The sequence below is a fragment of the Vidua macroura genome, chromosome 7, assembly GCF_024509145.1.
Source record: "Vidua macroura isolate BioBank_ID:100142 chromosome 7, ASM2450914v1, whole genome shotgun sequence".
NCBI classification, from domain to species: Eukaryota; Metazoa; Chordata; class Aves; order Passeriformes; family Viduidae; genus Vidua; species Vidua macroura.
Genome location: NC_071577.1, coordinates 26,123,948 through 26,262,529, shown reverse-complemented (window position 1 = coordinate 26,262,529; position 138,582 = coordinate 26,123,948). Strand labels below are relative to the sequence as shown.

Sequence of the window (138,582 nt, the reverse complement as noted above, 5' to 3'; positions counted from 1 at the left end):
CTGCAGAGGTGCCTAAATCAGGCATAGGTGTGGGCAAACTTACTGTCTCCTCTGCAAAGTGATGGATACCTGTGTGGGGGAGGGAATTCCGTACCCACCACTCACTCTTTAGATGCTGTTGGAAGTGGGTCTGGATTGGCAAGCTGGGCTTGCCCAGGGAGTCCTAGGAACAGTGGAGTTACGTGAGCACCAAACCAGGTGAGAATATCAGTTGTTATAACCAAGGTAGCTCCTTACTATTTTTCTCCTTCAAAATAAGCTGAAGTTTTGATGATGCCTTCAGAAATGACCCAGTTCATATCTGAATGGAAAAGTGTTTTCAGAAGTGTCTGCAGAATTTGAGTAAAAGGATTTTCTGTTCCTTTCTTATCTAAACTTGGCTTATAGGAGTGCTGTGAAGGCCTTGCTTGAAGTTTCTTGTTTGGCTTTTTCAGCTGATGGAGAATGACTTTTATTTTTCCCTTTTTTCTTCTGTTCCAGACCAAAATGAAGAGGAAGGCTGTGGGTATCTGGCACTGTGGATCCTGCATGAAGACAGTTGCTGGTGGTGCTTGGACTTACAAGTAAGGAAATAAAAAAGCTCCAGTCAGCATTTATTCTTACATAGCTGTGTTATTATACAGCTTTTGACTTTTTATCTTCTTTTTCTTTTTTTAAATTTTGATCTACTAATCATTAAGTAGATCTGTCTTGAGATAGTAATGGGGGAAGTTGCCTGTTCTGTTAAAATTTGATTGCTGTGGATCAAAGTCAATTTGACTGCTATTCTTTGCAATAGGCAAAGCCAGATTTATTCCAAGAAAAGTTATTTTCATGTTTTACTTTCGTTGTGAAAGCAAAGAATTGAATTATTATAACCTTTATTGTGAGGGTGCTGTTGCTTACTCCCCTTCTTTGCTCCTTCCCCCACAATTCTGTAGAAGAGACTCCTGCCCCACGCGTAGCAGTCGTGAGGGATCTGAGCCCACACGCTGGTGCACGTGGTCAGTGCATGACTGGGAGATTTGGGTTGGGTTGTAGCCTGTGAAGTTCCATGTGCTTTGTGGACTCAGGCCTACGCTTTGTTGTCAGAAAAATAAAAGTGGAGTTAGACCCTGTTTGACAGCGCAGTCAGATTAAATGATAAGTGGTTTCTCAAAAATAAAAAACACCAGCACAGTTGTTCTGCCACATGCAAATGACTCTGCTTCTTCCTCCAGTACCACCTCTGCAGTGACAGTCAAATCTGCCATCAGAAGACTGAAGGAACTGAAAGACCAGTAGAAGCGACTTCCTGTTCTCCTTGTGAAACATCCTTTTTTCTCCACTGTCAAGATCTGTCCTTTTATCAATAAAAGGGTGATGATGGAGTGGAATAATTTTTGTCTTTTCTGCAGAAAGTCCTGTCTGTTATGTATGGTGGGTGCCAGGTGCCCCCCAAAACTGCCCCATCACTGCCTTCCTCTACTGGACAAGGGAGAGAAAATAGAATAAAAGGTCTGTGGGTTGAGATAAGGGCAGCTACTGTCATGGTCAAAACAGATCTGACTTGGCGAAACCAATGTAATTTATGACCAGTTGTATCAGAGTAGGATAATGAGAAATAAAACCAAATATTAATTCCAATCACCCCTCCCTTCTTCCCAAGCTCAGCTTTACTCTTGATTTTGTTGCCCTCCCCAGCAGCTGCACAGGGGCATGAGGGATGGGGACTGAGTCCATCATATGCTGACTCTGCTGCTTCATCTTCCTCAAGGGGAGGGCTCCTCTCAGTTCCTCTGCTCCAGCGTGGGTCCCTCATGGTGTCACAAGTCCTGCTAGCAAACCTGCTCCAGCATGGGCTCCTGGGCTCCTCTGAGGGCACAGGTCCTGCCACGGGCCTGCTCCACTGTAGGCTTCCTACAGTGTCACAGCCTCCTTTGGATGTAGCCCTACTTCAGCATGGAGTCATCCATGGGCTGTAGGACTGGGATGGTAAATATGTTTTAGAATAATTTGGTTGCAGTGGCATGGAGGTGTGTAGCTGTTTTGGTTAGCTATAGAAAAAGCAAAAGTATAAAAAATACATACATAAGCAAATAGTGATAAAAAAGTATAGGAAAGGGAAAAAATAGGAAAAGATGAAAACACGGATCCAGTGACAAGACTTGATTGTGGGTGACTTCAGTGTCCCTTAGTCGAGGTGATGGTCACAGTCTTGATCTGTGGGAGGTGGGGGAGCCCCTGAAACAAAAGTTCACTGGGTTAGCATTTTCAGGTGTGGTGGGAATACCCAGGTTCCTCCCCTGAAGGGGGTGGGGTTTCCACTGTTTGATGTAACATTGTGGATCATGTGCAGTCCAGGTCCAAACTGGGTATGGGGGTGTTTCAGGGGTCTTTGATGTTTTATGACCAAGCCATGACAGCTGTCTCACATAATCTTAACTGAGCCTGGGATGAATGCTGTCATGCCTACAAAAGTCCCAATACCTTCCAGGGGAGGTGGAAAAGGGAGAAGGAGTTTTATGTCTCAGCCAGTTGTGTAAGGGAGGACATTTGCATGATAAACATTGTCCCACCTCACAGGATCTGCTTCTTAATGCACTTCTCCCTCATCTGGCTCAAGAACAGTTTGTTGCTAAACAAAAGTTCTGTATTTATAGGTGTAACTATGGAGACACTAGTAGTGCTATCCAGTAGTTTGAGTGGCCCTGGTTACTGGTGAAGCCATTAAAAACCACTTTCCTTTCTAGTTAATTGCACATTTTGTTGCTTGAATGTGCTGAGGTGAATCTGAGGAAAGCTTAAATAACTTGAAGAAGCTTGGCTCATATTGGTATGTCCTTATCTGTGCCTGAGGAATAGCGTAGAGCTCCACGAGTGGAGGAATGGGCAGATGTAAGGGGGAAGAGAGAACACATCTCTCTGCCTTTTCCAATTTCCTCAAGGGACTCGGCCATGTGCTGCAAGATGGAGAGAAAAAGAGCATCTTGGCTGGAATGGTAAAAGCAACTCGTGCTCTTCTGCTGGCTGGTTCTGCTAATTCTTCATCACCACCCACAGATAACTGCACTACAGCCTGTGGTGTGTTCTGTTGTGTACAGATCTCGGAGTTGGTCCACCTGAATGCTTTGCTCCCCGTGGCTCACTCCCTCTTGGTCTGGTAGCAGGCTCTCGTGTCCGGATGTTTGAGTCACCTAATCCACACTGAGTTACAATAATAAATTTTCATGTTGAGCCAATCCTTTGGACATTCAATCTTGGTGAAAAAGCTGCTTTTTGAGTTAATTATTGCCTCCAAATAATCCATTTAAACTGTCAAGATGCTGGAACATCTTTTATGGTCTGACTTGTGAGTTTCAGTTTGGTTTTATCTGGGGGTTTTTTGAAGACTGCCTCTCCCATCCCTAAACAATACAGGTCAGAAAACAAAAGTATTGTTAATAACTTTGGTTATTAACAAAATTTATAAACAAATTTTTCTGCTGGAGAAAAAATAGCAAGGAAGTAGCAGAGGGGTTGCTTATTTTTATTCCAAATTAAGCTTTACATGATTACATGTAAATGATAAGTGATAAGTAGTGATAAGCCACAGCAATAATAATTCATTAATGAACCTGACATCTTCAAAAGATTAATTCAAAGCTGGACCTAAGTAGGAACTTTTTCCCAAGTTGCAAAAAGTCTGTGGCTCACGAGTTTGACTTCAGTAACCCTGAACTTGTTTTCCATACTCTTAGTTTTTCTTTTTAATTTGGTGCTTCAAATTTCCCTTACCGAAGTCAATTAATGTATTGAGGTATCTGGTGTTATTCATATCAACCTGCATATCCTCATATCCCAACTGGCTTAGTGGTGTAACCACTTCCCTGGGAAGCCAGTTGCAGTGCCCAACCACTCTCTGGGTGAAGACCCCTTTCCTAATATCCAGCTTAAACCTCCCCTGACAGAACTTAATTGCTTTGCTTAATTGCTTAATTCCTTTGAGTCCTATTTACTGTTCACCAGAGAGATCAGCCCCTGCCCTGTAGGAATGTTGCTTCCTCTCACAGGCAGGACAGTGTGGTTCTGCATATTGCTTTTTATTCTTGATTCAGTGTGCTTTGGTCACATTTCCATGTGGTGAGGCATGACTCTGCACACGTCTGTGCTTTCTTCATTAATGCAGAGGTCGTAATTGAAGTACAGGTTTCTGATGAAGCTTTCTCAACTGCTCTGAAGTATGAATGGCTATTCATTAACAGGTGCAGAAGATATGTTTCACTGTGTTCATATCCCAGGATGGCTCAGGTATCTTATCTGAGATGACTTCTATTCCTGCTGAGGAGGTTATTAATTACCTTTTGGATTTATATTTGCAGTGGGTTGCACCTGGGCAGGGTAGAAATACAAAGAGAAGATAAGGATGTGAGATGATCTTTTTGACCTGGGTTGTGTGGTCCTACCTGCAGCCCTGTGGGATGGGCTGTGCCCGCAGATCCCCTGGGCTTCTTGTGCCGTGGTACCCCGGCGTGCTCCTCGGCAGAGGCATTTTGTGTGGGTGAATCTTCGAGGCTGCCAGTCCCTCGGAGGACTCTGGGCGGGCAGGAGGAAGGATGCGCCGGCAATGCTGCGAGCGGCCAGCGGGCGCCACTGCCGCTCTGCTGCGCGGCGCTGCGGGGCCGCTGCATCCCCTCGGCTTCCCTCCCAGCCGGCAGCGCCTCTGCGCACCTGGGCTCCTGCTACAGCTGCTCAGCTCCGCGGTTCATGCTTCCCCCCCTAAAACAGACCATGGCAGTCTTTTCGATTGTCTGTGACAAAAGACATCAGGAGGTTAAAACAGGAATGGGCAGGTTGGACATGAGGATTTTGCAGTCATTTGTCACCTCTAGCAAAGCTGAATTTGTGTCAGTGCTCAGTCCAAATGCCATGCATATACTAGGAGAAATTTGTATTGACAACTATGTTATTCAGCCAGGTGATCCTCCAAATTTGCTGTTTCCTCTGGGAATCTAGGGCGAAAACAGGAATTCTAAACAATATTGCTTACTGCTTTCAGTATATTTGCTGTTAAGCCTTGGTCTGGAACTTGGATAGAGTTGTCTTAGACACTGTAGAAGCAGAGAGCAGATACCTGTCCTGGAGGGTGTGAGCTTATGGCAATGCCAGACCCATCTGGATTACAATGGCTCTGGGAATTGGAGAAGGGTTTGATAGAAACTGAGACTTTAAATCTGATTGAATGTTCTGTAGATGTGGCTGTGCAGATTAGTTTATCTTGCTTGCTTTTGAAGAGCGGGTGAGAAGGGGTCCTCTTTCTCAGAGCAATCTGTCAGTCACATGGGATTTTTCTTTAAGGATCAAGGATATAACCTAAGGGGTAGCTGTAATCAGCACAGCATTTCAAGTACCAAAAGGTGTTCCAAGAGCCCAGAGGAACTTGAAAATAAAAAACTGAACAAGCTCAGGGCAGCTTTCCTCATTCTGATTTCTGTTAAGTATTTCTTTGTTTCCAAAACAAAATAATTGCTTTGGCTTTACCCTCTTTGTGCTTCCTGCCCCCTCCTGGTCACCAACACCCTGTTTGGTCTGTAGGGCATCATGATGGCCTTGGGGGCACCCTGGTGTTGTGCCACATATTAAAGACTGGAGGTTTAGGGCTTATAGAAATAAGAAACCTCAGCCACAAATGTTGGTTGCCCTTTCTGCATGTCCTGACTTAAAGGTAGTGTGAACTCAGCCTGTGTGCAGGTGCTCCCTTTTGGCTTGGTGTCTTAGGAATTTGACTGTAACACAGCCTGGCAGTTATAAGCAATGGGCACCATGTTTTAAGGAGCATATTCCAGTGTGATTTCTAACTTTCATAACCATCAAATGTTTTGCTCTTGTACGGTCAACTGCTTTCCTTCTTGAGAACAACCAAGAGTTGCTCATGGCCTTCCTAAGCTCCTTCCTCCATGCTGCATCCCAAGGAGATGGCACTTCAGAAGCAAGAGTGACTGATGCAGGTGAGTGACCTTCCTCGTGCAGACTAACCCTGTCTTGGGACTATCTTCTAGGTCTCTTCCTATAAAGAAAGGAGATTTAGTGATGAAGTTTATTGCTGGCTTTGCATGCAGCTCCAAACACTGGATAACAAGAGAAGCAGCCAGATTTAGAGAATGATGTGAGCACCACTTTAACCAGCTGCAAGTCACCATCTGATTTTATGTATTATCCTAGCTTCCACCTGCTGCTCATCCTACCTGGATTTTCAGCAGCTCCACTTGGGGAAAAATTGCATCACAGAGCTGGCCCAGCTCCTGTGAATGAAGTGGGCGGGTAACATCTCTCTGCTACCCAGCTATGCAGAGGGGCTCCCAGCTTTCCTTGGAGAAATGGCTCCTTAAAGGATGCTACAAAATGATTTGCAGTGGCATGAGGTTGTGTATTTCCAACGGCTTGAGATGCCTGCTTGAAACTGGCCCCAGTGCTGTGGAAGTGGGCAGTTGCCATCGGTAACACATCCTTCCTCCGAGTATTTGATCTCAGCGGATGTCTTTTGAGCCATGGAGTGTGGCAGAGTTGTGGATATGCCTCAGGTGCCCTTATTAGATGCCTGGATGCATTTTGAAAATGGCTGCTTAGAAAATGTCTAATTGCTATTCCACATATTCAAAAACGTTTTTTTTTTTCTCTTGTCAAGGCTTTGGCATGCCTTGGATTGCTAAATATACTTTCCTCTTGCAAATTCTTGGCAGGAATCTGTGTAAGGAATTATGCCAAGCAGTCTCTTCAAATGTTAACAAGCTCATCGGTGTGGCTTTCCCAGTGCAGGGTTTGTGCTCTTTTTTTTTCCACCTTCCTTCCCAAAAAACCCCAACCCTTCTTTTTGTACACTGTTGCTCTAAGCACATGAACTATGGCAGCTCTGCAAGAAAGGATTTTTCTAACCAGAGCCAAAAAGAAGTGCTTGTTTCGTGTTCAACAGTTTGGTGTCACAGCCCTGCTCAACCTCCCGGGGCTCCAGTTGAGTAGGAAGCGTGGATTTTGGGGTGCTTGTGGAAAACCTAATCCATTTCCTCTCCTTCGCCATTCTTGCTTTTCCTCTGTTCTTAGCAAGCTGGACTGTGTCCTTGCATGGTAATTGTAGATTTGATGTCTTTCTTCCAGTAGCCTATTAGCAAGTGAATGAGGCTGTCATGCTCCCCTTTTGTTTCCTCCCCAGTGCTTACCCGGGTGCAGAAGCAGCCCTGGAGATGGTGCCTGCAGCCGGGCAGGACCCATAGATTAGAGCTTCAGACTGGGCTGTTCCTCTCCCTCTGCCCCAGGCAAAGAGCAGCGCTGCTCTGGCATCTGGAATTTACAAAGCAAAGAAAGCAGTGAGAAGCCAGTGCAGCACCCCTGAAAACCTCAATGTCTCCCTAAAGGAAACCTTATCCCAGGACGTCGGCATTCATCAGTATGAGGTTACACACCTCCCTTTGGCTTCACTGCAGACAATCTTGCATAAGAATTTGGAGAGCTTTGCCCCTGACTCGCTCTCCTGGCCTTCAATCATCTGATGGACACATCTTGGGAGCAAGCCTTTGTGTTCAGGTTGGGATGTTGGATTTCCCTCCCTGTGCTCAGTCCTACCTCCTCTTCATGGAAGGAGCTCAGTGTGGGATGCAGGGAAGGTGCTGCAGAAGAATTGAGTTGTGGGGCCAGAGAGCCTGAGTGCATCACACTGCAGCCTGGAATGAGCAGTGGGTGTTATTGAAGGGACCTCTGTTCACACTGAGGAATATTTATTTATAACTCATGAGTCTAGTTTCAGGAATTTGCTCTGTGACCCTTCTCCATTTCTTTGATTAAACCTCCCATTGCAAGGAGAACATTTTATTTTGCAGTCCTTCCCCACCCTGAGACAAATGTCCTGCAAGTCACAGATTTGCTCTGTCCTTCAGGCAATTCTGGAACAGCTTCAGCTCTCTGCAAGTGTGGAGAGAGACCTGATTCCTTCAAGTAAATATACTTGATGCTAAGTGATGGACTAAGAGGGCACTTGCCTTTTTCACTGAATATACTTCTTCCAAGTTGCCACTCACTACTGGGCTTCACCTTTGAAGGAAGAAGTTCTGCTGCAACAAAGGATTGTCTCTAATATCCCAGCTGTGAGGGCAAGTTGATTGCTTGAAGATAGGATTTTGGGTTCTATCAGTCATGTCTGTTTCCATTCAAGCAGTTGCATTTGAAACTGTCCCCACTATTACTATGATGGATTAGATTTGAGATTAAAAGACAAATCTGTAAAGGGAACATTAAAAAAATCCTTAAATGAAAACTAGACCCAAGTCATGCAAGGAAAGAAGAAGAACAAATAAATAATCTAGGCATTAAACAATTAATTTTTAACCTTAGCTGAAGATGTATTTTTCTTTTTGCATGAGGAATATGAAACAAAGAAATGCCAGTTCCTGTAGCAAGCAAGAGATGCTTGTTCCAAAGTAGATCCACCTCTGACAGAAATGCTGTGTATGCTGTGGTGCTCCTTGGAGACCTCAGGTGAAGACTCTGCTGGTACCTGTCAAAACAAAGAACAAAACAGTCCAAGGAAAAGACAGAAGATCGTAAACAATTAAACAGATATGAAAGATTCACAGCCCTAAAACCAGGCTTGTTATCTGAGCCCATCAGCAGCCTGGCCATTACTTTGATTTGGACTATTACTACTGCACCAGTGCATAGCAGGTGAAGATGGCGATGGTTTTACAATATATACCTTAATCACTGATAAGTCATTTCACATTGCTCACTTGGAGAATCCGAGGCATAAGAAATGGTGGCAGAGCTGCTGGTTGTGTTACTTCTTTGCTCTCAAAGGGTAGAGAGTGATTGTAATGGTAATCAGGCTACTTCGTTTGGTCAATGTACTGTCCTGCCCTTTCCCACTGCTTCCCTTCCTTCTTTGGTGTGCTCTCACCTTACATGGACCCTTCTCCGTGTTGTGGGGCCCTTAAGGCATGGAATATCTTCTTGTTTTGCCCACTGGGGCAAGCTGAGCACAGAGGAACCTGCACACTGCCTGTTACCTCTGTTCACCTGGAGCATGGAGATCACCCAAGCCTTTGAGAATACATTTCAGGAGTATTCCCTGCCGTCACAGCAGGAAGGTGGTACCTTTGTCAAAGGGAAAACTTGCCATCACTTGCAGAAAAAGGGGTTGCATAGAAATGAGACAGACTCTGACTTGTGGTTTTGCTTTAAATCAGCTGCATTTTTAACATTCAGAAGCCAACAAAGATGAAAGAGTCCTGGTCAACCTCTCTACTCCCTTGGGGAAAAAAAGTAAAAAGACTTGATAAATATTTTGCATTAATAAATTCCATTTGTCTTATAAAATAAAGTTTGCCAGCTACCAAAGCAGGAAAAATATTTTACATAACTCTGAGTGTGACGTCTAAAAGGTTCCTATGAGCCTGGTTTGAACAACTCTTTCCATATCCCAGAATGTGAAGGAATGCTAATCTTCACCCAAGCTAGGACCAAGCTTGCTGCATGTGTCTGTGTGGTGGTGCAATTCTGGCTGTCTGCCAGGTGCCCACCAAAGCTGCTTGACTCAACTTGGGGAAATTAATTTAATTTATTGCCAGTCAAATCAATATGGGGTAATGAGAAAATGAAAACCAAACTCTTAAAACACCTTCCTCCCACTCCTCACTTCTTTCCCAGGCACAACTTTACTCCTGATTTTCTCTCCCTCCTCCATGGCCTCAGGGGCACCACTGCCTCACCATGGTCTTCCCCATGGGCTGCAGGGGAATCTCAGCTCCATCACCTGGAGCACCTCCTGCCCCTCCTTCTTCACTGACCTGGGTGTCTGTTCCTCTCACATGTTCTCATTCCTCTCTCTGGCAGCAACTGCTGTTGTGCAGTAACTTCTTTTCTTTCCCTTCTTAAATCTGTTATCCCAGAGGTGCTGCCACCACTGTGGATGGGCTCAGCCTTGGCCAGCCCTGGGTCCATCTCGGAACCAACTGACATTGGCTCTGTTGGACACAGGGGAAGCTTCTGGCAGCTTATCACAGAAGCCACCCCTGCCAGCAAAACCTTGCCAGGCAAACCCGTGTACTTTTCTACCAGTACACGGTAGAATACTGGTACTTTCTACCAGTAGATTTATTGCAGGCTGGTCCAGCAGGTGAGAGGTAAGCCATGGAAAAAGAGATAAAGATGTGTAAATGTCCCAAAAGCTGTTTGTGAACCCAAAACAATGTCCTTCATTGTGCTGTGGGAAAGTTACTATAAAAGGCAGGAAAAGCACAGATGCCTACTATTATTATTTTGTTATTAATTTTTAAGTGTGATGTTGATTAATCAGTGGAGCAGATTCCCCAGGGATGTTTCTTGGTCTGGACTACCAAGTTTCTGATGCTCAGGGCAGGAATTGAGCACTGGCTGTTCCTCCTGATCCTGACAGGGTCTATGATGGTTTACATCATCCTGCTGTGTTTTAGTGTCAGACATCAGCCACAGCATCTCAGGGAGCTGCAGGAGGCTTTGCTTGCCTTTTGCAAGCCTGCACACTCAGTCTTGGTTAGCACTTCCTGGCATACAGAAGTACATATTGTTATGAGTGGTAGAAGAAAGAGACACCCAAGCCTGAGACAGGCAGGGTGCAGCTGAAGTCTGCCTTCAAATAACAGTCTCAAGACCACTTCAGGTTTGGCACTCGGAGCATTCCAAGCCAAGGATGCCTTTTTGGCTTTGTAGGATGCAGATCATCACAGCTGATCAATCTCCTTCCACCCTTCCCATCGCTCTTCTCCTAGGTATCAGCCTGGCATGCAGGAGCTGGGGTTGTTGCTCTACTCAGTTTAAGTCCATCTCCTGGTCACCCCTGCCCACCTCCTTGAAGATGAACTGGCTGCAGCTTTTTGTATGCTTACACTTCCCCTTGAACCTCCCTTTGCCTTGGGCCATCTGCCACCAGATGATCTTTTGGAAGGAAGGGGTGACAAAAGGCTCACAAGTCTCTGTCAATGTCAAGACCAGGAAATGCTGTGAGTTAAAACACAAAGAAAATGAGGGATGCAGCAACTCCGGGGGTACAAGACTTGTCTGGAGATTGGCTCCTACAAGCATTGAAGCCCCCCAGCCCTGCTTCCAGAGATGTGCATGTCAGGAAGATATGCCATGGTGAGCCACATGGGAAATGACCATTCCCTCTTGGGAAGGTATTTGAAACAGTCAACTAAAGATTTATCCTGATTTGGGGTGAAAATTTATTTGTGAATCCCAAACAATGTCTCTTGTGGAGCTGTGGGAATGTTGCTATAAAAGTCATGAAAGGCCCAGCTGTCTACGATTATTGTTTTGTTGTTAATTTTTAACAATAAGGGCAATTACCCATTGGAACAGATCCCCCTGGGATGTTTGTTGGTATTCAGTATTTAAACTATGAGGTTCTGTGAGCAGAGACATGTCTAGGGCAAAGTGTACATACAGCACTGAAAAGCTCAGTGCCTTCAGCCACAGCTTGTGCAAACCTACTCTCAGTTGTGTTGCAGCAGTTCAGGAGGGCACATGTGGCCAGACATGCTGTCTCAGCAGAGAGGTGTCTGCTCCTATTGGGGTGGCAATAAGTCTTAGGAAAACTTAGAGACCTGAGTAGCCCTGAGCACCTGAAGTCGTTCCCAGTTTTATCAGATTGATATTTCACAGCAGAATGGCCTGTTCAGGCTATATATAGCCAGCCCCTAGCTGAGAACAATTAGTATTTGTTCTAACAGCAACCGAGGCTCTTCAGAAAGAGTTTCAACAGCTAAAGGATCAGTTCTTGGTCACCAAGGGCGGGGTGTTGTTTTGGTTTTATTCTCCCCCTCTCCCTCTCAGCAGACCGTGCAAGTGCCTTCTCTTTTAGGAATCAGCTCTGGAACAAATGGAGACTCACCACTAAATTATATCTCTGAGCAGAAAAGCAGTGCCAAGCCAGTCCGTTGATTTTGTAATGTAGGACAGAGCCCCCCTTGCCCTGCGTGCAGTCATGCACAGACTCCTTGGCAGCTAATTAATAATTTGCAGTTAAGCAGCGGTTGCTCCCTTGCATCATTTCAATGTGGTTGCCAAGTGGAAAATTGAAAAGCAAGAGAGAGCCAAAGAGAGGACGACAATGACACAACAACAACAAAGGTTTAAAGTTCTAGGAAATTTCACTATGTGAGGTCAAAATTCCTTGTGTGTTCAGGGGCTGGGCTGTTGGCTGGCAGGCACCTCTAGTTAACATGGCAAGGCCCTTTCTTTTCAAAGTCCTCTTGTCCTCAAGCACCTCCTGTTTGAGAGGAATTTCTTGGTTCTAAAATGCACGTGTTTGGGGAGTGGGAGGATGTGGGGAGTACACAGGACTAGGGCAGGTTGAAGAGAAGTCGAGTGAAGGTTTTTCTCATGGTCAGGAAGGTAACAAGTGCTCTTGTTTGGGATAGGAACATGCAAGGAAGGATGGTGAAGCACACCTCCCAGGACAGGACTGGGAAGAGCATGGGGGTGATGCTACAAAGGAATTTGCAGAGTAGGGGATACCCAAGAGTGGGCTTACAGCCAAGGGAAACCTGGTCCTAGTTTTTCTGGATCCTGAGGAACACATCTTGCCAGGAGTGTCTCTCCTCCCAGTTTGCTGGTCAGCAGTTGGTCTGTGTTCAGCCTGCTCATGACACAAGAGGGCTTTCCTCTGGGTGTGGGGGAGGGGTTTAGGATGGTACAGTTAGGTAACAGTATGGTTTCATGAGTAAGGTTTTCCACTCTTTTATGATGTTAGCCCGGGGAAAGAGCTGGAGCATGGAACGTTGGCACAGCAAGAAGTACAACAGCTGAACTGAGCACGTGGAATTTTCATACATCTTCTTGCTTGAGGTTGTCAGAGATGTGAGAAGAAGGGAGCCAAGGGACGAGCCAAGGGTGTTCAGAGCATCTGATGAGCTGTTTCTGCTTTGCCAGCCTTCTGTTTTCTCCTCTCCATGGAGGAAGCCATGGAGGCATCTGACTCTTCCCATCTACAGTCACAGTAGTCTTCATGAGGTTGGCAGCTCCAGGATCTGTGTGGCTGGAGACTGGCAATTGTCTGTGAGAAGCAGGCATAAAATATCATCAGTCTCAAAAATATGACCTATGAGGAAAGGCTAAAGGATCTGAAGAAGGAAAGCCTTTTTGAAAACATTTGTTTTTAAATACACAAAATATTTTGCTGTTAGGTGAAATGGCCTCATCAGTTCTCTGCATTCATTGCAGACCTGACAAGAAGTGATGACTGAAACTCCAGCAACAGGTTAAGTGTTGGTTGGACATCTTCTGGCCAAGTAGATCTGGTTGGCCTTGCTTTGAGTTGGGGTTGGAGCAGAGACTTCCAGAGGTCCTTTCCAGCAATAAAATTCTAAAATTCTGTGATAGGAACAGTTTCCCTGCAATAAGGATGGCCACACAGTGATGAAGTGAGATGATAGTAATGTTACATCTGGAAGTTCCAAGTTGGAGATTAGTAAGCATTTGTCATAAGTGGCTTGGGGAGAGCTGTCAGTGTTTGAAGGAAGGAAAACAGAATGTCCTTATGATGTCTCTTTTTGACTTTAAAAACCATCAGCTCTTAACTCTCAAGCACTGACATCTGAGGACATCAGGCTACACATCCTCCACTTCTGCTTGGAGGATATTGAGGCTTACAGATAATCAGCATGAGAAAAGATGGGGGAATCTGGGAGGCCAACTGGTCCCATTCAGAAAACTGTTGTTCTCCCATGTTCACTCTCTTGGTTTAGGGGTTTTCTGGAGAGGGAAGGAACCAATGGTGTGGATGACTCATGGCCCTTTTCTGAGAAGCCCAGTAATACTGTGTTGAATCACTGAGCAAACAGGCAGAGCTGCAAACACCCAGAAGTCTTGGGCTCCTTCTGCTGCTCACATTTTATGATTTCATTACTAAATCTAAACCTGGGGCTCACAGTCCCTTCCAGGGAGGTGTGTTTAACAGCACACACATATCGTCAGTCACATCTCTTCCTCTTTGCCCTGAGCCTTTGTACACAAAGCAGTGATGGGGGGCTTGTAGCTTCTTGCAGTTTCTTGCTTCTGTGGGATTCCTGTGGGCTGAGCATGACTGAATGGCTGTGGTCCTGTGGATGAGAAATGCCTCACACCCTGCTGGCACTGAGGAAGGATTACTGTTCCCCTGCTTAATGCATTTGTTTAATGCCCATTCCGTGAGGCTGTTTCTCAGGCTGTTTTCCTTGCAGGATATGTCTCTGTGTGTGCAATTAGCTAAGAGACATTAGCTTAATGACTTGTGCGTGTCTGAGTTAGGCCTGGCCCAGTCTCGGATGGCTGCCTTTCTCCTGTCTGGAGACTTAATTCTCGGCAGCACAAACTGCTCTGTCATGCTCATCCCAGGGGCTGGATGCAGACAGTGTCTCTTGCTGGTCCCCAGCCAAAGGAACCCTGCTATCACACATAATTACCTCTTTGACTCATCGTGACTTTTATTGCTCCCACCCCCCCCCCCCCTTTTTTTTTTGTTTTGTTTTATAAGTTTGATTTGTTCTTTCAAAGCTATTGTTCCCATCCCTGTATTCCCAGTGGCTCCAGAGAACTGCTGTGTATTCATGCAGGAATTACTGGGTCGGGCTCTGTGGTCTGTTTTGTGTAAGAGTTCAGACTGAGTGATTGTTCTAGTCTCTTCTGGCTGGTTTCTGAGCTTATGGTTTAGACAGAGGGAGAGAAATACCTGGACAGCAAGCTGCATTGTTCAGGAGCCTGGTGCTGAATCAGAGTCCCTCACCAAAATGTAGATGACCATTTCTTTTTAATGGACTGATTCTCTTGGTTATCTGAAGTGGTCCACTGCAGCTGGCTGAGCAGTGGCTCAGGTAAGATGAAGGGGACACTGGCCAGCCAGTCTTTTGAACAGTTCCAGAGCTAGAATTTTTCAGGACTGTAAGAGTAGATCTCATAAGGAATCTCTCCTCCCCCTCCATCTTTTGTCCTCAGCCATTTTCTTTCCCATATACTTCAGCCTCAGCTTCAAAACTCAGCCCAACAAATGCATCTGCAGAGGGCACTGGTAAAAGACAGGTTCCTCTTTCTCTATTCCTGGCTGCACTGAAACTTCTGTTGGCTCAACTGGATGGCTTCTCCTCTAGGCAAAAATGAATTAAGTTTCCAGAGCCATCATTATGAAACTATTTGCTTGGACCTGCCCAACAACATTTATGGGAAGAAAGGCAAGCAGATAGGGGTATCTTGTGAGCTTGCTGATAGGTAAAAGCATGGTCAGATAGTTCTTTTGAACCAGACATTGTCTGCCTAGTGCTACCTCTGGTCCTTTCCTGAAAAGTGAGGGCAGGAGCGCTGTACATTTTGGATAGCAGTAAGTCAGTTTGTCTGCCCCTCTGGCCTTGTGAGAGGTTTCACTGGGCCTCCAGTCACCTCCATATCCTTTCCAGTTCCTCCCTCCTTCTGCTACTACTCATAGGTAAGGTCCTTGAAGTCATCACCTGCAGCTCACTCTCAGGAGAGACCTGTATTTGTTCCCTTGGTGGAAGCTGAGGAAAAAAGGAGTGCTTGGGTGGACCATGCTGGAAGACTTCCTTCAAGGATTTCCCTGTGGGTAGGATGTGTGTGCCACAGAGGCAGCTGTTTTGGAGTAGGTGGTTTGAAATACTGTCTGGAGCAACAGGAAAACAAGTTACAAGTTCATATCTTTCATTGCTTTTCCTCACCAATTTGCACTTCTATAGTAGATTTGGCAAGGCATCAGCTTCAGGCTTGGCACTGGAAGGAACAATCTGAATTAATTTACCTTATCTCTGCTTTAAAAACTCCAAGATCTATCAGTTTATTGTCATCCTGGAAAGGACTGTGACATTTCTCTTATTGCTGAATACATTGTTCATGTTAGAAAGTGTCACTCATGTTGTTTTTTGGCATAGATGGATATAATCTACATCAAATCAAATACATTCCTTTCATTGATGTAATTAATGAGCAGAAGGCATGGGGCAATTATTAAATACTGCAAATGAAGGGCTTCAAGAACAACAATGCATCCATGCCTATAATGGAAAGAGCAAAGACGTCAATCTTGTTTAGTTACCTGGTTATAGGATTCAAGATCCTTTACTGACAGTTTCAGAAAGAGTGTGACAGGGTAAGAATATAAGAGTACCAGATCCAGTAGCTCCTATTAAGCCAAACCCATATGAACTCTCTCATCAGACATGTTTCTTATTTTCTTACATAAATTGTTTTCCTATTATGAAAACCAGTCCTTTTTGTGAAACTAAGCATTTCAACAGGGTACTTCTCTCTCTGAGGATTTTTCTCATAGATTTTTCATGGGAAAATGACCAAATAACCCAACTCTGAGGTTATTTTCTTTTAAATCAAATTTATGGGCCTTTGCTGTAAACCTTGTAGCTTTTATTTCTTCATCTTAAACCTAAGAAACATGTTAAAAAGAGGTCAAGGATAATGACAATTTTTAGCAGCAAAAAGCAACATTTTAACAACCTTTCTTCCTGAACAGCTTTGCTAATTGTTCATTAAAGCACTGTTAAAAGCCTTGAAGAGGAACAAACCCTCCACGCATCATCTCCATCTGTCCTCAAAGATGGGCAGGGAAACCACCAGGAGCTCATGGAGCAGGGACTGTACTGGACAAGGAGCAGGTTCTTTGCTGCTCTGTGCACCTTCCTCCCACAGAAGGCACTGAAGGTCATCATCATGCCCCCTCCTCAAGGCTTGGTTTTCATTAAGTGCATGGGTTTGGGTTTGCTATCTCTGGCTCTACACAGAGGCGTTTCCTGACCCCTGGACCAAGATATTTCTGCAAAGAAAAGTCCAGAAAAATACTGTGAAAAGGACTTTCCCTTTTAGACGTTGAAGACAAAGCTCCATTTGGCCATCTTTGGTCTTTGTGGCCATCTTTAAATAGAGTTGTATCAAAAGATGAGTCTGTCCTTTCATTTATCAAACAAAACAGCCTGATCTCTCTTTCATTCAGGTCTTGCACTAAAACTCTACAAGTATTGGATGTGGCTGGCTGAGCCAGCATTCTGCCTGGTCTCGCTGCTACCATGATGTTTTGGGGTTATCCGTGAAGAAGTGAGAACATTGGATGCAGATGGATGTGCTCACAGGTAATTCCCACTCCTGCTTCCACCACAATTCCTCCACTGGGCTCAGAGGGATGGAAAGGGTAAAAGGCTGCAGCAAGCCAGGCATGGAAGCCAGCTGTCCCATACACAAGTCTCCAGGGCCTTAACCTCCAGACCACAGCGCTCAGCTTCTTCTGAAAAAGGGCAAGGCTGTACAGCAGAACTGTGGAACTGGAAGGCTTGTGGGCTGAAATGAGTCCAAAAGACATATTAACAGGCATGAGAGGCCTGTGATGAAATAGCTAAGGTATTAATGCAGCCAGAGGCTGGTAATGAATACAAAAAATGCCCACATTTACCCAAGAGGTCCCAAAGGTCTTTTGTCCAGAACATTGTGATCCTTAGAGAAATCTCTTAAGAAAGTTAAACCACAGGGTTAGGGCTCCAGGACAAAATCTGGGCGAGTGTGGTCTCTCAGCTGTTCCGAGAGACCTGTGACCTGATGAGACCTTATTTGCAGTTTTGTTAAAGAGCATGGATATCATCCTCTGGGACTTGTGCCCTGTCAGGTGAGGGTGCCCTCCTGCCTCTATGGGTGGTGTGAGTCTCCCACTGTGCCCTGTGGCTGTGCTGCAGATAGCAAAGCTTATTTTGCATGTTTTCAGATGAGATTCTGTCCCCTGGTGACAGGGGAAATCCTGAATGCTCAGGTACTACCCATGATATACAAAATGCTCTTCTGATACTTAGCTCTCATCTCTCAGCAGCTGAAGAAAACCTCAGAGGTGCAGAGCACAGGCCAGTGCAGGATAAAGTGCCACCATCACAATCTGACCTTTACCACTTCTTGTTTTCTCGGCCCATTCCTTTTTTAATGCATGGAGAATCTTGGTCCTTGGTGCTTGAACCATGGTCTCTTGGTGCTGAGTAGAGCCGGGCTGCAAGGAGAAAATGGGACCTGGAGACTGATGAAAGCAGGGAGCTGGATGACTGAACATCCCTGGTGCTGGATACAGTGCAAATATCAAGAAATGAGGAAACAAATGCAGGTTTGATGGATCTTCCTCTAAAGTCAATTAACAAACAAATGCCTATCCCACCTGCTTTTTGGAGTGGCTGAACCCACTTTTTAGGACTCATGCACTGCAGTCAGGCACCTTTTTGATGCTTCCAAAGGTGTGGCAGGCCCTGACTGTCCCCCAAGGCTGTATCCACACTGCTCACCCTATTTCTATGTGTCATTTAGCCTCTCCATCCTTCAGATTTTTTTCTTTTGTATGTATGTTTCCCATCCAGAGCGCCCCAATGAGGAAGGGCTGCTGAGTGGAGGTGTTACTGTATGGCACTGGCATGTCCCTTGGCATATCCCTTGGCATGAAAATACCACCAAGGCTGTGATTATTTTGTGCACCTGATGTGAGAGTCCGTACAGCCATTCTTTGCTTTGACCATTAACAAGGCCTGATTTTAGTCCAAAACAAGCTTTCTTGAAACAAAATAGTAATTTTCCAGTCTTCCTGTGGAAGCCAAAAGTATTTTAAGTTGGACTGGGCTGGCCTAAACACAGGGTGGGGAAGGAGTCAGTAGGTTTGGGACATTTTAATAATGAAGAGAAGAATGTGAAAGGAAGGATTAAACATGATGTTTTATGTGTATTTATTGAGTCAATTTATAAGGTGCCTTTTGCAAAATATCTTGAGCACTGCATGGAAAACCACAATGCAAAATATTTGAAAAATCTGAACACGAAGCCAGCGTGTCCCAGCATACAGCCAGGAAACAAAGGAGTTGGCACTGGGAGCAGTTCTCTAATCACCAGGCCCCAGCAAAAGGAGATCTATGTCTGCAGGACAAGGTGAGCCATCACGGGAAGGATCTGTTCCCTGTGCTCCACACAGCCCCAGGTGGGTCTCTGTGGGCAGCCTGGAGGACAAATGGCTCAGCCCATCATATCTCCTCCAAAGAGAGACCTGGGCTGACAGACCTCAGTGGAGATAGGGTGACCCTGGCTGATCAGGAGGCCTGAAGGTGGCCCATTGCAAGCCCAACTGATGAACACATAGGAGCAGGACTGCCTGGATGGAGGAGCACTTTGAGGAATGCAACCACTGCTCCATCTATACTGCACAATCCTCAGGACTGCTGTCCCTGGATTGTTTTCAGGGAGAGGCCAATTAGAAGCCCATTTCACCTGGCCAAGGCAAGAGCACAGATGTTTGTGGCACAGTTTCTGTTACGGGATTTTCTCACTTGGAACTGAAGCATGAGTTTTTGGCATGCTGCTGTGCTGATGGCTTTTTCCTGTGAGATGGCCAGAGCTGCCCCTCCAGCTGTGTGGCTCTGCGAAACCCTGCAGAGGGGCTGCCAAGTGCTCCCCAAAATCTTTGTGAAGTCCATGGGACACCTATGTGGTGAGGAACACTATAAAGGATGCATTGAACAAGAGCGCTTTGAAGTCATGGGTACTGGAAAAATATTCTGTGGAGGATTTAACTGAATTAAAGAACAGGTAAAGACCTCATGGCCTAAATGGTTGCACCTCTATTATACAATTTCTTCAATCATTTTTAAGTGTGGCAAGGAATTGAATATGGGTAGAGTAGAAAAATGACCATGCTGATTGCTTTGAGCCATACAAGATGCATTTTTTAACATCTGTAGCACAGTTAATTTCCTTATACAGTATTTTTCCTAGAAATAATTTGCTATAATAAAAATGAAGGAATACCATGTCCAAGGGACAGAGATTAATCTGCAGTACACGAGGACATATCTTCAGGGGAGGAAGCATACCTACAAGAAGAGGCTTCATTGCAGGAAATACTTCTCACCAAATGGCTGAGTTGTCATCATATTTGAAGAGATAACTTTGTTTTGCAAATCTAACCTGTGCAGTTTCTGCTGTGGCAGAGGCTGGGAGAGATGAGTGAGAATCAACAAATGTTGTGAGTGGGGTGGCCTTCATCACTTCCTTCCTTACAGTCAACCACTTGCCTCTTCCAATGAGAAGAATGAAATGCTTAAAAAAACCCAAAACAAAACAAGAAAATCAGCTCATAAAACTTCACCTGTTGGCACTGAGGCCCAAGACAGGACTTCAGTCTGGTTTTAGCTCATCTGACTGAAGGTCAACCTACAAAGCAACCCTTTGGTTGGCAGGGACATTTACTACATATAGGAAGGCTTTGGGTAATCTTTGTTGGGAAAGGGGTTTTGGACAGGTGTCCCTTGAGAGTGGTCCAGGGTCTTTCAGCTATGAACTGCTTGTCCACCTGTCTGTCCCAGTTTTGGAAGAGAGGTGAGAACAAGAACTAGGAGGGCAAAACCTTCCATTTGAGTCTTGAATGAGAAGCATGGACTGATGCACCTGCATCACCTGGCTTTCTGTCACATGGTTTTCAGGTATTATCTGGACATTGCCCTTACCTGGAGGACTTTGCCAGCTAGGAGCAGAACTGATTTACAGCCTGACGTTTTTCAAAAGTAAGAGTGTGCCTAAAGCAGAGAGATGGTTGTATGGATGATGTGAGAATAGGGGTTGATACTTGGAAGTGCTGCAAAGCATTGCTGGAGGAGCTGGTTTGCATGCAGGAGGATTTAACCTTGAACTTTCTTTTGCAGTTCAGGCCAACACCCTCTACCCCTAGGCCTGAAAAAATGTTCCTCCCCCTTTCTTTAAAAATATATTTGTTATGTCTAATTTTTCTGGCCAGAGCACTGGTACAGACTCATACCCACAGAACTATGTGGGTCAGGGGTGGGATGTGATGTGACATGTGAGTGACTTTAGCTGAGCTTACTGGAGTGCCCAGTGCAGTTACACCAGCACAACTGTTCTCTTCTGGGGACAGTTCACTGTCATTCCAGGGGACGGTGGCTTTATTATCCCAGTGTGAAGTACAGCTCTGTGAGTCTCCCTGGGCTCACACTTGGCTGTGGCAGCCACAAGCTTGCTTTGACATCCATGCTGCCAGTTCCAGAGTGGGTTTGAAAGCAGACACCCAAAGCTCTGACCTGCTCATGTTCAAGGGACCTGCCAAAGGATTCTGGGTGTCTTGAAGCAGTGTCTCTGATGATCCAGAGCATGTGAACATGGATCTTGGCTGCCGAGCTCCAGACCTTATGTGGGACATGTGTGGGTGTGTGAGTAATGTGGCTAGCAGAAGAGTCCCATTCTGGGGACAAGCTCAGAGAGAAGAGTCATGTCCCCTGTGATCCCATGAGTTAGGCTCAGAACAGGACATGGACTGAAGCAGTGATGGAACAGGTTTGTGTGCTCCAGCCATGGAGCTGCAGCCAGACTGCCTGCTCCCCAGCCAGAGCACCGCAGCACACAGGCCCAGCTCCAGAGTGGTTCTCCTTGGGATCACACACACAACTTCCTCCAGCCCAGCTGCTGGGCAGAGTGGAGGCCACTGCCATGCTGCCAGGTGCATGGGTGAGTCACGGAGCACATCCCTCCCCTGCCCCCAAGTCAGTCTAGACACAGGGAAGTCCTGCTGCCTCCAAACACCCCATCCCATCAGCTTCTCAGCCAGTGCTCTCCTGGCTGGCTCGGGTAATTTGGAAGGGACTTCAGCAGAGGATTTGGCAGGCTGATCTCTCACAGTTCTTCCCAGTTCAGACCAATGTGGTGAACTGGTTTACCAAACACTTCATATTGTTCACTGTGCTTTTGCCCTTCTTTGAGTAATGACTGTGTTTATTGGCACGATGTCAACATTCATGAAGTGACACCCCTTGTCTTCATGTGAGAGGTTACTGTCATGCTGGAGTGGAAGCACCTACTTGCTTTTGTGGGAGAAAAGTGGGTATAGAGGGCAATGTGGTAATTTTACAAGTGGCAGTGTTGAGTATAGGAAGCCACATGGTTGAATCCCATCTCTGCCACACCAGAGTGGGTTTTCCAGTGAATTCTCAGCAGTGGAGGATCTTCAAGTTGTCCTAAGACTCTACCTGCCTGGGAGGATGGAGGCAATATCTCAGTGGCATGTGGATCATGATGAGCTTGCTATCAAACCTCAGCAGGTGATTTTTTGATGTAAATAGTTTGTGTGGAGAGGCTGATGTTTTCCCACAGACCGTGACTTAAACCTTGTGGTAGCTCATGTGCAGGCTGCTGGTGGTGTGGATATACAGGAATCCTGGCTGGCTTCCATGCAGCTACCTGCCCTGACCTGTCCCATGAAATTAAGAGATGCAAAAGCTATTTCCTAGGAGATCTTTTGTGGTTTTGCTCTGCTAGGTCAGGCTGGCCCACAAAAGCCATTGGGCTGGGGTTGTTTCTGTATTGGCTTCGTGGCTGGAGGAATTTGAAAGCTGGACATCTTTTTATAACACCAGCTGTGCCCTATCTCCTCTCCATGGGGCAGGGTAGTCCTGCTTGGACAGGAGCATGGCAGTATCCTCCTGACGACCTCTTCTAGGCTTATTGATGCAACACTAGAAAGCAGTGGTCATGTCCTTCAGGGAGACAGATGCACAAATCTTGAGAACCCGAGCTAGAAAAATCTTGTTTCATTGAGACATTGGGCAATTCAAAGAAACACAAGTGACAAGAGTTATCCTTCTGTGATATTTCATTTTAAAATATTTTTTAATTTTTTAGCCTGCCCTCTATAATTTTCTGTATCCATTGCAGTTTCTAGCTCTCTCTTCAGCCTTTTCCTGCCCAGTCCCCTTGCATTCCCAGTGCATGCAGCCCTGCGGAAAGGCAGCACTGGACTGTAAAAAGCTGACTCTTTGGTCAGACTCTGTGGTTGTGCTGCTTCACCCAGGAGCTCCTGGTATCCGGCAGAGGGCAAGCGAGCTAAGACAGCAATCCTGTCCCTGCAATACCCCCCGCAATGCTCACTGCTCAGGAAAGACCTTTTGGGATTGTTCTGGGCTCTCAGCAGACAAGATTACATTATCCAACCCCTTTTTTCTCCTCTTCACCTACCTGCATCTTTCCATTTCTCCTGGCCAGTAACACCATATTTTAATTTTTTCTACATTGGTGTCCTGATTGGTACTGGCATGATCTTCTATTCACAACTTTTAGCTATTTTTCAGTCTGACTAGATACAGGAAGTATTTTTTAATGTTTTTTGTTTCCTGTGTTTATTTCCTGCAGTTTCAGAAGACATCTTCCTCTTTTTTGGGTCTGTTTTGGATCACAGGCTCTGGGGTCTTGAAAGCTGATTCCCCAGAGAAGCTGTTGTTTCCCCAGCCTGCTAAAAGCAAGGAGCAGTTCTGTCCAACGTGTGCACAAACATTACTCACATGGCTCCTGCTGCTCCTTTGCAGCTATAGTACATCCAGACATTCACGTTGTTACCTGTTACTGTTCCAGCTGGCAGCTTCACAGTCCCATGTTCTGCAGGACAGAATCTTTCTAATCAAGTCCTTGCCTTTCTGGGAATATGCACTGTTCACCCTTACACCTGGCTGAGGATAAGGTTTAAGATTTAATCAGCAAATTAAAAAATAAACAAAGCAAGTTTGAAGAGAAGCAGATATTCCTGTCCTTTCTTTTGGGATGCTCTCTCTTTGTTCTCAGCACAAGTTGGTGTGTGTGCATCATCAAAGGGAATTAAAATGTGGTTCAACTCTCAAAAGACACTGCGGGAAACCAACACCAGTTGCTGTGCATTTGCTTCCTGTAAAAGGTCAGCACTGGGCTGTACTTGCTGGTAGAGTTAAAAATGCTGAAGGAAATCATATACTCATTTCTCATTGAATGCTTGTAGCACACAGGCTTGTTCTCTTAGGTTCTTCTGGAAAATCCCAGTAACAAAGGTAAGTAGGCTTTACTCCAGCTCACAGCTGTTCTGGTAGTAAAAGAGTGAGTAACTGGTTTATTGCCTTAGACAAGGGTGTGTCTGCTCCTGACTGCTCCCTGTTCCTCTGTGCAACCACACCAGCAGTGCCCACTGGGACAGAGTGACAGGAGGGAGAGCTGGATGCTGTAAAGGATGGATCCAGCATGGATGCAGAAAATGGATCAGGTTCTGGTTGGGCGGATATCCCAAAAGCCAGGGTATTGCATAGGGTTTGGGGGGAGGTAGATTTGGACCCTGGGGTTTAGAGCTTGTGGGTGAGGGTGGAGAACCTGTGCTTGCAGAAAGCTCATTAGAAAACAGCTCTCTCTGGTGGAGTGGGTTTCATCTGGGATCAGAGAGACAATAAACAGGATGTCCCACAATGACATTTTTATAGAGCTGCTTTGCAGAGTGGGGCTGTTTTTAAAATCCAAATTTAGTTTATTTGAGTGGGAGCGTCCTCAGCTTTAATGTCTGCTTGCTTTCAAAGCAACCTGATAGAGCTTGGCTCATGCAGCTCTGATGGCCAGGCAAACCTGGATCTGGATCCCTCCTGCTATCTTCCTAAAAGCCCCTGCCCTTCCATTGAGCTACGCTGGTGCTCATGCGTTGAGATTTTAGCTGTAGTGATTTTATGTGAAGGGTTAATTAGCAAGCTTTGCTCTGTGGCAGGGATTACTTCATTTTAAGGTTTAAGCATCTTTGTACATCAGGCCAGTAAAATATTCTTGGAAACAGACACAGAGCTATAAACTTAAAATCATGCTCTACTGCTGAATGAGATACAAGAATCTTTAATAAAAGGTCTGGTTAATTACTAGCATGTGATGGCAAGTGATGAAGAGAGGCTGTGGGCTGTGTTTGTTCAATGTGGAGAAGAGAGGGCAAGAACCAATTGCTGTATTTGACTCTCCAAAGGGAGGGTTCAGAGAGGATGGAGCAGGTCTCTTCCTTAGAAAGGCGCCACAAATGGACAAGCAACAACAGGGGCAGGCTGCTGTGAGGGAAGTTCTGTCTCAATAAAAAGAAAATAATTTCAGAGAGAGAGTGGTTTAGCCCAAAGTGGCTGGAGATACTCAAAACTGGATCCAAACAGATGCTAAGCAACCTTTTCCAGCTCTTAAGGGGAACTCTGATAGTCTCTAGCTGAATAGTCTGCTCTGCACAGCATCTGTTTGCTTTAGGTGGGGGATTCCTGGAGGTATTGGTTTGTGGGGTTACTAGGGAACTTTTTCTTGGGATGGAAGGAATATACAGCCTTGGGCAGTGGTGGCCCAACCTTCTTTAGTCATGCCTTTTCTTTGGCAGGGTGTCCACATCAGCAAGAAAGTGAAGAGTTTGTTAGTGCAGCTCCTCCTCTGTCACAGCGAGGGTCCAGAGAAGCAAGCCAGAAACCAGCAGTGATGCTTGGAGAGAATGTTGCAGAAGGGGTCTTGCTTGTGGGCTGCATGTCAGTGCTTGTGTTCACAGGCTGGTACATATAAACATACTGAAGAAATGGAAAGATTCACTGCTGTAGGAGTGTCTCAGGCTGCCTGGTTGTCTCAGCAGGGCTGCACCAGTGCAGGAGGGCTCATTGTGCTACCCTGGGATGAGATCATCCAGATCATCCCCTCCCACACCTGTCTTGACAGGTAGTGTGCTTTAAAGCACAGGATTAAGTACTGTGAGTTGAGGCCTCGTGTTTTTCTGCTGGCCCCTGGACACTTTTCTACAGGGCTGGTTCCTCGTCTTTCTCCTATGTATTGCTGAAGAGGGCAAGGGGTTCTGTCTGGAGGCAGAAGGGCAGAGCTGGTTGCCCCAAGGTCCTCTACAAGTGGTCTCTGCTACTGAGCAGGGTCAAAGGTGGGATAGAGTTTATCTAGGTCCTGGAGAGCTGTAGGATGAGGATGCAAGATGCTCTGTCCCCTCAGCTCTTGGCTCCATCTTTCTCTGCCTTGGCCACATATCCAGAAATGAGTCAGGAGAGGTGTAGGGCCAGGGAAATGGGACTGGAGAAATTCTTGTTTAAGAAGTTGGTAGGGGGTTAAAGGCACTGCAGTCCTGTGTGCTCCCTAGTCCTGGAGTAGCTCCTGTTCTTCAACAGCCAGGGGACTTCTAGTGCTGGGGTTTCCTTTGTGCTAGACATAAATGTCAGTGTACCTTCAAACACTTCTCTTGCCCTAGGAGAGCTCTGTGCTCTGAGTCAAGATCTGAATGGCCTGTCTTGCCCCAGCCAAAACACGACTGTTCCCTGTGTTTCTTCCAGTACTTGTTTTATTTGTCCCATGAGACGCATAAAGTTACTTCCCCGAGGAGGCTTTGACATGGGCAGCTAGAGACCAGCAGCTGGAGTCCTTTCTTAATATGTAGTCACACTACACTTTCCTTTCCTTCATCCTGTTCCATCCAAGCACTTTCTGTGGACTCATGTAAGCAATCCCTGCTCTCCCTGGGGCTGCAGCCCCTTTCCACTCCATTCCTGCATGCAATGTTGTTACTCAAAGCAGCATCCCAGCATGGTGCCTAGAAAAGAGCTGTTTTCTCTCCTGAGTAGGTTCTCCAAAGCTGTTATTACTTTTCCAACAGCAAATACAAAGCAAGTAGAAATGTTGGCTGATGCTGCTAACAAAATTCTTAAGCATCTATGTGTGCTTTGAAATGCTTTCATCCCGCTGCCCTGTTCAAGGGGTACCAGGCACCGACGGGAAGCCTGTCAATGCAAAAAGGATCTTTGGGTTCTCATATCTGTCAGGGGGATACTGTCTATTTCCTATTCCAGGGGCTGGGAGGCTGTCCCAGCCCTCTCCAAGAAGCTGGACCCTTTAGCATCTGGACTCACTGAAGCAAAGGGATTTTTAATCTAGCTTTTATCTTGGGATCTAAATCCCCACGGAAACCATGGATCATTGGAAGACTCGGTAGGTGTATGGATTGTGGTGGCTCTTACACCCAGGCACGTGAGTTTTCAGGAGCATTCAGACTACTGAAGGGAAATCATGGTGGAGTGGTCTGGAGAGTGAAGGTCTCTTAAGGCCAGAAAAGCAGGTCCTGAGGTAAGAAGCAAGGGCTGTTAGTCACCAAATATGAACAGTACTATTGCCCATTCCCTCCAAGTTACAGCTGGAATTTGTGATGTCTGTAAAGCCACTGAAAATTTAGATCTTTGTAAACAAGTCAACTTCTACTGATATCCTGAGAACTGCCACTGGGAAACTGTAATAAAAAAGTTGTGTCCAGTATTAGGTCCTTTAGCCACCCAAGGCCCACTTCAAACAGAGATTTGTTTAAAGTAGGAATATCTCTGCAAAGATGCACTGCTGCCTTGGCTCTTCCTTCCTCTCCCTCAGCTACATCTCATTGCCACGTCCTCTTCCAAGAGCAATTAGCTTTGGTACCTGCAGAAATCAAGGACAGTCTCCACATAAATCCTCTCTACTTTTGTTTGATCATCCCTAGTAGCCAAGTCACAGTGCCTGATCTGCCTAGGTCAATATTGAACCTTTTTTCCTTACCTCCTCCTGTTCAGCTGCTGGGTTTCAAAGTGTTTTAAACACCTGCAACTATTGAAGGCATCTTTGAGGGAAGCTTAGGGATGTGTGAGGAGTAACTTTTGGGGTGTCCAAGTGCAGAAGCCTCTGCTCTGTATGGCAACTGCAGACCAGACAAACTTGTGACACCCTGCCTCTCTCCCCTACACCCCTGCAGGAGAGCAGTGGTGCCTGGGAGATGGGTAAGTACCGAGCACCTGGCCCCTTAGCATGAGAATCCCCATTGCTTTATGCCTTCCAGCTAATGGGTGGTTTCAGCTCTGCTAATCTCTAATCAGTGCTGGAGAAATCTAAACAAACTAGCCTGGACCATTCCTAAGCATTCATAATTACTGGATCAGACTCAAAGATAATGCATTTAGGGCTGCTCTAAAAACATTTCAGATAGGGTGAATGTAAATAAAGTGGCCTATAATTGACCCTTCTGCTGACATTTGAACCCTGGCTGTGCTGATGCACCTGGGGAAAACAATATGAGGATGGAGAGGGGTGCCTGGGGCATCAGGCAGGTCCAGACCTACCTCTGAGTGTGACCTGTGGAGCAGCAGAGCTATGGGCGTGGATCAGAGCAGCAGGAACTTGTGGGGTACCTGAAACCCTTGCACAGGAGCCAACCAGGCTCCAGAGAACAAGTGCTGATGGAAGTGTGAAACATGCTGATGAGTTTTGGGGGGGTGGAAGTACAAGAGACTGATGTGCAACCACAGGTGTAGCTCTGGCAGTGCAAGTAAGATATGCAGGGAACCTTTGGGCACCTAACCCTGACAAGGAAGAAGACACAATGCTGGGAACTCATTTCTGGGCCATTTGTTTATTTCCTTGAAAGCTTGCTGTTTACTGTGTGATTGCTTTGGGGAGCAGCTGCGGGCAAGATGGAACAAGAGGGTCTTGCCAGTGCCTCCCTCCTCCCTGCAGGGCTCTGCTGAGCTCACTCCCACCACCCCAATTCAATGAGCAAAGCTACTTCAGCAAAGTGGCTGAAGGCAGGTTAAGTTTCATGCACCAATTCAGCATGGGGCTGGGGCATTGGGACTTACAGTCCTGGGGAGTGTGGAGGGAGGGACAGAGAGCCAATTCCATGGCTGGATCCAACAGCCTGGATTTTAAGGCTTAGTGTTCCTTTTGAGGGGGAGTAAAGGTCCCCCCTGCAGGGGCAGAGGGCAGGGCAGAGCTACTTCTGCCCCTGCTACTGCATCTGGCCTTGGCCTGACACCCCCTGGGAAGGAATGGGGATGAAGGAGGGAAGACACCCTGTCATCCCACTCTGATGTGCTTCTCTGTGTGCCAGAGGCAATGCCTACCTCCCAGTACCTTTTACTCATGGCTGAGCTTCACTGAATCTCCAGGGAGAAAGCAACATTCTCTTATGGCTCTGTCCTTTGTCAAGGATGAACTAGGAAAAATAAACTCACAAACAGAAAGTGGAGGCATAAATATATCAATCCCAACCTTCCTCCTCACAGCCTCCCCTTCATCATCGCCTGCCCCTCACCATGCCCGCTCTGGGACTCGGGAGACTTTCTCCAGCACCCACTATAAAACACTTTGTGTCAGTCTACTGAAAAGGAGGACTTTAAAAATAATTAAAACATTGTTTTAATATTCTTGATTTTTTTTTCTTCTCCCCCTCCCCCGTGCCCCATTACCCATGAAGAAAAAATGAGGGAAAGAAAAAGGCAGAAGGGCACTTTGTTTTCTCCCCCCACACACTCGGAGCTGTAAAATACTTCTTAATCATTGGTAGCAAGAGGATCTCTGTGCTGGGCCTCCACTTTTTGTTTGTGAGTTTATTTTTCCTAATTCATCCTTGACAAAGGACAGAGCCATAAAAGAATCAACCAGCACGTCTGTGGGAAAAAACTGCCCTGAAAAGGGTCGGAGGAATACTGTAGCATTTCCAAACAATTCCAAGGGCTAAAGCCTGTGTGAGATGCAGCTTCAGCTATAACTTGCCTTTCTAGGAACAAGCCTACATCTGTTTGGCAATGCCATATTTTGTAGGGTAAAATAAACCCTTGAGAACAAACAGGCCAGCTTATCCAGAGGGGTAAATGCTTGGGAACAGAGCTCACTTGTTAATCCTAAAACTGTCAGCAAAGACCCACTGGAGAAATTATAGCTGGCCACGGGCACTCAAGCTGTTTCCCTCTGCCTCCCCGCCTCCCCCATCCCCGTAACAGCTGTAAAATCTTCTTTATTGTTCTGCTGGAGTTGGAGAGCAGCACAGAGAGGTCTCCCAGCCCAGGGCTTCAGCAGCAGGGGCAGGGGGAACATCTGATCCATTGTATCTGCACCCGGCGTTATTGCTTTAGTGGCAGACAAAGAAAATGACGGTGATAAAAGGAGAACAGCCCGAGCACCTACTAAAGAGGCATATGAACAGGAAATCCTGGCTCGTTCCCACATCTGAGCTAACTACGGTTTCTTTCCCTACAGGATCATTATGTTTAATGTCCTTCTGCAATTCAGGCAGCTGAGCCAGCGGAGCCCCTTCCTTCCCCCTCCTCTCTACCTTCTCTTCTCTCATCAGATTTCGAGCCCTCCTCCCTGTGGAAAAATGATTTGTGCACAAGCAGCCTACACAACGGCGCTTAGAAGGAATTTGCCCCTGCCAGGAGTTATTAATGGCACCCCAGTAAATGCCCCCAGCAAAATGGGCCGCTGCAAGCATCAAGTGTGTGTTGAAAAATAGGGTTTAAATCGTCCCTTGGGCAATGACCTATTGGCCACCTAAAAACCACAGGATTGGTTTGCTGTATAATTAAGTTCAGGCCATCTCTTGTGCTTACACATGCAGAAACCCAGATGTCAGCTTGGTGCGAGTCAAAGTTCTGGGCTCTTTTAAAGCACCAGAAGACAGACTGTGAGAGCATAACATTTACCACTGGAAGAAAACCTACTTTGAATACTTGGAATATTTAACTGACTGCAACAGATAATTAGCCAAACTCTCTTACACCTCCAAATATAGATTCATTAGTCATATGAAAATATCTCATTGGAACCAAATGTGAGTCATTAGTGAAGTCAACAGCAGATCATAAAAAAGGTACTGAGAGCCTCCTTCCCGCTATCCCCGAGAAGTTGTAAGTGTGCAGTGAAAATTATTTGCTCCATTTTCTATTGAACATCTGCTGGGAAATCTGTTTAAAAGGGAGGCTTTTGAAGGGCTGCTGGTATGCACGGCTGTGCATCCCATTTTCCCACTTCGAGATTTGTGGGAATAACAATTGCAAATCCTATGCTGGGCTTTTTTACTGCATTTATTTTTCTTTTTGTCTTCTGGAAGGGACTTTCTCAAGTCACCCAGGCTAAAATCTAGGTTCTGTAATATAAAAAGACATTTTGTAACATGAAGCAGAATAAAAATCTCTCCATTATTTGCTTGTAATTTCAGGGGAACATGTTGGTTGGCTTGGAATTTCAGAGTCCCCTGTACTCAGAGCAACGAGTGCTGCTGCCACAGGGACCCCAAAACCAACTGGATACTTTCCAAAGTGAAATGGGGCTGTTTAACATCAGTGTCGAGCTTAAGCAATGTGCAAACAAGCAATGGTGTGTTTTAAAAACTAAAGCAAGTGGGTAGCTCCTCTGTGGCAAGGTATCTGCAGCATGATGGGCAGACAGAGAAAGGGACCATGCTTGATTAAACTCTTGTAAAACCTGAGTTATTGTTTGGGAAGACCCAGAGACTGGGATGGGACTGCATACTCAGTCCCAGGACGTATCACAGATTTCACAGAGCACGCTGAATGCTGCAGTCCATCAACCAACCCTGCAGTCATCAATCTCACAAACAAACATGTTGTTGTATAACTCCAGAGCTGTGAGTAATCCTATGCCAAAAGTTGTGTTGTGCGAGTTGTCAACAGCAGCATTCTGCATTTTTCTTAATTTGAAAAAAAATAAAACCAGAACAACAAAAAATTACACCAGCAAATGTTAAATGCTCCAAAGCCGTCATTTTATCCATGGCTGAGGGAACTCGGGCTGCCTCAGTGCTTGACTTTAACCATACACCCCACAAAGATATTAACTGAGTTTTCCAGCTTCATTAGCTCAGTTGCACTCCCTTGACTTTGCTGTTACTATTTTTTATTACAGAAAAAGAAGTCACCTCTATGTAATAGCCCTTGTAGTTAAAACTCTCTGTGTAGCCTGTGGCAGTTGGGCAGCAGGAAAAGGAGTGTGACAGGATTTGAAATGGGTATTTCATACCAAAACCCCAAAGCTCAGAGATCTCTGTCTCTTTGCCTCTGGTTGTACCCCACTTTTGGTCAGCCTCGTGAGGCAGTGGCACACGAGAGGTGCTGAGTCAGCTGCAGACAGCTTTGATCAGGGGTAAAATACCCTGTGGGCAGCCAGGCTGAAGACATGGGGCATCCCTATGGGCACGGAGCCCTGGGTCTCCAAGAGGTCTCTCCCAACTGCAGGGTCCTGTTCCCACAGAGGCATGGTGGCTCCCAGGACCAACTTTGGTGAGCAACTGGGTGTTGGGAGTACAGGTGTTGGCCCCCATGCCCATGGTGGCACCTGGACTGAAATGAGTCTGCTTGTACCAGGCCTGGAACTTTTGTGGCAGCAGGGTAAGAGTTGGCCCTTGCTGAACCCCCCAGCTCCTCTCATTTTTGGGGATGTAGATATCATCCAGTTCTCCCTCTCCCAGCACTGGGTGTTGCTGTGAGGCACGACCCCAGCCCTCTGATGGAGCGGGATCTCCATCCGTCCCTGTTCAAGGTGTCTCCGGGAGGCCGGTCTTGCCTCCGTATTTAGCCCCACCGTATTCAGCGGGGCAGACCCCCATCCCCAGAGGGAGACCTTGTCTCCCATTACAGTAGGCCCTAGCCCCGTGTCGCTCAGACTCCCCAGTTCCTCTTTGGGTCATCCCCAGCCCTGTGTGCGGCTGGCCCCAGCCCACTCTGGGTCGGATCGCCGCTCCCCACCGGGAAGGACAGCCCCGACCCCCGTAGGGGAACGGGGGCGGGCGTGGGGGCGGCTCTAGGACCCAGCGGCGGCGCGGCGAGCCCGGCCCCGCTCAGCTCCGCTTAGCCCGACACCGCACCGAGCGGAGCCGAGCCGTGCCTCGCCGGGCCGTGCTGTACCTCGCCGTGCCGTGCCGTGCCACGCCGCCTGGTTCCGCTCCTCTCCTCTCCGCCCCGCGCCGCCCCGCCGGGGGGCCGAGCGGCGCGTCCACCTGCCGGCCCCGCCGCCCGTCACTCCCGCCATGGCGCTCGGCGGGGTCGGGCGCGGCGCGGCGCGGGCCGCCTGGCCGCGGCTGCTGCTGGCGGCGGCGGCGGCGGCGCTGGCGCTGGCGGGGCCGGCGCTGCCCGAGGTGCTGTTCCGCTGCCCGCCCTGCACGGCGGAGCGCCTGGCCGCCTGCCCCCCGGCTGCCCGCCCGCCCTGCCCCGAGCTGGTGCGGGAGCCGGGCTGCGGCTGCTGCCCGGTGTGCGCCCGCCTGGAGGCCGAGGCGTGCGGTGTCTACACGCCGCGCTGCGCCGCCGGCTTGCGCTGCTACCCCGACCCCGGCGCCGAGCTGCCCCTGCAAGCCCTGGTGCAGGGACAGGGCACCTGCGCCCGCCGCCGCGACACGGCCGAGTACGGCGCCAGCGCCGAGCGCCCCGCAGGTGAGCAGCGCCCGGCCCCGGCCTCCGCGGGTCCGGCACGGCGCGCCGAGAGCCGCGCACCGGGGACGGGGCACCGAGCGCTCTGCGCGGCGCGCCGGGGACCGGGCACTGCGCGCCGGGGACCTGGGACCGGGGACCGCCGTCCGGGCTTCGGGCACCGGGGACTGCAGCGTGCATCGGTCACCGGGTACCGGGCACGGGGGGACAGGTGGGCGCTGGACACCGCGCACTCGAGAACGTGTGCCGGGGCAGCGCCAGGGCAGCGCCGAGGTGCCGGAACGTCCAGGGGACAAAGGAATCGTAAAGGGTGACCTCGAGGGGGTCCTCCCGGGGCAGAGCGACCCCGCAGAGGGCAGACATGAGGATCCCTGCGGGAGAGGAGCGAGAGTAAGTCCAGGGAAGCACAAAGAGGGAGGAAATGAAAGGGGCGCTGGAGGGGGGACAAAGCATGAGCGCATCCCTGAGGCGGGCAAAATAGGGTATTTGGGGGTGCAATTACTTCGGGGGTTAGAGAGGTTTCCTTGGTATGGCGCAAGAAACCCAGGGGTGGAATGTAACGAGGTGGGGGGCGGGGGGGGAATGCAGGGACTGCTCCAGGGGGCAGGCTGGAGGTTGGGAGTCTTTTAGGGGAAAAAACCCACTATGAGAACAGATAAGGGTGAACTTTGGGGAGATGCAGCTGAGGTATGGGGAGGGTCCTTTGGGGAGCAGAGAGAAGTGAACGTTCAGATTTGTATTTGGTGGAGGTGTAAAACCACCCTGAAAGGTGATGGATGCCCCAAAGACAAGAAGAGAGGTGGTGTGGGAGGACCATGTGCTGCCTGGTGGGAAGGGGGAAGCTGAGGGACTGCGGGGGCCGTGCTATGTGAGGAACCTGTTCCCTATGGCCACCCTTCCAGCACAGTCTACCTTGGAGATGAGGTGACCTCTGCCAGCTCCCGTGGGGGTCCTGGCCCCCTCAGGCTCCCCTGCTCCGGGAACTGGGTGCAAGGACAAGAGGAGTGCCTCCCGGGGGCACAGCCCCGGGGACAGGGACACCAACAGGCTCCTGACCTGTTGCTGCGATCGCCGTGGGAGGGAGCGCTCTTCGGGTTGCCGGTTCAGCTGTGCTGGGTTTTATTAATGGCTTCTCTCCCGTGCGATCAGCTGCAAGCTCTTTCCTTTTCCGTGGGATGTTGAGAATTGACAAATCAGCTCTGAAAATAGACACCATCACTTTCTCCTTTGTAATCACCCCTCCTTGATTTCTGCCGCCTTGCTGGTTTTGCTCCCCTGGCTGTGACTTGGGCTCTTGACCCTGTTTGCATAACTAGTTCAGCAGCACGATTTGAATTCCCTCCCTCCCCTCCTGAGGCTTGATTTAAAAGCGCTCTGAACTGGGCTGTACCTCTTGGCTTCCCTCTCTGTGAGGATGGGAATGCAGCCAGGTACCTGTGCATGCTCCTCAGGGTACCTGTGTATGCTGCTCTGCTTGAGGAGGAGAGATGGAGAGAGTGGAGCAAATAAAAAAGAGCAGCATGGAGAACTTCGCACGTTTCAAGCTGCTGCTTTGCACAGGCAGGCTGCCACTGCTGTTGTCTCCACTCCTGTTGTCCCTTCTCCTGTCCTTGCTCCCTTGCCCAGCTGTGAAGGGCTGTGGAGAGCCAGGACTCTGGAGAACAATGTTGATGCAAAATCTTCCTTGACCACAGAATACGCGTGTCAAGGGAATGAATTTTAGACTCTCCAGAAGAAGCCAAGGGCATTTAGATTTAAGGAATTTGGCACTGACTTCCAGGCTTATGCTTTTACAAAAAACTGGGGTAGGTGGAGGGCATTGCAGTGATGGGCTGAGAGGTGATATTCTGAGTTAGTGCTTCTTTTTTTTTTCTTTTTCAGACTTTAACTCAGAATTATGTTCACTTAGCATTTTGCTTGACTGGATTATCTTTATTCTTTTACAATGGGTGTGATTTATTTGATTGTATCTCTGTGGATAATACACACACACATAAATAACACACTTTAAGAACCCTATAATGTATGTGGTGCTCTGTAGTATCCATAGGGCATGAATAATAAAAATACTGGCACATGCTTAACCAGCGTGATGTGAAACATGCAGCTGGAATATTCACAGTTGAGCATGTCTTGGCAGAGGAGCTTGGACATCCAGAAAAGGGTTTGCGCTCTTCAGATTACAAAACTTTTAACAGGTTATTGTAGCCATTAGGAAAAAAATCCCAACCAAACCCAAAACAAAAACAGAATCTGAATCTGCCAGCTTCACTTGATACTCTTCTCTTTAGACTGTCATCTTTGATCCCATCTGCACTTGCTTGCTAAATGTATATGAGGGAGCTGAGTTTGCTTTTCGTTTTAAGCAGTGACAGGGAAAGAACTCTGGCATCCAAAAGAGCAAGGACTGGAATTTGCTTTCAAATGCTGATGTTAAGCCAGTTTCAAGAGTGCCCCAAGCGCAAGTTTTTGCCTGCAAAAAGCAGGTGTTGAGGGTTTTTTGGTGTGGTTGGTTTTGTGGTGCCTTTTTTTTTTTCCTTTTTAAATGTGCTTAAAAGTATTTACCCTTTTTCCCCTTTCCAGCTTGAAAAGGCTCCTTTGGCTGATTCAGGACTGGAATGCAGAGCTCGTGCTATTCCTAAATTAAGAGGTTGGCAAGTTTTTTTGTCCCTGATGAGAGGCAGAAGGATTGCTGAAATAAAACAAGGAATAAAACTCTGCAAATTCTCCTGCTATGGCTCCAGCATTGTTTAGTCTTCCACTAAGGTCTGTAAAGCCAATCCTGAAATGGTTGTAGGCGGAAAGTAACATAAACCACCATGTAGCTAAGAAGCAAGGGATGTTGCTCGTTGCACAAGAGGCTTTGGGTATTTTGGAGATCTTGGGAATGTTGGAACAAAATAGCGGCAGTCTGTGGAAATCAGTCTGAGAACTTCTACCCTCCCTGGGGAGGCGAGTGCATCATTCACCATCAGTGTGGGAGTGAGGTGGAGACTCAGCATCTACAGGGATCAGGGCCTTTTAGGTAGTTTTGGTGCCTCTGGACCATGTTCCATTGCAGTTTGTTTCAGGTCATGGTGTAACAAACTCCTGTACTTCTGACTGGAACCACGTGACCTGGGGACAGGGCTGTTACTGTGTGCACAGAGCTCACGGAACTCCTGCTGGTCTTGTGTGTGTTTATTCTCTCAGCACCTCAGCAAGATTATCACGGTGTTTTGCAGATGGAGTAAATGATGTGCACAAGGTCCTCCAGGACACAGGGAGCAGGGAGGACTGTCTTTTCATTGTGTTAGTCTGTGTCCTGGCAGAAAATGTCTCAGTCCCTGCAGCCACCTTTTATTCAAAACAGGCCTAAGCTGGCCATATGGGTCTTGTAGACACAGTGTGATTTGAGAGGCATTTAGGTAGCGCTGGGGTCTTTCAACCCCTCCAATCTCAGCCAGAGGGTGGGGATCCAGCCTTCTGTTTTAGCCATGATGAACTGGAATCAGGGGCTCATGTGGTGTTGTTGTGTGGCTCTCAGCTCCCACGCACGTCCTTTGCCCTTCCTTCTTCTGGTTCAGCTCTCACCTTATGTTAGAACAGGCTGGTTCAGGAGATAGTCCTGCTGCAAGCTAGTCCTAGAAAACAAGTGATCTGAACTGGCTCAAGGTGCAGCAGGGTGCCCAGCAGGATGCCAAGTGCTGCTTCCAGGTGGGAGCTTATGCTAAGAGGTGCAGCAGGGCAGATCTCAATGATGTCAGCAAATGCCCTAGATTGTCTTGTCCAAGTTATGAGAACAACTGAAGAACATATTTTCTCTTAATGGAGACAAGATCCTAGGAATAAAACTTGTTCCACTCTGAAAAAATGGTTCTTGAGCTGCTGTTCAAAGCTGATCAGTTAAGAGAATTTTTTTTTTTTTCTCTTTCCCAATTCAGATCAGTTGTGTTTGTAGTATTACTTTTTTGTTGGTGTACTTGTACTAATTTAGTGGGATATGTCTCAGAACCCACTGCTAGCTAATGAGTCCTGCTTTGGAATCTCACTTATTAAAACGAATGTGTTTTTTCAGTCCATGCCAGTGCAAAGTAACCTTTCCAAAGGGCAAGAGAGCTGTGCAAAGAATGTGGCTCCATGCAAACTTGAACTTGAAGGGTTGGAGTTACGTTCCTCAACTGACCAGAGTCTACACTTTGAACTCCCATGACACGAAAACAGCGTCAAAATGGTTAACTGTTAAAAACACAGCTTGTTTTAGCATCCAGCTAAAATCCTTATTTGGGTAGCTCCAAATGCCACACATCCTTCCTTACAGGTCAGATGTCAAAACCTTCATTTCCCCTTGGCAGGCGCTGCTAAAAGACAGTTTAATGTATTGCTTGAAAACACAGAAGACTCTGAGGTTGGAGGTAGCATAATGTAACTGGAATTTTAACAGCAACTTGAAAACCACGCCAGTAATGCTATGAATGCATTTTTCATTTCTACTGAATTGCCAGGAAGACTTCTGCTTTTCTCCTGCTTTTGTAGGGAAATGAAGCATCCGTCATGATCTGCATGTGCATGTGTGTATCTGTCCTCCCACCCCCACAACTTCTGACCCTGTCAGTCAAGTTGGTGGGTCCAATGCAGCAGTGGATGTCCTGAAAGTACTTCATTGCTAAAACATGGGTGAGGAGCAGAGGAGAGCCAGGCTGTGAGTGCCCCCCTCATCCTGTGCTGGAAGCACATGAGCAAGAGGGAGGTTGGTTACGAGTGCAGCAGTCAGGCTTTCAGCCTGGTTTATGCAGGCTTGGGAATTACTACACGCCAGGGAAGCTGACTACCAGAACCAAATCCACAGGAGTGTATTAATATGTCCATAGCCACTACAGCAGCTCTGCCCAGGATAAGCCAAATGTCTGCACAGCTCCTTGCCTTGGAAGAAATTATTAAAAGTCAAATGCAATTAGTAGCAGCTGTAGGGATGATAGGTGAATGAGAAAACTACACAGTTCATCTGTCCTCTTTGCCTCTGGGGCTTTGCCAGTAGGTGGACCAGGTCTTCATGCTTGTCTGTGGCAGCTGTGTCTGGTCAAGAGCTAACCTGGACATCTTTTAAGTATTAAGACAATAAATAACACCTTTGTGAAGCAGCTTCTTGGAAATAATGCTACCCCCTGCCACAGTCCCACTGGAGTTTGCCATGGTGAGAGTGCTGCTGGTGTGAAAATGGTGGTTTGGAGGGAGAGGGAAGCCTGGGAAGATTTCAAGGCTCTGACCCAAAGCAGAAATGTGTTTTCATGCTGTCCCTTGGCAAATGATCTGTTTCCTTCTTGCCCTTTGCAGTTGTTTCCTTTCCTCTGGATTTCAGGCTTATACTCACTGAGCATGGTATTTGTCAAGGGAACAGCAAGAAGCCCTGTCTGTGAGAAAGTCCATGTCGTTTGTTTTATCCACATCCAGGAATTGAGCTGAGATAAACAATTCAGGAGGCAAAACAGTGAAAACTGGAATGTGAGAGGTGTCTTTGTGTATGGCTCTACTAGACCTGGCTGCACTATCATCTGGGTCTCATTTATCTGCCCGATGGGCAGCTGTCGCTGTTATCCACAAACACAGCTGGATCTGTGAAGGCAGGGTTTCATCCCAGCAGCCAGCAGCATTCCTGTACCTGCTTTTCCTGGTCATGTGTTCTGAGCTATGAGCTAGGAGAAACAACGGTTTCCTTGGTGGATTTTTTGCAGTTCTATTTGGATTGGACAATTCTAAGCTTTCTGAACATGGTGACATCTGCCTTTCCTGCTGGGACTCCTTCAGGGAGGATCTTTTGCTCTAAGCAGACAGAGTAAGAGGAAGGCCAAGGCAGAATGTAAAGATGCTGTATAAAGCATTTCTGTTACAGAAGGAAGGCTGAGCTTGGTGGTGTAGTTAGTTTTCAGGCATAAGAATTCCTGTTTTCTTTCCTTGAATTGGGGTGAGATATGTAACTGTGATCAAGTGTCTGCTTAGCAGACCCTTTCTGTATTGGAGAGATGCAAATCCATTGCAACTGCTTGCATTTCCACTATCACTTCCACCCATCTTCATCCCAGCTCTCCCTTGGGGAGGTGCTGCTGGAATCAGTGCCCCTATGGCGGTGTCCTTTAGCAGCACATACTGAACACATTGTGCTTGGCTTTCCAGCTTGTCCTCTCCGACTGTTTGCGTCTGCCAGAAGGGGCAGGTTTGTCCTGAGGCTTGCATTAGTGTCTTCCCGGGGGAGGGAGCTGTAGAACATGTGTGCAACAGTGTGGTGCCTCATGGGTGCTGAGTGTGCTGTGGGACTGGGAGGCTGCCCATGCTGCAATGGTCCTGCTGTGGACTTCAGAGAGAAGGAAAAATTCTTGCAAGGGGTTCTAACATATTGTGCAGATTATTCCGCTGAGCTGATGTCGTGGCAGCCGTGTGCCACTTTCCTCCCCATGCACATTCTCATGCTCTGTCATACAGGTCTTGGTCTTTGTTTGGACCCACAGAGCCGTGATAAGAAATTTACCCAACTGAATCTTCACTTTTCTGGAAGGGTGTGTTTTCTGCCAATTTATCACATATCAAATCTAGTCTTATTATTCTTTCTACAAAGACAAATTACATTCAGTAGACCAAGTCTGACCGAAACATCTGTGCCTACTTTCAGCAGTCACTGCCAGCAAACTGGAAGGTGTTTCTCACTCACAAACTGGCCAAGCGTGTCCTCATTGCACGTTGACTTGACACCTAATTACAAGAACATGTGATGTGATGGCTATTCTAGACAAAGGCTGAAGAGAAAAGGGTTAGTGCACAGTTATCAGAGCTTTGCTGCAGCCCAGAATTTGACTGCTCTTTGTAATTGCATTATTGATTGATTTCTGCTCAGTGTTTTGCCAGACATGTAATTTAGTGAGATACCAGTGGGAAGATTAAGTCTCTTGTTGCATCAGCTTATGGTAGAAATAAATTGTTTAAGAAAGGAAAGGATTAGGAATTAGGTGCCTTTGTTATGGACTGAAATACTGGGAGACATCAGGTCACTTTTATAAGCCTTGAACTGTCCTCTGACATTGCAGCTTTTATTCTGAAGAAAGCTGCACTGTGCCTCTTGGCTGGTGAGGGAACAAGTTCACTGCCTGGTGCTTTCTGTAGTCAAAGATCCCATTAATTCTGCCGCCTGCAAGGAATGATTTCTTGGTATTTCATTCTGGACTGTAATTGAGAGTGACACAAAGCACTGATGGGAATTGGACTGTGTTGAAATCCCTGCTTTTTCTTACTGTTTTCTGCAGATAAACCAGCTCAGGTGGGATGAGGGTATTTCTAATGCTCAGCCCTTGAAATTTATAATATTTTCAACACCTTACTGGCTGGAGGCAATTTTAGAGAGGTGTCTTTGTGTATCCTTGCATCTTGTCCTCGTGATGCAGGATGTCTACAACATTGACACACAGTGCACTGCACTCAGTTGCATAACAACATGTGTGGGATTACATGTCCTGTAATGTAATGAAAATTCATAAAGCTTTGCCCAGTATTTTTGCTCCAGACTACAGCAAGATTTCCTGGTATGATCTTGCTGGTCAGACTTCAGCCGGAAGTCTGGTCTCAGCTCTCCTGGCTAGTTGTAGAAGGCTTAGTCCAAGCTGATGAATTTCTCTTGGCTTGGTAAGGAGATTGAAGCCTTCCTTCCCTTGTTTTCTCCTTGCTGTTTTCTAACTAGAAAAGGGTGAGCATCTGACATCCATTTCTTCAAGAGTGCTTGCTGCTCAGTCTGAGGTGACTGGTGAGTTGTTGACAGGTAGGGTGCCTCTTCTTTTGGCCGTAATGAACAGGACTGCTTCTATGGCTTCTGCAGGGGTGGTTTGGGTAGGATTTTGTTTAGGCAAAAATCCAGGTTGTTACAGACTATTACAGAGATCGTTTGGAACAGAAGATCTGGTTTTCTAGTGGTGTTTAGGGAATATTGCCATTCCTGGGACAGGATGCTGGGTCAGCAGTACAGGTACTAATTAGAGGCTAACCCACCAATCCATCACTGAATTTAAAGAGCATTCTGGACCTGGGAGAGAAAAGTGAGACTAGAACAAAATGGTGCCTTCTTACAGGTCAGCTCACTGTGGGAATTCTGAGTAATTTTGTTGTTGTTGATTTTAGCAACTAAAATCAGTGTTTTCTCTCCTTTCTTTCCTTGCCAGACTCCACAGACTCTGTCACCCCAAACTTTCAGATTCCATTAATTCTTGTGCATTATCCAGGGATTTTGGTTGATTAGATTCTTTCTCTGCAGAGGAGGCCAGCTTCCCACTGTTGCATCCTGGGTTCCCGCTGCCTGCAGATGGGACCTGTAAAGCTCAACTTCCTTGCACCCCCAGCTGGGTGGTGGGAACACAACTTCTGATGTCTTCAGGACAAACTTGTTCTTTTCAGGACAAACCCGTTCCTTTCAGGGCACCTGTTGCTGAGACCATGGCCAAGACTGGGCAGGTGGAAAGCAACTGGTCTACAGAGCTTTGAATAACGCCAAAATGCCTGTTTTGGGCTGACTTTAGAGGTCTAGGAAGGTCTAGACCTCCCTGCACATAACTGAGACATGGTTGGTCTGTGGGCATGGGGAGGAATTTGGCATGGAGGCCTCTGAAGCAACTGTCTTGTCTAGTAAAACTCGGGCTGTGGGAGTCGGTGTGAGGAAATCACAACATCCACTTTGGTTTCTGCAGGCTCTGTCCCGGGGGCTGGTTGGGTGTTGCAGGAGGCCACAGGAATCCTGCTTGTGACCACAGCCAGATTAATGGCCACTTGGGCAGCTTTTCAGAAGTGAGGAATTCGTCCACTTTCACAATAGTGACTAGAAATTCCACATGAATTAATTAGTTTTATTACAGGACTTGTCCTTCCTGCTCCTCCAGGGCTGCCTGAAACACTGAACTCATTGCATGAAGAAATGGAAATAGTACTAAAAATAAGAACTGGTATTCCAAGCCTTTGTGAGGAAACACACAGAGTATACTGACATCCTCCACCAGATGTGTTTCCCAAGCTGTGGCTTTTGGTCAGATGAGATCTAAAACTCGATCAATTGCAGCCACTTAAACACCCCAGCCTGCTCCACGATGCAGTCTTCTCTCAGCCTCATATTCCCTGCTTAGTTTAGGCTGTTCATCTAGGCTTTGTAATTATTCCCACAATTTCAATTTGGTGCAGTGTTCAGATCTGACCCTTGGATGTTGCACAGTGAAGGCTGCACTCTTTCAGCCTCCTCTCCCCATTAGAATGGATTTCCTACCTTGCAAGGACACTGTTGGCTTTTATGGTAGTGAAGTGCTTGGAAATACCCTTGTGAAAGGGTGCTCTGCACGTGAGTTGTGGTGGCATGGGACTTTGGAAATGTTTGAGTGTAGTTAGAGTAATGTTAGACTGAGTAAATATTTTGGGAGCCCAGAGTCAATAATTTTCCCTTGCTTATATTTGTGGGGGGTCAGCCTGCAGAAATTTACGACCTCTCATGTGGCTTTTAAACAAATGTTGTCCGTGAACTCAGTGTGCTTTTATTTTAATCCCTTTTTAGAAGTGCTGATGTTGTCTTGAGATTTGCCCTGCTGGTAAGGGCAGGTGTACTGCTTGCTGGTCATTCCAATGTTTGCTTTATGAGCATTGCTTCAGATACTTGTGGTTGGACAGACTCATTATGAGTCTGACCCCTCCTTTCTGCTCAGCCCCACCTTTGTGATCTGGGCTTGACTTGTTATTTTTTGGATGAAGTGAGTTCAACATGAGAAAGCTGACCAGTGAGGTGGTAAAGTTCCTGCAGGTCCCACGGCACATAGTGGTATGGTTTCTGCTCAGCCCTCTTGAGAATTGTGACCCTCATCCTGGACTATGGCCAAATGAGCTAACAAGGACTGAAACACACAAATTCCAGCATTAACAAAATGTGCCCTGTACAAAGAGTAAAAGATGCAAATGCAGACATAGTTTCTTCTAATCTCAGATGATTGGAAAGCTTCAGTTGTTCTAGTAAAGTTTGTTGTGGATTTCAGTCACTGCTTTCCTGCATTTTTCTGTTTATTTTTATCACGCTGGTTTCAAGGATTTGTTACCTTACTCCTTGCCATTAGGCTGGTCCTGCACATGCTGAAACTGACATTTGCCAATTCAGACTGCACTGAAGGTGCTTGGGCAGTACAGATATGATGGGGCAGTAGGTGAACCTGGCCAGATGTCTGTCACATTCATAATCTGGCCTTAGGTGACAGCCAGTGATGCAGAAATTGGGAACTTATGAAAAGAGTATGGAGTGAGCATTGAGAGGTGGGAACAGTGCTATGGAAACCCATCATGCTGCTGATCAGCCCACGATTTCAGGGATTTCCAAAGCCGGGTCTGCTGGCTGCTCACAGGGATATCTTCTTTATTTGGTGAACTGCCCTGACTTCCAGCAGTGGGGCTTCAAGTGCTGGGGGAGGCAGACAAACCCACAGTGATGTGTGTGTACATCAGTCCTGTGTCGTAAGGCTTCAGCTGTGGTGAGAAGGGCTGTGCCCAGGGGAAGCACAGCCCTGCCCAGATCTGTTTTTATCCTTAGCTACTGGGTGTGCTTGAGGATTGAGCCTCTGGCTTGTCGTTGTCAGCACTATCCTGTCCCCTGGAGCTGATCTGCCCTAGCAGAGCTAAAATGTCTCAGCTGACCTAAAAAACTGCTTGTAATTAAAATGCAGTGGCCCCCATAAATATTTAACCGAGTCTATGTTTTGCTGTGCATTTTTTTTTCCAGTTCTTCTCTTTTGCTTTTCCCTGCCTGTGTGTGGATAGTCAACTGAATGCACATCCCCTCCATGGCATCCTGTGATGAAATGGCATTTTTGGCAGTTATATTATGCATCTTGCTTGTCTTCCATCATCATCGTGTTTAAGATGGATATCAAGCTCAGTGTTGAGTGTGTGAATGCTCCTGTGGGAATGTTTACACCCCACTATGGGCCGCCCACTGCCATGCAAACCACATCCTGACAACCTATGTGCACCCTGCATTAAGATTTTGCAACTCTGCTGCTGAACAGTGGACTCTCATCAGATGAGGGAAGTTACAAAGTTTTGCCCAGGAAATAGCTGTGGATGAATGGGACTTCAGGTTGTGTGGCAGAAGGAGCCTGCAATGCAAGGCTACAGTTAGTGCTGTCAGACAGTGACAGAGGTATCTCTGTGAGCAGCCAGCACGCTGGGCTGAGCTTTGGAAATCCCTGAAATAGTGACCTGAGCTGGGCTGACTGCCTGATACCAGTACCTGGGGCTTGTGCAAGGTGTGCATCCTGCCCTGTACCGGAGTAACCGCAGCTGGGATGCTCTCCTTTCTCCAGCTGTGGAAGCATGCACTATGCCTGGAGGACATGTAGCCACAGCTGGCCAGGGACTAGGACAATGCAGATCAGACTGCTCCTGTGGTGGAATTAGGCTGGGGGTGCTGCAAAGCCATCAAATAGGGTCACCCATCATCACAGCTCAACCCAGAGCAAATGTGATTTCACCATTGTGACAGAGTCAACAGCTGCATTTCAAAGCTGAGAGGTGGTGTTGGTTCCCCTCTGATCTGAGCCCAGTGCAGTGGCTGATGCAGGGCAGTGCTGCCATCCTGCCCTGGCTGACATGTCCTGGAGAGAGTGGAGCTATGCTGTTCTCAGCTGGGGTCAGACCCTGGGCCAGAATTGCAGGTTTGCCCTTTTCCCAGACAGACACATACATCCGTTTAAGCCAGCCAAGGCACAGGGTGAGCGAGACTGAATCTCCCCAAAACCACCCCTGTTTCCCAAGGACCTGAAGCGGGGGCCACAGGAGTGGGATTAGACACCAGAGTTTGAGGACACATATGTTGCAATGCTGCCTGGAGGGTGCTTCTGTCCAGGGCCTTTCCTGTGGAGAGACATGGCCGGGAAGCAGGAATAGCAAGTGACTAAATGTCACGGTTACATTCCTGCCATCTGAAAAGAATTCCCTATTTTCTTTTGGCTGCAGAAATTAACTTCCCTTTTCTCCTCTCTGAGCGGGCGAGCTGGCTCCCGGTGGCTGTGCCCTCGTGGCGGATGCACAGGACGGTCCAGGTCAGACTGAAAGGAAAACTCTCCTACTGGGGGCTTTTCACTGTTGTGCTCCTTTCTAAAGAAAATGTGCAGGGCTTTTCTTGGCCCTTGTGAAGGCCAAGATGCAGGTCTGTAGCTGGAATAGGATTAGACTGGCTTCATTTGGGAGCTCTTCTGGGTTTTGAGCTCCTTGCTTCCCTTTTGCGTCCCGCTGAGCTGTGTGGGGTGGGGGCTGGTGGCTGGTATCCGGCTTTTTGTTATTCATGTAATTAATCTCATTCCTCCCCGACAGTGGTTCTGCAGCCCCTAGGCACGGACTGGTTGTTTAGCCTCTGCTGCACAGTAAGAGCTCCACCTGGGAGTCAAGGCAACTGAGGCAGGTACAGCTGGGTGTGTTGTTCTTGGGCGTGCTTATCCTTTGATCCTGGAAGATTCAGTAATGGGACTGTACCTTGGGATAGTAATTTCCTTAGACTGAATAGCTTGATAGTTGTTCCAGTGATGAGCACTGGATGATGGTGCCACGTGTTGCCTAGTTTGAAGATGCCAGGGAGGGAAGAACATGGAAAAGGCTCCGATGCAAAATTCCCTGGGATTTTATAACATTTCTTTTAATACTCTTTACAATAGCAGGAGTCTGGACTTTTGTGGGATGAGAGCCTGATGGATAAGGAATGACTCAGCAGCTGCTCCACCTGGGAGTAGTCAAGAGCTTGGTCCTTTGACTTGCAAAAGGCTTTTGTGGGCCCTCTGGGACTCCCTTAGTGCCAAGAAGAAAATGTGCATCATTACACCCATGCTGACCATGTGCATTCAGGCCAGCATGCTCATCCTAGTCTCTCTTGCCTTCTTCCTTTGCTGCTTTTTTTTTTTTTTTTCTCTAGAACCCTATAATTTTTTCCCCATTGCATTTTTTTTTGTCAACAAGTTTATTATTTTCCTGCTATGAGGTGCTGTGCTTTCTTTCTTCCTCTTTCTTGTGTTCTTGCTGTGTTTCTGCCAGCCTCATCTTCTCTCCCCATGCTTGGTCTCATATTTACTTCACATATTTTCAGCAGGGTGCTAGCAGGATTATTGTGACCTGTCTGGCTCAGTGAAGACCTGCTGAAACCTGCCATTCATTGATCCAGTGAGAAGAGCCGCCAAGGAGCACTCCTGCCAGGTTTGGGAGGGTTGGGCAGAGCTCTGCACAAGCATGTCTGGGAGCTCTGGAGGTGACACTCTCTGGGTTTGGAGTATGATGGAAGCCACGTGTTGGTTCCTGCTTGGGACTGATCCTTTTGATTTGGCTGCCAAACCATTTGAAAGAAAACAAAAGGTAAAACTAAGGTTTTATTCTGGTAACTTTGATATATTGACATTTCTCCTTGGGAGCACAACAGAGCCTCAAAACAAGACCAGCAGCTAAAGCAGTTCACCACTTGAGCATCTTTAAAGAAAGAAAAGGGAATGAACATCCACACTCTCAAAAGCAATGCCGAAGAACACGCCACCAATGATCCAAGGATGTGTGAAAATTCATCCCAAACTCTTCCTATGCCTGAGAGGTGAACCCAGGCTGTTTGGGCTTCCACACTGTAACACATGGGTTTTGCAAAACTCTGACATTTCAGTTGGCAAAAGCAGAAGGTAGTGTTTAGGAGAGAGCCTGGAGGAGCACAGTGATCCCTCTGGGCCTGATGAACCTCCTGAGCAGCAACTGCAGGAGCCAGCAGAATCTCTAGTTCAGTGGGGTGGAAGACTTTAGTCCCAAATGGCCAAGCTCTTGGTGGCTTGTGTTGTCACTGCTCTTCAGTTCTTACTGAAATTGGGCCATAAACGTACCTCCTTGGTGGAGCTGCTGGCACACAGGCTCCCTCCACCCAACTGGCCCCAGAACTGACCACAGTCTTCAGTTTCTTTTCCTTCTAAAAGGACCAAAAAGAAGCCTTGGGTTTGACTATAAGCCAGCCTTTTTGACTTGATTGCTGTTACTGCTGCGATTAAACCCAAACAAAACCAAAACCTGGAATGTTTTCTGTATGTCCAGTTTTACTTCCCTTTTTTTTCCAGGTCATCAGCCAAACCAAACAGCCCCAAACAGACCCCAGGTGTTTGCACTGTCCTCCTTTTCATGAAAACGCATGGTTCATTTATAAAAATGTGTGCAAGAATTTGGGGTTTTCCTACTCGCTCTCTTTCTTTTGTTCAAAGAGAGATCCTTTTTGTTATAGCTGTACTGAGATGTTTTTATCCTGGCACTGTCTCTCTCCAAGGCAGGGCATGGAGAAGCCATCAGGAAGCTGTGGAAAGAGCAGTGTGACTGAGAACCAAAGTGGACTTAGGAGCAGAGCCTTCCAATGGAATTTTCCTGGGCGTGGTGTCGACCCTCTGGATGGGTTAGATGTCTGCATCTATAACCATCTCCTTTCTCCCCTCCTGCAAATTGAACAGGGCTTTGCTGGAAGCCCATCCCAAACCTGAGGCTGGTGGCTTGTAAAGTAGTGCCAATCCAGTGCCTGGACTGCACTTGGACCAGTGCCCATCCACTTTCCAGAGAGTGGGGGAGCCAAGTGCACAAGGAAGTTTTTCCCAGGTTTCAGTGAGTCAAGTGACCATTATGGCATGTGGGCTGAGACATATGTGGACCTTTATGTCTTGGCTCTTTTTCTCCAATTACCTGAGGTGCTGTCTCTTGTCTCAGCATGTAATTCCTCTCTGCTTTGCATCATAATTCCAGCTGGTGCAAATCTCTCTGCTCCTCCGCTGATACCCGTTCTCTGACTTAGCATTTCTGCTGCTGCTGAGTTTTGGCCTTCCCCCTTTGGGTGCTGGCACCCACTGAACCCAGCTGAGAATGTGGCTCTTTGTGCTGGAGCTGCTTGCAGGAGCTGGGGAGCTTTGCCTTCCCTGCTGCGAGCCTTTTTGGCTGGAAAACGTGTGCCCTTTCCTGGTGGGGAGGGATTTAGGGGTGAGGGGGAGGTGAGAGCGCTCCTTGTGCTGGAAGAAAAATGATGAATGACTCTCTTGTGCTTCTGAACAAAACCAGGAAATGGGGGGGGGGGGGGGGAAGCAAAAAAAAGGAAATGAGAAACAGTAAAGAGGCCTCCCCCGCCTTCATATAAGCAATCACTCCACAGCATCTGGAGCCCAGTAAAAGGGCTGTTCCCAGGAGATCTCACACTTGACAGCCACACAGATCTCCTTTATTGCAGACTCTTGGGGATTGCACCTTCACCCACCTCCCCTGTGCTGGCCCTGCACCCCAAACCAGCCTAACAAGGCCAAACTGAAGCTCAGTTTCCATGGCCATGAGCACCAGAGATGGTAGAGTGTGGCTCAGCTGGCAGGGCATGGCCTGGATCCACCCCAAGGACGTGGTTGTGATGCTGTCAAAGCAGCCGGAGCACCTGCATGCTGTTTGTGCTGGCGTGCTGCCCAGGGCACAGATAATTGTGGTACTCTTATCTGGTGTGAGATCTGCTGGAGTGGAGTCACCTCTCCTGCTCTCTCCCCAAAACTGTTCTGGATGCATTACACGTAGTAGGGAAGAGCAGAGTGGGTCACTGGCCATTGTGGTGTCGGATTTTAAACACCCTCCTTTGTTCTTTGTTAAAAACCGTATCTGGTAGGAACCTCAATAGGTTAAGCTCTTTCTTACTGTAACCTTGCTGGCGTTACTGGTTTAGCCATTGTGTTCCTGAGTGCAGCTTTAAAATCATAATGCAGGTTTCAGAGAGACCCTGGGAGGGGAGTGGTTTCCATCCATTTCCAGATGGAGGTGATCACAATTGATCACTGAGCATCTTTATAATCCCAGCCAAAACACTGGGTACTAATTTAGTTGTAGTTCTTACCCCTTTGTTATCTTCATCAAGTCCCAGTTGAATTAATATGTTAGGTGGGAGGGGATTTGGTTGTTAGTTTCTCCTTCCTGAGCTGAGAAGAACTCTTCTTCTCCTGGATGTAAGTCAGTAGGCTGTTGTCCTGTAGTCTGGAGATGGGCATTGTTTCTGATATGGCATTTGGGTCTTCCCAGGGAATTTCTGGTGTTCAGGGCTCTGTAGCAGAATTGTTTGTCACATAGGTAATGCAGATAGTGGGGAACCTCTGTGGTGATGGATGTTTTTATTGCTTATATCCAGAGATTATACTTTTACCCAGGCTTAGCTCAGTGCTTGTTCACCTGCTTGTGTAACCCCATTTTCATTCATACAAATCTGGAGGATTGAATGCATTATCTGAAAAATACATTCTCTCTTTTTGTGGGCATGGGAAGAGAAAGTTTTCTATTGTGAAAAGTTAAATCACCACTTTGGATATTTGCAGCTGTTCTTGAAATCCCCTTGTCAGCAGAAGGGAATCCTTATCCTGTTTCACAAATGCAGTGTCCAACATGTATCTCTGCTTGGCATGCTCCCAAAGGAGCTTCTTCTTGAGGGGCTGAAGAGAAGGATGGTTGGGCTCACACAGGTGCTGAAATGGAGGAAAGGCAGAAATTGCAGAGGAGTCACAGACACCCCACTGTTTTGTGGAGAGACAGGAAATCAGGTTACCTCCTTGCAAAGTGGAGTCTTCAGCTTTTCCCCACCATAGTTAATGGTGAGGTTGGTGGCGATGCTATGGATTTGGGCTATTCCCCTGGGGCAGCCTCCTTGTAAATTGGATGGACTCAAGAGGAAAAGCAGTATTAATCTTGATTTTAAAGCAGTTCCTGGGGTTGCTCAGTATCTAGAGGAGTTTGCTGAGACGGACAGTACTGTAAAAATCCTCAGCTCTTCTGCCTAAAATCCACAGGGCAATACCTTCCTGAACTTGCTTTACCTTAGCCCTTGTGTCCTAGGTTTTGGGTGCTTGAGAAGGCATGTGAGAAGCTAGACAGACCTCCACTCTTTGCACTGCCTCTACCCTGGGGTTAGCGTTGGAGTGACCCCTGAATTGCACTAATTTGGAGGCAGTGCTGAGAAGAGGCACTGTAAGCTCTGCCTGCAAGGTCTGAGCTGTGCTGCTCTGGACTTAGCTGGAGACCAGTGGTGTGTGTGCAGGTAGCAAGGACAGATTTTGTGTCTGTGTCACAGAATGGTCGGGGACTGAGCTGGGAGCTGTTTGTTTTTTTGGCTTTTTTTTTTTTTTTTCTTAGCAATTATGTGACCTGTCCTCAAAGGAGGGCAGCTTATGATTCACCCCATGCCTCCTTTTGCCTTTACATGAGCAATGCTTTTAAAGCAGGTTTCTTGATGGCTGGGGAGGTGAGTGCTGAGTCAGCAGCTCTTGCTGCTGCTGGTTTAGACCCTGGTCGGGGGCTTGAAATTATGGGGATGTCTCAGGCCATTGCAGCCTTGTCTGCTGGCTGCCCCTGTGTGAGGGGGGGTCCTTGTGCTCTCATTAGTGTAAACCAGCAGCATTTCAGCCTGGTAAATTTACTTTCTCTTGAAGTCACTTGATTGGAAACCCTGGGTCAGTTGACTGGGTGACTGCTGTGTTTTGGTGCTGATCCCTTCGAAGTTAGATGGATCCACTCAAAGGGAGAGAAATCTTAGGAATTGTCTTCCTTGGGAAAAGCTCCTGAGGGAAGTCTGACTCCTCTGTGGTTTCCATAACACCATGCTGAGGTGTCTGCATGTCCTAATGTCTTACTAATTTGCCAGTGATGATTTTTTTTTGAGTTATTTTAAACAGGCGCATTGTGCAACTAATGGGCTTTTTATTGGTGGTAAACAAGCTGAGCTAGACAGGAGTGCTGCCGAGGCTGAACTGGCAGGCTTGCCTCTCAGTGCTGTAGAAATAACTTGTTCGTTCATTTTTTTTTTCCTTAAAGAGGGAGAGGGAACCTGTGGCTCTTCTGCAGCTTGATGCTCCTACCAGCTTCCCCATAGAAGCAGTGGCAGAGCAGCTGAGGTACATGCTCTGCACCTCATGGCCTGATTTTTGGGTCTAAAACTGCTTTCTGCATTGGTTTAAGGGACTGTAACCTTTGGTGGGAAGCCAGTGGCTTTGCCCACACACCATAGCTGAGTGGTGCAGGGCCCAATCCTCTCCTGGCCAGAGAGCAGCCTCCTGCCAGGCAGTGCCTGGGATGCTCGGGGCTGAATGCATGGAGCTGGTGGGTCTCTGCAGGGGCTGTGGAAAACACCCTGTCTCTTATCACACCTCTTGCTTGATGAGGTCAAAACTGCACACAGAGCATTTCCTCACTCCTGGAGGGGAGTGAGGGCAGGTTGGAAACAACTCCAGTCTGGGAATGCAGGTACTGGCACAGAGCGTGGGCACTGGGGGGGCCTGGCAGTGCTCGGGCAGTGCTCACTGCGGGGCTGTGCTGGGCACTGCCGCTGCCACCGAGCTCGGGGCCCTCTCCGGCCTCAGCCTCTGTCCCTGCAGTGTGTGTGCCACCACCGGCCAGGATAACCTCAAGTGAAAAGTATCAGACTTCAGTGGCCAAGAAAAGAGTGCTGACCTATTTTGGACACTTATTTATATTCAAGTTGCTTCTCTCTGTCTCTGTGAAAAAGCTGTTGTGACTCCAATACTTTTTAAAAGTTTTTCCCCTCCCTTAGCTTTTGTTTGTAACAGGATATGATCTAGAACTAACATCTGTATTTTTCAGTAGACAGAATAAATGTCTTACTATCTTTTATTTTTCTTGCTGAAACAGCACTTTTACGGAGCAAAGCCAGTTTTGTAATACAGCTAAGCATTTAGTTGCATTTTGTCTCAATTTTTGCAGGTTCTCCTTTTATTAAAAGTCTTTACTATAATTCCCAATTTTCAGACCAAAATGGAAAAAAGTTGGAAGTATGTCACTGCTGTTTCTGATTGTGAGCAACAAAAAGTCATCTAATGTAAAGTCACAAAACTTACGGAAAACTGTTTTTTTTTTGTTTTTTTTAGTAGAGTTTCCTTCTGTCACTTACTGGCTGTATGAATTTGCTGGAATCTTGATCTTCTGAAGGATCTTACTGGTGAAAATGTTCTGGGTGTGGTTTTTTTTGTGGTTTTTATTTTTTTTCTTGTTTTGACAGCTATTCGCTAACTTTGTGTGCTGCAGTTCACAGTTAATTTCTTATGTTTTTTAAAATTGAAACCGTAGTTTCTCTGACAAATTCTATTATTAGAATAATAATTAAATCTGGACAGCTTGGTCAGGGTAGCTATGTGCACTAGCCCTAGGTGGATACTTGTCATTCTGTAGGTTTTAGGACTTGCAATTCTTTGAACAGTAGGAATCTAAGTTAGATACTTAATCAACAAGGAAAACTAAGGCAAATGCTATGAATATTCATCATTCATCCATATAAATGATGGTTGGATTAGTCCATTATATTCCATAATTTTTTCTGCTTTAAGGTAGGAGGGTTTTATTGCATATTTTTTTGGTTAGTGTTGTGGCTGGATTTTTGTTTGTTGGCTTTTTTTTTTTTTTTTTTTTCATTTCTGTGTGTGTCTTTAAGACCTGAAAGAGCAAGGGTGAAAAAACTTGCTTTATGGAAATTGCAAACCCTTTGGCTTCACTAGCTGAGCTTGCAAACTCACTGAACAGTGTCAACCTTGCACTGAACTAGCTGGGCCCTGTGCAAGTGCATCTACATGAAGATCATATGCAGCTCCCAGAAGGCCAGTGGGAGCCTTTTCATAATCCTTGTCTGCAGCTGGATTTGACCCAAAGTATATCTGAGAAGGATTATGGCAGCTTCTTTGTTGAACATAGTTTAGGTGGATTATGTGCTGTCACATCTGTGTTCTGTCTTTAGTGGCTGACATGAAATTACCAGTTTGCATGCCCAGACAGACACACAGCCACTTGTACCCCCTGTGTGCACTGAAATGTCTCTGTGCATGGATGTGGCTGCATGGGATGATCCCATTGCACCATGGCAGAAGGGCTGTGCTGGTTCCCTGGGCTCCCTAGGCTGATGGCTCTGTGGCATCAAGTAAAGCTGCTCCTTGAGCTGCAGCTGCTGCTGCTGGTGAGGTTGGCCCTGCACAGGGTTTTGGAGAGAAGGCCTGGAGTTTTATTTTGCTCTACACACTGTTGTAAGAGGTTTTTCTCCAGTGTGCTTCACTGTGCAGCCAAATGCAGTGATGCAATTTGTGGGTGCTGAGTATGGGGATGGTCCTCATCCAAAGTCACCAGAGAGCTGGAGGCAGAGCACTCATGATACATGGAAGATGGGTGTTCCAGCTTCTGTCAGTGAGAAACCTCAGTTGAGGTCCAGGGCCTCTGGTCAGGGCCTTGTCTTGAGAAGCTCAGCATTGCCCTTAGCAGGAGTGGAATATGGCATGGTCAAGTGAGACTCCACCATGCTGCGTGCTGGGGTTTGGAGTGTCAAATGCTCTTCAGCTTTCTGTGGTTTGTTCATGTGTGTCTAAAGTTGCTTCTGATCCTTATTTGTAAAGCTCATCTACAAGGAAGTAGGTTCTGAAGGTGAAATTAATTCCTACTGCTGCTGGGATCAAAGGAATGTAGCAGCAGTGTCCCGAGTGGTGTGTGGGTTGGGTTTGGTTGTTCAGACCTGACTGTGGAGAGACCAGACCAGGCTATGACCCCTTCATTGTAAAAGAAATAATTTTTAATATTTTATGTGTGTTCAAATGGGCAGCATTTCTTTGCTTTCAGAAGAGCTGTTCTGGGTGACAAATCATCCCAACAATAAACATAACAGTGAAATGGTGGGCTCCAGAATAGATGCTTATTTTGTCTCCTGAATACCCTCCATAAGCTGCTGCAGTGGAGCAATGCTGTTGGCATCTCCTGGTGAAATCTGCTGGTGTGCTTTCACATCAGCAAGATAACCTGTTTACTGAACTCATCTGGGATTTGCTGGATTAGGCATGATGAGAGGCTGCTGAGTCTGGAAGCTGAAGGACTCTCAGGAATTAATGATGTGTATATACTCTGGATAAGTTTTATCTATAGGAGTTTCAATTCAAGACATTTGCTGGGAGTTGAAGTGCTCCTTGTTCAAAATGAGCAGCATTCTCCCTGCAAATGAGATGGCAAACTTAAAGGAGGGATGCTCTGTATACTATGGTATGCCAGGTATTTAGCTACTCTACTGTGAAAGTGAATTCAGATTAAGCTTCCCTTGTATAAACAAGCCAGGTGAGGAACTTTTTTTGTGTCATGAATTGATACAGTAAAGCAGAAGCTGTAAAGGAATCTGCTGTGGGCAGAGGGAATGTCCCTGGAGCTGGCAGCATTGGCAGAGCTGGGGATGAGGAACACTGGGGAATGCATAGGACCCTCCACTTGAGTGCTTAGCCCTCTTACATCCTATACATTATATATCAGGTATGAAACCACAATTTTCCTATTCTGGACACACATGGAAATGACTGTTAGATTTTCTTTGAGTCCATCAAGGATCAATCCCTTTGCACTTTGGCTTAGTTATCTTCATGATTGCCAGTGGCCTTGTGCATGTGTGCCTTCACACCTTACACACCAGAATGTCATCAGGACAAATTTTTTCTAAAGTTTCTGGGGAAGACTTATTGGTTCCATATTGTCAGTTTCTTGGAGACATTTGGATCCAAAGCTGAGGCTTGAGTGGTCTTTCCCTGTGTTGCTGCCACCATATTTGTCTCTAAGCAGGAACACTGATTAAATTACAGTGCACTTCTGATAATGTGCACATATAGCAACTCTCTGAAGTTTCATATTAATTTTTATTTTTCATGTGGTGAATAATCATGCTCACACATCCAGAGGGTTGAGGAAAGAACAGGACACAGTAATTGCTGGATATGAATTTCAAAATTCCCTGTGGAAGACTGTCTAATTAGATTTAATGAGCTGGCTGGTGTGCATGTGTGCTTTCACCACCTCTCTTGAGCCAGCTGGATCAGAAGTGCTTATGTGTGTCCGAGGTGAACGAGGAGTATGTGGAAGAGGTATTTTTACACTTGGAGCCTGCAGGTTTGAAGCAGACTTCTACCTGCTTTTCTCGTGTGTGTGCTGTAATGAGGGACTTCACCATGGAGGTGAAGCATTTGATAATGCAGGTGGTAAATTGCAAGTGACTTCACTGTGGTTTCAGCTGCTTAGGTGAGGAGGGATGGGAGCAGAGTATCTGTCTCTATATCTGTGGGGTTGGTATCCCTTCCTCTGTAATGTACTCCTCAGAGCTGCTGGTGCAGGTGATAGCAGAGCTACAGTACGTCACAGGATGTCACTGAGCTGCCAGGAGAAGGTTTTGAATTAGCTGGAGGCAAATGGTCAGTGGGGCCAGGATTTCTGTGAGTGAGGTGGATTACAGCCGTCAGGTTTGAGCATTGCTGTGTCTCTGATCTGCTCTGCTGGCTGGCTTCCCACCCCTCCATCACTGGAGACAGCCCTGAGTTGATTGTGTGCAGTTTGGCTTTTTTGCAGGGGTCATTGCCATGGGTCAGTGCTCTGTTTCCAAGAAGGACCAGTGTGAGTAGGGAGCTGTGCTGCGAGGGTGACCATTTTAATGAGGGGCTTCTCTGTGGTTTTTTCTTTCTTTCTTTTTTTTTTTTTTTTTTAATATTAATTAACCTTTGTTTTCTGTCAAGAAGGTTGCCCTGAAGCATGACTTAGCAAGGCAAACATGCCTGGACAAAGGAAGCATTAAGCCTGCACAGAGGGAGGGGAGAGGGTTACACCTCTAATTACTTTGTGTGCATGTAATTTTTTTTCCCCTCTGGTGACTGATGGGTCTTGAAGGGACTTGCCGGGGTTGGTGTGTGATTCACCAGGGCAGAGCGTGTTCTGGGCTGAGGCTGCCGGCTGTCTGGCCCTGGATGCCAAGGGCAGGCGATGTCCTTGTGCTGGTGTTGCTCACGCCTGAGTCAGCACTTGTGCAGCACAGCTGCTCCCCAGCTGGGGGCCAGCCTGGGAGTCACTGCTCACACCCCAGCCCAGCTGGACAGGAGGATGCAGAGGCTTGGCTCTGCCGTGTGAGCACTGTCTGGAGTGGGCTGGTGTGAAAGCATGTGGAGCAACATCTCCTGGTAGGAATGTGGGTGCTCAGAGCCATCCTGAGTGGGTGTGAAGCACTGAGCTGCCAAAGTGCTTATGCCAGTGAAGGGGCTGGAGAAGGAGGCAGTCCTGAACCCCTTTCACACATCCCTATCCCCAAACAGGAAAAAAAGGATCAGTGCTCTCCCGCCCTCCCAATAAGCAGCAGCCTACAAACTACCCAGCCTGCCACCCTGTCCTTTTCTCTGGTCTTCCTGCCTGGTCCTGGAGCCCATGGTAGATACACAGGCTCTCCTGAAAAAAATGGGACCTCAGATTGGCTTGGTGGGGAGTTAGAGCTCATGATGTTCATGTGGGAAGCAGGAAGAGGGGAACTGAGGTGAAGGAGAAAAATGGGTAATAAGCAGTTGTGGGAGTGGTGTTCAGGGAAGAGGAGGAGAAGCTGGGGCTGTGAGAAGAAAGGAGGACCTTGTGGAGTGGGCTGCAGTCCTGGCCTCAAAGCTGATGGATTAGGAGGGCTTGGCAAAGAGTTGGGGATCTGGTTTTAGGCAAATAGTGTAAAATATGTGGAATTCAAGGAGGGAGCCCCAAAGCCAGTGGGCTTGGCTCCTAAAGATCCCACAGGACCGAATGGATTTTAGTCAGCTTTCTGTAAAGGTTTTCTCTTTCCCACTAGTTTTTGGATCCATTGACCAACTCCCTGCTGGTGGGGTGGTGCAGAGGTCTGACCAATGATTTTCATCTTCGAAGTCTGGTAAAAATCACTGACCAGATAGAGGAGGAAAAGCCCTGTTAGTGTCCACTGTGAGGGGAAGGCTTCAGCATGGGTTCAACTGCAATATTAGACATCAGGGCATTTGTGTGGATGCTTCAGGGCCAAGATGCACTCTTTGGCAATACTGCTCCTGAGGTGCCTGGCTGTCTTTGGAAAGTGGTGCACTTTATGCATCAAAATCATGGAATTGTTTAGGTTGGAAAAAGCCGTTGAGTTAAACTATAAACCCAGAATTGCCAAGTTCACCACTAAACTGTGTCCCTAAGTGCCATATTTTTTAAATACCTTCAGTGGCGACGCCACCACTTCCCTGGGTAGTCCAGTCCAATGTTTGGTAACCCCTTTTATGAAGAAAATTTCCCTGATATCCAATCTAAATCTCCCCTGCTACAGCTTAAGGGTATTTCCTCTTATCCTATTACTTGTTAAAAGAAGACCCAGAAGAGCTTATTGCAGAATTCTATTTGGCATATGGAAAAAGCCTAACCCTTCCATGGCAGTTGGGAGATGCAGGGGATGGGACCCTTCCTGAGCTGGGTGGTTCCAGATTTGAATCCTGGAATTTTAGATGTGGGGTTTCCCTGCTTCTGGGCATGACACTCAGTAACTTAAGTATATCTTACTGTCGGGACTTTTTTCCCAGTCTCTTTCCTTTTTTTACCAATTCCTCTTTCCAGATGCTTTCATGAGTCTGAATGATGCCTTGTGAAGGCTGACCTAGAACAGAGGCTAGATGGAGTTATGGAATAAAGTAGGGATTTATTAAAAGGCCTCAGTGGATACACTTTGGATAGTACAAGAGCCCAGCCAGTGCTACACCCAAGATGAACCCAGAATGGCCACAGAATGGACAACCAGTTACTAGGTTTCTCACTTTTATAAGTTCTGGTCCATCTGCATATTGCAGTTAATTGTCCAATTATAGCTTTAGGTTATGAAGTCCCATCCTTCTTGTTTTTCTCTCTTCATTCTGCTGTTATGCACTTGGGCCTGAGCTTTGGATAGGTTGTCCTTGGTCCCCAGCAAGAGAAAGAATTGCTTTGTGTCCCTACTCTGTTAAGAGAGCTTACCATCCCCTGAAGCTCAGAACTGCACACTAAAGCAGTACAGAATCTGAAAAACATAAAAGTTAAAACCTGAGGCATCATCAGTGGCTTAGGGAAAATATTTTTCATATCTTCCTTCCTCCCCCCCCCCAATGAGCATCTCTTCTATTGTTTTCACAAATTAAAAATTGGTTGAGGAAACCTATCAGTGTCACCTGTTTGGTTGGTTCCTCAGCTCTTCTCTGCTGACAGAAGATCAACTGCATCTTACAATTTAGTTTGGTTTTGGGTGTGTTTTGTGTTTTTTTTTTTTTTTTTTGTTAAAACAAATTAAAAAACCCCACCAAATAAACCAAATACCCAAACCACCCATCTATCTGGGAGTTATTTCATTAAATGGAGCTGAGGGACTGCAGCATGCTACCTCTTCTGCAGCAAGCTACCTCTTCTGCAGCAATCTCTTTTGGCTTGAAAGGAATTATTCATGCAGTTACGCAATCCACGATGAATTTTCAATTTGTCACAGTTTTTCCCTGCCTCCTCCCTTTTGTCCACCAGCCTAACTAGGCTCTTGCTGAGTCTCTTCATTGACTGACATGCTTTAGCAAGAGTTCTAATGTGTAGGTGCAGTCCTGGTCCAGCAGCCCTTCATGGAGTGAGGGGTTGCAGTGTACAGTGAGGTTCTAGACTCTTCCCAGTTTAAGGTCACACCTTCTGAGAGGAAAACCCATCATTTTTCATCATGAATTCTTTTCTGAGAAAACAACCTGTGGTTGCTTGGTGTCTTGGCTTTCCTCCCTTCATGTGTGTGGGAAAGCCAAGTGGTTCACATTCCTTGCAGGAAGAAATCTTGGAAGTGGAGGACTGTGTGATCCTCTGCAGTCACAACCTGAACTGTACTGAAGTGCACAGGTATTGTGGAAAATCTCAGGAGCCTTCACTTGATGAATATCTGCTCAGATGGGTGGTAGCTGAGCTAATGTTTCATTTTTCTCAAACAATTTCATATGTGGGATGGAGGTGTTGTTCACTGCTCATCCTGATGTAGGGAGCTCTGCCACCTGTAACAGCAACCTGTGCTGCTGCTGGCACCAGTTAAATTTTGAAGAGGAGCCTGCGTGTGCTGGGTTGGTCCTGGCTGGATGCCAGATGCCCACTAAAGCTGCTTCATGGCTCCTCTCCTCAGCCTGACAGGGGAGAGAAAATAGAAATAAAGGCTTGTGCTTTGAGATAAGGGTAGGGAGAAATCTTGCACCACTGCTGCTCTCAGGTCAGGGAATTCATGCATGGGCACCCAGGTGGGATGGCAGGGGGGGCTCCTCCTGTCCACTCACTCTCCTTGCAGAGCCTGGTGTTTGCAGATGATCTGCAACAGAAGTATGGGGATGGGTTTGTCCTGCAAAAATGGTGAGTGTGGGCAGCACCAGCACACTTAGGCAAATGTTCATGGGATGTGGATTTTTATTTTACTTCTCCCATTCATAATATTCTGTTTGGATCAGTGGTAGGAATTACTGCTGATAAAGCTAGCTGTTGCCATTAACAAAAGCATTTTCTTTCAAATCCCTAAGAGCTCCAGCAGAGAAAATAATAAAAATTCACTTGCTGTTCATGTTTCCAGGGTGTTCATGCCTTGGAGATACACCAAGATGGAATAAGAATATCTAAGGGAGGGTAAACACTCCTGGGACTGTGATCAGGAGTATAAAGATCTAGTCACAAAAAATATAAAACAAAATAGAACAAACCCACTTCCCTAAAGACCACTTTTGCTGCTCTCCCTTGGCGCAGCCCAGCGTTGAACCTGACACCTCCATCCTTCTCTGTGCTGATTTCTATTACTAATTTCTCTTGCTGCAACAAGTGTTAAATCCCAGCTGCTTAGCAGCAGGTCTGGGCTGTGTTTCAGCCCCCTCCTCTTTCCCAGGAGCTGTTGATGTGCATATGCTTGCACCCTTCATGCCGTGTCCTCCATCCTGACACAGCTTTTTTCTTTCCTCTCTCTCTCTCACTTTTTGAAGGGTTCAGGCTGGGGGTGTGATGTGTGTGGTGGGGATTTTTTAGGGATATATCTGCCTTGACAATGTTCTTGAAAGCTGGCCCAGCCTGGACAGAGCAGAAAACTTGTGGGATATTTGAATTACTGACTCATTCAGTGGTCTCCTGGGTAATGGGGCACAGGGGCAAATGTTGCTACTGGCAGACACTGGAGTTGGAAGGAGTTGTTTGCTGCAGAAGGTACCCCTGAATTCCTCAGTTGTGAGGCCGGCTCAGCTAGCCAGAAGGGTCCCCTGGGCCTGCTTTATTTCGTATGGGTCCTAAAATTACTTTTAAGTGAATTCAAACTTCATTTCTCCTGCTTGATCCAGCCCCCTCCCTGGGTTTCCTCCATGTGTGATGTGCTGGAGTCATGGAGATGCGGGAACGCCTCCAGGCTTGGATGGTGTCTGGAGCAGAACATCCCATTCCTGAGTGTGGGGCTGCTGTGGGATGCTGCGCTGAGCGCACAGGGGCCGCGTCCCCTGGCTCCCCTTGTGCGGCAGCTGGAGGCAGGCGATGAGCAAGCCTTGCCCGCAGGCTTTGCGAGGTGAGCAACTGGCTTTGTGCTTCCCTGCGGGCTGCTCCGGAACGTGTCTGTCCCTGCTTGTTCGTGCCACCGCCTGAGCCCCGGGGATGGGGAGGGCAGGATCCCCTGTGCTGCTCCAGGACCTGGCACCAGAGCTCTCCACGTCCCTGCTTGGTGCAGGCGAGTGCATGCATGTGTTTTACGAGGCTGAGTTCACTGTGCCCATTCTTTGTCTCTCCTCTACCCCTTAAAACTTCCAAATCTTACCTTCTTTTTTTTTTTTTTTTTTTTTTTTTTTTTTTTTTTTTTTTTTTTTTTTAAATCCCCATCATATGAATGCATACTTCATGCTTTCAGAGCATCTGATGGCAGTCAAAGTGCAGGTCTTTCCCCTTTAACGCCTCTACAGTGTGCCATGCCATATTAACTCTGTTGAGAGGGCATCTGGGCAATAAAGTGCAAACATGGTCCTTGTTTGGCTCTTGCTCTCAGTAAAGACTTCTCTTTCTTGTTTTAAAGCAATGCACTGGCTGTCCCATTTTGAGCCTGGCTTTCTTCCAAACGAGCCTGTGTGTGGGCACGTGTGGATTATCTTTGTCTCTATGGCTACCCTGAAAACTTTTGAACCGGAAAATTCTGTTGAGGGATTGAGCTCTAAGATACTGGTTTTCTATTGCTTTTATGGAAATAGTTGCTGGGTGGTAGGACTGTACCTTGTTCATGTCTCCTAAGGGGTTGAAGCAGAAACTCAGCCAGTATTAGACATCAGTAACCAGCAATGTACTCACAAGCACACTCTCAGGAAAGATACATAAAACTCCTTAAAAATCAAGCTTTGTTAGTTATATCACTCAAGTGTATTAATATTAATTAGGTCATTTAACTAATTACCTGTTCATCTGCATGTAAGGGGCAATTGATAGCTTGTTGATGGGTCCCATCTGGAAATTGCAGAGCATGAGAAACAGACCTTGAGAGTCACATGTGGGCAAGAGGGGGTTGATTATCACTTCCAAGAGCTCTTGTTTGCTAGGGCTTTAAATAATTTTGGCAATTCCTGAGGTTTCATGTGGAATGGAGAAGTGCTGTCTCTGAGGGTTAAACACATGCTTTTTAAGAGAGAATTAGTGCATGTAAGCTATTCACTGGTGCGTGCTTGCTAAGAGCTGCTGTCAACATTTTGAGACGATAACAAGTAACAGCACTTGCACATATCATCATCATCCTTATGTTTTGTCTCTTTTCAGTCACCTCCCCAGCTGGGGATTTAAAGATGTTTCTAATTAGTCACTGTTTCAGGATCTGGGAGATGAGAGTTGCTGAGGCTCTGTTGCATAGATGTCTGTATTCTGTTCCTCCCTGGATCTTACTCTGGGATGAGCATTGTCTGTGTTCCCCTCGTGAAGGTCACACACTCTACAGTGAGTGTGAGGAGATAAAGCAGGGGACATGGGAAGGGGAACCTTGTGTTTGATGTTTCCTGTGGACTTTAGGTCTCTTAGAAGGGAGACAATCACTGAAGACATACTGGCTAGTCCTGTACCATCATTAGGATGTGCCAGGTGCTTTTTCTTCCTCTGCCTTGTCCAGCTGCAGTGGCACACAGATGCTGTCTGGCACCAGTAGGTTTTCCAGCCCAAATGTGTCTCTGGTTATTTCCACACTAGGCTGGACAAGATTTGGTGGTGAGCAAATGTGTAGTCATTTGTCTGTCTCTCTAGACTGACTGTGGGAGTCAGGTTCTATGAGTGATTCTTTTCAGCGTGTTTTTTTAAACATAAGTGGTGACATTTCCCATGTTTCAGTCTTCTCATGCCTGGTATAATAATCTTCGGAGCCATTCAAACTATTTTTTACTAATTTAATGAAAATTGGAAGAGATGCTTTTAATTTCTGTACTTAAAATACTACAAATTTGATGTTGCAAAGCCAAATGGAAAGAATTCATACATGCCAGTCCCCTGAACAGACAACCTCCTTGTTCTGCTCCCTGGAGAATCCTCCAGTCCATTGTCATTTTGGACAGAAGAGCTGTTAAAACTGGCTTCATCCTCCCCCAATTCAAGAGTATTTTGGTCAAAATCTTGCCATTTTAATGCAATTGTTCCTTTCTGGCTTGTCAAGCCTTTTCTTTCCTATTGTTTGCAGCCTCCTGAAAGCTGCTGCTGATGGCAGGTTGATGTCCATCAGACTTTCCATATTCCTTCCCCAGCTCCCTGAGCCCAGCTCCCTTTCTCCAGGCGTTTCTTGATAATGCAGCACAACATAACCCTCAAGTTCAGACTAAGCTGCCACAGAAAGGTGCAGTCCCCAGAGGTTCCATGTGGGAATTTTGATGGTGGAATGGGTTTGAACTACTGCTTTTTTCCATCGGAGTGTAAGGAAGAACAGGGTCAGTCAGAAGTTAATATTGCTCTCAGAAGATACAGTGAAGGCTTGGTCTGAGATGGGGAAACAAAGAGAGTGAAGTGTGTCCTTACCTGCAACAAGAGCTGCTGTTGCTCAAAGCAAGGAGTGAAATAACATGAAATATAATTGATGACGTGGCATAAGTGGTGGAGACAAGGCAAGGAGGCCTCTGGACATCTGCACATGAACAAACAGCTGTCCTGGGAAGAAACTCATTTGCCCTGGAAAGAAACCACTCTGGATGGGAACTGGTTAGGGCAGGTTTACTTCAGTATAGGGTTGCATCATGCAGCCTTTTTTCCCTCCCCTTGGGCCATCTGGGGATTTCCTGGCTGATCCTGTTCATGCTGCTTTCTCTTGGTGCTTGAGAGATCTCTAGTAGGTGCTTGTGAACAGCTCTGGGGGATGAGGATCAGGCAGGCCTAGCTCATTAAGGGGAAATGGGTTCAGAGCAACTAAGGTGATCTGGGGGCATTAATTGGTGGAAGAGGAGGACAGGACTTTTCATTGCAGCAGCCTTCTGAAGGCGTGCTGGGATCTGGGGAGATAGGTAAATGGCAGCTGTATTAATTGAAGCACTGAAATAAGAGTCTCACTGCTCTTGGCAAGGGTCCTTTGCCCTGCTGTGTTGCCTCAGCAAGGCACACTCATCTTCCAGTCATTAGTCATTTGCTTGCTATTTCATTTTGTGGAGATTATAACCAGCTGAGGTGATATGGCAACGTGAGAGGCCAGGCTGCTGTATTGTCCCTTTGTTTTGCTTTTTCCTCCTTCCAAACTCATGGCCATCCAGACCATACGATGGAGAGCAGGCAAGAGCATTCCTTAGGGTGGGAGGAGCAGACAGTCTGGATTTTTGCAAGTCAAGTTGCCCAACACTGGAGTTTATGTTATTCACTGTGGAACAAATAAGGGCTAAGCATTGTGATAGTGCAGTGTTGATTTCAGAGAACTTATAAACTGTGATGAATTTATGGAGAGCAAAGGCTCAGGGCTGGAGGACTTCATCATGTGGCTGCTTATTGCAGCATTTGAATCAGCCAGGCCTCAGGATGCTCAGCAGGAGCAGGTGATTTGAAGGAGCTCAGCTTCAGCTTCTGGTCCTAAAGATCTGCATTACCTAATGCAGTCATGAAGCAGTGAGATTAGGGATGCTCATCCTTTCCCTTGGGGCCTGAGTGTTATTCTTTGATGAAAAAGTCTTTAGGAGACAAGATTAAATTAGCCTGTTGAGCAAATTGTATATGGGGACTCTTGTCCTGGAGGGACCCCCAACACACTGATTTTAAATTTTAACAATAGCATTTGATCAAGTGGCTAAGGTGAAGATTTATCACTTTATAAGGTTAGATTTATCACTTCTAGGAGCCTGACCTTTGCTCCCAGGGTCTTATAATCCCTTCAGTACCAAATCTTGGCCCTTCTGAAGCTGTTCACTGACTGGGAGCAGCACTATGAATGAATAGCTTATTACTGCCTGACGTTTCTCAAGGGCAAGTTGCAGACTGCTGTTGCCTCTTACATGCCTAGGCTCACATGTGTTTTGGCACGTACACCTCTTTGATATGAAAAATGATTGGGTTGAGAAAATGCAAATCACTTCTGCAAAATTGCTGATTCTTTTTGTATGAAGGAGAAAGGGAAAAAAAAAAAAAAGATGCACCCAAATCTTTCCTGAAACTTCCGAGTTTGAGGAGTGTCCAACCTCTGCCAGGCTTGGTAATCACCTGTGCCTGATGCCAAGCAAGGACAGGAATTTTTCAGTAGGTAAGAAGGTAACAGTGAGGTGAATTGTGTTTGCTGCTGTGGGGAAACATCTGTGTTTCCGCCACCCACCCTGTAGTGGGGTCTGTGTCAGGGTAAGTATTCAGAGGCAGTTGTCTGTATCTCCTGGGTTTCTGCATAGGGTCAGTTTTGCTTAATCTGCAAAGCCCAAGGAAAAAAATCAAGTCAAATGCACAGCTCAGGATTATTGTCTGGGGTTGTCTTAGTTTGGGCAGCTGCAGTGCATGAGGTTTTTTGTGAAGAGGCAATTTTTGGAGCAAGGCAGGTGAGGCAATTACCACAATCCTTTTTTTGGATTTTGCTGAATGCCTCCAGTCTTTGCAGGGCTAAAGAGAGAAAGGAATCAGAGTTTCCCCCAATCCCCTTCCCCTTATTACTTTAACCTGTATGCTCAGTGATAATAGCATGACAAAATAAAGGAGAATTATTTATATGGCACTAAAAGCACAGCCAGTGTCAGAGTAAGGGACTTGCACCTAATATCTATTCATTTTAGCTATGTGGCTGTCCTTGCCATAGTTACAAGGATTTTTTTCTGTTTGCTAGGTTGACACTAACAGTCATTCTGTCAAGGACAGGATTTTTATTGTCCCTTTTTTATAGATGTGTACTGCTGAATAGAGTGATACAATTATTTCCTCAAGGTCTCTTCAAGATCGAGAAGCAGGGTAGGAGGGCTCAAATCCAATTCTCTTGAATTGTAGTTCATGAACTTGGCTCTGAGACTGTTTATGGGACCTTCCTGGTGTCAGGATTGACTTCCCTGAAGTCAGCTCTATTGTACCACCATAAATTACCTTAAGCAGATTACGGCCAGGGCCACATTAGTTGCTTTCAAGGACTTCACTGTGAAACAGTGCACACAAAAATTGGAGTGGAATCAGGAACATAGAAAGTACTGAAAACAAAACTCTTTGGTCCCACAGTCAGTAACAGAATGGGCACTGAGACTTTCTTAGTGTACCAGAATCCATTCTTGTCTTAGTCTAATTCATCTTCTTTCATTTGCATTTCCCCATTTTTGGCTAACTTTAGTTTTGATGAAGAGGTGTGCCAGGCCCTGTGACATCCATGACAAGTCCATTCACAGTCCCTCATGTTGAGCCAACACTACTGACTCCCATCTCAAGCAGACCAAAGATGAGGCCACAATTAGCAGACTTAAATGTTCTGCAGTGACAGTGTTTTGTGGTGGTGTTTTTCCGTGATGGTGTGTTTTGTTTTCTTTTATAGTATCCTCAGAAAGGAGGAAGGTCTGGGTGGCTGTGATCAGAAGTCAAGGACCCAGAATTGGTGATACCAGAAGCATTGGCATGTCACCTATATGGTCTGGTAGTGATGCTGTCCTAGCTATAGCAGTGTAAAGATGAGAAAGGCAACCTTTGTGGGGAAGGTGAAATTAAAAATGAACATTTAAAAATAAAGGCAATTCTATGGAGTGGCAGTGATTGTGTGAATAAATGTCTCTCTTATGTTATGGGAAAGATAAAAGTTTCCAAAATAATATTTCTGTGGGAACTTAGGAATGTATCTTACTAGGAATACACATTAACAAACACGTTTTATTAATAAGGTAAAACATAGATAATGCCTGGATGTGGTAGCTCAGATTTTTTTTTCATTAAATACAGCACCAGCAAATGGAGGTGCTATTTTAGGTTTTGTTTTGGTAACTAGTGTTGATGTTAAGAGAGCCTGATTGTGCTGAGGAATCTTGGACCTAGTGCTCATAAAATGGATTCCTTTTAAATTAAATAGAAACCTAAACAAAAGTAGATCTGGAGCTAGGATACTTGTCTTTGAAAGGGCAAACTTTGAAAAATGAAAAAAAAACTGGTGGGTGAAGTCATCTGGGCAGAGAATTGTGAATGCAGAGGATACAGAGCCTCTAATTCAGAGGTACAGAAACTATCTGGACTAGGGGTCCTAGGCAGAGGAGGAAAACAGGGCAAGAAAGGGCTCCTTGCTGAAAGCTGGTGAATAGCCACCACCTTAAAAAGGATAGTTGGGATTAAACAGAGTCTGTAAGGAATGGAAAAAAAGACTAATTGGCAAAAAAGCAATGTCTTAGAGGTCAGGAAGGGTAGGGATAAAATGAGAATTGCCAGAAGTCATGCTGTGTTAGGTCTGGCAAAAGAAATTAAAACAAATAGCAACAGGTTTCTCAGCTACATAAATAAAATCAGACTTGAAGCTGCTGTGCAGCAAGGACCAACTGGAAGATCAAAGATGATGTAGGTATGGATGCAGTATTAACCAAATTTTGCTTTGTTGTTAAATACAGTTGGAGGGGATGAGGGCAAGGAAATCTTGGAATCTGAGGGTAAGAACTGAAAGTCAAAGAATCAAATTGATTGAAATTAATCAGAGGGTAGGAGCACTACCCTTGGTGGAAACTGTAGGTGTGAAGATGTTGGATACTTGTGGTTGCACTGTTAAGCTCATTGCTATGAAGACAGAAAAAGTCTTCAGGATAAATGATGTGGATGGTTGAGAGAGCCAAGAGTGGGACAAGCTGAATAGAACAGAGTGCTGGGATGGGCAGTGAAAGACCAGACTGAAGACTGTGATGAATGGGAGCTCTGCTAGTGCAACCTGCCAGTGGACAGCTAAGACCTGCATCTGCTAATTGATCCCAGGGGGAGGGGGAACTTCCATCCTGCTTTGAAGAAACCACCCAGGCCCACCCTGTATCCACAGAGAAATGTCCTGTGGGGAGGGAAGTGTTAACCCCCTGGAAAGCAGCTGGAAAGCCCTCAGCAGCAGTCATGAGCCTGAAAAATGGATGTAGGCAGGCACAGGTGCAGGGAAGAGCTCCAGGGAAGTGGGAGCTTGTGCCATGGGGAGGACTTGGCTGCTCTGATGAGTTACAGGAGGAAAACAAAGACAGGGAGGGGAAAGAGCACAGTGAGCGAGAAAATAGTGTTGGCACAAGGATGTCATACCATAACTCAGCCCTAATAATACCTTGTCTAAAAAATATGGCATCTTCTGCTGGCTGGAGCACTGTCTTTTTAGGATGACATCTCCAGGTGATACCTCAAGGGCAGGGCAGATACTTTTCTGCTCCCAAGGAGGTTACTGTGATGTGGCTCATGGCAGTCTCGTGAGAGTTCAGTGGTTCAGGAGGCCCTTGCACTAACCTTAGGGAGGATTTTTTTCCTTAAAAGAAGAATTTTCTAAAATGTTTTAGTTCTCTTCATGAGCCCAGCAGGTTTTGTCAACACACAGGACATAGTGCTGACACTGCCATGCTAGCGCTCCTTCAGCTTGGCAGAAGGCAGGTTTTGTCATGGGATAGTGATTGTTAAAGATCAGTGTGACCAAATGATGATCAAGACCAAATTCAAAATAAAATTGTGCTGAGAAGAGTTTGGGGTTTCTTTCACAGTACAGTTGAATTGAGGCTCAAGCAGTATTCCTGTTTCACAAAAAGTTTTATTGTACTGAATTTTCAAAGGGAATGGAGAGATCATTTTGCTGTTTTTAATACTGTGTTTTAGGTGAGGGTCAGCAGTCTGCCTGTTTTTTAAATTGATTTTATTTTAAATTGTAGCAAACCAAGTGGCATGACATTCTCTGACCTAACGCAGGTTTCCATCTATTTTTTTATTTACTGAGATGTTATTGCTCATCATTTCAGAGTAGCAGAAGTGTCCTATGTGTTTGTTTTCTTTAGGCTCTAGAGTTTACTCTGCAGCCAAGCCAAACTACTCCAGCTTTGGGGGGAGCTGAAATGAGGAAATCTGTACTTTGTGACCTTACACTTTAATTGAAAGGGGATTTGAGAAATGGAGCAAGTGATCAGAAAGTGACTATTTGCATTGGGTGAGCGGAGGAAGGCTTTAAAACCAAGCCCTTATTCAATGCCAATGACTAGATAATGTGGTAAAGTTTGGAACAGAGATAGAGAATCGGTTGCTCAAGAGGAGGTATCAGGTATGTTGTCTGAGCCCAACAGCCCTGACAGAAACGGGGAAAAGGATACCTGGCAGCTCTGATACTTTAATTGCAAATGAAACAAAAGCTGGTAGGGGAGAAACTGAGAAGTGTCACATGCCTTTAAGGCCTCCAAAAGGCTCTTCCCCAGTTTACAGTGGGCCTTTCTAGACTGATTTATTCCTGTGACTCAGTGAGGGTTAGGTTTTAAGCATTTGCTTCTCTCCCCTTCCAAGCTCCCCCAGCATGGGCATGCTGCCTTTGGGGCAAAGGAGCAAGGTGCACTCCAGACTATTTATGGCTCATTGTACAGTTCCATTCTGGGAACATTGTGGGGAGGCTGATGGCTGTTTTGATGCAAAATATTCATCAGCCTTCTGCCATTTTCCAAGTTAATTTGTCTGGATGACTTCTCAAATGACTTCTCACATTTTCCACCAGCTGATGCTCTATTAAGAGTTTGTTCCTTTGTCTGTCTCTGGGGCTGTTTCATTGTATGGGTGCTTCTCCATTTTCTGTCCAATTTAAGGATTCAGGCTGACCTTGTGAATTGTGGCAACTGATCAAGGCCACTTTTGTAAAGAATCATCATCTGGAGACCTCCATCCCAGCTCCACTGCAGTAGGTGTGATCTGAGCACTGCCCTTTTCTTTGGTGGAGGTTCTTGGTTTAGGGATCATTCCACACAGTGTCAGGTCATCTCTTAGGGCATCCATCTCTGATGCTCCCAGGTTAATTTTTCACAGCTTTACAGCCAGAAGGACAGTGTCCCATTCTCAAGCCTGCTTCCTCAGACAGTTCAGACCACAGATTTTTGCTGTGTGAACCACTGTTTTGATTAGAACACTACAAAAAACATTTGGTCTTGACTTTAAAATCACTCATAACATGATACACTATCACAACCCTTTTGTAAACTATACCAGTGACTAATTACTTGGATTGTCCATGTTTGTCTAATCCAGTAATTTTCATCTCCATAAAAGCTGCATATTTATAAGAGTTCTTTTGGTCTTCCTAGACTTGACTATAGGTGTAGTCAAATTTTCCTGGGTTGCCCTTTTCCTTTCTAGTATCTTATCTGACCAATCTGTCCTACTTTCTTCTGTGCTGCTCCATTAAATATTTTAGGAACAAGAAAGACACTTGTGTGGAATTATCTCCACAGGTTTTACTCACTTTTGCGTTTCATTATTGATAAGCAGTTTCCATTCTCCTCTTCTCTTACACCTCCTTAATAATAAATATTTATGTTGCCCCCTCAGTTTACATAGTATTCTGCAGACCTCAAAAGAGGCAAAGTCCTGTCCCACTGATTTCTTGTCTTTCTATGCATCTTCCATGCTGCTGTGCAGGCACTAGAAGCAGAGATGATACAGCTTTGCAGGAAAGGACTCACATACTGCAGAGGCTGGGTGTATTTTGCTCCTCTGGAACTCACTGGGAATGGAAGACTTTCCTAATTCCCTTTCAAAGAGGGGGGATGACATAGCAGGTGGTGATATTACACATGGAAAGAATGTGAAAGTGCCCTGAAACTGGACATGCCCATTCTACCTTCTCTGGTCCTGTAACAAATCCTGTCTTTGAATGCAAAATTTGCATTACTCCTCCTGTGAGATGTTAAATGCCACCAGTAACTCTTTCCTGCTCACTACAAACCCTTCCCTCCAGCATTACCTGTTTGCTGCTCCTCCAGGCACGCTTTCTAAGTGATGTAGGAGAGAGTAGTGAAATGAGTTAACTCAGCTCTTGTGGCGTTAGGGATGTCTTTGGTCTGGAGGAACTTGATGAAGAAGAGTTCTGTGGCTGTGTAGGGATCAGCCAAATGAAGCTGGTAGAAATGGGATCAACCCAAGTCTTTTCTTACTCTGGTATTCTTCCTACTGGTATTCAGTAGGAAGACTCAAATATAAATATGATGATTGCAAGCACATGTGGCTGTGGCTGTCCATCTTGAGACCTGTTCAGTGAAAACTGGATTTATCTGTTTGCCAAGAGCAACATGCTTTAACCCTCAGGAAGCCTTTCAGCTTTAGTCTGGCTGACACCATCATGGTTTATTTAGCAAGGCAAAGCATGGTGAGGCTGAGGGAGGGGTGTGAGAGGCCACAGCTGGGCTTTGTGAGAGACAGGAATGGGGCAAGGGAGAAAACAATTAGGAAATAGCAAGTGTTCTGGTGCAGAGTTTTAGAGTGGGAACTTGTAATGTTCAGTGGTAAATAGCTGGTTAATCAATGCCAGATTGTCTCTTGGAAGTTGTCTTAATTACTTTAGCCTGTGCCAGACACTGATATCCTTGAAACCTAAAAAATCCCATTAGAAGGTGCTTTCATTGGCCCTCAGCCAACATGTTTCACTGTGTGACAAGAGCGAGTGCTGATGGGCTGGACATGGGCTGGGGCCATCGGGGCAGCACTGGAGGTGGCACTGGAGGTGTCTCTGTGTCAGAGCACCCTGTGCAGCTCATCAGGAGCTTGCAGTGAGTTCCTTGCTCTAGGGTGGTGTTCCAGCTCTCCACTTAGGCGGCAGTAAGAACTGCTGCTGCTGTTTTCCATGTGCTTTGGCTTTGTTCCTGTGCCCTTAGCTCATGCCAAGGCCTTCTGTAGTTGCAAAAAGGCTGGGCATTTTTCTTTCTTTTTAAAGAAGAGGTGTCCTGGCTCCCAGCACCTCACCAGGGCTGTGGTTGATTTTGGAGGCATGCATGGCACACAGCAGGTGCACTTATCATTCTGAAGGTCACCCCTTGGCTAAAGGGTCTCCAAAGCCTGTCTCAAGGGAGTATAAAGGCTGGTACTGTGGTGTTTAAGTCTTTCTGCTAACTTGTTCCTGTGGGCTGAGGGAAAGCTATGAAACAGGAACAAGAAGATCACTATTTTTCAGTTTCATTTGGCATTCCATGAAAATATCAAGCAGGGCACAGAGCTGAACTATGAAGGTCACTCCTGTAAGAAGTTGGAAATGGCTTTGATATATAAATGGCATCTAAAAGGAAGTATAGAAATTGATAGATGTATGGCTGGCTAGGAAATGTGATGAGCCATGCACAGCCTCTGGCTTGGAAAGTCCCTATGTCACTGGTTTCCAGAAGCAGAGGAGATGATCAGTCATTACAGTCCTCCTGATGTCAGCTGCTGGCCACAGAGGAGCAGCTCATTCCCTGACTGCTCTGTTTCCCTGGGAAGCAATGCTGCAGAAGCCATCTGCTGATCTGCTGTCCCCTCTCTCTGTTGTGGTTGAAGGGGGTGTCAGTGTGGGTTGTATAGCACTATCTAAATTCTCTGCCTTCCCTAACTATAGAAGATGGGGTGTCCTTTTGAGGATAACTTGGTGTTCCCACAGGTACAGTCCAGCTGGGTTCAACTGTAAAGCCTAAAGAGGGATTTTTTTCATAGGAAAGATGTCTCTGCTTCTGCCTATGAGCTGTGCTGGAGGAAGAGAGGAGGGTGGGGAGAGGTTTGGAGACTGTAATTTGCCCCCTGCCTTCCTCCTGAGGAATCCAGAAGTTTGTCTTGTTAAAGACAGGTCTGTTTTCCTCTCTAGTGAAAGAAGAGTGCCTGAGTAATTATCAAACACACAGGAACATCCATTGCCAGTTTGGGATAGGAAGTGCAGAGTTTAATTACATTTTGACTCTCTTTCACTTCGCTATTCAGATATTTCTTTTCCTGGGTTTGAAGTCTTGTTGGACTGGGACAGGAAGGACCAGGGGAGCTCATTCAGCTGCTGCTAGTATGCCTTGCTTTTTGCTCGCTTCAAGGGTGGCTTTTGTGTTTAGACATCGGAGAAAAGATACCAGGCAGCAGGGATAAAGGATGGCTGGACTCAGCACTGCAGCATGAAATCAAACTGGAACACAACACTGGGAGAGCTGACAGTGCTTTGAATATCTTACTCTCATAGGAGGGGGTCAGGCAGGACATTGATGCCTGCTTCCATTGGAAGGGTTGAAAGCCACAGAGTTCACAAGGTGTGACACTGGCTGAAGAGGATTCTCTTGTACGTGGCAGGCAGGAGAACAAGGAGCTGAGGTCAGGGCAGGACACTTGGGAGATGGCTGGTGGGGGTGGGGAGCATATCTGCTGGGCACAAAAAGCAAGTGATGGTGTAACTGAGGAGCTTCCTTCTGGGTGCCTGAAACAGATTTTGGGGATTGCTGCATCACAGCCATGATGTGTGGTGGTGTGATGAAGCATCACTTCAGTCACTTACCCTGAAGCTGCAATAGTCCTGATTTCAGCAGGTCATTCTGCTTTCAGCAGGTATAGAGCTCCTGGGCTGCTTGTGTGGGTTGTATTCTGTGTTAGTATTAAGCAGCATAATGTATTTGTGTGCATCTGGTGCTCCATGGCAGTCAGGCCGCCAGCTGAGCAGTCTCAGCCTGTCTGCAGTGAGAGAAATGCTGTCTGGGATGGTGCCCATCCCACATCATGGCCTGAAAGCTGTGGAAGGATGCTGGGCATGGGCCCCTGTGAGGATGCCACAGGCCAGTGAAGGTGCCCAAACTCCTTGCCCCAGGAGGCACCAATCCTGTTCTCCCAGTGACTGCAAAATACTTGGGGTGGCTTAGTGGGAAAACAGCTAACTTTACAGCCAGTGCTCCTCTATGTACCCAGCTACTGTGTGCCTGGCTTCTGGTTTCACAGGGAAACAGGCATATAGGAGCTGGCAAAGGGCATTTCAGGTGACCTCTCCTCAGTCATGAAGGGGTATGAATGATCCTTGTACTTTTTGGAAGGGATTCAAGCGCTGCATGCATCAAATGCAGGCTTCCTGAGCTGGGCTTTTCTGTTGTTCAGGCCACCTGGAAGGATGTGCCAGAGAAATCTTGCAGTGTGATTGTTTGTGAGTGGTAGCTGGCACCAGCACAGCCTGCACTGGGTGGTTGGAGGGGGACATGGGGGCTGTGTTTTGATTCTGCTTTTCCTGTTTGTTGTAATTTGGCAGAGGCAAAGTTTCAGAGACAGCAGGGGCAGCAAGATCCTTTTTCTTTCTTCCTGACATGACTACACCACCTTCTGCCACTAATTCTGTTTTTTTTTTTTTTTCTGAGGAAACAGAGTGGGAAGGGAGGATTGGTGGAGTTGAAGTCTGCAGCTTTGTAGCACATAAACCAGAATATTTAGCATGGGGTTTATTGTCTAGAGAGGAGACTTTCCTAAAAACAGCCCCAGTGTGAGTATCTGTCAGAGTGGCTTTTGTTCCTGCTTCAAGTGGGAATTTAGTGGAAAAGAAAACTAAAAAGGAAGAATGAAAAAAGAAGCAAATTTCAGCCACACAAAGCCCTCTCCCCAAGGCCTGTTCAGAAAATGGAGATAAAGCAGCAATAAAGTCAAGTGCTCAATTAAGCCAGATGTATGTGCTTTAAAACACTAACAGATGTGGCAACAGTGGCTCCAATGAAGCGGAGCTTTATGGACCAAGTGTGGTGGAGGTTGGTGCAGGTGCCCATTGCTTCCTCATGGGGAATAGTGCAGCAGTGCTTTTGTTCTGGGCACTGATGAAAGGGGGTATGTAGCTGCTGGGGACTGTTCCCCACTGTCTCCTTGGCTCTTGCCGCCTTGCCTCTGGGATGGCTGTGGTTACAGTGCTTTCCAGTGGTGGTGGTCTGTCTGAGAGCAGTGCGAATTACAGCGCTCTGGGGCAATCTGTCTACTGACAGCCTCCCACCTTAGGGCTCCTGAGATGGTTTAGTGCCCCCCTGGGCAAGCTCCTTCCGCAGAGCCTATGCTTGGGGACTTACATGCCCTCAAATGACTGCTGCATTTGCTTTGAAAATTTGGGGGTTCCAAAATACCATAGATAAAGGCCAGGTGAAACCTGTTGCACGCTGTACAACGTGAGCAGAGTACAGTGTGAGCCGTACTTGCTGCAGAGCAGCTGTCTGGACTGTGGCTGGGGAGGCTGACCCACGTCAGGTGTACATCATGTTCAGGGTTGGTTTGGAGTTGGGATGTAAACATCCATATGCCACAAGCCAGCTTATGGTGTATGGCATTTTGGGGTGAGTTCCATGGGAACTCCAGTCCTTCTTGAAGCCGGGGGAATTCACTGCACTTCCTTGCAGAAGCTCAGTGTTTCACTGTTTGGATCGTTTACAAAGGCAGGGGTGGTTTTCTCTAACTTGGGGGCCATCCCACCCAGTGTATCATCAGATCCGACTTTTCGAGTGCTCTTTGCCACATGCCTGGATCTCTTCCAAGGCTTTAAGGAGTATCCAGATTGTCTGGCCAAGAAAGGGGTGCTGTGTAGATCAGGTGTAAAGCAAACACACCAGGGTGCTTGGGGCTGAGTGTGCTGGCAGGCTGTACACAAATGGAAAGCTGACTGATGTGCATCCCAGCTTCCGTTCCAGTGGTTCAGCTGGGTTATCACGTTTGTCTCCATCACTGTGTTCTGTGGTGGTCTGTTTCTTAAGCTTTGCCATGCCTCCATCCTCCTTGGGAATGCAGCTACTGATGTTCCCCTGTCTTTTCTTCCTTCCTCTACCACAGTTTTATGACTCTCTCTTCCTGCCTTTTGCTCAGCAGGAGTCTAAAAACTCCTGAGGTTTGAATTTGGGCAGCTTCATGGGTGGCCCAAAATAGAGAGTCTTTTTCAAACAAAACGAGATCCAGGCTTTATAGAAAAAAGGCAAGAGACTAAAGCAATATCATGAGAGTGCAGGAGCAGGCTGTCTGGCACTGCTTCCCTCACACCTGTGGGGCGGAAGCTTCCCCTTCTGAAGGCCGAGTGGCATGGATGTGGCCATGCTGTAGGCTCTGGAGGTTGGACGTCACTGAGGGACCGTAAAGGTGCCTTGCATTACTTGATTGTGCATGGCCCTTATATGGCACAAACAGTTATTACAGATCAAACTGCTGCCTTCTGGTAGAGCGTCCATGAGTTTGAACGCTTCATTGTGTTCCTGCATGTGTGCATGTGCCGGTCAGCAGTGGGATGAATCTGCAAAGCCTTAATTTTGTCAGAGCTCCTGGTTATTTCAGTAGCAGTGCTGTATCAGTGAAGACTTTATCCTTAGAGTTGCAGTTGCCTTGTTTCAGCAAATGCACATACTAAGATAAATAGTAAATGTGCGTAACAAATACACAGGCAAGACCTGGTTCAGTCCCTTCTCATGGAGTACTTGAACACAAGGGTTCAAATTCAGCTCTGCCTCTAGCTGGGAGAAGGATAAAACAAGGGTTAAAGAAATTGAGCAAAGTGACTGCAAAACTGAGTGAAATACTGCCCCAAGAAAGATGGCCAAAGTGTTTTGACATAACCTGAAACAATTGGGGTGTTGCTTAGCTTGGATGTCAAATGAGAAAAAAACACAATCTGGGAACAGCTCAACTTGTGGCTTAAATGTGGGATATAGCAACTAAGTAATAGCCTTCATGAGGAGGGAAGATAATGACTGTGAGTACTGGAGGCAGCTGGGAGATGCTCATGGGCAAAAAAGGCTCAATTAAATTGCAGCAGATACTCCCTCTTCTACCTACGGTTCAGTGTTCTGGTCTTATTTGGAGGCACCTGTGCTTTGTGCCTGGGGAATGCATGTTTCTGGGGCAAATGCAAACAGGATTGGCTTCAAGGGCTGGTGCAAAGCTTAGGGGCTGCATGGGGACAGTGGGTCTGGCAGACCTTAAGGTGACACTGATGGTATTGGCTATTGAGCTCTGGCAGAGTTTCTGAGAAGTTAGGAAGAAATTACTGTAATAATAGTGTGTTTTGAAAAAGGCAGACTTTTAGGAAATGTGCAGTGAGATTTGGGTAGGTGGTGAGGGGAGCCCTGGCCTGAGCTGCTGTCTGGAAAATTTACTTTGGAAAAGTGAGATGTTATTTAAAAACTAATAATACAAATGACTGAAGTTAATTCCATTTGTATGCATAATAACTGGAGAAGCCAGTGTGGCTGAAAGGGAGCAGAGCAATACCAGAGATAGGTGAGAGATGGCTCTCACAGGCAGGATGAAGCACCTTCTTGCATTTTAAGTGGGTTTTTTTTGCTTTATTTGTGGGTTGTTTTTTATTTGTTTGGGGGTTTTTATTCCTAGTTTTGAGGAATTTCCCACCTTTCTTGAGAGTCCAAGGTCAGAATTCTGGCTGTGCTGCACACAGCCTTCCCAGATGGTGCAGGTCTCTGCTGCAGGCTCCTCTGCTCATGCTGTGTCCAGAGCCACTTCCCCACCAGCCACTGATCCTGATGGGAGTTGTGAACAGGCACCAAGTGGTTACTCACAAATCAGTGAATTGCAGTTGGGCTTCCAGAGCCAGAGGACATCTTTTAGGTGAGCTTTTGTCTATCCTTGAAGAGCCAGAACAGGCAGAGGGCATTTTCAGAGACTATCTCCCTTAGCTTCTTATATGAAAGAACCCACAAAATTTCCTTCAGCCACCTCTTCTTGAAGCAAGACGTCTTGTATTTGGCTAAAGCACCCTATTGAAGAGACATGGACAGATGTGAGTACTTCCTCTAGTAGTCCATCTCTGCAGGTTCAAACTGATCTTTGGCAGTCTGTCTCCAACTAGCATGGTGTTTGCTTGTTGCTGCCTGCACCTATAAATGTAATAATTTAAAAATAGGAGAACAGTCTGAAAAGGTTCTGTGTACTATATTTTTTTCCAAAATATGTGAGGGAGGCAGAAACATTTAGTGTGATTTTGAAGAGTTTCTTGTTTGTGATTGTGTGTCCATCAGATCGTAAGATCAGATCATCCTTCATCAGTCCTTCCTGGCAGGCTGCAGAGCGTCATACCTGGGAATCAGCCTTGCTGAGATTCACAGCTCCTGTAATTCTGGCAGCATCTGGCTCTCCTGCAGGAAAGAGAGGTGCAGCAGCCCAATGCCAAACAGAGATCATCTAGATAGTAATGAACATGCTGACACCCTCATGGAGGCTGTGGAAAGGAAAACTCTTCTGTGCGTGCATACTCTGGACTGTGGGATGCAAAACTCCTGATAGATTTGGGCTCAGGGTTAGAGATGAGCCCATGTTTCCATTGTGGAAATACAGGTAATTCAAACACAGCAGCTAAACCTATAGGAAATGAATAAGGTGGTTTTGTGGTTCACTTTTAATCTGAAAATAAATAGGAACCAAGGATTTAGGTGCTGATCTTATACTAGAAATTGGTTCAGGATTTTTGGGGTGCCTGAAGACCACACAGATGCATGTGAGTGAGCAGGGAAGGAGAGCGAAGACTTGGTCTGGTAGGATTAATGGCTTCTTTCATTCAGGCAGAAGCCCCTAATGACTAAATAGTAACTACTCTGGGGATTTTACAGACAGGGTCAGTGTCAAATTGGGAAGCTGCAGTGCAATTAATTTAAGCTGGGAAGTGTTTTCAAGTTAATTCATTTGGTTCTGCTGGGAAGGTTGGGGCTTTGCAGAGGGCTAATTGTAGAACTGTGTTGAAAAGGCTGAGATACGGTTCACTAACAAGGGGGAATGCTTTTATGGTGGCAGGGAGCTTGGAGAGCCTCACTCAGCAAAACCTTCCAAACGCGTTAAAGGTCTTTCCCCTGAGCATGCTGCCTTCACACATGTTGAGATTAAGTACATGCACAAAAACACTGTCATCAGCCATGAGATGAGACCCTCTGACTCCTCAGCCTCAGCTTTTAGCTAAGTCCAGAGTGTCTCTGCTGTAGGTGTGCACTGGGATGCACAGCAGCTCCATGCTCGGGGGAAGTGGTGAAAGAAAAGCAGGATTGTAAGTGGAAGCTTGCTAAATGAAGGGACTTGAAGCATTCTCCTGCATTTTTGAGGGTCCTGAACAGCATTCTCACCATTCTTGGCACACAGTGAACACCTGGTGCGGGAGAGAGCAGGATGTTGCAAATCATACATGCAGGCTCACTGCTGGCCAGGAGGAGGGCTGGAGCAGACCATTCCCAGCGATGGTTTGTGCTTTGCTGGGTCTGCACAGAGTGGACTGATAATGTGCCACTTGGCCCTTCAGTCAAATCATTTGGAAAGAAAACTAACAAAACTCTGCTATTTTGTCTCTCTTCAGCCTGGTTTCAGGTTTCCATGAAATGGTGGAAACTAAACTATTTTTGTGAATTGTGTTCCTATTTGAGATGCAGTTGGCATTTGCTGACGTATTTGTAGATATATTGAGAGGTGGAGGGGGAAGAGAACTAATAGGGAGACAGGCAGTCATACAAACATACACACATGCAGAAACACAGAGGTAGGCTGTGTAATTGCACAAGTCCTGTATCCTTGGGAAACCAGTCTACAAACCGAGTTTAAAAAAAAGAAAAAAAAAAGACTGAAGTAAAGCCCGGGGGAAGGGACATCTCAGTCCCTCTTCTATCCTCATCTGACATTGGCTTCTTGTCAGTATTGCTTCTCCCTTGGTCCTGGAGGCCTTTGTGTGCAGAGGTGCACCGGTGTGCTACGGGGCACTGTGCAGTGGTAAGAGGTTTTCCTCTGGCTCTGGACCTAGGTGGATGGAGGAGGGAAAGTTGAGCTCTCCAGCCACCAGGAAGAGGCAAAGAAAAGAGAGCAAAGCAAGCTGCTGAAAGCTGTGCTGCCCGGAGTCAGTGTCCCTGGCACTTTGGAGGAGCATAAAGCATTTCCTGTAGGATGCCGGAGTCAAAGGAAAGCACTGGGTGCCCCTTGGATCACCCCTCAGTGCCAGCTGCTCAGGGTAGGGAGAGGAGCTTGCTAAGCAACCCCTGGCCAGAACATGCTGTTCTCTGTTCCCTCCCCAGTCCTGCCTTCCCTGCTAGTAGAGATGGGCTGAAAAGATCTCATGGCAAAAAAAAAAAAAAAAAAAAAAAAGTGTTTGCAGAGCCCTTAGGGCTTTTGGCCCCAGGAGATCTGAGAGTGCTTTATGAACAGCTTATCACAGAGGTAAAGCAAGCTCTTGGAGACTAATGCAGGAATTTTCTGGCTGTGGTGTGCAATTCCTCACTGATACTGAGCAAGTTGGTGTGATGAAATAACCCTGGGAATGCAAGCAGGCAGAGAGTCCTGGGGAGCTCTTCAGCAGATGGAGAGATGCTCTGAAGTGATTGGTGTCCCATGATGATAGCCTGTGTTTCTGAGAGATTGGGATGACTGGTCTTCATGGCAGTCCTTGCAAAAGCTGGGTGGCACAGACACCTCTGAACTTGTAAGTTCTTTGAAACCAAATCAACAGCTTAAACATGACATGTTCCCTGTGCAGAACTGGGTGAGGCTAAGCAGCACAGGCTGTTGGCTGAGGAGAGGGGACAGGAAACAATATGAGGGTGTCCCTGTACTTGAATCCAGAAGAGGTCAATAACAGCTTTTCCCTCTTAGGTCTGTCAATGGCTGTTAAACCTAGTCTAGATGAAATTGCTTCGGTTTCTGAACTACCGATGGCCAGGAGGAGAGCAGAGGAAGAATTGCTCTGTAATTGTCTTCTTTTCTGCCGCACACCCTGAGCATCCATGGTTTCCCTCTGTGAGAGATGCTGTTCCAGGGCAGGTGACACTTCTTCTCTGATGTGTGCCCTTCTCCCATTGCTCCCTCTCCTACACAGCCCATTGCTTATGCTCTCTCCATAGCATTTCCAGATGCACTTTGGTGCAAAGCGAAGAGCGAAACTTGAGTGGGTGCTTTGGTTTCATCTGCCTCTGGACAGCTGCATCCAGACTGGCTTGATAGTGATGGGGCCAGACCATGTACTGGTGCTTCCACATTTTCCCTCTGCTGCCAGTGTGGATGGCTGCTGTGCCACGGCTCAGTGCTTTACAGGTTGGCAGTGCTAACAGCAAACCCTGGGTCCTTTCTGGGAGTAGGGTGGGGGCCAGAGGTCCTCGGTGTAGGGGTGGGCTTTGTTCTTGGCAGCTCTTGCTGTGAGGAAATTGCAATGCCAAACTTGTTGGCAAAGTTTTTCTGGGGTTTCTGAGTTCCAAGTCATAACACACACACACCCCAGAGCTGTTGCACCCTTGCCCAGGGCTCTTCTTGATGTACTTTGCAGATGGATGAGGCAGAGGTTACCGGGGCTGTGGTTGGAGTTTGTCTGCTCCTTCCCTACCTTCTTACAAGTAATTCTTTAGTGGGGCTGTTGTGCATATGAAAGGTCAGGCTTAAAGGCTCTGTCTGCTCTCAGGCTGCACAGGAAAAGCACTGGCTTCTTTGCAGCCTGGGACAGGCAGCTCTGCTCCTTAAAATAAAAAGTGGCAAGCAATAAGGCATTTAAATGATCCTGAAATGGTAGAACTTGCAGACATAAAAAGCTAAAAGATGCAAAAAACCCGCCAAACCTAGATAAGACAGATGACACTGCTCAGGGTGAAGAGTCTCTTCATGGATGCTGCATTCCTGCAACCCCAAGGGTGCTCACTTCTGTACATGGTGCAGTGCCAGGCCAGGACTTGGAGCTTCTGGATTTGCCCATATATTCCATGCATGGCTTTGGGCAGCACTCTCAAATATTTATGTGCCTTTTTTTTTGTTTTTCTTTAACCATGTGCAATTCAGGATGAACACCTTTCTGTCTCCAGGGTAATTAATGAACTGAAAAGCCCTTAGACATCTTCAGAAGGAAAGTGTTGGCCATTGGAGGCTGTGATTGCTGCGGAAGGGAGATGTAAGCCCCATTCAACCCAGGACACAGCCGGGACCCCAGTTAGTGGGGTTTCAGGCAGGGTGTTGAAGGCCACTTGGATGAAACTTTCTGTGGGTCTGGGACCTTAATCAGCATTTAAACACTACAAACACCCTGGACAGATAAGCAAATGCACGTGAAACCCTCTGGGCAAGCTGTTGATGAAGGAAAGCAAGTACAGAGTGAGCAGGAGCAGCACTGGCAAGGGCAGCTGCAGTCCTTGGCATGGAGTGTGCTCCCCGTGATAGAGCCTGGCCTTCCTGTGCTAAGTGAGTGCTACTGGCTCCATCCCGTTCTGCAGCCCTGATACACTTCAGGGCTCTTCAAAGGGACAAAAATATATTTTTAACCTGAGGCAGCTGCCTTTTTTTTGTGTGGTACATTTTTTCTTGTAGCTCTGGAAGTGACAGGTTGTTTTTCAGCCCCTCTGTTTCTCAGCTGTCTCGGCAGAGGTGCCTAGAGGTCTCAAACCAGATTCCCAAAAATTTTAGCACTGGAAATTGGTAGTTGCTTTTGAAAATGTTGGCGAGACGGTGCAGCTCCCTACAGACGTTAACTGATGGCCATTTGAACAGGCTTTTTCTTCAGCCAAGTCCTTGCCCCATTGAAGCAAATGGGAATTTTCCTTGAAAAAGGCCATAAAGAAATCGTTTTCTTGGCAAGTAGAGAGGTGTTTCATGGACTCTACATCAGCATTCAGGAGAACTTCAGCTATCTGCTTAGATTCCTGCCACACTTGTCCCACCCTGCACAAAGCTCTCTACCTTTTGATCTGAAATAACACAGGAGATGTTTTCCACATGCTGTAAGAAAGAACTATAAAACAATTGTTTTGGAGTTTGGCGCCACTTCCTTACAGATATATTTAGTGAATTGAAATTGGTCAGCAAAAAGGCGTTGGTCAGGATGACAGACAGATTAGGGCTCTGTGTCTTGAGGTTATTACATACCTGCCCATCCCATGCTAGTTGGGGTGGTAGGTGGCTTCATTAGTTCATGGATTGTAATAAACAAGCATGACTTGCAGCTTTTGGACAGCATTAGAAAATGTTATCTGGCTGTAAGAGGGGTTATTTGGCTTGTGTCATGCTCTGTGCTGTCCTGACCTCGAGTTTTTTATCTCTCCACTCTTCTTGTTGCTCCCTGGCCCTTTTGCTCTTTCAAATGTGGTCCACCACACCTGGTTCTCAGCCTTCTCCTGTGCATGCAGCTTGTCCTGAAAGAAATGCTGGTGCTCTGCACATGGGGCCAACCTCTTCTGTCTCATCTCCCTTCCCCTGTGATGAAGCCACCCCTGGAAGCTCCAAGTCAGGATAGCTTCTCTTAAGAGCAGCACCAGATTTGGGAGACGGAAAAGCTGCTATGGGGCTCTGCCATCAGCCTTGGCAGCAGGGTCAGAGGTGTGGCTCACCATGGCTGACTTGGCCTTAGAGAGGAGAGCTTACAGTCAATAGCAGCTAGACCTTCCTGGCCGCTGATCCTTGCTCCTGTGATGGTGCCTGGGGAGCCAAGACCAATCTCTTCTGTCCCTGGGTGTGTTCATGCACATTGGCTTGCACACTCCACTCCCATCGGTGGTTTTCTTTGGGCTGATACTTGTTAGTATTGGAAAGTGAGAAAAATGAACAAAAATATTATCAGAAGCAGGTTTTGTGAATGAATCAGCCGACAAGAGGCTTACCAGCTCGCCTTCATTTACTAGCACAGTGCTTATTTGGGCAGATGTCTATGTATTTTAGTTGGAGGCAGGAAGGAGTGAGAATGGATGGAGGAAGACATCACTTCCAGTTTGCTGCTTTTCTGTCAGTTTGTACCATCTTTTTCTGAATGAAGCAGGGGACTGCAGTGTGTCTTAGAACCTGCCCTGCTGCTGCTGCCATTGTTCTGCTGTTGTTGACAACTTGTGGGGCACTAAGGGGAGGAGCACAAAAGAGGTCAGAGGGCTCTCCTAAAACTCTCCTAAGCCAGCCTTGCCTCTCCAGCCTTGCCCATCTCTTCATGGTGCTTTTTTAGTTGATTCTCTCTAAAGGCGGCCTCACGGCCTTCTTCTCTCTTCTCACTATGTGTTTCTAATTAATGGGGAGACTGGTGTATAAACAGAATATTCCTGCTCAAAATATTGCTTGTCTGACTTCTAGGATGATGGCCAGATGGCAATCACCAGACAGCAGCTTAGACTTTGAGCTTGCCCATCTGGCTATCAAACCTGGTCTCAATTCTCATCTGGAACCAGAACTGAGGAAAGTAATGGGCTTTGCCAGATTGGTTTTGCCCTATGTTTGCTTTTCATAGTTGCTACCTAAGCAGCTAAAAACCTGCAGACCAAATGCATTTAGTATTTCTGGAAACCGTGAAGAAGTTCAAAAAGATACTGGACAAATCCACTGAGAGATGGGTCTTTGGTGGCTTTTGAATCCTGTGGGTCAGATGCAGCCTTCAGCCATGAAAGTGCTCTTATTGCTGGTGTGCAGGACAGACTGGGAATGGTTCTTCTGCTCCCAAGCAGCTGCTGATGGTTTCTCATGAATGGCAGGTCGGGTTGGATGGCTCCTTGATACAGCCCACCTGGGCCATCTTGGCATCAGGTAGCTGCATGTTTGCTGAGTAAGTTCAGACAAAATGCTTCTCACAGTTTCTCCTTTGTGAGCTTGGGGTTGTAATACCTGAAAAGAGCTTAGAAAGCTGTGGCAGAAATAAAACACTTTCTATTATGATTTTTCACTCTGTCATGACAGTAGGGCTATGCTGACTGTAGGGATAAACATCATCATGCAGATTCTTAAAAAAGGAACTTTAACATCTGTAAATGCTCTATATGCTTGGTCCTCTGAGAAGCAGGAGAGATCCATAAATTAAGCGCTGTTATGTGAGCTAAAGCATTGCTTGCCCTGCATCATGCATGGTTTGATATGATTTCTTTACCTCTAGATAAGTGCCTGACTTCCATAATACTGGAAAGCTGAAATTGGAGGTGCCAGAGAGAGTTCTGATGCTGGGAAGTTGGGTGCTACAGTTTTTCCTTGGCAATACTGAAAGACACTTCCTGTTTGTCACCATCACCAGAACAGCCTGGTCTGTCCCCTGGTATGGTACCTATGGAGCTGCTAAAGAGGTCTTATGTAGAGAGATACATACCGAGATGTACAAAGCCTGGCCTGGGTTATTGCACTGGGAGGTGATGTGCATGTGTGGGTTCAATCCTGATTTGTCCTGGAAGGGACCTCTGGAGGTCTTGCATCAAGTCCCAGTTTAATTCAGGGTCAGCTTCAATATTCTATTCAACTATAGTATTAGATGTGCTTGCCCAGCCAGATCAGAGCAGGCAACAAGGGGTGATCAGCTGTCACCTGCTAGATGTTTGGAGCAAACAGGAGGAATTGAGAACTGTCCTCATTTCCACTGCAAAGTCCAAAGAGACTGGTGGCTGCAGCATGGTGACCATTGTGTCTTGCTGTGGCAAGGTTTACTCTCACAAATTCCTGGTGAATTGGGAAAATGCATAAAGCACAGCAGAGGAGATGGAAAAAGACCAGAAATCCCCAGATTTCTGCCAACTGATTTTGAAATGGCTGAACTAACTGGGATCTTGTGGCATTTGGCGGTGGCAGAGTTGTGACTGTTCCACTGTCAGCAGAAGTGGCCAAATGCAGAAGTAGGTAGAAAATAAATGAGTAGGACAGTGTATGAGAAGCAATGGGAAAGATGGTATGGCAAGGATGATGATGACTGAAATGGCAGGATCTCCAAAGGATGTTAGGGTGGCCACATGGCCACAGTACAGAGGTGAGGTATTTTTGAAAGCAGACCTGAGAATTTATTTTAACACATGAATACTGAGTAAGTATTCCTGGAGATATTCTGGGGGATGACAGATGAACTCAAGGTAATGTTACTAATCACTGTGGTTTTAAGTGTTGGAGCTGAAGTACACTCGGCATCTGTAATCCAACTGGACTTCTAATGGGAAAATTGCATTCTTTGGAAGTAATTTAGAAGGTCACAGAAAAGCCAGAAAGGACTTCTCCAGCAGCAATTTCCCCTGCTCTCTAAACTTGTCTTTTAGAGTGGTAATAACTCCAGAATGAAAGAATCTATTCTCACCTTCCAGATGAAAGGGCTAATGCAATTTAAAATTTTTGCATGCAAAGATTTTATGGCTTGGTAACCAGCCACGTCTGAAAATGATCCAGGGCAGGATGAACATGTGAGGCAGCGCCTGACTGAGCTGGACACTTTCCTTGTCTGCCCTGTCTCCTGCAGATAATGGTGATGACCGGTCTGAGAGCATTCTTGCTGAGAACCACGTGGATGGCACTGTGGGGATCCTGAGTGGAACTGGAGGGAGGAAACCCATGAAGACAGGCATGAAGGAGCTGGCAGTGATGAGGGAGAAGGTGAACGAGCAGCAACGGCAGATGGGCAAAGTCAGCAAGGCCCATCACAACCACGAGGACTCCAAAAAGTCACGGCTGTCGACGGGCAGGGTGAGAGGGGGGGCAGCTGTGGGGAGCTAAGGAGGGCAGCTGTGGGCTCACTGGGAAATGCTGAATGCAAAGCCTAAGCAGCATCTGCAATAAACGGTCTTAAAAACACAAAAAATAAATTGAAAGAAAAACCTGGGGAGAAGCAAACATTTTTGGCCTAATGCTGGGGCTGAACGCTCCATCTGATGAACTTTATATGCTGGTCAGGATGCATTATTTTCATTGCAGCTTCACTTCTGGAAGAGGGGCTTCTGCTGGCTCAGCACCCACCTCTGCACCGGTGCAGGCATGCCCTGGCCCATGGACTGGCTTTCTCACACCCTTTTTCCCTATGCTGCCATGGCTCAAGGGGATTTGAGGGGCCAGAAGCAGGGCTGTCTGCCTGCTGCAGCAGCCCAGTCCAGGTTAAAGGATGCCACAAGCCCTGAGGATGACCTGTGTGACTGTCCTGTAGCAGGGAGAGTGCTCTAAGACCTCCCAGTCTGCTTGCCTGTCCCTGTCTCTTACCCAGTTCTTGGCCGTGGCTTCCCTCTAGTGGGAAGCTTGATCAAGGCAACTAGATGGGATGGGAATGGGGATGGGGATTGAAACCCACCCCAAGGGGTCCACAATATACATCCCTGTAAACATACAGAGTATTAATATCTGGGGAGCACAGGGACAAAAAGTAGCTTGAAGAGAGTCCTCATGCCTTCCAAGGAATAGGCAAAACAGAAGTTTGAAATAAAACGCAGGCACCATCAACTTTGAGAGCTCACACACTGCTGCTGCTCCTTTGCAAAAAAAAAAAAAAAAAACCCTCACCCACTGCAAAATCAGAGAGGCGTGGACTCAGTTTGACTCACATCAGGCATATTTCAACCACACTGCCTTGGCTGGAAGCTCTGTCTGGGAGCTGCTGTGGAGCAAGAAGGATGCCTCCAGAGGCTGGCTTGGGGTACTCCCATTCCCAGGTGTTCCTCTCCACTCCCATGGAGTCTCACATGCTTTTGAGTTGTACTTCTGGGCCAAAACTGCATCACAGGTGTGTGCTCTGGGCTATGTGTATGGAAACCCTCCTGATCTGTCTGGACTAGCCCTGCTTCATGTCACTTTTTACCACCAGTGGGAGCCATGGTAGCCTCTCTGAGGTTTCTCCTCTGTATCCAGAATTTGGGACCTGGTATTATGTTGGCTCTTGGCCACATCAGGTACATGGGAGACATGCATGTCTATGCACGACTCTGATTTTGGGTGCCTGGAGGTGAACTCTGCAGCAAGGACCCAATGGCAAACCTGTGTCTTTAGGGATGCACATGTGTTCGTCTCTACTGGTGTTCCCATTGTCCACAGTGTTAATGCTGAATGGAACCATTGTCCTGATAATACAGTATTTTTCTGTTTTCTGGGCTGTTTTCAGACCCCTTGTCAGCAGGAGCTGGATCAGGTCCTGGAACGTATATCCACCATGCGGCTGCCAGATGAGCGAGGGCCCCTGGAGCACCTCTACTCCCTTCACATCCCCAACTGTGACAAGCATGGCTTGTACAATCTCAAACAGGTAAGTGGGGAGAGTGGGGGCTCTGGGGCTTTCTGTGCTTCCAGCAGCAGCCCTTGGCTCCCTGTCTGTCCCCACCATGTGCAGACACAGAACATGCATAGTTCAGGGCTGGGCTGATAACGTGTATGTGATGTGAGGTGTGGGCTAGATAGCAAATGCTGGACGGACATGGACAGGTTTAGTTACACCCATGTGCATTTGTAGCCACTAGTTTGCAAGTGGAGATGAAATCCACATCCACACGCGGCTGTGGGCAGTCCAGAGATGGAGAATTGGTTTAGTTGTTCTTCCCCACAAGAGCTGCTTATCTGTCCAGGTGTATTTTCTTGAACTTTGAGCCAGATCTTGTCCTGTCTGGGCCCTGCTGCAGAAGAAAAGCAAAGAGGGACTGAATACTGAATACTTGCAGACAAAGCAGAAGGAGATTCTGGGAGTCAGGAAGGTTTCTACTGCACTTCACTGGTTTTCCTCCACAAGTCAAGGCTGGTCCCACAGCTCCAGGAGGGATTCCTTCCAGGCAGAGTGGGGTTGGGGTGCAGCATGCTTCTGAAGGTATTCATGGGACCCAGAAGAACTCAGATATCTGGTGTGTCTGAATTCTGACTTCCTGGCTTCATTCATGCAAAACCATCAGGTGTCAGTGGTTGAGGAATGGGGAAAAAACTGCCGGGAAAAACAGCAGGAACAACAGCTGGTGCAGGGTTGACTGGTGTAATCTGTGAATAGTATCTGGATATGAGGATTCCTTAGAGCTGAGCCTTTGGAGTGGACTCATGCTGTTTTCATGGCTAAGCCTTTTACTCAGGGCTACTTCTACCCCTTCATCAGAAGCATTAAATAAAAAAAAAAAAAAAAAAGATGCTCTGAGAGAATTTCCCTCTGTCCGTTCTCCTGTCTCTGTCCCACTTGGGCCCTCACCCATCCACTCCTGAAGAGCCCCATGAGCTGGCTGGATCCCCCAGCACGAGCACACTTGGAAGGGCTGGATGGAGCAGAGCTGGCAGGTTTGCCTGTAAGATGAGCCATGTCTGGGGAATGAGCCCGAACATTGCAGTGATGCTTTGTGTGCTACAGAAAAAGAGTCTCTGCTGCTCCTTGTGCCTGAGGAACAAGTCAGCCTGCACTGGCCTGCTTGGAGTAACCTCTGCATCTCCCACTACAAACTGTTCAGAAATGTATCTGCTGGGGCTGGAGGGATGAACATCAGGTTCAAAGTGCCTGCAGCACTGCAGGGCAGGAGGAGGACAATAACTGTTAGACCAAGAAACTTTTCTCTAACAAGACTGGGAGGACAGTGACCAGGTCCAGATGCACCATGGTCCCTGCCTCTGTTCTGGGAAAAGTGAATCTCTGTTTGGTCTGGCTGTGGGGGCCTTGATCTGATGTTTGTTTAGCCTAATCTGCAGGTGAGAAGAATCTTACACAGCTCCTCTGTCAGTCTGTCTCATCCCTCTTTCCTAAGGGATCTTTGTCTCTTTGGATGCTTTCATCCCCAGTTGGCAAAGGGTGATGCATTTAAGGACACTTGTCCTTCTGGTTCATTAAAATTGGCTTCTTGGTCCCTGGCACAGCCCCTGGGGAAAGAGGTTCAGCTGCCCTCACCCTGGACTGCTGGAGTAACACTGCTGGTGCAGCATAGGCCCTGGGAGGTTTGAGTACAGCATCCTATGGATTTTGCCTGAATCTAAACTAGTGCCAGATCACGAGAGAAACCCCAGCTCTGCCAGTGCTGGGGCTTTGGGCTGGGTGACCTGAGAAGTGGTTTGTTTTGTCCTCTTGACTCTGACACCTGTCCTGTTCCTCTCCACGCAGTGCAAGATGTCGGTGAATGGGCAGCGTGGCGAGTGCTGGTGCGTGGACCCCATCCATGGGAAGGTGATCCAGGGTGCACCCACCATCCGCGGGGACCCCGAGTGCCACCTCTTCTATACAGCCCATGAGCAGGAGGACCGGGGAGCACATGCCCTGCGGAGCCAGTAGACAGATGTGATCCTGCTGGCTGGAGGTGGCTCACTGTGGCCCCAGTGCTGGATTTTACATGGGTTTCAGCGTGTCTCTTTAGGCTCTGGAAGAGACTGGGTGCTGCCCTCCTTCCTCGGCTGCCTGGTTCCTGGGGAGGGGAGGGATAACGGGAGGGGAAGGTGGTGGGGGTTTTGCAAGGAGAAGGGACTGCTTTCTTAAGTCTTTCACCCAACATAAACCAGAGAACTGGTCTTTTTTGCTCCTCGCCCTGCAGCCCTGCCCTCCCTGCTGCTTTGCGGCATCTTTCTGCACCCTCCAGCACAGAGTGCCATGTGCTCCCTGACCCCTCCCAGGGGACAAAACCCCTTGCTATGAGTGGGAGAGGGTAAAAAAACTGAAAGAGCCCAGCCTTTTCCCCTCTTTTTCTCTCTTCCCCAAGACCAAAGACTGTAAATATTGTCACCTGCCTCTTGTGTCCTGCCAGTCAGTCTCTTGTGCCCCAGCCCAGCCATCAGTCCTGGCATGGGATGTGGTGTGGGAGGGAGGGAAGGAAGAAAGACCCCAGATTCCCAGCTGGAATATACCACCACAGCTGGGATGTGTTCCCCAAGGAAGCAGCAGTGAGGGAAAGGGCTAAAGATGAGACAGCTGCCACCTTGCCCCCTAACAACACTCTTGGGTGCTTCCTTTGCTTGTGCTGGGGCACAGCCAACTCCACAGGGGCCCAGCTTCAGTCACTGGTGTGGCATGGGGCCTTTGGGTGATAGCAAAGCTAAATGCTTGTTTTTCCAAGGGATTTGAAGGGCTTTTGCACAGTATTTTTGTTAGGATCAGCTTATGCCGAGGGAGCTAAAATGAACTTGCCGAGGCTGGGTGGAAGGATGCGTGTGTAGGTTTAGGATAACAAGCCAGGGAATGTCTCTCTTTCTCTTATTAATTTTTTCTTTATTTCTAGATAGGAAAAAAACAAAACATCTAAAACCTGAGTTCCCAAGCAGTTGCCCTTGTCCCTCCATTTTTGCTTGGGACTGAAGTGAGCATCTGTTATTCAGCACATAACTTTTTCTTTTTGTAAGTAAATTACAGTATATATCTTGCTTTGTAAAGGCCCTCACTCACACACAGGCACATACACACACACACTCCTCTGCCCACATACACATTTCTATAGATTAAATCCAAGTGATTCCAGGTGCTCTGAGAGGTTTTGTGCTGGACATGCTGAGGAGAGATGTGTCTCTGCTGTTAATTCACCTGTTGATTTCTTTCTGTACAGAACACACAGTATGTGTGTAACACACGATACTGAGAATAAATAACTTCCCCATTGCCTAAGCAAGGAGGTTTTATTATTTTCTTCCTTTTTTTTTTTAATATGGATGTCCTTATTAGAGCAATTGCAAAAACTCTCTCCTTGGAGTAAACATCTTGGGCTTTTCTTAAATGGTTTGTTGTTTCTTGTCTACCTTCTTGGACCCACATTTCAGATCCGAAGTGTGAAGGGCACAGGTGGGCTTTGTTAAATTAGGGCCCTCGTGCCTTTGCAGGGCTTTGGACGTGGCAGTGGAGGAGACAGGGGAAGAACCCCCTTTGAAAAGTCGGGGATGGGCATACGTGGATGTGTATGAATGGGAGCAAATGAAAGAAGAAAACACACCTCCATGCAAAACCAAGTAATTGTAAAAATGATGTTGTTTTCTTTTAACATCTGAGGGTGTTCTGCTTTTTCATATAAAACTTGCACATGCTGGCTCTCATCTGCAGTTTGTACTTTGTTTTGTTTAGGAATGGGGAAGTTTTCTTATTTGTTTGCCTTCCCTTTTAAGAAAGCCGAGTTACATAAAGTTGGAATAAATGAAATAGGATGCCAGAAAACTGTTGTCTTTCCCCTCCACAGTACTTGCAGGACATTTCTTTGTCTGATGCATCACGTGCAGATTTGTCCCTGTGCATCCTTTGTCCATGGCTGACAGGCTGTAATGGGAGCTGAGCTTTTCATTGTTACTGGCCCCAGTTCTGTGAGCAGGGAGGAACTGGTGTTACTCCTCCTTTGCCTGGCTATACTCCTGCTATACACATGGGTCCTTGTGAATCTGTTGGGAAGTGCAGGGAGGTACAGGCTCTGTGTGTGACCGGAGTTTGGCTGAGCTGCTCCACTCACAGGGCTGTGGAGAGAGGTCCTCCACATTTTCCCAAGGTGAAAAGTGCTGCCAAAGGGAGTGTGACAGCAGAGCTTGCTGTTTGGGCATCACAGAGAGGCAAATAATAATAAAAATAATAAAAAAACCCCACCCACACTACATTCAATTAAAATTGCAGCATTGAAGGTGAGGCTCTTTGCTGGCCCTAACATGCTGCATCCAGCTGGCTGTGTTTTCCCTTTGGACTCCCCAAAGGGAGGCAGAACCACTGCGCTTCTTCCCCTTCTCTTTTTTCTACCCCCTGCTATGAGTTTCAGACAGACACATGTTGAGGGGCTTGCCAGTGCTGAGGAGCACCAGGAAACTGTAGGGGGGCAGGAGGCAGTGAATGTGGGGGGCTGCAGGAGAGGGGAAAGAGGACAGGCATGATGGGGGGGGTGGGATGTAGGCTGAAGAACATGGGAAAAGTAGCAAAATTACTGTCCTCTCCGGTGCCTCTGGGGTGAGCTGGAGGTGGCTCAGGTGATGCCAGGGGTGGGGAATGCTGAGTAGCAGGGTGGGACACGAGGGTGCTCCAAGCCAGGTGCTGCCCAAAGAGGGCTGGAGGTGACAGAGGTGCCCAGGCCTAGAGCCCAGCAGTGCCTGGGGCCACCCTCCTGTTCAAGGGCTGGTGGGGAACAAACACGAGCTGTGACACCCTCCACTAGACCAGGCTGCTCCAGGCCCCATCCAGCCTGGCCTTGAACACTCCCTGGCTGGGGTATCCACAGCTTCTCTGGCCAGCCTGTTCCAATGCCTCATCATCCTTATAGCGAAGAATTTCTTCCTAGTATTTTTAGTATAAAAACCTGTACAATAGTACAGTATAAACCACAATATTTAATATAAAGAACATCATTAGTGTAAAAATGTATGACCGTATCTGTGTACAGCTGTAACTACTTATACACGTGTATACAGCTCCAGCTGTCATTCGGGATGTGATTTATTAGCCCGTAGCTGAAGGCAGCACTAACTTTTTGTATGGAAAGCCGCATTTCAGGGCCTCTGCGGCGGGAAGCGGCAGCACCGCGGCCGGGCCTGGCCGGCCGGGCCCTGAGGGTAACGCGGGCGGGGCGTGGCGCCGCCTGGTGGCGGCCGCGGCGCCGCGCGGCTCCTGCCCCCCGTGCTGCCCGAGGGGGTCGGGGGACGAGGTGTCCATCGGGGACACGGTGTCCATCGGGGACGAGGTGTCCATCGGGGACAGGGTGGCTGTGCCAGCTCCATGTGCTGCAAGGTGGCTGCAGGATGCATTGTTAGCGCAGCTCTGGCAACCTACGGTCCTCAGTGCAGGGGCAAAGGGGATGATACTGCCTCCCGCCCCCCTCTGGGCACACGGGGTGATGCTGGCAGGTGAATGGAGGGGAAGAGGGGCACAGGAGGAGGGAGATGGGGGGTGAGTGGGAGAATGAAGGGTGCTGGCTGCCTGGGCGGTGGGGCAGGGTCAGATCCAGCACCGGGGAGGGCAGTGGGATGAGCCACCAAGAGCTACCACAGTGTTTGAGGACCATGGCCTGGCTGGGCTGAGCAGCTCCAGGGATGTTCCTGCCGCTGGGACACTGGGGCAAATCTTCCAGCGGCTCCAAGAGGTCTGAGACTCAAATCGCATGTCTGCTCCCAAGCTGTGGAGCTCAGTTTGAGATAGCATTTAGAGGCTTAACATCACTGGTTGCTAGGTACTTTGCCCTGGTAAGCTGCAAATGTGTGTGCTGTGCCCCACTGCCATATCCATGCAAAGAAAATTAAAAAAAAAAATAAATTTGTAGCTCTGCTTTCAGGAAGCTGTAAAGTTAAGCTTGCAACTTTTACCAATCACCTAGCAGATTGTTCTAGTATCAAAAGCTCCCCTAAAGCATTGCCACCATTTTACCCCATGCCCTGTATCTCCCTGAGCACCCTTGTGGAGCTGGCTGAGCCCCCCAAGGGACCCAACACAGGCGGCCGTGGGATGCTTGGGGCTGGAGCAGCTCACTGGCAGGCCCTGGCACACAGATGCTCCACGAGGGTCAGGCACAAGCTAACTGAATGCATAACTTTATTAAATAAATGCTTTGTCATGAGAAAAGACAAAGATCAAAGAGTAACATAAATTATAAGTTGAATAAATAGTATACAGCAATCTTCACTTTTTAATAAAATGTGAGATTTTTTTTTTAAGTACAAAATGCTAAACAGAGCATTAAGCTCTTCTTCCATTGTCAGTTTTTCACAAACTGCTTTTTTTTTTTCCCACCAGTAAGATTATGAGTATTTCTTGTTTACTGGAAAAAAAAACAAAACAACAAAACCAAAACGAAACAACAGAGCTACCGTATGTATGTAAAGCTATAAAAAGCTACCGTAAAATGTGTAGTGAGTATTGCTTAAAGATAAAAACCAGGCAGGAAACTCGGAATCTGGTGTGTTTTAACAACTGTGTTACAACGGTGGGTAACGTGCGCGGTGACGTCTGTCCCGGTGGCAGTGGCGGCGGCTGGTGGGGCTGGGGAGGGGGCCACAGCAGGCAGGGCTCCTAGCCAAGGCCAGGACAGCGGTCTGGAAGTGAGGCGAACTGACTGTTCTTTAAATATACAATGCTCCATTTGGGGAAAAAAAATCAACAATGACAACAAAACTAAACAAAACAAAAAAAAAAAAAGAAAACTAAACCAACAGTAAAGAATTTTCATGGGGAAGGCGAAGAAAAGGGGAAGGGGGGAGAGAGCGGAGAAATAGTGCAAAATGCTCTTGTACTAGTGGTTTTCGAAGTCCACTGCAGTACAGACAAGGGGTAGCCCAGCCACTGAGCGCCGCTCCCCGGGCAGATGTGATGGAAGGGCTGTCCTGAGCCATCCTTGTCCTCTCCTTCCCAACTCATATCCTGGATACCAACGTGGGCTCAGCACAAATACCATAGCCAGAGACCCTGAGCCTCACGACCCCCTGATGCACAAATTTGCCAGCATCTCCTGGTGTGCCTCAACCCTCCCAGCTTCCAAATCTGCCCCTTCTGGTTCTCTCATCCTAAATGCAGAGGGGTGCTGCTGGGTGCTGAGAATCACTGAGAATCATCACTGCCACCCCAGAGGGTGACCAAGCCCTCCTGAAGTCACTCTCATTCCCAGCCCAACCAGGCTCCAACCCCAGTCCTAAATATTAGTGCAGCCTGTAAACAGCCTCGTCCTGCTGGGGATCCTTAAGGGAGTGGGCAGCTGGGAGGGTCACTGGTGCCCCATTCTGGGAGCCGAGGTGATCTGGGGGGTGAGGGTGGTAAACCCCAAATGTCCATCATCCTTCCCCCAGGTTCATGGCGACAGGACAGGCAATGCCATCCCAGCATGGGGTGTGCAGGGGTGAGGGAGGCTGTGTGGGATGGATTTTGGTTCTCTGGGCTCCCAGGGCCACACATTGTGACATCACCGTGGGGCCCTGTGAGCTAACCCTCACGCTGCAAAAACATCCTTGCCAAAAGGCAAGGTCCATGGGGGTCTGATGCCCTTCCCATCCCACCCCGGGGGCGTCTCCTTTCTCTGCAGCCAAAGGCTTTCAAGTTTTGGGAAATTAAACAACAAAACAAACAAACAAACAAACAAAAAGCAAGAGAGAGGAAGAGAGGAGGAAGGAAGGGTCCTGGGAAAGGTGGTACTGGCCTATGACAGTCAGGAGGTTTTGCACAGGGATCAGCAAGCGGACAGTGTCAACAATGGTGTCCAGTGGCCCTTGGGGTTAGCACAAGCTCCTCCTCCTGCTGTCTTCACCCCATTCTTCACTCCACTTGCATCCCAGCATTAACCCACCACTCTGGTTAAACCAACCCTGCTCCATCAGGCCTGCAGAGCCTGGAGGGGTCCCTCTCTCAGCCCCCACCATGCTCCCCTCCAACAACATGGAGTTACCCCACTCCCAACAGGCCTTTTTGGGGGTACATCTACATTGATAGCACACTTCCTTCTTTTCAGCATGGGAAGGTGCTTTGCCCCCAGGACGAAATGTCTTCTGCTGGGTCTCTGTCAAAGTCCATGGGCAAAACTTGCCCCCACTGTCACTTGGAGAGAAATAACCACAGGTGTCCAGTTCTGCCCTCCATCAGGGTAACGTCCTGGTGGGGAGCCCAGGGGATGCTTAGGGGAGTAATGTCATCTCATGAGAGGCTATGAGGGCTCTCAACCTGTGATGGCAAGAAGCCTTCTCCAGAACCCCTTTGTCCCATCCCCACTGGTGGGGCCCCAATGGTGCTGTGGACCTCCATTTTTCTCTGCCCAGGTTCAGGAAGCTCAGAGAGATATGGGGTTCAGGAACCTTCCACCTGAGATCAGCTGTGTCCTTTGGCCAGTGCTGGCTGCCACCTCCAGCCGTGGCAGTAGAATGTGGCTCCCAGCGGGTGTGTTTCCCCACCACAGCACCCAGACCCCACAGCTCCCTTTCCTTTCTTTCCTTCCATTTGCTGCAGGATCTCCTCCCAGCACCAACATCGTGGAGACCCTTGTCAGGGATAAGCAAGAAGCGAGAGTCCCAAAATCAAATGCAAATGTTATAAACAACAAATGAAGGCAACCGAGGGCTGTCCCAGCATGCACAAGGCAGTTGGTCTCCATGGTGCAGTGGCTGCTGTCACTCAAAAAGGAGTTGGGTCCCAGGTTAAAGGCAAGGGCCCATCATAGGATCTTACTGCAGGGTGGTAGGAAACAGCCGTGGCAATGTGAACAGTATCCTCAATGCAAAAGGATGGCGTTTTCCTACCCATGGGGAAAGCTATAAACCAGCCTTAACAAAAAAACAAGATGAAACAAAGTGGAGGTTTGGGGCATTTTTCCCCCTGGAGCAAACCACATTTTCGGCTGTGTAAAAAAAAAAAAAAAAAAAAAATCTCCATAGTTGGTCGTCTTTGTGGTGGCAAAGGGTGGTGAAGAGTTTTGGCCGTGATTCCCCTGTCCCCATGTAGGGATACTTCAGTCTGAACAGTGATGCAGTCCTCAGTATTGATGAGGCCCTGATTCCACAGGCACCGATGCTCCTCCAGAACTCTGCTTCTGTGCTTAATCCAGCAGGTTGTTATTTGTTTTTGGGAGGGGCAGCATATCCCCCAATTGCATATTACATTGAAACCTCCAGATTTCAAGGTGAAGTGTTGCAAGGAGGGAAAGCCACATCAGTGCACACACAGGTGCATGCAGGTGACGAACACTTTCACACCTGGATGGGCAAAGGTCAGAGGCCTGCTTGTCCAAGAAAATTTCTGACCTTCCAATCAAGATGAACTGGACAGGGAAGACTGTATTTCCTTTGTGATGATTTATTTTGAAGTCCACAGATACTTTCTGGGGGTATTTGTGCTGTTGCAGGACCTGTGTTTCCCTCCCCAGCTTATCTCCAGAGACAAAATGAACAGTCCCACGTCTCCTCCCTTGCTGAAATCTGCCTGGATTGGGGGCAGTCATTTGAGATGGAAATCAACTTGAGTCCCAGCAACATGGGGAGGAGACTCTGGAGGACTGCAAGGGGAGTGCTGGTGGCCACAAGATTTTCTCCTCAAGACCCTTCAGAAATCAACTGAAAGCTAACATGAAAGAAATATAAAAATAAAAATGAACCTGCCCAAAACCCGTACTGGAAAATCAGCAACTTGGAGAGCTTCCTACATCGGGGTGACCTCTGCTTGTGGCAGAGGGGTGCAGGCAGCATTGGGGAGAGGTGCAGGATGGCAGAGTGGCCATGGCTGGTTTGTCTCTGGCTCTATCCTTTCCTTGCTGAGTCCTTGTTGTCAAAAGGCTGTTGTAGATTCCGAGTCCTCAGTTTCTTCAGGGTTTATTTTTCTCTCTTCTCTTTTTTTCCTTTTATCTTCTTACTTTTTCTCTTCTTTTCTCTTTTCTTCTCTTTTTAAATTTTCTTTTTGCTTTTCTCTTTTTTCTTTCTTTTCTCTCTTTTTACTTTTCCTTTCCTTACTTCTCTCCTTTCTTTCTTTCCCTTTCTGTTTTTTTCATTTTTCGTCCTTTCTCTTTTATCTTTTCCTTTCTTTTTTCCGTCTTACATGAGATGAAAGGAATCGGAGTCCCGGGGCGTGGGAAGGTGCGGAGGGGAGGGTGGAAGGGAGTCTGGATAGATAGTGATGGGGTGGAGGGAGGGGACGTGGCTTCACTCCACATTGCTGCTGTCGAACGCGTGGCACTGCAGGTCTCCGCTCAGGAAGTCAGTCCCTGGCAGCTTCATGCCATACTTGTCCACACACCAACACAACCCACGCTTCCGGCCCCGGGAGGGCTTGCACTGGGGAGACACCCAAGGGCAGAGATCAGAGCTAGCCACCAGACAGTGTGTGGTTCCCTCCCTGGGGACCAGGCCTTGGCCCTTTCACACCAGCAATGCAATTCCCATGGTAGGATTTGGCTCCTGCTCTCTGCTTTCAGCACATCCCTGTCCCTGCTGCTACCCCAGCCCAGGGTTCTCTTTTCCCTCTCCCTCACCAGCTCCTTCAGGCTGCTTGCTTCAGGCCAGATGGCACTTGGAGCCATCAGCAAGGCCACCCACCACCAAATGTGTCTGGAGATGCTTGCAGCAACACCCAGACTAACCCAGCAAAGGAAAAGCCTCAATCCTTCCCACCCAGGGTAGTGGCAGAGAAAAACCTTCCTGGGTGAGGAACATTTTACCTGCTTCCTCTTGTAGAAGCCCTTGCGGTCACAGTTGGGGAGGTGGACAGCGCGGGGGACCATCCGCTGGCTACTCTTCAGCTCCTGCAGGGACGCCTCCATGTGCCTGCGGCACGGGCCCTGCACGTGGGAAGATCCAATGTGAGAAGGGGAGCACCTCACAGAACCTTCCAGCTGCAAAAGCCCTCAGGTCCCCCCCCTCCACTAGTACCCATTTCCCAGGGGTAAAAGCCCTCCGCAGTCACCTTCCCATGGGAGCCTCATGGAGGGAAGGTGAAGGCACCCACCAGCTCAAACTCCTGCCGGAGCTCGGGGATGACAACACGAGGGTGAGCCGTGTTCTCAGCCATGCCCACGAACTTTGCCAGGGTCAGCTTCTTCCGGCGGTCCTTCTTCAGGGCCTCAGCCTTGAGCTCAGAGAGGCGCCCGTGCTTGGGCCGGTAGGCCTTGGGCGGGTAGGTCTCCTCTGTCATCTCCGACGTGGTTGGCTCCTCATGCTCCCGGGACTCCCGTTCTGCAAGGGATGGAGTACCAAAGTGTCATGTCTCTGTGAGATGAGTGGGGCTTGCTTTTGCACAGAGACCCTCCTGCCCAACCCCAGAGGAGATCTCTGCATCAGGCAGGATGAAAACAAATGACTGAAGGAATCCCTTTCCCAGCTGCTGCCTACAGCCTTGGCTTTATCCCACTGTGTGGGACTTCACAAGGTTTTTGCATGACCTCTGAGCTCAGGACAGGAAGGTGCCTAGAGAGCATGGAGGAGTCAGAGGTCTAGGATGCATTTCTACATACAAGGGCCATCACTGTTTTTGTGGAAAAAGACCAGTATGAGGGTCATCCTACTTCCAGGAAGGGCCAGGTGACACATAAATGAGGCAGAGAAGACCCTGTTTATCCATGCTGAGAGGATTAAGTGACGAGTTCATACTTCACCCTGCCTTGAGAAGGCATGAGCACAAGCCAGGAATGCTTGAAGATGATACAATTCCAAAGCCAAGGTCAATCACACAGCACAGGCACCATGTGGCTGGGCAGACATTTCAGCAGTGATACCAAAGATGTGGCTGACAAGTGCTGGGATCTCCAGAGTCCTCAGCTTGCAGCCCCACTCATGGGATCAAATCAGCTCCCATCTGCTGGCACACAGCAAGCAGCCAGCAAAGCCAAGGGTGACACAGCCAAGTAATGCTGCCTGACTGCCACTGATAGTACTGACAGCAAAAGGGGATCATGCTTAGGTTCTGTCCACAGCACCCATCTTCCTGTAGAACCCCTAGCACAACCTCTGCTGGCAGGATGCAGTCAGGAGCCCTGAGCAGTTATATATAGGAACAAGCTGGTGACAGTCTAAACTTAGATGACTTGTGACATTTAGTATAACCACCAGAGTGAAATGGGTTATTTCTCGACTAAATTTGAATACAGTTTAAAGGTCCTGAGGTTCCCGGTCTCCTGACCCCTGGGTCCCCAGACGTCTGGTGTTGATGACAAGTCCATGCTGGGACCAGCAAGTGACCATGAGGAAACTCACTGCAGCAGAAGGAAAGCATCAGAGTAGCTGAAATCTGTCCCCGAACACCACCTCTTGTCAATTTCTGTGCCAGTAAACCCAGATCATCCCCTCCTACAGGATGGGAAAAGGCTCAGGATTAAAATAAAAGCAGATATACGCCCCCAACAAGGCAAACAGGATTCTTTCTGCTGACTGACTGGTTCCTGGAGCCCCAGATGCAGCAGCAGGAGGGAGAAAGGTGAAGAGGATGCCACTGTGGCCGAGGGATGTCTCAGGATACCCAGTGGGGGGGATGGATGAGATGCTTAGTGGCAGCTGGCAGTGCCAGACTGTCACACACACCTCTGCTGGAGGGTATGGAGGTGACCGAGCATCACTGGGTCACTGGGTGCCCAGGCCAACCACAGGTACAAGTCTCCTATTCCTCCTTGCCAATGCGACATTGCATTCTCCCAGCAAAAAAATGGAACGTTTCTCATGGTCACTTATTTATTAAAGTGGCCCTTTGTTTTTTTCTGTTTCCACAAGAACAGCAGTGGATGAGCATCCCCAGCTCTACACCCTCCTAACTGCAAGAGCAACATAAACAATCCCCTGCACCATGCCCAGGATTCATGTGGGGTTTTATTCCTTGCTGCAGGACTCAACTGCCTGCACAGATCTACTCTAAGAGGATGACAGGGGATAGAGAAGAAACCGAGTAAACTGGAAATTACTCCCCAGAGAATGAAACAATACAAGGTGTAGGTGAAGTGCATCCTTTGCCTCAAAAGATATTCTGGCAACTAAAGGTCTGAAAGAGGAACAGAGGCATCTGCAGTGACTAAGCCCTTCTTATGGCAGTGAAACACACTGTGTTCTGTCCCAGGAATCCCCTATGGCACCCACGTCCAGGGCTGGAGAAGGTGCTGCCAGAGTATCTCCCTGGGCTGCCCTACAGCAATAAAGGGAAGTTTTACCTTGGTGCTGGCAACACCCCAGTAACACAGGAGGGGCACAGCTCATTACCTCAGCAATAACAAATAAGTGAGGCACAGCTTCTTAGGGCAATCCTAACAAATAAAAACAAGTAACAAATAAAGGATACAAGGCAGCGAGGATTCAGTCAGAGAAACGGTACAGGGTGTCCCCAGAACTCACCATGCAATGGGTGTCTGCAGCAGCTCAGACTGCTCACATGGTCAGCCTCTTTACCCTCTTGCAAGCACCTTATCCCTCCTCTCCCTGCAAGCTGCCAGCAAGCCAGAGTGACCTGGGGACTAATGTGGAGCCCTTTCAGCAAGGATAGATGGGAGCCACAGGAGCCCTGTGCTCTTGTCGAAAACTGATGTGCACTAAAAGCTGCCCAGACCCCAGCCCAAGTATGGTGCTTTCTGAAGGGCTGAGAAAGCACCTGGAACTGAACCCCTTCACTCTCCCTGGCATGCACACGTTCCCCCTCAAGTGGGAACATACGCTTGGGATGTCATACAACAAGGGTTAGAAGTGATGGGACTCCTTCATCTTTGACTCAGCAGTTTTTGGTCTTTATATCCCAGTGATAACTCCATGGATGCCTTGAATGGATCCTTTTCCTCCATCCTCTTATGTTTTTTATACCCTAATTTCCTTCAACAACAAGACTGATGCAACCCCTTCTTCTAACAAGCTGATTTTGGCAAACTGAAGGGCAGAGGTCTCTGACAGAAGCTCCTGACAAGCTTACACTCTGGGAAGCTTGTAAGGGGCCTTCTCATGCCAAGAGTAGAGGGAAAGGCAGAGCAGGGGCATACAGCACCCATGCAGCCCCTCCCTTCTCTTCCTGGCCGGCCCATCCACCTCCACCTGCAGCTGCCCACTGCTGCCAGACCAGACACTCACATCAGCATCTCCAGAGCTCCTGCACCCACCTGCCCATCTGCACCCACCTGCCCATCTGCATTACCTTCTGTCTGCCCCCAGGCTGGCTCATGGCAGGCAGCATTTGGCACCACTGCGCCTCCATGCCTGAGGAGATGCTGGCAGGAGCAACGCCCAGTTTCCCCAAATGAGCCCTACTTGTGTCAAAGACTCAAGAAGGAGTTCAGGCTGGAGTTCCTCTCCCTCACTGTCAGGTTCTGGCCTGCCACATGGCCCCTTCTCGCCTACTCCCATCTGCCTGCCAGCCTGGTGGCCACCTGCAGAGGCAGAGCTGTGTGTCTGGGGACACAAGGCATGGGCAAAGCATGCTGCATCCCTGTGGGCTTAGGGCATGGGCAGGAAGGCCCTGTTCCTGGTGTCCCCAGATGAGGGACAGTGGGAAGCAGGAAGTGGGTGGCTTACACAGCTCCATTCCTTCTCCCCACAACTCAGGAGGGGATCACCTCCCACTAGAGGTCCCAAGCTTACTGGCACAGAGAAATGACACAGAAGAATGACATTGCTAGCCAAGCTGAGGATGCCTGGCTAGCTTGGAGGTGACACATGGGCTGTAGTCACCTCAAAGGGATGTTGACCCTGCAGCCAAGGCAGGAGACTCAACTCAACTCAGAACCGCTCCATGGCTTCATGTCTAGTCTGATCCACTGTTGCCCAGGGAAAGGGGGGCAAGAATCTGGAAAGGCTCTTGACCCAGGCCAGGCCAAAAGGACTGTGCTGTTGATGTGCCCTGGGATGCAGAAAATACCCACAGCAGAGCATGGACTGTCCTCAGCCCTGGGCTGAGGCATAGTTTCTTCTCCCCACTCCAGGCTAGCCAGAGGAAACTGCCTAACAGGAACCATTTCCAACTGTTCCCTGCTGAAGGGAAGGGGAGTAGCAAAATACCAGGTACTGTTTCTGGGAAGCCACAAATTGCTCCTGTTTGGCTGCCTGCTGTCCTTAAGAGATACCACCCAGAGCAGACTACACATCATTCTGCCCTGCATCAAAACCCAGCTTGGTGCTCCTGGCTTCAGATGCTTTGGACCTATGTGAGGTCCCAATAAGATGGTGGGTGTACTCACATGGGGGAGTGGAGTGTGTGGGAACACTGCATCCCTGCCTGCTGACATTACAGAGTGGAATACAGAACTTTTTCCAAATGGCTGGGAGGCTCAAATTTTTGTAACACATTTTCATTGGTTTTGGCAGAAAGGATCTATTGACTGCTGCTCCTAATGAACCATGCTCATTACAGCCATAGCCCATGCTAGAGGACTCGCTGTCCTGTTCAACACCACCCCCAAAAGCCACACACACTGAGTAAGTACATGCACAACCACAGAGCAATCCTGCTAAACAGCCCTCTTGATTATTATCATGATCATTATTATTTACAGCATAGGCACTAACATAATACACCACTTAAGCAGGAAGGTGTTGGAGAAAGACTTAATGGGGATCTCAGTTAAACCTCTAGCACAGGAACAACACAAATATCGCTCGTGGAGAGAGTGAACTTGAGAATTTGTCCAGTCCTTCCTCTGTCCCAAACTCAGCCATCTCTGTTCAGAGGTGTTCATTGCATATGGGGCTTATACAGGAATTCCATTCTTAGGTACCTGGCTGGGAAAAATCCTGAGTATTTTCCCCAGCTGCCCTTCCCATTTGTGGCCACTCCGGAGGAGGGGACACGCTTGACCTACACCAAAACTTCCTGTTACTGGCAGGCAAATTTGTCCCTCACCTGGACTTGCACCTGTGGCCATGATGGGAAAATAAAAATTCCTCCTTCCTGGTCAGCACACAGAGACAGCCACTGTGTTTGCATTCTCAAGATGCAGGCAGGGAAGGGATGCAAAGAGAGGAGAGTCATCTCATCTTGCACCCTTTGGCAGCTGTAGAGTACAACTGAGCAAAAGCATTCCTGAGCTCCCCAGAGGCCACCAGACTCAGCCCAGGCAGAAGCCCAGGAGCTTTCACCCGCCTAACGAAGAATAGCTCACTTACATTCCTGTCCCAGACACAGCCCCCAGCGTGGTGGTGACCGGCCCCCAGCCCTGCTGGGGTGGTCAGTGGCCCAGGCGCTGTGCCTGGGCTGGGGTCACTGCTGAGACCACCGCCCTGGTGAGGTCAGGCAGTGAGCTCAGGCAGCCGCCCAGCCCGAGGCCATCTGGCACCCACTGGAGGCGGAGCAGCCAGGGCTGAGGATGGAGGCTCCAGCCAGTTCCTCCACTGGCCAGGGTGTTGTCTGCTGGAGAGCCAGCTGCAATGTGCCTTGGACTTTGAACGAACTTTTGTGCTTTGGTGGGTCTTGGCATCACGCCGGTACAGTCTGTCTGGCAGGGACTGGCGAGGGAGCATGCTAGTAATGCTTGCAGGTGATGAGAGGCTCGGAGGAGACACCACACACCAAGAAGGACAGAATAACAGCAACCCTACTGGGGCTGCCACCCCACCTCCCACAAGTCTCAGCAACGTGCAACAGACACTTAAATCTATGTCACAAAACACCCAAATGCTAACACTGAGGTGTTCTGGATGGCCAAACTCCATGTGTAAGTCATTGCAGAGATGCTGCTCCCTCCAAATTGTGACCAGCCCCATCATTTGGCTTAGGTTATGATTTTAGGGTGGAACAAAAGTCCAGTCTCCTCTCCTGTGACTCCAGTGATCACACTTAGGCCTCCAAAGGTCTGAAGTTAAGAAAGGTAACTCTCACCACCTCTTCAGTCTTGGTCGCCTTGAAGCCTGTGATGTAGTTCCCACAGGCCAAGCTGTTTTACAGACACAGAAGCAGTAGTAAGAAAACACATACCCTCTTTCCTTCCCTGGGAATTTGGAATTTCAATGGCTGCCAAAGGCAGCAAAACACTTTTGTGATTTGCAGAGTGTGGAAGGAAGTCTTTAGCAGTCAAAGCACTGTGAAGTGCTCCCAAAAACACCCACTCTGCCCCACCACACCCAGGCAGCACCTTTCAAAGACAGCTGATCAGAATGCAATCAGTCCATGGCTTAAAAGACACACAAGCTTTTGGAAGAGGGGCTCCAGGGTATTCCAGTATCTTATACCCCTGTGACAACATGGTGGAAGTTGATGAGACCTCACTCCCTTGTTTCACTGACACACCTTTTAAGGGAAGGATATGGATCCGTAAGGCCAAGCTCAGAGAAGAGATGGAAAAGCATTCAGAGAGTTGGCTTGGAAGGCTAGGACTTATCTCCATTCATTAAGCCAAGAGCCAGGAAGAGCCAGGAAGATGCTTGGGAATAGCTCAAGAATACCTGAAGAGCCTCAGAGAACAGGTACTGATGGCAGAGGGATGTGCTATTCTGTGGCCCTCTTTTTTTTTTTTTTTTTTTTTAGTAGTATTGTTTGGGCTTTGCTGAACTAGCCTGGAAGACCAGCTCTTTCTCAGGTGATTAATGTCTCCTCAGCAGAAACCTGTGGATGCAGATTCTGCTGTATCAGCCAGGGCTCACCTGCAGAGCGTGAATATCAGGTGCTTGGGCTGCCCCCAGGTTCACACAGGATTCATGGGAAAGGGAGATCATCATCCTGATGACCTCTGTATCCTCATATAGAGCTGGATGGGGGAGAAATGCAGCTCAGCATGTGGGAAAGGAGCTCTCAAGGGAACAAGCTCATGTTTTGGTCTGCTCTGGAAGTGCAGGACCTATCTGTAGGAATGGATCTCTGGGTCAGCATGATTTTGCAGTGCCAGCAAATGCCATGGAGGTGGGAGAGCTACAGCTATGGGAACTGGAAGCTTAAGGAAGGATCTGTGTTGCTATGCGCCACACGGTACTTTCCTGAGTTGCCCTTCCTTACTGCAGTCACAAAATAAAACTCTCTGAGAGTAACTCTGTAGGGCAAGGAGAAAAGCAGGTTTGGATATGGGGAGCTTCATGATGGAAGCTCCTTCCCTACCCATTGCTAGCTGTTAGTTCAGCAGTCTCCAAGCACCCGTGCTGTGCTGGAAGAGCCAAGGCTGGGCACCAGCTAGTGGGCTGGACTGATGCTGCCTTGAGATGTAACAATAAAGACTGTGGCTGAACAGGTGTTGTCTTTGTCTCTTTCCAAGGACTTCCTAAATCTGTTTACAATCAGTTCTCCATGCAGGTGTGGGAGTTTGCAATGCACATACAGGACACAGCAAGACCAGGTGACGGTCTGAGCCAACAGGCACCACAGCCAGAGACTCTGGGTTCTCATGACAATTATTTCTGTCCAAGAGAGAACCCAAAATGTCTAACCAATAAAAGAACTGGGAAACTTTCCAGAGTTTAACCCTCCAGTAAGATGATGAGCACACGTCCATCTATTTCAATTAAATCATGCTGATGTGCACCATCTTGCAAAACTGCAGACACTCTACTCTGTTGCTAGATAGCTGCTTATATCAGCCTGACATTTCCTGAACAAAGTTGTCTTCCAGCGAACTAAACTGGCAAGTAGAGGGGAAGGAAGTATTGCAGGACTAGATTTATATCAAGAAGCTCTTGTTGCTGATGCACTGATGATAGGAAGATAAGACGTATTTCCTTCACCTCATCTGGAGACTGCAGATGTTCACCATTCCGTATGTTCAAACTGCAGAAGAAGCTGAGAGCTGAATTATGACCCACAGAAATCTAAATAAATCATCTTTCAATATCAGAGTGACCAAGACATATTCTTCCTTCCTGGAAAGGATGAAGTAATTCAGCCTTTCTTAGTCTCTCATCTTTTCTAATAAATCCACCTGAGCAGCAGATTTCATTGGTTGCAATAAAGGAGGCAAAACCCATACCAAGCTGCCAAGAAACTAAGAGCAGAAAAGATTAAAAAAGAAAAACTCAGAGGAGACTGCATGACAGTCTCTGCCTAACAAAGGGTGAGGAAAATCTGGTTTAGCTCCTGCAAGGCATCATTGAATTGTTCACCAGCAGTTTCTCCATGGGGCTTATTTGTGACAAAAAGATGAGAACACAAATGCTGTAATGTTTTCTGAATGAAAACAAAAGGTTGTTTGATCATCTGACCACACAAGATGATTTGGAAAAAATCTTCCTGTGCCCACAGAAATGAAGGAGGTGTGACGTGTCCATCAACTGTCATTATTGCATGAAAAAGAAGCAGGCAGGGGGACTTTTTGGATGCAGGTAGCTCAACATCAGCAGTGGAGGAAGTGTAACTAGGGAGAAGGAATAAGTAATTTGCCCTCCTGGACTCTGTGGGGCTTATCTTTAAAACTCAGGTGACAAGTGGTATCAATATACATGAGACATCAAGAAATGTGGGCTTAAAAGCAGGTGCTGCCAGGATGCTTGCCTCTTGCTCACCACAGAGAGACAGGGAAAGGCCCATCAAGGTGGAACGTAGAGATGCACCTGTGTGAGGGGTTGGACAAGAACTGTTACAACACCAAAAGTATTTCAGGTTTGCAGCTATGATTGCAAGTTCCAGCCTAGCCCGGATTAACTTCTAGGCCTTCAGCCTCACTTTCACAGTTTTGCCTTAAACCAGATGGAAAAGTTGTGTGAGATCATCCATTGCTCATCTCTGTGTCAGCACCAGATGACACATCATCACATGTACTGTCCATCCTATTACCACCTCTGAGGGATGACATTTCCAACCTCTGCCCTCAGGACTCCTTTCTTAATGGCTCCTTCTCTCAGAAAGCCTTTGCCTGCAGTAGGCCTGGATGTTACTTAATCTACCTATCTATTTAATCTGTATTATCTCAATCTACCCAAGTAGGACCATAAAAAAGTACCAGAAGCTTGACATTCACACTCAGACAATATTGATAAAGAGAAATTTCCCCATGCTTTTATCCTAATAGATGACTCTTGCCTCTCTTAGCCATTTTCCACCCTGTACCTCTGCATACATTAGCAATTTCTTTTGGTCCAACACAATGCAAAGATGCTTCTGAATGTTAAAAAATCCCTATGGATCTCTTGATGGACAAAAGGGTATAGACCTCCATTTTGGGGTCTGAAATTCCATGAAAGACAACTGATCACCCCTTACCACAGATCTAGAGCCTTTCTGGAATGATAAAATCCTTGTTGCACTTTGTTGTTTATCCTGCAACCTCAGACCACTGCTACTTTTACAAAACCAAATAACTGGCCACTGAAATGGTTATGAAATGATGCAGTAAAATTTCACCCACATCTACTCTTTCATCAGGAAAGAAGGATGCACAAGTAAGAGCAATGACTGTATGTCATTCTGTATTTAGATAAAATATCTTAAGACATGTAATAATATCTTAAGACATATGTAGCTGTGGCAGCAGCATAATTGACTGCTGGACAGGTATAAGATAGGTATAAGACAATTCTTCTGCAATTCTTCCCTAGTAAAACTTTTCTTCTTTTCCAGCAAGTCCTTTAAATTAGGAAGTGAAAGCCAGGTTCCATAGTTTTCACTGGCTTATTTAATTACAGATTTTAATCATTAATCTAACATCTGATTTCTTAAGCACGAATAATAAATGGCTCTGTTGATTTAATTGTCCTCTGATGAATCCCATCTGTATTTGGAAAAATAAAATATTTCTACTGTTTTTCTACAAAAAAGAATCATGAATATTAGCCAACTTTGCCCCCAGAGTTACCTTTAAAAAACATTCCTTCTTCTGTTTAGCTAGGCAATCATTGCCATAAGTATCTGTCAGGACTACTTTCTTGCCCTTAAATAGCAACCAGACAAGTCATCTCCATCAACATAACAATTATTTCCATCATCAAGCCAGCTGTGTCCATCCAACAAGCAAACAAACCAAACTGCAACAACAGCCCTCCAGGCTCAAAGCTGCAAAGAGCTCTCCAACTCTACCAGAGCTTTGGCCCCACAGTCCTTCGAGGACTGAGGCAGCTGGTTCCCACTGAGGGGAGAGGTGCCCAAAAGCCTTTGATTCTTTGGCCCTAGAGGAAAGGTGCTCAGCAGCCTGCAGGTTTCAAGATCTGCCAGGCTAACAGGGAACAGTGTGTCAGTTTGCTGTGGGAGATACTGACCCCCCATTCCTACATTCTGCATGGGAGAGACAGTACCACTGGGGTGGAGTTACAATGAAAAATTCTGGGAATATCAGAGGGGTCTGGAGAATACGGGTAATAGTGAGAGCAAGGCTTTGTGCACGTGCACACAAGAAAAGCTCACTGACTTCACAAGGATAAATTTAACATGCCTTCCTCAAAGTTTAATCTGTTGACCAGAGTCTCTCTCTCACACTCGTCCTGGAACCGTCATAGACAGAAAACTTACCAAAACATGCTGAGAAATGGATTCCTTGAGAGCAAATTTGCTCACAGCAAATCACCAAGAGTCCCAAATTTCTGCAAACACATTATGCTAGCTCCTGCTGAGATTAACTTCAAGCAGTGGATTGACATGAACACTAAGGGGTCCTCTCAGATCACTAGCATCAAAGAGCCACCTCAAAAACAACTTGCTGAGAGTTGCCTTGGCTACACAGCTGAAGGATCACAGCATCTTGTGGGGGTTGAGTGGTAAGGGATGGGGGATGTCACCCAGACATGATGGGACCCTTCCAGGTTGACCTGAGGCATGAATCATCAACTGTGCCCATCTTAAATGGGCAGCCCCAGGATCCAGCAGTGCTGGCACAACTGTACCCCTACTCGATGTCCTTGTCCTATGTATCACCCTGGAGAGACCTGGTGTGGAGGCTAATGCTCACTGGACCAGTGGACCAGGTCTTAGGGGATTCCAGCATGGGGGGGTCAGGTATCCCTCTCCTTCTCACCAGCAAAGTCTCCTCATACTTTTGGCTATTCCTGTCCAATCCTGATGATAAACAGATAGTATCTACTTTTTCCCAGTAAAAAGCCTCCTTATAAACAACTAGGTGGTTATCAGTCTGACTGCCAGTGAGTTCACATAGGCTAAAGATGATCTTCGGATCATCTCTGACCTCTGCATGCATCATGTCTTTGGGTCCTGTAGCTTCCTCTGCTCAGTGCTGGAGGCTGTTTCTCCAGCCCTCAGCTGCTACATTTCAGCACATGTGCCAGCTTTTCCCAATTCAGTTCCTTTTTCACACCTTCCTCAAGGCCAGCTGTTGCTGCCTGAGCATGGAGAAATTTGCAGGACCCCAGAGACCTCAGTGCCCCTGGCACCATCTCCTTCCACCTATGACATCAGGGACCACTGCCCTGGCAGGTGGATTGGCTGTACCTTGCAAGTCACAACTTCACACATTCGCTGTAAAGAATTTCCTTGTTTGGCATGGGAAAATTTGCCCTCAAGAAATCTCTCAGTGTATTATCTTAGTCTAGCCAGAAAACACAAGCCACTTCCAAACAGAGGGGGTGAGTTTGGATCCACACAGCTGCCTGAGAGGAGGATAGATCTTGCATCTATCTCCTTCCTCACCTCCCATTGTTTGATATGCTCACCTGGTGCATCTCATTTCTGAGCCCTCAGTGGGAGGACAGGGTAGGCTGATCTGTACACCAGCATCTGATCTTCATGGCAAAATACAATGTGCCAGTCATAACCAGAACCCCTGCATCTAAGAGAGGTTTGTGTGTGCTGCCTGGAAACCATTCTGCCTCCAGAGACAAGAATGCTCTGTGTGTGTGCTTGCACACATTAAATGTTTATGCAGGCGTGTGTGGGTGTGTGAACACGGGTACATGTGTGCATATGCTCACACGCATATCTTCCCTGTGCATATTAATCCTGCTGCTCTGCAGCCCACATCGAGGGACAGGTGTGTTCCAGCCAAATTCTCCACTTATGTTTGGCATTGAATTTGCACTAGTAAGTGCTTGGGTTGTTAAAAAAAAAAAAAAAAAAAAAAGAAAAAAAAAGGAAAAAAAAAGAAAAGGGGGGGCCCAGGTTTTGGGATTTGCAGTGCCATGGGCTCTTTTATCTGCCCTGTGAGTTAGCACAGGGAAACGAGCTACAACTGTTCTTAGCGGCTCACCCAGCTGAGAGGACAGCAAGCCCCGGAGGGGCTGAGGTTCCCGCCACCGTCCCAGGCTGCTCCCAGGATTTTCAGTTTGCATGAAGAGTTTTGGGAAACGCTGCTGCTGTAGCAGCTCCCGTAACTGCTCCTGCATCTGCGGCGCTCTGGGCCCGGGGCGAGCAGAGCTTCCAGCCGTCGTTAGGAGGAAGCAGAGCACCGCGCTCCGTGTGCGGCAGCGCCGGGTGCCGCCTCTCCTCCTCTTCCTCCCCCTCTGCCCTGACACGTGGGACAAACTAAGCGACAGAAGACACTGGGGGATGTCTTGAAGCTGGCACAGAAGGTATTCAGTCTTTCCTATCCCCTTTTGTCAAGCCTGAGGGGACACCCCGCAGCCAAACAAGCGCTTCCAGTCGCACATGACTGTGCTCAAGTCACTGACGTGCCAAAGCCGCGACGATCATCTGGGCTCAGGATGCTGCTGCTGCTGCTGCTTAAGTATGACACAAGGAGGCACAATGGCCTCCTCCAGCATCCCTCAAGTTTGCAGAGGCTCCCGTTTGAGACCAGCCCCTCCTCTCCGCTGTGGTGGTGCAAGTTCTGGAGGGGCTCCATGCACTGACCTGGAGTGGGTCCAGGGCTGTGTGGAAGCTCGGGGCCAGCTCTATCTCTCATGCACGCACGCATACACGCACAGAGCCACGTCTTTTCTCCGGTGAACTCTGCTGGCACTCGGCAGGAATTTCATTTGGATCAACTACTTAATATTCTCTCTCCTTCCTTAGAAACCAGGCTGCCGAAAAATCCTTCCAGCCAAGGCCCCTCCTTTCCTGTTTGAACCACCCCATCCCTTCCTCCCCCGTACACACACACACAGCAGAAACCCAGCTCTCTTGCTGGCACCTGATGGATTTCATTTTTTTTTTTTTAATATTGTTATTGAAACTCCAGATCAAAAGAAAAATGGAGATTTTCCTGTTTTGTGTCTGAGGTTTTGCAGGCCTGTTGATACTAGCTTTCACCTTGACAGCTCGGAGCTGCTTTGCACAATGGACCTGCCGCTCACACCAGCTGGGTCCCTCCCAGAGTGACAAGAGCACAAGCCAGCGCATCCCGAGCGCCCTGCTCCCATGACCCCTGCCCTCACCCTCACCCCGGACCTCGGCATGGAGCTGCCCACCTGCCCCGCCACATCCCCTTTGCTCACCCCTGAAGCCCCGCATCCCCAAATGCAGAGCAGGCAACTATGGGAAGGGGGAATGGGGTGGGGGAAAATATGTTGGGGAGCAACAAAGGACAGCATCAAACACAAGCTGCAGGAAATCTAGGCTCGGCAGCACTCCTCCTCCTCCTCCTCCACCTTTCAGCTGACGCTGCAAAGATGATTTTCTTAGGGCTAATTCTGCACACCCCCCCTTTCCCCTCCTGGTTATCGTTGGCTCACAGTTTCATAAGGAAACTTGCCAAGTCTTGCTCGCTTTCTAGAAAGAGAGCAGGAATGAGAGAGAAGGAAATATTTGACAACCTTTGTTTTTCCATGAGTGTTTTCAGGGCAGCAGACTCCAATCTGTGCCCTCCGCTCCCTGGTGCTCAGCCTGACCTTCTTGCTGTCTCAGCAGGAGGAAGTCTGGCAGGAGCACAGGGGAGAAAAATGGAAAGACATGGTATATTTCAAAGGAAACCTAAACAAAACAGAGAAAACCCAGAATCCTGCAGCCTGTGGCATAAATGAACCTCATTCATGTTTTTTTTTTTTTTACCAGGAACAGTCAATTGCAGACGTGATGTTTGGCTTTCAGTAAAGGACAGTGTCTGACTGTTGTGGGAGAAAGGACTACAGGGACCATCCTGTCGGTACCTACATATCCATCTACTTAAAACAAGTCCTACTAAGGCTCTTTAATCCCACATTTGCTTTCATTTCAGACCTCTGAACAAACCAGGAGGACATTCTGCTCATTACCTCTAGCATTCCTCAGTACCACTGCTCAGCATATGAGGAAACTGAGGCATGGTACCTGCAAGCATCTTGTCCCCAGGCAAGATGGCAAGACATCTGCTCTACAGGAGAGCTAAGCCTGGCCTCCCAGGCTCTGGCTCTTGCAGTGCTGCTAAATGCATCTCTACCTTGTCCATAAGGAGGAAAGCATCTGCAATTTTAAGCTTGGCCAGCACGAGGGCAGAAATAGATAGAAATGCAGTTTGATCTAGTCCTCACCACCGTCACATAGTTTATTTTGCAGAGTGCTGATTTTTTCTCAGCGGTTCGCAGCTCAGGGCCAATTTTGGTCATTGATAGATGGGAGGGCCAGGCCAGCTTCCCCAGTGCACGGTCCCTGTGCTGCTGGCCAAACTGGCAGAGGCCAGAAAGTTCAAGTCAAACTTAATTTCTTTTCTTGCCCTGTTGCTTAGAAACATGCCTATGAAAATATACTTTGTTCTTACACACTACCAATCGAATGCCAAGTGACTTTTTTTCCCCCTCTCCCATCCTCAGGAATTCCTGATTTATTTTTTATTTCTGTTTGCAATTGCATAAATCTCAAGAGGAGCCTGCTGGTCTACTGTGGCTTCTTGCAGCAGCCTTTCCAATCCAGGCTCATCTGCTGTCTGTGAACAAAACCTGTCAAAAAGAGACCCCTGCGGCACTTGGGGAGTCCAAACTGGAAGTGCAGGTAGTGCCAAGGGGTTGGTTTGCATGACAAACCTGCCACCGCTTGCCTGTCCCTCTCCTTGTTCATTCAACGGGTTCCCCATCCCAAGAAAATCAAAAGCAGCGGAATTGCAAGGGACCTGGCTAAAGTTCTCACACAAAGCACCTGCTAAAGGACCAGCTTCTTTGGGAAGAGTGAGGCAGGTGAAATGGAAGGATATTCATGCTGGGAGCCAAGCGCCAAAGCTTTTTCAGGTGTCTGTATGGGGCACCTTCAGCACAGGCACAGGGATGGGCCCTGCTCTCCTGATGGGTTTCAGCTGTATGGCTTTGCCTTCCCGACCACACTGCCTGCCCCTGGCCACGCACACACACGTGCAGAGTAAATAAACACCAGGATGACACACTCCGGGACACTTGGCCTATCTCTGCTGACAGTGGTTACTGCCCAGCTTCCTGGCCTCACCCTCTGCTCCCTGTGCAGGTTGGCTCCCAACCCTCATCTCTTACAGCTTCCCTTCAAAAAACCAACCTTTGCTGTTTCTGGCTGATTAAAGGGAGTTTGGGCATCTGATGTCATTCGAGGGAGGAGGGAAGTTATTACACACAGAATTTGGTTTTGCTCTGAAGGATAGTGCGTAGCAACGCAACCACTGCCTGCAAGCAGCAAAGGGGAAAAATAATAAAAGCATCACGATTTATTAGGTGCTAGAAAGGAGAAACGGATTCCCCGTTGCATGGGTATAAGCAGATGCTTGCTAACAAGTAGAAATGACTGTTTCATGGACCAAAAAAAGTGAGGGTTTCTGGCTGTGTTTTTTTTTTTTTTTTTGCCAAGTGGTCCCCCGGACATACAGACACCCTCCCTACCCCCCTTTCACACCTTGGCAGAAATACCTCCAGTATTTGGAGGAATATAGGGAATCTGTCCTCACATGAAGACAGGATCAAGGAATGGGAGTGAAATGAGTGTCAAAATGAAGGAGCGCTTTCTTTCATGCTTTTGTCATGTGCAAGGTACAAACACTTCAGAAGCTTGGCCTTGCACTGGTGCTGCCATGCTCACCTACATGCTTGCTTTTAACCTGTTCTTGCCCATTATTAGCCACGCCACCATTATTTTTTGCAAACACATATCCTGCCCTTAATGCACCTGCTCTCTTCATCTCCCTGAGCTAAAGGCCATCGCCCAACAAAGATGTCCAGCAGCTGGCAGACAGAAAGAGCAGGCTGTAGTGATTCCAAGGAGGAAGTGTGAGGCAGAGCAACAAACCTGGGAGTGGCTGAGAACTTTGGGAACAGGCTGCTGGTTGGAAGGAGATGCCCTGCTCTCCTCTGTACTTCAATCTGCAGAGATCAGCTTGGGCCCCAGAGCAATGTAGAGGATATGGTGATAGAAAGTGGTCAGGGAGAGGGTTGAAGACAGGGATGCAGGAAAGATGTAAAGGATGCAAGTGGGGAAGGACTGGGGTGCAGTTGTGACTAAAAGGGTGCATCTGGGAAGTGGGGAAAGAAAACCCTTCCACTGGAAATGGGACAATCTAGAGGTGATGATGGAAGGCAGGGTGGGGGGAGGCTGTGAGATGATGCAACAGGTGGTTTAACCAGAGCACAGATGGAAAGAAGGATGGGAAAAGTGGCAGGGGGCATGGAAGAACAGTTAGGGGGATGGAAAAGTACCCACAAAGATGGAAAAGCAACTGTGGGTGTGGGTGGAAGAACATCTAGAAAGACGTGAAAGTAGCTGGAAAGGTGGAAAAGCAATAGGAGGGTGAAAGAGCAGCCGGAGAAGTGGTGGTGGTGGAGAAGCAGACAGAAGAGATGGAAAAGCAACCAGGGACTTGGAAAAGTTGCTCATGGAGGGGGTGGGGAGGAGAGAGAATGGGGAAATAGCTAGAAAGATGGAACAGAAGCCAAGGTGTATAACTGTGTGAGAGAAAGAGAAAAGTCAGGCAGAAAGGCAGAAAAGTAGCCACAAAGATGGAAAAGCAGCTGGTGGTGGTGCAGGGGACTGGAGGAGCCGGGAAGGCGAAAAAGCACACGGCGGGGGAAGGGGGGAGGGGGGATGGAAAACCGGGCGGAAAGATGGCAAAGTAGCCGGGAAGGCGGCAAAGTAAGTGGGGGCATGGAACAGCACCTGGGAAGATGGAAAAGCAGCCGGCGGGATGGGAAAGCAGTGGCGGGGGCAGGGAAGAGCAGCCAGTGGGAGGGAGCAGAAAAGCAAGCGGAAAGATGGAAAGGGAGCCGGAAAGACGGAAAAGCAAGCGGAGGGTCATGGAAGAGCACCCGGAACGAGGGAAAACGCAGCCGGGAGCTGGCGGTGGGGTGGAAAAAGCAGACGGAAAGATGGAAAAGGAGACGGCAAGGCGGATAAGCATCCGGGAGAGCTGCGGATGGAGGATCGGGGTCACTCACCGGCCTTGGCTTGCTCGCGGTAGCTCTTCTCGCTGAGGCAGACGGCGGTGCCGTGGAGCAGGGCGTGCAGCGGCTTCTCCTCGCCCTGGCGCGGGAGGCAGCGCAGCCCGCGGGCGCAGCGCTCGGTGTAGACGCCGCAGGGCTGCCCGGCGGGCAGGGCGCAGGTGAGGCAGCAGCCGCAGCCCGGCTCCTTCACCAGCTCGCAGCCCAGCGGCGGCGGCGGACAGAGCGACAGCGCCTTGGCATCGCAGGGCTCGCACTGCACGAAGGAGCCCAGGCACCGCGACAGCCCCGGGCAGGCGCCCAGCAGCACCAGGAGCCGCAGCAGCATCGCGGCGGGGATGCTGCGGGACGGGGCGCGGGGGGCTGCCGGGAGCGGGCGGCGCTGCCTTTCCGCTTGCCCCTTCGGGGGCCAAAAAAGAAAAAAAAAAAAAAAAAAAAAGAAAAAAAAAAGAAAAGAAAAAATTAAAAGAAAAAAATTAAAAGAATTTTAAAAACTAAAATTCAAAAAGGAAAGCGCAGCCCCTGCTTGCAAGCGCCTCACTCTGGGGGTTATTCTCGGGGTGCGAGACCCTCCTGCTTTTCTTTTGGCGTTGGGAGAGGGGGGACGTCTAGATTTCCTTTTTTTGTCTTTTTCTCCCCCCTCCCCGTCTCTCCTTTCAGCTTTTTCTCGCCTCGAAAGGGGGAATTCGCACCGCGATCCGCGGGAGCGCAAAAAAGAGGGAGGGAAGGAGGGGGGAAAGGGAGCGAAGCCTGCAGGGGTTGCACAGCCTACAGGTTGCAGGGGGAGGCGTGGGGGAGCAGGGGTGTTTGGGGAAGTGGGACGGCGATTTCACACACTCGCTCACTCACGCGCACACACACATACACTCTTCCCAAAGGGCTGGGAGGAGGCAGGTTGGGAAGGGAGCAAAGTTCCTTGAAAACCAGTGTCCTGCTAATAATACATCAAAGCAATCAAGAGGAGAAGAAAAAAAAAAAAAAATCGCAGGAGAAGTAAGAGGGGATGCAAAGCTCCCCTCCCCTCCCTCTTCTTCTGCAGGAGGAAAAGTCTCTCCCGACGCAGCGAGCTGCTGGGAAGCTTGGTATGAAGCAAAGTTGTGTTTCGATCGGCTCTGTTCAACTCTCCCGCTTTCCTCTTCCAAGATTTGCAAAGAAAAAAAAAAAAAAAAAACACCAAAAGAGTAAAAAAAAAAAAAAAGTTTTCTGCAAAGTTGGAGTGTTTTGTTGCAAAGTCGGCAGAGGAGCGGTAAAAAATCAGGGGGAAAGGAAAAAAAGGAAAAAAAAAAATCCACTTTGTAGATCTCCCAACACTTTTCCCCTGGAGAAGTTTCTAAAGAGACTGAATACTGCAGAACAGGCTGTCTTTTAAATAGACTGCCTCTGGCTGCCTGCCAGCCCCTCGCTGCAATTTGAGATCCCAATGACACCTCAGCTTGACTAGGTGCCAGCAGCGAGGGCCCTATCAGTGCGCGCTCGGGCCGTGGGGGTGGGGTGCGCAGCTCCTGACTTCTGGGCTTCAAACCCCGGGCAGTGATCAAGGATAATATTATGAGGAGAGACAAGGGGAGGAGGAGGGGGAAGGGGAAGCCGAGGACTGGAAGGGGGGTGGGGGGGTGGGGTGGGGTGGGGTGGGGGGAAAGTTCAGATCTTCACCGTTTAAGAAAAAAAAAAAAAAAAAAAAAAAGCAAAGAAAGTGGTTGCCGTTGGGTTGCAGGGCAGCCTGGGCTGCAGGGAGTCTGGATGGGAGAGGTCAGGGCTCCGAGTCTGGGGAGGACGTGGGAGATTGACTTAGCAGGGCCTGATCTTCCGTGCTGTACCCTGTGCTGGTGGGGTGTGGACCCCCGTGTGGTGCCTGGGGAGCGGGCGGGCCGGGAGCCCTCGCAGCACCCGTGCGCTCACTCCAAAGGTGAGCGCAGCAGGAGATGCCTGGGTGCCTGCCAGGGAGCGACTGTCGCCCGCCCGGGCCCAGGAAGGAGCCTTTGTGTGTGTAGGGTGCCCAGCCCTCCTCTCCTGTTCACTCAGCCCCTGGGCGAGGTTTAAAACCGCAGTGAGGCTTTGCCTTGTGCCGGGGTGCGCCCCTTGACACCCCTAAACAGTAAGGGTTAACACGGCCGGACAGTGAGCAGAGGGAGGGCTGGGCTGCTTGTAAGCACTGTGTTAGATTCCTCTTTGGAAAAGTTCGCTGTTGCTTAGGGCATGCCAGAAAAGAAGGGGAATTTTGCCATGTGAAGTCCAATTTGCACGTTTTAGCTCATTCTTCTGCCTCTTGCCCTGCACAAAATGGGGAGGGAGAAGGAAGGGAAAAAAAAAAAAAAAGCGTTTTGCAGTGCTCATCCCCTGTCCTGGGCAGCTTGGGGTTTGTTGTCTTTTGTTCCACCGCTGCATTCCTCAGGGTTACAGTTCTACCGGCTCTGGTCCTTCTCACTTGCCTCCCTTACTTCTCATTCATCTCTAGGAGCGAGGAAGCTGGAAGCGTAGGGGAGGGAATCTCCAAAACCGGGGTGTGCAGCCCCCGCAGCTGTGCTCAGGGGTTACACCTGGAGCAGAACCAAGGGTGGGAGTCTGCTCAGAAGCTCAAGCACGGGGGCATCTACCAGGGCAGTGAGAAATTCAAAGGGATCAGCTAATTCCGAGTGAGGTTTATGTGCGATTCAAGTCAACCCCCCATCCACACAGGCACACACTCCTCCAAAGCTTCATATTCCCCAGGTTTCTTTTTAGATCAGTCATCTGTGCAGCTGCATTGCATGGATTTTGCCACTAGAATGCACCCTTATCTATGGTAACAGGACGGATGGTTGCTTAAAAGCATTAACTCCTTCTTCTCCAAAATTTCCAGCTTAAGGCTTTCTTTGCACCTCTCAGGTGTTCCTTGTTTTACTGCCTTTCTACCCCGTGTGGACTCAGCAGTAAAGATCAAATTCCTCCTGTTCTTACCCCTTGCCCTTCAAAAAAGAAAACAACATTGCTAAGCTTGGTTGGGTGGTTTTATTCTTTTCTTTCTACCAAGAGTTTTTTTCCAGAGGCTTTATTTATTACTACCCGAATCTCTGCTTAGATCACAGTTAACTTAAAAAAAAATCAAAGAAAATAAAAGGCACCTTTAAGGTAAGAAAAGCACTCTCCAGGGGTTTTATCTTGAAGTGCTTTAAAATGGTTTCTCCAGTTGACACTTAGGGCTTTTACAGCATATTAATTGCATCCTGCCACTGTTTTTTTTTATGAGAATCTGCCACTGGTCTGAATGGGTGCTTTGCAGAAAATAGCACCAGGCAGAGAGTGAGCACTGTTCACCTGGAGATCTGGAAGCACTTTGTGAGAGGGCTTAGGGCAGGAGAAAAATGGCTTTCCTCGTTCTCCCATCCACCCTGTAAGAAACGGAGTGCCCCCTATTAATACCTGGTACAGAGACAGTGAGAGTATCTGAGGGGTGGAGGTTTCACTCCCACTCCTACCTGCGAGACACAAAATGGTGAGGCATGTAGAGAACTGCCTCCATCAAGCCCAGCTGCAAGCCCTGGCATGGGAGGCTTGGGCACGGCTGGATTGCCACGGGGCAGAGATCCTGCGAGGGATCCCAGGGGAAGCTGCTCTAAATTAGGGCTGACCGGGAAATTTCTCTTGGGCCAAAATCCAGGTCATGTGAAGTTGTCTTGCAGCCACCCTCATTTCATTCCTGTGCTGTCCTGCAAGGACACTCATCCACAAAAGCTTGCCTGGAAACTGAGTTGTATCCTCAGCCAGAAAATGACAATATTTTAGCCATGAGAGGTACCCTCTTGGCAGGTTTCCCCGCATTTTATGAAAGTAGTCTCAGCTATGGGGATCTTAGGGCTGCCAGCAGTTGGGATGGAGTTGCAGATGACCCCCTGGTCTGTGCTCTCTCCATGCTTTTCACAAGGTCTGTCTTTATGGCATCTTCTGCTGACACCAAAAAACGCCCACTACCCTGGCAACATAAGACAGCCACAGGACAGCGTGCAGCGTATGGTGCCGTGAGCTGTAGGAGAGCCTGCAGCTAACAAAGATCACATTTCTCCTGGCTTGTGCTCTTCCAGGGGAGATCACAATCGTGTTTTATGTTTATAAGACATGCTCTCTTATTTCGAGGGAGTGAACAGAGAGCGTTCAGAGGAAACCAATGTTTCTATTAGTGTCTTCTAGTGTATTTCATTGCTATAGGCTCTATGTGTTACATATAGCTCTGCTGCAAAAAGTGAAATAATTATTTGGAAAGCAGTTAGTGTTCTTAACATATCAGATATGTTACACTTCATTGTGATAATCTCAGTAATATGCAAAAGCACTGACTTTCCTGGGTATGATAAAGAGGATGGAATACATACTTTAATCCGTTTGGGCTAAACTGTGTGTTTTGGAAGCACTTAGAACATAAAAAAAAGTTCAGGCAGCCTAGAAAGATTAGGAGCTGAATGACAGATACAAAAGTAAGATACTTTTTTTTTCTCCCTCCAAAACCACTGTCCATTTTTTGTAGATCTGAAACTCATTAGCAAAATAATGCTTATACAGGAGAATGTATATTTTTTTTTCATGAGCAAGTGTTAAAAACCACTGAATAGTTGTGAAATCACGTGCCTGAAGCATCGTTCTGAAAAAAAGAAAAAGCCAGTACTTCTACAATCCTTGGAGGGGAAAATGACAAGCAACAGAAGTAGAACTGATGGGACAAGTCTGAGACAGAAGTGCAGAAAGGAGAGATGAACACCAGCAGGAGGTGCAGATATCAACACAGTATTTCACTTTGCATGGAGACTGCGTTGAGTGTCAAAAGTAAAATGTGATTTCTTCCCAAGATATTTGTTCTTCCCTTGGACAGTGCCTTCTTGCTTGGGATGACAACCCCAACAAGTGTTTGCAGCTTCATGCTGGGAGCCCCGTTCCAGCAGGATCCCGCAGCCCATCCCGCAGCAGTGGATGTAGTAGAGCTAACGAGGGCTAGGTGGCATAGTGGATACATTGGAGAGTCACCTCTAAGGACTTCCTTCCACATCCAGCAAGGGTTAGGCTGAATGAAATTATCTCTTTGCAAGCAGCTTTCTGTGTCATTAAAAAAACAAAGCAACCGATGCTTCCAGTGAAGACAGCATCAATGTTTTGCTTTCTAACATGCCTCATGGGGGTATCAATTTTAAACCGCATGTACAAATGGAGTTTCCCCCCACCAGATCAGCGCCTGGGTGTTCTGTGGGGCCGTGCTGGCTCTGTTTCACATTATCAGGGCTCAGCTGCCAAGATTTCCAGTGGTGACGGGTGACTGGGGTGCCTCCACCTCCCAGTGGCCCACACAGGTCAGCTTGGGGTGCAAAGCAGGGGGATTCAGTAGGCGAGGGACATCAGATCCTGGGCATCAGGAGGTCCTTCCTCAGAGACTTCCACAAGGACTGTAGCATAAAGGCTATACTGGAAGTTTAAATGATAGAGGCAGAAATAGCTCAAGGGACAAATTCCTCTTGCCTGAGCACAGATGAAATTAATTTCTTCTGCTAACAGGGAAAAGACAGATGTTTCATCATGAGCAGATAACAGAGGTTCTCCTTTGCACCTTCCTGGCCGGAGCAGAGAGCAGAAGTCATTGTGTTGCTGGTGGCTCTCAAGGACCTGAGTGTGGGGTGAGCAGTTCAGTGCCCCTCACAGCACCGTGCATGGGCCAGCAACAAGTAGGGCTGTGAGTCTCCTGCCCCACTGGCCATGCATGCTGTGGCCATGGCACCACGTATGTTCCTGCTTCCCTGGGGCATTGGAGAAGTGCAGTCTGGCTCTGGGGAGAGGTGCTCGATGACTGGGGATGAGTTGCAAAAGAAGCTTCAGTTTCCCTTATCTGTTCAACAGGACTGCTGAAGCTTTTGTGTCTTGGATCGGACAGGGTGGACTTAAAGGGCTGTCTTTGTAAGTGGCTAGAGATCTTGTCAAGGTGCTCTGCAAGCTGGAAATATCCATGTGATTCACTCGCTTTCCACCTCCACCTTCCCCCGCTTCATGCTGCCCACATTGTTTTTTTGTTATTAATTGTTTTAGATTCAGACAATGCCTCTCCTTTGGCCTCAGGCAGACACACTGGCTGAATCACTAAAACACTTTAACACACATCTGCTGAGGCAGCAAAACTCAGTATCTCCTTCTCTCTTTTTCTGCCTCTCCAGTATCACAGTCAAAAGGTGACTGAGACACAAAATAGATCTGAAATTGGCTGAAAAGGGAAAGTGCTCCCAGCTGAAGTGCAGAAAACACCTGCATCTAATAAAAACAAATGAGAAACATCATCAATAACCAGGAGAAAAAGTAGTGTAAATAAAGAAAGAGTATAAATTCAGATGGTCTCTGGGAAACTTGAACAGATGCCCTAGCCTGCTGTCTTCTGGAGGTATTGGCTAATTATTTACCTTGTAGTGAAATAAAATACGGGGGCTTGCCTTGTCTCTCTAGTATAGACTCAGGTGCTCTAGAAACCTTGCTGTGCATGTGGGTGCCATGGTGATGGGTGACACAGAAATACAAAAGATTGTTGCTGTGGCAGGAGAGGGGTATCTTCTAGAAGAAGAAGTTGTCCTAAGGATACTCCTTTCTGCCTGTGTAAGGTTTTACATGTTCTGAGTAGTTGGATAATGATTCAAGGTAGAAAACATGTTTGGAGTTGACTGAGATTCTTGAAGTCCCTTACAGGGTAGAGGTGGGATGTCCTTTGCCTCTGTGGTCATGTACCTGCTGCAGGCCCCATGAAGAGCAGTGAGGAGTACTTTACCTTGAGGAGATGACTCCTAACTGTGACCTCCCTCAAAGCCTGCTCTCTGCACGTTCATTCCTGAACCTTTGCGTAGTGCCTGAGGAGCTGGCATGAAAATACCCTCTTGGAGCCCTGCTGATTTCATTTTTTCTTTTTTCATCTTTCAACCACTCTGGATTCCCTTCTGCTCTGTGCATGAGCCAAGATGGATATAGGCTTTTCATCTCTTTTTGTGATGCCATGTGCCTGAAAATGTTCTTGCCTGAATCAATGTTACCACCAGGAACACAGCAAAACCCCTGTCTGAAGGGCAATGAGGTGTAATTGTCACGGGGAGCCTCATGGGTCAGTGTCTGGCTGCACCATTGACAGGAGTGGGTATGGATGGTTAGGAGGCTTTCTAGGGATGAGGAAACATAACCTTATAGCCTGATTCTGAAGAGTTTTCAGAAGCCATCCTGTCTCTTCTGCCAAGGTGCTGCAGAAGTTTCCAGGGACATCCCAAACTACTCTGGGATCTGTGGGTAACAAGTGCTAGCTGTTACCATTTATAGCCCTTTTAAATAGGGAGAACTCTCCTGCCTGTGACTATCGCACCTTGATTTCTTGCAGAGCTTTCTGCTGGTGGGATGCCTGTGTGCAGCTGCCTTCATTAAATACCCACAGTGAGCAGTTGTATTGTTCAAAGGACAATTAAGGTCCTCACCAAATTAATCCAGGCTGCAGCTTAGATGGGAAAGGAAAATATCCTGTCTCTGTCCCATCCCAGACACATGCATGGAGCCTCATCCCTCATGGATCCCAGCACTCACTCTGCAGAGTGCTGTAGGATCAGAAATGCATGAAGCGTTTTGGGGTCCTGCTGAAACTCTGAGGATAGCAGGTTCTGTGATGGTGCTGCAGGCTCATGCAACACTGGATGGAGATGGACCCAAACCAGAGAGGCCCTCAAACCCTGCTTGGATACATCCTCTTCTCAGCCACCAGTAACTGGCCTGGATGTGGGCTCATGATTATATCCCTGAAGTAATTCCTGGACTTCTCCTTACCCCCACTCTATAATTATTCATAGTTATTTTCTAATGCCTGTCCTACCACTTGTTTTCTTTCTGGCTTTCTTTTTCTTCCGAGTAATGAAAACACATCAATGGCCTTTCTCCAAGAACAGTTATTAAAGCCATCACCCCTGCCTATTCCCCCCTCCCCTCATTTAAAGCCTATCAAGCTCCATTGGATTTGTGGCCAGAGTTTGCATCGAATTACTATTTTAGGGTTGCCAAAATAAGCACAACCAGAAAGTTTGGAAGGGGGAGGGGGGAGGGAGAAAGAAGAATAGGGAGAGAAAGTTATAATCTTCCCAGGTCACTATTAATTACATTTATAATAATTATACTTTTCCAGACAGTTACACTGCTGACAAGTAGGAGGATCAGCTCTTGCAGGGCAACCTGTGTGTGTATTTTGGCCTTTGCTTTTCCTCTACAACAAATCTTTTGTGACTTGCAGCTGCTGCTGGGACACCTCTGTCCCCAGTGTGATGGAGAGGACAATGTGCATTTGCAGGGAGAGTGGATGGCTTCACTCCATCAATGACAGAGCTTGCTCCCACAAACAGGTCCCAGCTTGGCTTGCCAATTTGCCACCGCTCTGAGGCTGAATTTCAGTGCCTTGTTTTGTTTATCCTGATGGTCCGGAGCACAGCAGAGGTGGGGTGCAGGACACAGGACTGGGAGTGATTGTCTAAAGCTGTTGCTCAAGGCAAAGAAGTGTTAAGGGGTGCTCTCTCATGGCTCTGGACTGAGCTGTGCCTCCTTCTGATCTCCTGGGAGCATGCTCTTGCACGGGTGGATCTAGTGGATGAACAGAGAAATTTGGAGTAGCTCTTAGAAGTCAGACTGTTCCTCATGTGTCAGAGGATATTTATTTATTTAAAGGGGTATAGCAATTAGGGAAGAGAAGAGAGATGTCAAAAGGCACTTGGCTTTTCTCCAAACAGCTCCTTCTTCTGGTGCTTCTTTCTGAGGCCACTGTCCTACCAGTCTCCTGCAGCACTGAAATCCCTGACAAGTGTCTCCCTTGCACTGCAGCCGAGGTTATTCTCTTATTCGCTTGACATTTCCTGCTTGGCACCCCCTCTCCTTTCCTAAGTCAGAGGGGTGAGGACCCAAATACTCCTCAGAAGCAAAACCTCAAAGGCATTAAACACATTTTGTCATTGACCCAGTTATCTCCATTTTCAAAGCTTCTTACTTCAGACACATCACAACTTTGGATCCCACACATTCTCACCTGTAATGTGATACATTTTATGTCTTCTACCAAATGCCCTTCCTAAAACTGCGTATTACACAGGCCCTTCAGTGAAGAACAGAAACACCCTCTTACTAGCAGGGAAACATTTTTATACAACATCCACTTTGCCTCCTGCCTGTGAATCCTGATCCTCAAGGGTAAACTAAAATAATACTGACTCTTGAACTAAAATTCATAACTCTCCTGCCTGTGTCAAATCACAGCCTCAACTAGAGATATTAATTTTATGGCATATTATAGCTTTCCCCGCAATTTACCTGTCCCCCAGGATTCTAAAGGCAATAATTTTCTGTCCGTCTGTCCATCCAGGACCAACAGCTTTTTTACCTCCCCTTTGCCATCTTCCTCCTCTGCTTTCCAGTTGCTGGCTCCCTTAAGATAGACAGGCATGGCCATCACAGCAAAGAGACACAGGTGGTGTTTGTGAGCCAGGGACATATCTCCCTGGCACTCCTGACAGATGGCTTGCAGCCATGGTCCCCTTGTTCTCACACTTGTGCAATAATTGCAAAAGTACACAGAGTAAGAGCTGAAGGGCCTCACTGCCAGACTGCCACGTTAACTCCCTTACCTCCTTGGTAAGGGGAGGCATTTTCACCCTTTCAACAATGCATCCTTTCCCCTTGTTTTCCCTAGGAAGCATCCTGACTCCCTGTTCTGCCCTGCTTGCTGCCTGAAATTGCTCATGGTTACCCCAGCAAGAGTCCTTGCCACCATCTGATGAACAGCCATGGGACACACTGGTCCATAGGGTTGAGACTGGCCCTAAGGATTGTTCCACTCAATGTTAAAGGAAATAATAAGTGGTGTTAAACTAGATGCAGAAAAAGTAGTATTAAAGCACACGCCTAAAAAAGGCAATTGAAATTAGAGCAGATGCAACAATCCAGGAAGGAGTTGAGGGAAAGCAGAGTCTGTGCCCAGTACAGAAATAGTGAGGCCTTCAACATACAAGTGTCTCTTGGGCTCCCAGACTCAGAGCACACATCAAAGAACTGAATTTGGTCCAAACCATCATTTCTATTCTTTTTCCCCTGCACTCCTCCCTTTTTCTTTTCTTGAGGAGGGAATCTCCACAGCTTCCTGTGAACCAAGTTTCACAACCTGGGGCATGTGGCTTTCTCTGCAGTCTTCCTATTTTCCTTTCATACCTGTGCTGTGGTAGGCTAAGAGAGAGGGAGAGGGAAAGTCAGAGCCACTTATGCCTTGAACTGGTCCCAGCTCCTCAGAAGAGTCACTGGGAGGTAGAGTGAAGCACGTGGGTCTCACAGCAGGAGCCAGCACCCTCATGGATCTTTGCTGGGAAATAGCATATGAGTATATGAGTCTTGTGCTTTTGCAGCCTGGGGAAATGTAGTGACTCAACACACTCGTGCCAGTGGGTGACATCTTTGTGTTGGGATGCATGTGTCGGCATCAGGAATTAATCCAGAATTGCCCCTGCATATCAGGCTGACAGGAACCCGCTCAGACCGAAGGCATGCTCTGGCACACATGATGACGCGTCTTTGAGGGCACTTCTCGCAATGGTCCCAGGAAAATGCCAGCCAACTCTGTGCTGTTTGACGAGAGGACAGTAATGGCAACAGGGCAAGAAAGCACAGCCCTCCTACAAAAGAAAATTCCAGGAGAGCTGCTCCATAGCTGTGGGCTGCACATCTCACAGGGATCCATGAACCTTTGGTCACCATCCCTCTGTCTGAAACAAGTCCAGTATAAATGATGCCTTAAAATATTTGGCTTCCTCTAGGGCAGTTAATTTTCACATTTGAGATGGGAACCTGAGATGGAACCAGTGAGTGCAAAATGGGCAACAGGTGGTTGAGGGCTCAAGTGAAATGTAGATCAGCTTGACAGGGTAGACTCAGCAGACAGTGCCATGAAGAGCAGGCAATTTACAATAGTTAGGAAGAGGAGCAGGGATCTCCCTCTCCTGTAGCATGTGGAAGCTGGAGAACCCTTTCTTGGTCACATTTGGAAGGACCACAATTACCAATCATTCTGGCAATGATGCTATCTCTGCCAGCATTCATATACCAGAGTGATGGATTCTTCCTCAGGACAAGACCTTTATCTGTGAACAAAAGTCTCTGCGTAAGTTTCGGCCAAAGAGAAAAAAATCATTCCTCCCACGTGCCTTCATTTTTATGGTCCATTTGCACTCTTTTTCTGGAGTTTTCAGCAGCCTCTTCATCTTCCTGCAGAAATCCCTGAGGACAGTCTGATCCAACATAAACTTTACTGTAGCAGCTTTCCCAGGTGACTGGCTCCTGTAGCTATTCTCTGTGCTCTAGCTCTGCCTTAAGTCATTACTTGTTGCCAGATCCTTGATGCTTTTCTGAGGTCTCCAAATCTGTGAATAGCACATTGCCTGATTTCCCATCTCTTCCTCGATGTCCTTCTTGTGTGCCTCTTAAAATCTCATCTTTCCAAAGCATGGCCAGAGTTTTCAGATCTTGTATGTCATGCTGTCTGCTGAAAACTTCCAAAATCCAAACATATTTTAAGTGTAATGGTGCAAGATTTTGGAGGAGATCACAGTTAGAGTCATATAAGACCTTCACCTCATCCTCAACTTTACTGACACTCACAGAGTAATAGCACAGTAAAATTGTTTGGGTCGAAAGAGGCATTAAAGGTTATCTCATTCCAACCCCCTGCCATGGGCAGGGATACCTTCCACTAGACCAGGTTGCTCAAAGCCCCGTCTTGGCCTTGAACACTTCCAGAGATGAGGTAGCCACCACTTTTCTGGGCAACCTGTTCCAATGCCTTACCACCCTCGTCATGAAGAAATGAAAACAACTCTTCCAAATGAATGTAATAGTCTATCCTTGCAGACTACATCCCATCTCTCCTTATATGTTTAAAAGTTGGTTGTTTGGTTGAAAGTAGTTGTGGAGCTATTTCATGGTTAAAGTTAGATGTGGAAGATCTGAGATGTTCCCAGATCTGAGAGAATTTTGGTGGATTTTGAGAAATCCTTTCCAGGATCAGTTGACCAAGTGGTGACTGCTTCAGTGTTCACATTGTTCCTGTAAAACAGCCTGGCTTTTGTGCCTTGGAGTCTACAGCTTTTCCAGCAGGCTTGTGAGCCCTTTGGCTGATGGCTGCTCAGCTTCCAGGGCCTAGGCAGGAGCAGGTGGTTGCAGTCACCCTGGTACAGCTGCAGCCTGCATGGGATGTCTTAGGCTCAGTCATGCATACATCTGTTCCAGCTGGAGGATGAGCCAGAAGGTCCACTTCTGGCTGAAGAGGTTGCTGGAGAGTGGCCTTAGATAAAGTTTGGACTTGGGAATTCTGTTCCTGGAGCTGCCTGGCTACAGTTTTAACCAAGCATGATGCGTTGCTGCTGAGTTACAATTGCTAGTCTTTTTCCTCTCTGCCATAAGTAGTTTCCATAAGCACTGAAAGACATGATCTACAAAAAACTCAACAAAACAAACCACCCAAAAAAAGCAAACCAAAAAAACCTCTCTGTTGGGGGAAAAGATTAGTTAAGAGACTACATTTCCTGTATATCAAATGGCTGAGGACATACAGGTTTCCCAGTTTCCAGGGCACCATAAAATCAAACATAGTAGGAAGGGGGAATGAAATTAATAGGAAAAGTGTCATGGTCTGCTCTCAGCCAGAGCAGTCTAACCAAAAGTGATGGGACTGTGCCAGTGAAGGCATGAACAGGATTTGGCCTTGCATCTGTTAAATGAGGACATTACCAGAGTAACACATGACACAGCCTAGTTCTCTGAAACAATTCTGCTAAAGTAGAAAAGATTTGTTAGAAGGCTGCAAGGTCAGGAAAGCAAGATTATTGGTTTAGCAGCCTTCTGCTGTGCTGGGGACCCCAGGCGATAGCAAGTGCAGCTCTGCCCAGTGTTTCACATCTTTGCTTTGTCATTTAAAGACTTGTAAAAAGGACAATGAGACATTCTCCTTTCTTTCTCTTCAATATTTGCACAGTTGGAGTAATTCTTACTCTGTACTTTTTTTTTTCTGCTTCAATGCCCTTATTTTCTAAATAAACCGAACATGCCCACACAAGTGCACCCACGAATATGAGCAGCCCAGAGCGCATGACCACAACAACGAACCATTCTGTAGCACAGTCTTCATGAATATCCTGTTCAGACCAGCCGAGCCCCCTGTTCATAAACAGCTCTATAGTTCCTATTAACCAGCAGCCCTCCAGTAATGATCCGTTCTGTTCAGCCCTGTACCCTTTGGTGACCTCCCAATAAAAGACCCTACTATTGCTGTGCAGCTTGGCCACAATTAATCAGCGTAGCTCTGGGCTTGCAAATTACTTTCACCCTTGCCAGCCATTACTTTCGAGTGACCCTACAATAACAAATCGAGATCCACTGCTGGCAAAATAGTCAGGCTTGGCTTTTTTTTTTTTTTTCCAAATACCTCAAAACAGCTCTCTAAATAATTTTCCCCTATCAATTTCAGAAATTAAAAGGTTTAACCTGAGCACAAAGAAATATTAATTTGGAGGAAAAGGCAGAGATCACTTTTAATAGGTTAATTGTCCAGTCAGGAAAAAGAAGGAACACTCTATATCAGTCTGGAGGATCCAAGTCACAGATCACATCTATGGAACTGCAGAGTGTGTGTGTCCCCACCCCAGAAGAGGAGGATGTAACTTACCTTGTGCCTGGGCCTGTCTTTTGCCTGAGGTCCCTATCCAAAGGCTTAGGAGATGCTGTGACAGCTGTGCTGAGGAGTGTGCTCACAGTTCCATAGCACAGTCACATCCTGGTGCTTGAGCCCCTGCCCTCTTTAGCTTCCTTGTACAAGTGCAGTCACAAACATCTGGTTTGTGCCCCCTGCACCCTCCCTGCTCTTTCTGGGATAGTTTGCTGGTGGCCAATGCTGTGAATGAGTCACTTTTTCCTATAGTGGGTAGTTAATCTCCAGCTCTCTTATCTGGTTGCCAGTTTTCAGGAAAACTGTAGAAATGTTGCATCTTGGAGCACCCTGCAGTGCTGTCAGATTGAGTTGAAATGGGCCAGTAGGTTGAAAAGCTACTGTAAAGTCATGGGGATATGGAAATGCCCATACCCTTAAGCATAAATATGACTGTGCACCATTCAGTCTGTGGTGTTTGGTGTCACAGCATTGTGGTGGCATTTTCACTGTGTCCTTCATAAGTTTCTGGCAAAGTCAGAGGCTGGAATTTGTCCTGTTTCACCTTGTTTTAGCACCTGGGGTTGAAATGAATTTTAAAAGCAAAGGGAAGCACAAAGAGCTGGCACACAGTGGGGTCCTGGCTCTGATCTCTCCAGAGCCACTGACTCACTCTGTGATCTTCAGCAAAGCTGTTGACCTGCTCATGCTTTGTGCTACACAGCTGGAAAATTGAGTTAAAAAAAAAAAAAAAGCCAATGGAAACTTCACTCAAAAGAGCAGATGCACAATTTTTCTAGATAAACAAATCACCCAAGCCCGGCCACTCCAGTGTCCCCAATCCTCCTCTCTTCGCACCTTATAGTTAAAGCAACAAGAAGTTTAAAGTGGAAAATCTGGGGCTGTGTTTTCTTACATGTTCTGGATCCTCCTTTAACTGTGAAAATGTTCAAAGTGAAAACTTGACCTGGCAACAGTTTCTGAATGACCTTGCTCTGGCTGTGAAATCCACTTCTGCTTTGCAGGAGCAAATTTTTACAGTCTTCTCTGGTGGAGGAACAAAAAGATTTTTATTATTATTATTATTTTTCTTCAAGAGGAAACTTTATACAGACTGTGTGTTATGTTTTCTCCCAGCACTCAAGGTCAAATCTGCAGTTCTGGTCTCATTGTTCCCCACTCACTTTATATCACCCAAAAAAAAAAAAATAAACCCCCTTCTCTGCTCTCACTGCAGATACCCCACGGCAGCAGAGGGGAAGGACAGAAGTGCAAGCAAATAACGTGACATTTCTGCCATTGCAGCCACACACAGTAAAGACATGTCTGGGCAATGTGATCATGTAACTGGAAGTTGCTAATTATAATTGCTACCTCCTAATTAAAAGGAGTAGTGACTCACAGGATCCCTGAGCTATCTGGGCCTTCTAGATCCAAGTTCCTCAGACTACAAGCCACAGCACTGAAAATAAAGACCTCCAGTGGATTAACTTCAAGCCATTACTTAAAAGTGGTCAAAGACAGCACTAGTGAAGATTTGATATCAACTTCTCTCCAGCTTGGTAGTGAGTGCAGGATCAGAAACTGTGGCTGAATGTCTGCAGCTCAGCGGGAGCCAGCTTGGTCCTCCTCAAGCACACAGTGCCAGAAGCCCTCTGCTGAACACTGCAGTGATTTTCTACTGGTCATTTTTGCCAGGGCACTGTATGCAGCACCAGCCATGCACTGGTTGAAAAAGAACATTTATGTTTGTTGGAAAGGCTTCCCCTGTGCGTGACGGTGGCTGTTTGCATGTGCAGCCAACACGCCTCACACCTCATCAAGACTTACAAGTGCACACAGCACAGGACATTATTATGTATGTGCCTGCACACTCTCACAAAGCTGAGCCTTAGGTGGCAACTAATTCTGAATGATGTGCTAAAAAACGTAACAGGTATACAATGAGGACTAATCCTAACCTGAAAAAACACTTCTTTTTATCTCCTGGCATGGTCCCTGGACAGGAAAGCCTAGTCTCTGATACTGACTTTCCCCACAGTTGTAGGCAAGTGTTAGCTGCAACTTCTTAGTCTTAGACACTAGGCATGATAAACATGTCCTTTTAGTTGGCCAGCTCATACCTCTGTTTCTGAAGCTTGGCCTGGGGAATAGTATGTCTCATTCCCTGTAAGGACTGTGGAGGTGACTACCACAGGATGGAGGAGGGAAGGGAATTTAGTTATAAGCCAAGCTGGACTGACTTGTACCAGGCAGACTCCAGACTATGGTCCTTGATCTTTTAGTTACAAGCATATATGTGGCCTGCATTTCCAGAATTGTAAATGAGACACCACATCATCAGGGTTGAGAGAGTAACACATTGAGGAAAGGGAGTCAGGCCAAGGACATATTACAGTATTATCTTATTATTTCTTCACACTCTCTTTCAATCAAACTGTGTTCCCTGTCCAGCATTTTACACATGATTATAGACTCTCTGGGGGCAGAGGCCATCTCCTTGCTGCATTTGTGCAGCCGCTGAAACAGTGAGGTCATGTTCTTGACGAGGAAGAATTTCTGCACGCCAGGGATGCTGATGATGCCAGGATGCTCACGGGAAGGGCGAAGGAACACTTGCCTGCTGAGATGCTACTTCACAGCAGAGTCGAAGGTCTGTTTGCTTGTCTCATTTATTCCAAGTCAGCAGGGGTTTGGTCATGGCCATCTAAGGAATATGTGCGTGAGATATTGCAACCAGACAGTTCATTCCTCTGCCCACAGAGATGTTTCCACATTGGAAAATGCCTCACTTGCACAGGAATTGCCCCTGCCACCAGAAATAACTAAACATGTAACTAAAATGTAAGGTCTAAGGAATATTGTCAGAAGCCTCTTTAAGGGAATTTTTATTAGGTGTTGGATGTCCTAGTTGAGGGTTATTTTCCCTCTTGAAGGCTAATGTAGGAAAGAATCACACCATCAGCTCAGCCCTCCCATGAACTGCCGGCAGACCATGTTCCCAAGGGGAATGGAGGCAGTGGGATGAGCCATGCTAGATTACAGAGCGTGACCAGATGTGCTGAGGAGTTTGTGAAGCCTGTTCTTTGCTATGGGGTTAATGTGCATGGAGAGACTGCTCATCCTGTAGCTGATCCTCCTGTGAAGCTGGAGCTTGATGTTGCTTTGAAATCATCTCCTCCTCCCATCTCCATTGCTGTGGGAGGAGCTGCTCCATCACTGAGACACTGATGGCTTTTGGGGCACTCTCTTTGCTCTCCTCACACTTCCAATAAAGCTTTTCTAGATCAGTGTCCACTCTTGGCATTCTGTCCATCTAGATGGTGTCCTATAGGTTTTCCTGCTGCCCACTGTTTGCCCCATCTCTGTGGCCTAGGCTACCTCAACCACAGAGGCTAAGTGGGGGAGGGAGGGAAGCAGAGCAGTGAGACAGAAGTTGTAGTGGCTTGGAAAGGCTGTTCAAAGGCACCCAGGAGGGATCTGTGTGCACCATTCTGGCCCACGCTCTACAGCCAGAGGCAGGCAGTGGTGGAGGAAGTGCCTATATGGAGGCATAAGCTGCTCTGTGCTGAACTTCTATGCATCATCCCCAGCAGGGCAGAGTGGTGCCTGGATGTTAGGGACCACTGAGAAGGGGGTTATGAAAATGGCTCATTATGCACTGGCTGGTGTCACATGCTGAGCTTATTCACCTGCTGTACTCAGGGACTTGACAGAGGCAGTGGGTGAACTGGTAGCAGAAACATAGCTATCCCTACTCTGAATCCACTTTTTTCCTTGTCCTGGGGATTGGAGACTTGGGTCACATTTCTGTACATCCTGCTTAGCCCTGCTGCCTGGTGGAAACAGGACAAGGTCCTTGAAGAGCCATGGGTGTGTTTGCACAGCTACAGATCATTCTGCAGGCCATGTAAATTGAGGCATTTGTGAAAACCTCATCCACCATCAGTTCTGCCTGGTAACTTCTTTAAAAAACCCCTGAAATCAAAGAGGAAGGAGTCAGGCAGCCCCTGCCCATGACAAGCCCCAGTGACCAGATGAAAAAGAACAATCCCTAATTAGCAGCCGGTGCAGAGCCATCTGTGCTTATACATAATCTGCGAGATATGGGCCATGTGAGGAGAGGAGAGCCTGGTGTCAGCTTCTTGTGAAACCTGCTGTGATGGCAGGACAGCAGGATAAACTTTTGGGATGCTTATGGCAGGATGAAAGTGGACAGTGTTATGTGGGTGACATCATGTCCAGCAGAACAGCTGGGAAAGAACTCAGTGGAGAAATTTAGAAGATGTATTGGTAGGGATATGGAATATTTGTTAAGCTGAGACCTGGAGAAGCTGTCACAGTTGTTATATCACAGGTGACAAGGATGGGAGAGAGGAGAATGGGAAGTCCATTGAAACTATAGAAGACAGTAACTTAAAGGGTTTTATCCAGGAGGGAACAGGTGGGGTAATCTCTGTTGAGAGCAGTCTCACAGTTCATTGCTTCTCTTTTCCTTCCCCAGGAGGAAGGAAAACATGCTTGAAGGGGTCTTCTGTTTTGGAGAGAGTTGGGCATTTCACCTGCATTATCTAAACCAGTCCACATTTTGCAGGGTGTCAACCTGCAGCAACATTTCCACATCACTAATCACAATTTTGTTTTGGTTTTTGTTGTTGTTGCACAGATCTGAACTTCCCAGAGGGATCAATAAATGACAAAGAGGTGAGGTTTACACTGCATCCAGATGTGCCTGGTAGACATTTGTGCAGTGTGTTATGTTTCTGCCTTGCGTTGTCTCTCAGGTTTTAACTCCAGTGGAGCAGAGCTCCTCAGCAAGCACTTAGACACACTTGGAGGGACAGAGAGAGAGAGCAGCAGCCTTGGAAAAATGGTGCTTTGCCCACCTGGTGCTGGCTGATTGCATGAGGCAGCCTGAGATTTTGATACATTTTGTTTCCAGTGTCTCTCTGGAGTTTTGGCCTATTGCAGCCATTTGCACTCACTGATTTTGGTGCTGGCTCCAGGTCTTCCTTCCAGCAGTCAGATTCCCTCATGCCTGAGGTCATGCTCAAGCCCAAGTGATAATACCACATTCACATGTTTTTCAAAGGCTGGATCAAGCTATAGAGGTGACTGAACCTCAGAACAAATGTCCTGTTGTGCACAGAAACAGTGTTGAGCTGATTTTTGATACACCCACTTAGTGCAGCCAGGGTGCTGGCAGGCTGTCTGTGTTGGGTTGGTGCTTTATGGGACTGCAGCAGGGAAGCTGTGGGATGTTGGGTTCTCTTGCTGAGAGCACTGTTTGCGATTAAAGCCCATAAAGTGACCGCAGGTTGTCACCTCTCTTTGGCATGAGATACACAACTAGCCAGGAAAAGGTAGTAACTGCTGACTTTGCCATTTTGCTAGTCTGTTTGCAGTCTTCCAGCTGGCTTTGAGCTCTCACAGTCATGTTGTTCTCCAAGCTGAGCTGTATTAATTGTCTTGAGAGACCCAGCATCAACTGCTTTATTGTAGCTCAAACTTGTGACGAGTAATTCGTTTTCTCCTGATGTAATTGCTGGTAGTAAAACATTATTTCCACTCATCAGAAGGTCACAGGGCAAGATGCAAGCATTCTTTGTAGCTGTTGTGGCAACTCATCAGAGAAGAACATAAGTATTTGAGATTCAATTGCCCCTGGATTTGAGGGTGCTAAAACCAGCACATGATAACAAAGAAAGATGAGAGTTGACATCTCTCTAGCAAAGACTTTTAAGGAAATGGGCTATGGCTCCTACCTGAGGCAGTTTTGAATAGATTTCTAGCTGTAGAGGAGTCAAGTCCCCCCAGACTGTCAGTCCTCTTTTCGTATCCCACCTGACATCCATTTCCTGTTGGGTTCCTCTGCTGTGCTTAGGTTTGGTGGGTTCCCTCAATCATGTGGAGCTGAGTGATTAAGCTGCATGTTCATGTGGTTTGTAGTTTTTAAGCTGCAAGATTTGTAAGCTATTATAAACAGAAAGGCCCAGCCAAATCTTGCTGCCTGATGGAGCTATCAGCATCTCTAGATGTGTAGGAGAGGCCATCCTTCCCTTGTGTTTATTTGTAACACAAGGGAAAAGAGGGAAGCAGAGTAAAGCCTAGTACCACATAATTTACTGAAGAGTGACAGCTAATTTGCATTTTAGCTAAGACATCCAGCAGCAAAATGCAATTGCTTTCACACACACATACTCCAGGATTCCTACTACATGATCTTGGACACATGGATTTGATGGACAAGGAGTTTTGCTGAAGCCCATTACAAATGAGGAAGAAATGTGATGAGGCTCCAAGGAAGTGTTGAGTGTTTGTGTGAGAAGGTTTGCATTACTAAAGACTCCCATAAAAGGTGTCCTAATGTGAGCTCAGTATCCCTCCACTGAAAAGTCTGTCTGTGCCTCTCCTGTGAGGTGGCCAGTTGAACAGTTCTGTAGGTGGGTGCTGAGAGATGGACAGGAGGGAACTTTCTGAGAAAAAGACTCCTGAAGGAAGGACTTGACTATGAGATGAAGGATCAGGCAGTTGGGACTGTTCATTTTACTCAGATGTCCTCACTTAGAAATTCTCCACTTGCTGATTGTTTTAAATCTCACATGTCAAATTTGAAGGTTTTAAAATTTGTTTTTCCATAATGTCTAGAGAAGCTGGTGTAGTAGTGTCTGCTTTTTGTTTTTTCTGTGGACAAAAAGGTATCCTGACAGGGAGACCTATTTTTGGTGTATTTATCAGATAAATATGACAGTGGAAATCTCTATGTTGCATTATCTACTTTAGTCTCTGCTGCAAGGAGCAGAGTTTGATCTGAATGTGCTCCTGCCAGACCAGGGGTCTCAGTACCTCTGGTTGCCAGTAGCCAGTGTGACACCCAGCCATTACTCATGACAGATCCATGGGCTGAGATTCAGGCTCAAAATCCTTCTGCTGGAAAAGTGCCCTGCATCGCACTCCAAAGAGCAACACTTTATTTTCCTCACCGTCAGCTAACTCAAAAAAAATCCTCATATTTTGTTCCTCTGGGCTCTTTTGAGTGCTGGGTGTGCAGCTCTGTGCCACCTCTCTGAAATTGCTCCAGCAGGGACACAGCCTGCCTTTCTTTCCCAAATCTGAGAGCAGAGCCCTGCTCCTTCTATTTCACTGGTTAATATGGAGCAAAGTCAGAACTCACACAGCTCATGCAGGGCCACAGTGTCTCCTTTCAGCTGCCATTCCGGGGGGCTGTGTGTGTCCAGGGTGTCTGTCCTGGCTGGAGGTGGAGGCACACCCTGCTGAAGACATGATAGGACCAACCGACCGCACCTGGGACCATAACTCGTCACAGTTGGATGGGTTCCTGCTTTCAGACCAGCCTGCTCCAGCCAGCTACACACATCCTCCAGGCAATTTTAATGTTCCTGGAAAGTCCTCCCAAAAACAATCACATCATCCAGATCAGCTGAACATGTGGCCCACTGAACAGCTGCCAAAATCAAATCCATTCGCCTTTGAGAGGTGCTAGGGGAATTGCAGAGACCAAAAGGCATCACGTTAAACTCAGAGAGTGAGACACGGAGTCTTTGGACAAGCTTCTCGATGAGTCTGCCCTTGGCAGAAGCCACTGAGCCCGTTTGGAGAGGAGCACTGCTCTGTGGTGCAGGCAAGTGCCTTGGGCAGCTCCTCTGCCTGCTGATTTTTACTTCTGTCTTCACTTTTAGTCCTGAGCCACTCAGAGAAATGTTGGCCACTCAAGTCCAATCTCCCCAGAAGAGCACAAGCTCTGCTGAGACCACCCAGTGGTAGGGCTGGGTGTGATGGAGCCCCTCTCCTGCTGGGTTTGGTTACCAGCGCCCGTCTCGTCCTCGTTCTGTTAATACAGTGCCGAGAACAATGGGACTTCAGTCCCTGCTTTGGGTCCTGAAGTAATGAATAACAGCATCTTCAGCTGAGGCAGTCAAGCCATATTTGGGGAGGGTGCACTCTTTTCTTCCAGGAAATGACTCTGTGGAGCAGGTTAGCCCCTGTCAGCACACTGGTTGTGAAACCTGTGTGACAGTAATTTGTTGAAGACCTTCATCCTCCCTTTGCACTACACCTCCTGCATTGCCCTTGACACTTGTGAGAGGTTTTTTAATAACCAAGAACATCAGTGACCCTCAAGGATATTTTGGAGGATGTGACATTCCTACCTATTAATGAACAAAAACCCTAAACCCAGGGTTTTCCCTAGCTGCTTTTCCAGTCAGGCTTTACCTTGCTGGTTCCTGGGAAATGTGCTTGTATGTTGCTGTTGAAGTCTTAAAATAAATGAAAAACTGTGTCTTTGCAAAGAACTTACCTGATAACAGTCTTCTCCCATCGCTGGTTTATCAGACTTACAAGCCAAAGGAATGTTAGCAAAGGGGAGAAGGGACAAGATGTCAAATCTCCCCCTGCCAACCTTCCTTTCCACCTAACATCTGCCAACACAAGGCTGGATGCAGAAAAGATAAAGGCTACACCTGCCAGATGGCTGATGGATAATGGTACCATTGTAAAAATTGGCCAGAGCAGCTCAGACAGCAGCCCTGCCACCCTTCACAGCATGGGACAAGGGCTCAGATGGCTGAGCCATAAAGTGGGATCTCCCCTCCAAGACCCGAAAGACCTCATCCTGCCAGGTGCAAAGCTCTCTGCAGTCTCCTGACATAAGAAGGAGGACTCCTTGGCACCACTCTGGAACAAGCATTAATCTTTTGGATTTGTTGTTGTGGGGGTTTCAGGAAAGGGATGGCTCTGAGCTGCTGGGGCAAGCTGTTGTAGAGAGAGGGTGCTGAGATACCTTCTGTAGGACTTTCTCTGGGGCTCTCAGCCCTGATACATTCTTAGCTTTCTTATTTCTTTCCATTTCTTCTGCTTATTTGTGCTTTCTTGGATTGCTGTCACAGAGGAAGGTTTTTATAATCATTGAATTTATACCTCAGTGACTCAGCACTGGGCTCAACCAGAAACTCAGTTGCCTTGAGGAGATATAGAAGAAACAATTGTGTGTGTAAGTATTTGTTGGCAGGGGACAAGTTCTTCCCCAGCCTCAGCTATTCACACACGTTTGATTTAGGAAAGCCTGGAGAAAGCTTTCTTACTTCCTCCTTACTGGTGCTGAGCAGAAGCAGGACCAGATGTCATGCTCTGACATGCTGAGCCGTCTCCTTCCTTCATGCTCAGTGCCTTTTCTCCTGGTGCACTCGAGGGGAGCTCAGGGAACAGCACTCTCAGCCAGTTTGCGACTTCAAAATGCGTCAGCTGATCGCTATCTTGCCTCAAATACCTGTCTGGTACAGACCATGTGTGGAGTATTAACTCTGCAAAAGAGGGCCTGGAGCACTGGAGCAGGATGGACAAAGACCTGAACTTTAACTCTTTCACTGCACAGGTCCCTGCTCACTGGTCACAGCTACTGGTACAGGGGGATGCAGAGCCATCCGTGAGGATGCAGGATGAGAGGAAGACACTTGTGAGGTGCATACCAAATGGAGCTGGGAGGGCCATGTCAGAATCAGACAAAGTAGGCAGTTCCTCCGGTGGCATGTAGTTGATCTGTCAGATGGACATGGATGAAGGTGAGCTTCCAGGGAACTCTGGATGAGTTAATGAAGAAGAAATTCCCTAGGGATTGATAAATTT

At 47.5% G+C, this 138,582-nt stretch overlaps 3 protein-coding genes and 2 long non-coding RNA genes across 7 annotated transcripts in view; 3 read left to right on the top strand and 2 right to left on the bottom strand.

The window, feature by feature from the left end:
- The window catches only part of RPL37A (ribosomal protein L37a), a 3,012-nt gene extending 1,663 nt beyond the window's left edge, over positions 1 to 1,349 (top strand). The window contains exons 3-4 of the mRNA XM_053982066.1: positions 481 to 563; positions 1,200 to 1,349. Of these exons, the coding sequence (XP_053838041.1) occupies positions 481 to 563; positions 1,200 to 1,263 (147 nt within the window). The 3' untranslated portion in view covers positions 1,264 to 1,349. The remainder of the gene's footprint in view (positions 1 to 480; positions 564 to 1,199) is intronic.
- Positions 1,350 to 12,087: 10,738 nt separating this feature from the next.
- LOC128810130 (uncharacterized) lies at positions 12,088 to 12,657 on the bottom strand. The gene is made up of 2 exons (XR_008437954.1): positions 12,507 to 12,657; positions 12,088 to 12,229 (listed from the first exon to the last, which is right to left on the bottom strand). It is a non-coding gene; the product is annotated as an uncharacterized LOC128810130 (long non-coding RNA).
- Positions 12,658 to 16,930: 4,273 nt separating this feature from the next.
- On the top strand, positions 16,931 to 19,520 carry LOC128810118 (uncharacterized). 2 transcript variants are annotated; one of them, XR_008437941.1, is made up of 3 exons: positions 16,931 to 17,081; positions 17,807 to 18,894; positions 19,203 to 19,520. It is a non-coding gene; the product is annotated as an uncharacterized LOC128810118 (long non-coding RNA). The 2 variants fall into 2 exon arrangements; XR_008437942.1 differs by having other exon boundaries at positions 17,804 to 18,894.
- A 12,902-nt stretch (positions 19,521 to 32,422) lies between these two features.
- On the top strand, positions 32,423 to 90,806 carry IGFBP2 (insulin like growth factor binding protein 2). Of its 2 annotated transcripts, none has more exons than XM_053982206.1 (4): positions 32,423 to 32,996; positions 85,324 to 85,547; positions 86,947 to 87,087; positions 88,900 to 90,806. In XM_053982206.1, the coding sequence occupies exons 1-4, from the start codon at positions 32,597 to 32,599 to the stop codon at positions 89,065 to 89,067; spliced, it is 933 nt and encodes a 310-aa protein (XP_053838181.1). In that variant the 5' UTR covers positions 32,423 to 32,596; the 3' UTR covers positions 89,068 to 90,806. The 2 variants fall into 2 exon arrangements, with proteins under 2 accessions (XP_053838181.1, XP_053838182.1); XM_053982207.1 differs by lacking the exon at positions 32,423 to 32,996 and adding an exon at positions 60,327 to 60,372.
- A 2,441-nt stretch (positions 90,807 to 93,247) lies between these two features.
- IGFBP5 (insulin like growth factor binding protein 5) lies at positions 93,248 to 115,661 on the bottom strand. Its single transcript, XM_053982208.1, has 4 exons — positions 115,245 to 115,661; positions 98,143 to 98,369; positions 97,856 to 97,975; positions 93,248 to 97,472 (listed from the first exon to the last, which is right to left on the bottom strand). The coding sequence occupies exons 1-4, from the start codon at positions 115,573 to 115,575 to the stop codon at positions 97,341 to 97,343; spliced, it is 810 nt and encodes a 269-aa protein (XP_053838183.1). The 5' UTR covers positions 115,576 to 115,661; the 3' UTR covers positions 93,248 to 97,340.
- Positions 115,662 to 138,582: the final 22,921 nt, after the last annotated feature.

Excerpts from the sequence above, each read along its gene's own strand:
- IGFBP2 (XM_053982206.1), top strand. The coding sequence starts at position 32,597 with ATGGCGCTCGGCGGGGTCGGGCGCGGCGCGGCGCGGGCCGCCTGGCCG. Across the intron at positions 85,548-86,946 it reads CACGGCTGTCGACGGGCAGG|ACCCCTTGTCAGCAGGAGCT; the intron begins GTGAGAGGGGGG and ends GGCTGTTTTCAG. Across the intron at positions 87,088-88,899 it reads GCTTGTACAATCTCAAACAG|TGCAAGATGTCGGTGAATGG; the intron begins GTAAGTGGGGAG and ends CTCTCCACGCAG.
- IGFBP5 (XM_053982208.1), bottom strand. The coding sequence starts at position 115,575 with ATGCTGCTGCGGCTCCTGGTGCTGCTGGGCGCCTGCCCGGGGCTGTCG. Across the intron at positions 97,976-98,142 it reads TCCGGCAGGAGTTTGAGCTG|GGCCCGTGCCGCAGGCACAT; the intron begins GTGGGTGCCTTC and ends TCCCACGTGCAG. Across the intron at positions 97,473-97,855 it reads GCTTCTACAAGAGGAAGCAG|TGCAAGCCCTCCCGGGGCCG; the intron begins GTAAAATGTTCC and ends GTGTCTCCCCAG.